Source organism: Bicyclus anynana, chromosome 11, assembly GCF_947172395.1.
Source record: "Bicyclus anynana chromosome 11, ilBicAnyn1.1, whole genome shotgun sequence".
NCBI classification, from domain to species: domain Eukaryota; kingdom Metazoa; phylum Arthropoda; class Insecta; order Lepidoptera; family Nymphalidae; genus Bicyclus; species Bicyclus anynana.
Window position 1 is genome coordinate 2013608 of NC_069093.1, and position 133142 is coordinate 2146749.

The 133142-nt window shown below is 36.2% G+C and overlaps 7 protein-coding genes across 12 annotated transcripts; 2 read left to right on the forward strand and 5 right to left on the reverse strand.

Moving 5' to 3' along the window:
• Nucleotides 1-569: 569 nt before the first annotated feature.
• LOC112053265 (uncharacterized protein DDB_G0288805) lies at nt 570-13917 on the reverse strand. Of its 3 annotated transcripts, none has more exons than XM_052884491.1 (7): nt 13735-13917; nt 12364-12523; nt 12035-12212; nt 11302-11489; nt 9103-9291; nt 7577-7829; nt 570-3689 (listed from the first exon to the last, which is right to left on the reverse strand). In XM_052884491.1, the coding sequence occupies exons 2-7, from the start codon at nt 12511-12513 to the stop codon at nt 2770-2772; spliced, it is 1878 nt and encodes a 625-aa protein (XP_052740451.1). In that variant the 5' UTR covers nt 12514-12523; nt 13735-13917; the 3' UTR covers nt 570-2769. The 3 variants fall into 3 exon arrangements, with proteins under 3 accessions (XP_052740451.1, XP_023948435.2, XP_052740452.1); XM_024092667.2 differs by having other exon boundaries at nt 13303-13917; XM_052884492.1 differs by having other exon boundaries at nt 9238-9291; nt 13303-13916.
• Nucleotides 13918-17020: 3103 nt separating this feature from the next.
• On the reverse strand, nt 17021-24863 carry LOC112056603 (probable enoyl-CoA hydratase, mitochondrial). Its single transcript, XM_052884497.1, has 6 exons — nt 24608-24863; nt 21627-21803; nt 20425-20573; nt 19650-19854; nt 18143-18330; nt 17021-17311 (listed from the first exon to the last, which is right to left on the reverse strand). Exons 1-6 carry the CDS (start codon nt 24711-24713, stop codon nt 17246-17248), a joined length of 891 nt encoding a protein of 296 aa, XP_052740457.1. The 5' UTR covers nt 24714-24863; the 3' UTR covers nt 17021-17245.
• A 1047-nt stretch (nt 24864-25910) lies between these two features.
• LOC112056600 (nucleoside-triphosphatase THEP1) lies at nt 25911-39033 on the forward strand. 4 transcript variants are annotated; one of them, XM_024097048.2, is made up of 5 exons: nt 25911-26097; nt 26185-26441; nt 27685-27882; nt 37582-37736; nt 38829-39014. In XM_024097048.2, the coding sequence occupies exons 1-5, from the start codon at nt 26055-26057 to the stop codon at nt 38992-38994; spliced, it is 819 nt and encodes a 272-aa protein (XP_023952816.1). In that variant the 5' UTR covers nt 25911-26054; the 3' UTR covers nt 38995-39014. The 4 variants fall into 4 exon arrangements, with proteins under 4 accessions (XP_023952816.1, XP_023952819.1, XP_052740459.1 ...); XM_024097051.2 differs by lacking the exons at nt 37582-37736; nt 38829-39014 and adding an exon at nt 28075-28276 and having other exon boundaries at nt 25918-26097; XM_052884499.1 differs by lacking the exons at nt 25911-26097; nt 27685-27882 and adding an exon at nt 36669-36787 and having other exon boundaries at nt 26185-26332; nt 38829-39030.
• LOC112056599 (leucine-rich repeat and death domain-containing protein 1) lies at nt 28269-31209 on the reverse strand. Its single transcript, XM_024097047.2, has 3 exons — nt 29949-31209; nt 29789-29871; nt 28269-29068 (listed from the first exon to the last, which is right to left on the reverse strand). Exons 1-3 carry the CDS (start codon nt 30998-31000, stop codon nt 28776-28778), a joined length of 1428 nt encoding a protein of 475 aa, XP_023952815.2. The 5' UTR covers nt 31001-31209; the 3' UTR covers nt 28269-28775.
• Nucleotides 39034-40375: 1342 nt separating the features above from the next.
• LOC112056598 (uncharacterized) lies at nt 40376-42320 on the forward strand. Its single transcript, XM_024097046.2, has 4 exons — nt 40376-40572; nt 40865-40988; nt 41349-41375; nt 42157-42320. Exons 1-4 carry the CDS (start codon nt 40491-40493, stop codon nt 42269-42271), a joined length of 348 nt encoding a protein of 115 aa, XP_023952814.2. The 5' UTR covers nt 40376-40490; the 3' UTR covers nt 42272-42320.
• Nucleotides 42321-45319: 2999 nt separating this feature from the next.
• On the reverse strand, nt 45320-48957 carry LOC112056602 (uncharacterized). The gene is made up of 3 exons (XM_024097053.2): nt 48950-48957; nt 48038-48276; nt 45320-45585 (listed from the first exon to the last, which is right to left on the reverse strand). Exons 1-3 carry the CDS (start codon nt 48955-48957, stop codon nt 45320-45322), a joined length of 513 nt encoding a protein of 170 aa, XP_023952821.2.
• A 594-nt stretch (nt 48958-49551) lies between these two features.
• On the reverse strand, nt 49552-55390 carry LOC112056597 (uncharacterized). The gene is made up of 3 exons (XM_052884500.1): nt 55299-55390; nt 54294-54530; nt 49552-49780 (listed from the first exon to the last, which is right to left on the reverse strand). Exons 1-3 carry the CDS (start codon nt 55381-55383, stop codon nt 49626-49628), a joined length of 477 nt encoding a protein of 158 aa, XP_052740460.1. The 5' UTR covers nt 55384-55390; the 3' UTR covers nt 49552-49625.
• Nucleotides 55391-133142: the final 77752 nt, after the last annotated feature.

Genomic DNA, 133142 nt, shown 5'->3' on the forward strand with positions numbered 1-133142 from the left:
TTTCTGAGCGCTTGCCCTGTTAGTCTAGTAGATATGACCTCTGCCTGGGCATGCACCTCCAACTTTTCAGTTATGATGTGCATTTAAGAAATTAAATATCAAACGAATTAAGAAATGTCTCAAACAGTGAAAGCAAAAATCATCGTTGAGGAAACCTGCATACCTGAGAATTTTCTTAACACTACGTGTGTGAAGTCTGCCAATTCGTATTAATCTAGCGTGGTGGTCTATTAGCTTGACCTCTCTATTTCTGAGAGGAGACTCGTACTCAACAAAGAGTCTGATTAACTGAAGATACAGCTTACTGCGGAACGCTTTAAGGTGGTATAAGGCATTCTATTCATTCTTCTTTCTTGACTGTATCCTACCATATAACAAATAATGTGGTGAACGGTGATCCATAGGAAAAAAGTTCTATAATATCTTTTCAATGCATATCAAGGAGGAACCAGCTGAGCTAAGTATAATCTTTTTAACAAACTACTTATTAATTATAATTCGAAGGCAGAACTGGTTCATCATTTTGTCAAATGAGTAGATAAATGAGGGATTTAGAATTAAAAAAAATATTACAAAGAAAAGCTTTTTATTACAGAGTAATCATCGCTTTCGTACATCATTTCTTTCGACATTTTTGTGCTAAATAATTGTAAAAAAAACACGCTTAGGACTTAGGTATGTAACTTTAGTATGTACAACAAAAAAAATTAAAAATTAACTCTCCTTATATAATATTTATTTTTTAATTACCATTTTAGGTAGGTATAGTGCCACAAACTTAACTGGCCCGGTAAGGGAGTCGCTGTTGTCGCTCTTTTAGTACTCAGACCAATTACTTTCTATTGTATCGCACTCAAATTCACCAACAAAATTGTCTGTGGTTTTTCGAGGGGGACGTGGTAAACCCAAATATCGAAAATATTTAACACCAATAAATATATCCTGTGTCCTTACACTACACACAACTATACATTTTAAATCGTTATACACACAATGAAACATAGAGTATATAGACGCAGTTTGTATGAAAACGTTTGATCATGATCAAATTATTTTGACAGAACTCCTCTAGCGAGGCAGGTCCTAAGGTAATTGGTCTGAGTTTTAGTATGTTTTGGAAAATGGCGGCCTCCGCGACTTTAGTTTCAGTTTTGGCCTCCGGGTCAGAAAAGTTTTAGCACTTAAAGATAATTCAAACCTAAATTGGCACATCTATCAATTTAGTTTCATTTTGTGGATTCTCATATCATACAGGCCAGCTGAATGCATTCCAATATTGTACTACACGTCAGTAATTCGACAAAACAAACACTTATATAATAATATACTTGTATCTCAAAAACTAATAAGACTGCAAATACAAATTATAGAAAAATACAAAAAAAATGTGATCAAGACAGGAATTAAAAATTATCTGTTATTTTAGTGTTCCATAATAAATCTATTGAGGAACCCAGATTTCGTCATGACCTTCCATAGCGAATATATCTTAATTTTTGACTAATACTCTCATGTAATGTTGTAAAATATTTTTTAGGGTTGAACACCCTAATCCACAGATTCAATTATTTGAATTGGATACATTTTTCAACAATTTAATGAACCTGTTATTTAAATTTTCTATTGAGACATTATAGGTACTTGACCATTGTAACATAATTCACAGAATTAATAATCCCTACTATATACACAAACATTCTTAATGCCCGACTGCTCAGAGATTGCGTTTCTGACAGGATGTGGCTGGACAAATAAATTTAATTACAATTGCCTCGTTTTTTGTTTCATTGCTACAAAGTCAAACAGTTGGCATAACCTTGACACAGCGCAGTTCAACAACCTTGTACGCCAGTTCAGAGTTACAAGTAGCCAAGTGCCTAATTATAACGATTAGTAATATGGTAAATAGAATGAGCACACAAAACTGTAATCTTTAACGTGAAGAACCTAAAACCTAATACTTAAAACATGAAGAACTACAGCTTGGCAAAAAAGTGTAGAAACGGAACTAACTTTTTTTCCCTCTTACAACACTATTCAACTTGTCAGTTGTTAGTGTCTATGCTGTCAGATGTCTCGGGATTATTTACGAAATTAATAGACTGTGGGAAATTATCGGCAGTGAACTAATATTATTGTGGCACAAGATGATTATGACAATCCGTAGTGGCACCCGCCAAGTTATATAACACGCTTATAATAGATGTCTGACAGAATTCGAAGCCAAAACGTTGTTGTCGGTTCTGGACAATGTTTACCAAAGAACGGCTGAGATGACAGGTTTGTATTTATTTTAAAAGAAAAGTACTATAAATGTTGAACTCTGAAGTATTTTACAATATTTACATGGTTTTAAACTTTTTAATAAGTGTTTTCGTGATTATTCTATCGGCTTTGAAAGTTATGTTGTTATGGTTACGTTTATGTTTCTCGTATTTGTGTTGCCATATTCGCTATAGTGGCGCCCCTATTAATTTCTACTCTTTTATGCCAGGCTAAAAGTTAACTGATGAAAACATAATTATCTGCTAGTTTTGCTTAAGCCTTAATTTGGGAGGACTTTCAATTACATCTATATACAATTATACATGATATATACAGATATGACTCCACATCTACAGGAACAAATTCAATATTTTTTATGAAGGAAGTCACAATTTAAGTATATTTTAAAATCAGTGTTATAAGAGCTTAAATTAGTGGTTTAAGAAGAAAATAAACAATTTAAATATATGTTGCCATTGAATTCATAGCACAAGAAAGTAAAGCTTAGAAAAGACTGTCAAGAAGAGATCCTTTGAATTTCTCAAGTGCTCTTTCTTCCATTAACGAAATCTTTAAATCTAAATCTTTGTCACTTTCACCAGACTTGTTTCCACCAACGCTATTTACATTTTCCTTTGTTTTTGTGTCACAATCTGGTTCTATTTTTATTTCAAGTGTCTCTTCCTCATTCATATTTTGGTCATCATTTGACTCTTTTTTTATTTCATCATTCCCATCTTCCTCATCTAGACCTAATGAATCAATCAACTGTTTTTGTAGCATTTTTCTGTTTTGGTCATCACTTATTGATATTTCTTTGTTCATTTCGAATTGCACATCATCTGGAGTGAGACCTAAAGATTCAATCAATTTCTTTTGTAGCATCTTTTTGTTTTGATCATCACTTAATTCCTTTCTTATTTCACCTTTTTCATCACCCAGGCCCAGACTAAACGACTGCGCTTCTTTATTTAGGTCATCATTCAATTCTTTTTTTATTTCAACTTGCATATCTTCTGGACATGATTCAATCGGTTGTTTTTGTAACAAGACTTCATTTTGACCAACACTTATTTTTTTATTAATTTCAACTTTATCTCGATTGAGACCTAATGACTCAAGCAAGTTTTTCTGTAAAATGTTTTTATTTTGTAAATCATTGGGTACATCAACATTACTTCCACTGTTAAAACACAAAGACTCCGTGGAATCTTCCTTTTCCACGTTATCGTCGAAATGTACCGAACTGAATGTATGTTCCTCTAGCATAACATTAGAATTATTGTTTTCCAATAAACTCTCACTCTCAAAACCTAATGATTCAAATAATTGTTTTCTTAAATCTTTGATTTCATTTAAATTGACATTAGATGCGTTGTCGAATTCTAATGGCTCCGTTGACTCTTCCTTTATTTGAGATTTATCTAAAACATTTAAATTATTTTTATAATCATCCAAATCTAAAGATTCGATTAGTTTTTTCTGTAGAAATTCTTTACTGTTTACATTAATTTCATTTGTTTTTTTTTGAGAATTATTGTCTATGTCTAAGGATTCATTAAAATGAATATCACAATGATCAATTGGTTTTTGATCTCGAATAAAGCTTTCGACGTCTAATTCAAGAGAATCGTTACTTGGATTAATACTTTTATCAACTATTGCGGATTTATGATCATCTATATTATCACAATTATATTTTTTAATATCTATTTTACAATCATCACCGCTTTCTCCGTCAGAATCATCATTAATAAAAATTGGAGAATCATAACAAGGACTATTTTTATAGCACAAATATTTCTTATTTAGATTAGTTGTGTGGTGTATCAATTTATTATCATCTTCGTCTTTTATCAAAATTAGATTCTGATGTGTTTTATTAATATTATCATCGAAGTTTTCATTTTTATTGGACATATGAGTAAAAATTTGAGAATCACGAGTACTATTCTTATCCCTAATGTGTTCTTCTATCATACTATTAATTATATTATTGTTAATATTCGGTTTAGTTTCATCGTCATTAATCAAAATGACATTTGCAGAGTCACGAGAAATATTCCAATAGCTTGTATGTTCTTCTTTAATATTATCTGTGTTTTCGTTAATACTAGGTTTATTTTCATCTACGTCATTTATTACAATAATATTTTGATTAGAAATATTATTGATATATGGAGAATTAAGAGGGCTATTCCAATCGCTTATGTGTTCTTTTTTAATTTTATTTATCTTATAGTTAATATTCGGTTTATCTTCATCATCATTTATTACAATTATATTTTGATTGGAACTATTAGAAGGACTAATTAAATCGCTTTCGTGTTCTTTTTGTATATTTATTGTGTTATAGTTCACATTCGATTCATCTTCATCGTCATTTATTAAAATTATATTTTGATTGGAACTATCAGAAGGACTATTCAAATCGCTTTCGTGTTTTTTTATCATATTTATTTTATTATAGTCAATGTACGGTGTATTTTCATCGTCATTTATTAAAATTACATTTTTATCAGCTTCCTTAATTGTATTAGTAACATTTTGAGCATCACGAGGACTATTAGTATCGATTAGTTTTATTTTCGTAATAATTGTCTGATGATTGTCATTCGGTCTACTTTCATCAATACTATCTATTGAAATGATATTTTGATCGGTATTTATACTTTTTTTAGGACTAGTAGTAGTAGTTGGAGAGTGACACTGACGATTTTTATCGCATAGAGAATCTTTTTTTAAATTTATTGTGTGATTGTTAATATTTGGTTTATTTTTGTTAACTTCATTCACTAAAATTACATTTTCATTACTAATTATAATATCATTTTTCAAGACGTTTTGATCGGCTTCTTTTTTGGACTTATTTGAAACATTAAGAGAATCGCGTGGACTATTTATATCTGTTATGTAATTTTTTTTCATATTTATTGAGTGATAGATAGTAGGCTTTTCTTCAACTTTATCTATTAAGATGCAATTTTTATTTGCACTTGTGTTTTTTTTTACGATATTAACATTTGGAAATTTTATTGCTTTTTTAAAACTATTAGAAACATTTAAAGAAACACATAGTTTATTTTTGTCGCTTACGGGATCATCTTCTATATTTATTGTGTGATATTTGATATACGGTTTTCTTTTACCAATGTTTTGTTTTTTTAAAATTTCACATAGCTTATTAATTGCTAAAATGGATGCTATAGGCATTCACGGTGACCTCCTGAGATGGCTCTCGTCGTATCTGCGCGATAGGACCCAAGCGGTAACTGTCAAGGGTTACACTACAACTTTTGTACCAATAACATCCGGCGTTCCTCAGGGCTCACATCTCGGACCTTTGCTCTTCAATATATTTATCAATGATGTGGTAAAATGTATAAAAAATTCTCAATTATTACTCTATGCTGATGACACTAAAATTTTCAAAATAATTAAAACAGAATTAGATTGTTATAGTTTGCAGGAAGATTTAGACCGCATCACTGATTATTGCTTGAGTAACGGTCTACATCTGAATGTTGATAAATGTTGCACTATCTCCTTTACAAGAAAAAGGACAGTGTCAACTCCTAATTATTATTTATGTGGTAAAATTCTCCGCAGAGTTGACGTAGTAAGGGACCTTGGCGTATTGTTGGATAAACAGTTAAATCTTGATTTGCACATTAATAAAATTAAAAATAAAGCCTACAAGATGCTTGGATTTGTCCTTCGTCAAACTACTGATTTCAGAAACCCTAAATCCCTTATTTTACTTTATAACTCTCTGGTGAGATCCCATTTGGAACACGCCTCTACCGCTTGGAACCCACAGTATGCCTGTCACGTCGATATGATTGAGGGCATTCAGCGTAAGTTTGTGAAATGCATCAATAAAAGATTTGGCTCCTCTGTTATTAGTCTAACTTCATTAGAATTAAGACGAGAACATAAGGATCAAATATTTTTATATAAATTAATTAATGGTATGATCGACTGTCCTTACTTATTAAATAAAATTAAATTTAATGTACCTAAACCGTCAATGAGAAAATGTCGGCAGTACAATACATTTCAACTATCACAAGCACATCGCAATTACTGCAAAAACAAGTTCTTGCAGAGATCTTGTGATAAATATAATAAGAAATACCAACATATTGATATATTCTTTTATAAGTACGGAATGTTTGCGTCTGCACTCAGGAAATGTGATTAATTCGTTTCCTGATTGCAGATGTAAGCCTTACGTTAGACAAATGTATACGAGCCAAAATAAAAAATTAAATGTATCTATTATATTATTATTTATGTACTTTGTAATTATTTCTTAATTTATATGTGAAAACTTCGCTGGCTTAATGTCAACAACTATATATGTTTAATTTTAAGTAATATGTAAAGCTGTTTGTTTTCCTTTAATAAATAAAAAAAAAAAAAAAAAAAAAAAAAATGTTACCTATTAGAAGGCCACTTTTATTTGCACTCATATTTCCTTCAAAACTATTAGTAACATTTGGAGAGTCTTGAGGACGACTTTTATTTTTTACAAAGTCTTTTTTGTTGTTTAATATATTATAATTGGTAAGGGGTTCAATTTCATTCACGTTATTTATTAAAATGACATTTGGATCATTAATTTTTTTTATATCCGTTGTGTGATAGTTAATATCCGGTGTCTTTTCTACGTTATTTATTGAAATGGAATTTGGATTGGTTTGTACAGTTTTTTTTGAACTATTAGTAACATTTAAAGAGTCATGAGTAAGATTTATGTTACATGCATAATCATTTTTGTTATTTAGTATGTAATAATTAATAAGAGGTTGAATTTCATTACTGTCATTTATTAAAATGACATTTTGACTACTAGATATTTTATCATTGATTATGACATTTTGATTGGAATTTATATATTTTTTTAAACTATGTGAAACATTTGGAGAGTCACACGGATTATTGTAATCTTTTTTCATATTTATTGTATGATATTCAATATCAGGTTTCTTTTCTTTAACGTTATCAATAAAAATGCTATTTTGATTGGCACTTGGACGATTTCTATCGCATACATAATGTTTTTTGTTATTTATTGTGCAATAATTATTATGGGGTTGGTTTACATTAACGTCATTCATTAAAACGTTATTTTGACCATTAGTTATTTTAGCATTTATTAAAACGTTTTGATTTGAATTTAGAACTTTTTTAAAACCATTTAGAATATTCGAAGAATCACTAGGGTCAGTTTTACCGCACATATAATCTTTACTAAACGTCCGTTCGTTGTTTACTTTTTCCGTATTTATAAACATAGCCGCATCACCTGATACTTTGTTTTCCATCTGATCATTTATTGAAATTGCGTTTTCATTGTTAGATCTTGTCTCGTTGTTAGCCGAAACAACGTTTGGTTTCGTTGTTGTGTTTAATACTGTGTCGTCATCGCTAACTAATCTAGATTTTTTAATTTTGGTTCCTGTGGGATCTTTATTTTTTATATGCCTTTTTCTATCATCTTGCACGCTCGCATCTGCTTTTTCTATAATTTTTTCACTTTCTGCTGCCTTATCGTCGTTCTATAAACAAAAAAAAAACAAAAGAAGTTCAATAAATATTGATACGTTGGGTACTTTAGATTTACTACAGCCTGAATAAGTGTTATGAATTACAACTACAGTTGGATTTCGTACACCATGACATTGCAGAATAATATTACATAGTCCATATTATTTCAGAATATTATCATTATTATTGCATTGGGATGGATTACAATCTTATTTTTGTCAAAGAAAGAAATATATAATTTTTATCCATTAAGGGTTCATTGACATTGCAGTCGACTGCAGTCGTCGGTAGAGTTGCCACTCGTGTAAACGAACTGAAATCGTGTAATGATAGCTGCCGCTCGTGTCAATAAACACTAACTTGAAATTATAATGAAAGCATACATGTATGTAATTACAATGAAAACAGACATAACATAAATGTACGTAAGTAACAGCTACAGATATTACAAATATATTTTGCAAAAATAAAATATTTACTATATATTTTAAACTATTGTTTACCGGTAAGCTGACAGCTTTTTCCATTGTAACAACTGTCAAGTTGTCAATTGATATTATAACGTCAAAATGAAAGCAATCCAAGCAAGTCATAATGCTGGTAGCATTATTGTTGAAATTTTAGGATAGTAGAAATGTAGTTTTCAGTGAATTTAAAGTGAATACATATATTTCAATAATCTTAGCCTAGCCTATACTTCTAGAAGAGAGTAAACTATGGTAATTAGAAGAGAGTAATAGTTTAATTGAGCCTTGGGTTTATGTTTATATAACTATCCATCTTCTGTTTAAAATAAAACATAAAAGTTCCATTAAGTCAACACACAACACTTGTATGTGGCAAAACTTTATGATACATTGTTTCCAAAATAGAGGCTCTAAAATTAGACCTACCTACCAGTGGCGAAGGATGGAATTTTGAAGTTAAGCCGTCTCAAAGAAAAGGAAATTCATACCGATTGATACGGTCTGTTTCTCATACATCCATACATACATATTAATTACAATAATTAATATGTATGTATGGATTTTTAAAAGGTAACCCGGCGCTCTCCGCCGCTGCTACTATTAAAATGTATGGAGTTGTGTTATACATACAAATACATTTAACAAGTGTCTTACAAGTATTTATATTAACAATGTTTTCCCCAATGAAGTGAAATAGCTGTTATGATGAAAATCCTAGAACTGAAATCTTGATCTAAAGTTCAAAAAATATGAGAAGTTAGTGACATACTTAATTATTATTATTTTATTATCGTAATTATTAAGCTACAAAACAAACCTTGGAAGTCTGGAACGGCACTAAGTTAATGTATCGTCTAATTGCAAATTCCTCTAGTAATAAATCTAGTTGTACAGATTTTTTGAATCTTTCTTTAGGGCAGTTTTCTTTTGCAACAAAATCAGGAATATTTACCTTCCGTTTTGGATAGAGCCACGTATGGACGTGGGAAAGCATAGCATAGTCTTTCTGGAAATAAAAAAATTACAGGTTCGTAATAAAAAGTATATAAACGTGGTTATAGTTTGGCAACTTCGATCGTAACACTCCCGGTGTTGCGCGCGGGCCGGGAGGCGTGTAGCGATGAATAAAAAATCCACGACTGATGCACGGCAATTCCCCGCATGCACGATTTCGCACCCGCGCACTCTTTTCCCTGTCGCCCGTATATCATGGGAGTGTTACCAACGAACTTATCGCTACACACCCCCCTGTATTACAATATAATAAATGTATTTTTTTCATAAGCTGACAACATTAATTAAGAATATTTATCATGGCAACATGATTGTAACTCACACCCTGACAGATTGTCAGTGATCTTCGCGTAGTAGCATTCGTATAAGGCGTTTTTAAAGCAATTGAAGATCTATGATTTAATGTTTCTTTTTAACTTGTGTCATTGTCTCATTTGACAATATTATCAATATTATCAACTTTGACATTTGACAATATTACATGACATTGACAGCTTACGCCGGATATGAAATCAATTGTAGGTGTTTTTATTGGCTGTTTTGAACACTTTTACTGTATTGTCTATGTTTAATTTGTAGACAAGGGAGCGAAACAAAAAAAATATTTATATAATTAATGCGGGTTCCAAAAATTCTGAAAAATATATTCTTAACAGCAATTTGTCTCTTCTATCCGTTAAAAATACTATGGACCTGCTTATAAATTATATATAATTATAATAAATTATAAAGGCCCATTTTGGGACCTGTCCTTTGTTAGCACACTAACATATTTGATTACCTTCGATCAAGTTCGTGAGTAGTGTAGGTTACGCGGTGTTGCCAATACTTAAAGTCAAAGTTCACTCATTTCAATAAGCTATCCAAGCCCTTGCAAAATGTCAGGTGTATATAATAATATTATACGATAATGGTGATGATAATGGGTCGAAAATTAAAAATTAAAGTTACGAGGGTTCCAAATACGCCTTAGTCCGAGAAGAGCCCATAACAAACTCAGCCATAGTTTATTTTTTGTTTATCACTATTTTACAAATTTATCTAGAACTAAGTACACAATTGTATAGTGCAATTCAATGCTAAGCATTTTTATCATCTAAATAATCCATAACACTATAATAAGGTTTTCCTATAAGCTACCGTTTAATAGGCTAGTTGACACATTTTTTTAAATATCATTATCGTTCTTGTAGATTGAAAATAAATTATCATATTTTTTTGAACCGTGATTACATGAAAGTTTTAATTTTTAAATATTTATTTTATAATACGAGCCAAAATGCTGTCAGCCATGATGGTCTATAACTATATTTCAACTGTTTCATGACGTCACATTAATTAATCCCTTACTAAACGGAGCATTCAACAAAAATATTATTTAAGTAGTGATTAGTTATGACGTTTAGTACATTATTGTACGATTATTATTAATTCCAGTCAGTAAAATGACAAGTGCACTTGCGACATCACAAAATGGACGACAGCCTTTTTGAACTTTGGAAAATTTGATGAAATACATGATTCTTAAACTCAGTTTTATAAGAAATCCTTAACTTTTATTATTTGATATGGATATATTTCGGACCCTTATTACATATATTATATATATTCATCAACCCATATTCGGCTCACTGCTGAGCTCGAGTTTCCTCTCAGAATGAGAGGGGTTAGGCCAATAGTCCACCACGCTGGTCCAATGCGGATTGGCAGACTTCACACACGCAGAGAATGAATATAATTCTCTGGTATGCAGGTTTCCTCACGATGTTTTCCTTCACCGATTGAGACACGTGATATTAAATTTCTTAAAATGCACACAACAGAAAAGTTGGAGGTGCATGCCCTGAACCAGATTCGAACCCACACCCTCCGGAATCGGAGGCAGAGGTCATATCCACTGGGCTATCACTGCTCTTATTACATGTACTACACGAAATTAATATTTTTTATATTAAATTTGATGTAATAGGATAGTTGACTACTACCCTATTACACAAATTACCTTTAAATCAGTCGAACATATGAATATCTTGAAATCAGCTGTGACTGGAAACTTGAACATTTGGGTGTTGTGTTTTATAATAACAACACTCCAGTGTCGCTGCGTGTAACTGGGCGGGATCTCTTTTGATTTTAGGAACACTTTCTTCATTTTAGTGTATGGGTTGTAGAAATCTATGGCAATTTCATCTAGAAACAAAAAAAAATAATCATCAAACAGGGCATCATAGAACAGTTATTTTTAAATACTGGACTTGGACAGATGTATTCTTAAAACAGACAGTCAGTATTTCACTGTTTGAGACACGTGATATTTAATTTCTTTAAATGCACACAACTGAAAAGTTGGAGGTGCATACTCGGGACCGGATTCGAAATAGGAGGCAGAGGTCATATCGACGACTCAAGTCAGTCAGTAATTTTCTTAATTTAACTGCCTCATTGGTCCTATGGTTAGCTGGTTCAGCTACGGACAAAGGTCTAGGGTTTGAATCCTGGATCAGGCCAACAAAAAATATATAGGTTAATGGGATTTTTCTTACAAGAAAATCTTAATAGCAGCCTGGAGTTAAAGTGTCGGTTTGCCGTCCCATCAGATTTTGAGAGTGAGGGGAAGAGAGAGTGCACCTGTTCTTGCACACACACTTATGTACTATAATATCTCCTGTGTACATGGTACATCTCACCATGAGATTAGCCATGACATAAAAGGATTGTCATAATAGAAGGATTACCATCAATATATGAAGAGCATTTATTTAGAATCTCTTTCCAATACTTCATTTCCGAGATATCCTTACAAAGGATTAAGACCGGATCCTTCAGTTTATTGGACACTGCATTCAAGAAGATAGCAACTGTGTGCGCCTTGCCACATGACTGGGGAAAGTTAACCACTGCTCCCGGGGATTTCTGAAAAATTATACTTAAACTTAGTAAATTATTCATATTCACGAGGGCTGAGATATGGAGGTAAACATAACCAACTTAGGACTGAGAATTAGCAGATATTCAAGAAGGGTTTTTAATTTTTTTTTGCAGATCTCACTAAATTTAAAATTACCTTGTCAAATTGTTCGAATAGGAACCTAAGCGCCTCAACTTGATGCTGTTCCAGTAGGTAGTTATTCACTGACACACCTTTATCGTTTAGGTACAGTTTTTCATTATCGTTGCTATGAACGAGATTTCCGCTGTTATACAATATATTCATTTTTGTTTTACTGAAACAAATCATTAATTTGGTTAAAAAAAGGTTATACTTAACATATCTATACAGTGGTGTGCACTTTATGGTACACAAATACACTGCCCACTCTGAGGATTTATGAAGAACTTGTGTTGGAGATGAAATTTGTCAATTGATGCAATGTTTATGGCAAGCTACTGTCTATAGTGGTTTTGATAAATATATACTCAGAGGCAAAGTGGGCGGATATTTGTGGCTCTGAGTACCTATATTATCTGTATTCAATGCAAAACAGATTTACCACACAACACTTGCCATAAATGAAAATTATCCAGAGTAAATCCAAAACATAAATGACTAATGCTAAAAGATGATCATGCAGAGGCTACAGGCAATTTTTACACAAAATTGCATTCATAATACATTAATTGAACCGGGCTTTAATCTTAATCTTTAAAATGGCTGGACTGATTTTAATGGATCTTTTCCTGGAAGATAGAGGAGGATATTGAACATCTAGACATTTTATACTGAAAAAATCTATGGTGTGTTCAGTTTATTAGTGAGAATTTTAAAAGTACGAAGTGGCAAGCTTCTGTTAGTATATAAAAATAAAACATTAAATACTCACATTTAATTGAAAGGGAAATAGATTGATAAATACAGGTATTGCCCAAATTAAATTTTGGAAGCAAATATACATTTCATTAATCTAAAACTAATATCTCGTGCATGCAAAATGTTAGTTATCCAAGAGGCAGTTTTTAACCAGAAATACGGCAAAGTAGAAATCTGAACATGTACATTACTTACTTAAATTTCAATTTATGAAGTCAACTGATTCAATCTATTCAATATAGACAGAGTCATAAGCAAAACATACAGCATCTCCAGATAAAAGAGAGCCACAAATACCGATACACTAGTTTTGTGCACTTCTATATCTTCAAACTCCTGCATAATATGCCTGTTTTTATACAAAGCATCGAAGAACATTGTCATATCAAGTTTTCAAAATGAGTTCCAATTCCCCGATTGTTTCTCGCACTTCACTTCATTACATTTTGACTTATGTAGTAACTTAAGTTTAACTATTAAAAAATTAAAACTACTAAATGTGTTGAACCCTCAAACCAATAGGTTGAACCCAAATGTTGGGGTAAATACGTGGTGTTTAGTTAATTTTATTTTGGGCACAACAATATTTAGCGTACAGATATTGATAGTAAAATTGTTATACTTTACGTGTTATTTTATTTATTTTATCGGAAGAAGTTCTTCTCAATCTTATTTATTATTTATTAGTATTCCACTCGAAATAAAAATATTTACATGCACTTATTTATTATTATTACTTCACATATATTTGACACTGAACTCATGAAAATAGAAACAGAATTTCAGAAACACAGACACACAAGCACAACATTAATAAACAACTTCTTATTACAACAGCAATTTTTTGACTTACAGGCCATCTAGACCTTGGATCTAAAACATTTCGACAGAATTGACAAAAATGTCTCAACAGATGGCAGCAAATACCAGTGCCAATTTTAGTGTGCTCAATAACAATAAGTCACAACCATTTATTTCGTAATAATTTCCATGGATGATTCTTGCACATTAGAATTATTATCTACGATACCTATCTGCGAATATTATTTATTATTATTAAAATTATTAAAACATAACCCTTCTTTTGCAGTTGGGTTAAAGATAACCTAAAACCTTACCTTTTAGACATTATACTTGTATAATTCACACGTTCTCTAAATTCTTTTTTTACGAATATGCTTTCGGTATCGCTATCACTATCATCATCACAATCTATTATTAGTTGAAATAGTTCCATATCGCTATCGTCACTGCTATAACAATCCATTTTAATTTTGTAATAATAAATCAATGTTAATTTGTTACGAGTAGATACTAATTTTCAAAACACGAAATAGTAGATAGGACCTATCGATCAATTTTGACGGATAAACGAATGGCGTTAGGTACTATCGGTAGCTTCGTCTATCAGACAGTAACTCGGAACTCATAATATATAAAAAAATTCAACCGACTTCCAACTCAAAAAATAACTTTAACTAAAAAGCAAAAAATAACATCCTAACTATGTGCTACCTTCTGATCAGTTTGAAGGCGGTGCCAAGCCAGTGATGTTTTAATTAAACACGGTTAAACTACAAAATTTATGTGTTTCTTTCAGAAACAGTTTTAATTAAAACACGACACTGGCTTGGCACCGCCTTCAAACTGATCAGAAGGTAGCACATAGTTAGGATGTTATTTTTTGCTTTTTAGTTAAAGTTATTTTTTGAGTTGGAAGTCGGTTGAATTTTTTTATTAAAATTTTTATTTTTTTATTTTTAGTGTTAGCATACCTACTGCGTGTGTACAGTCACAACCTATCTAAGTCGAAAGTTCTTATCAATACAAAATTATCAAGTCCAAACACAAGGTAGCTACTGTGAGCCGTCGAGGAGTTCTCTTCACTGTTCCTCGTCTTCACCATCAGACCCTTAATACAGTCACAATCCATCTAGGTGGAAAGTTCTCATCAATACAAATTTATCAAGTCCAAACACAAGGTAGCTACTGTGAACCGTCGAGGAGTTCTCTTCACTGTCCCTCGTCTTCATCACCAGACCCTTAATACAGTCACAACCCATATAGGTGGAAAGTACTCATCAATACAAATTAATCAAGCCCAAACAAAAGGTGACTGCTGTAAATCCTTGACGAGTTCCATCGTCTGTGTTTCGGCTCCATCATCAGACCTACTCCAAACCTTCATAAAATTGTAGTGGTTTAAAATACCTTATGGAAACACTAACAAACGCACTAGCCGTCTCTACAACTTTCGAAAGTTCCCCTCAATTTCTCCAGGATGCCATCATCAGATCCTGACATGAAAAAAATGGGACCACCCTGGAAGTAAACCCTACAAAACAAAAAAATAATTTTCAAAATCGGTCCATAATTGACGGAATTATCGCTGGACATACATAAAAAAAAAAAAAAAAAAAAAAAAAAAACATACATACAGCCGAACGTAGAACCTCCTCCTTTTTGGAAGTCGGTTAAAAAGAGAGTTCGTATCTCTAGTACCCTATCCGTCCTCCTAAGGATAGATAATAAACTTCGATAGGGTGCGCTATCTGTCAGTAGGTTATTGAAAAGCAGATACGAACAGAAAGATAGATTTGCTTAACTTTAGTAAGTGAAATGGCGGATAGACCTATCTATCCGCCATTTCACTAAAAATTATTGAAAAAATGAAAACGGCCGTAAATATTTATTTAGTTTAATAAATAACTTGTTCACCATTTTATTTTTTAAAACTATTCTAATTAGTTTTAGATAATAATTAGGTGGTATTTCTTCCATTTGCGTTTTATCCATTAATTACGGGTTACGGGACACCCTGTAGGTATATTATAATATACTAGTTGACGCCGCTCGGTTTCACCCGCGTAGTTCCCGTTCCCGTAGGAATATGGGAATATTATACACCTATAGCATATTACATACCTATAGCCTTCCCCGATAAATGGGCTATCTAACACTGAAAGAATTTTTCAAATCGGACCTGTAGTTCCTGAGATTAGCGCGTTCGATCAATCAAACAAACAAACTCTTCAGCTTTATAATATTAGTATATAGAAGTATAGATACCTACAGGGTGTCCCACTCAGTGGTAAACAACTTAAAATACTTAACTCAACAGCTATGGCTATAGATTTCTATTATTGGAGTGGTATCGTCTTTCTAATCTGGTGGGTGTACAAATTATTTTCTACTGCCCTGCTGATTCTGTCTTGCTTACTATATGCTGTTTATTGTAAGATCCTGGATTCGAGTTACAAAATATGTAACTTCCTTCTTCTATGAAATTCTTAGTAGCAATTCGGAGTAGGAGAGTTGGCATAGATTATTATATTAATACTGAAAGTTATTATTATATTAATACTGAGAGTTGGTAGTGTTCAAACGACCCGCCCGTGATTCGTAGGGTATGTAGTCATTAACGTCATATAGTAAGTAGGTAGGTACTGAACTGTTAGAGTCAAACATTACCTTAAAACCATAGGAATATATTATAATTGCGGATGCCCGCCTTTAGACCTCCTTAATCCGGCCCTGTCGCAAAATCCGTTCTTAGAGGTCGTCTACAATATATAGATTTCGTGATGCATTCATCACTAAATCTCGAAAACCGCACAAAGAAAAAAAGACAGGGAGGTAGTTTATAGATTGTAGACGACCGCTAAGAACGGATTTTGCGACAGGGCCGGATTAAAGATGTGTAAAGGCATTTATTAAGATACTAATATTGTGAGGTAAACTTTGTGCTGTTGTAGGGGGTAATCTCTGTATCTAATCTAATAGGCTGATTTTGAAAATCTTTTACCACTAGACAGCCACTTAATTTGTGAATGTCACAGGCTATATTCTATCCCCGTATTCTCACGGGCACAGGAAGTACGCGTTGGCTAGTTTATTATAATAAAACAAAACGTTTAACAAAATATTGTATATTTAAGACAGTACAATATAAAAATGTAAGTTTCATAACAAGTACCAAAAAAAAAAAAAGATTTACAATAAAAAAAAATATTGCATTTTCCCTTAAACATCTACAACATCATTTCATATTTTATAAAACTATCTTCATTGTAAATTTATATTTAGTTGTGTGTATTAGAAATTTACGGCATTATTACATTAGAATGTATGGCGAGTTTTAGTTGTTCTTAAAGTTAGGTGCTCTCTTTTCAATAAATGCAGTCATTCCCTCTTTACGATCCTCCTGTAAAACAAATTTTGAAACATTTGAAAATTAAATATTGGATAGAAGCAGGCGTTACTTTGCGGAAGTTCATCGTCAATATATAATGATTTATTTATTTTGCTATTATTATCAGCGAAAAGCAGACAATGTCACCCAGGTCCGACAAAATACTCTCTACCCACGTTTCACCACAAAAACGGAGCATCCTCAGGAGATGTCGACTCTACAACGTGCAATTTGGATGTTGACTAGGTATGAATATATTGATTTTTATGATACACTAGCAGATGCCCGCGACTTCGTCCGCGTGAAAATCGATGTACAATTTCAATCCCTTCGCCCCTTCCATTTATACTTTCGCATGTTTATTGCCAGGCCAGTGTAACACTGAGCGCGCGGCCAGAGACCGCGCGTTTTATTTGCTTGGCTAAAGTGCCCAGCCGAAGCCACGGTCAGAGGCCCTATCACAAACCCCGGCTGAAGGCTGGCGTACAATTGAGTGCGCTGCCGGAGGCCGCGCTTTTAATGTGCTTGAATCGAGTGCCCTGCCGAAGCCACGGCCTTATCACAAACCCCCCGCCGAAGGCCAGCGTAAAATTGAGTGCGCGGCCAGAGGCTGCGCGTTTTGTGTGTTTGGATAAAATGCCCAGCCAAAGCCACGGTCGGAGGTCCTATCACAATAAAGGATTCCATCATCAAATTTGTACATGATGATTATGGAACCATATGAAATCAAAACAAAAGAATCTTCCAAATCGGTTCAGGTATCTTTGAGTAACTTTAATATGACGCGAGTAAAGTGTGCGGATAATTGTGCCTCTGAGTATACATAAAAACCAGCATACTCACAGTAGCGAAAGTGCCGTAGAACAAAGACTTTTCAAACTGCAGACCAGACTTGAGGGTAGTCTCGTACGCCTGGTTGACGGACTGCTTGGCCAGCTTCACGATCAGCGGCGAATGCGTGCCGATCCTCTCAGCCAGCTTGATGGTCTCTTCTAGAAGCTTCTCTACGGGGAACACGCGGCTGACTAGACCTATTTTAATTTGATAACACAGAATATACTAAGCAATAGGGTAGTTGACTCATATAAAATTTAATACAATATTAATATTATATATATATTTATTTATATATTATTATTTTAATATTAATTAATAAAAATTAAGGATTTCTTAAAAAACTTTATTAAATTTTTCAACTGTCAAAAACGCTGTCGTCCATTTTGTGTGACGTCACATTTGAAATATAGACCATCAAGACCGACAGGCGTTTTAGATTGTATTGTCAAAAAATATATATTTCATGTAATCGTGTCTCAGACAAATATGATAATTTTTAACATAAAAAAATATGAACTAACATTCAATAATACCCTCTTATTTATACCATCACAGTTGCTACAACTTCGTACAAATACCTTTTTTTTATAATAACATAAATAATTAATATGAATACCACCCGTACTCGAGGAACTCGTAACAATAAGGTATACAATTTAACTGCACCATCAATGAAAAAGAAAAGCAAAGTAGCAGCGCCCACTAAGATAGACACCCTCCTCTTAGGACTATGTGTTACAAGTTCCTCAATTACAGGTGGTATTAACATTCATTGTTTATGTTATTGTAGAGGAAAGGTATCATCAGTGTTGGTATAAATAAGAGAGTATATGACTTGAGCTCAGTTGTTTGTGAGGCAGCGTACACACCGTTACGATGCCAGTCGCAGTAGTGATTTTGTGCAATAACGTTTTGTGTTGTAATTATTGATAGTGTTTTGTATTGTAATTATAGCTTATCATAAATTGTTCAGTGAGGGCATGGAGAGCATGTCGGGCAGTGAAAGTGAGTGTTTATGCATTCTAAAGGGATCACTTAAACCTACTCCCATGGTCCAAGTCCTGCGACCTGCTCGAGGTGTTTCCTCTGCCACAAAAGAATGAATGAATGAAATTTATGTATTAGTGTGTAGTTATTTGTATGTGTGTATAATGTACATTATTATTACGTACACACCACCTACAGTTGTCCTAATAAGTTTCTAAGCCTAAGGTTGCCTGGAAGAGATCGCTACTAAGCGATAAGGCCGTCTTTTTTATTCTACTTTTTCTTATGTTTCTGTTTTGCTTGTTTTCTTTTATTTTTTGTGGTGTACAAATAAAGAGTATTAAATAAATAAAAATAAAAAAAATTAGCGTTGACGAAGTACTCGTAGTTGGTAAGCAAGATGTCCGTCGCCGTGCTTTTGCCCACGTAGCGCTGTAGGTGTTTATGTTGCTTGCTGGCCGAACTTGGCCTTCTCGCCCGAACCTAGACGTTGTGTCTCCCAACTGTAAGATTTCTGTGTACATACCCATCCTCTCAGCTTCATTGGCGTCCACGAAGTTGCCGGTGAGCACAATTTCCATGGCCTTGCTCTTGCCCACATAACGCGGCAGGCGCTGGGTGCCGCCCGCGCCGGGGATGGTGCCGATATTGATCTCCGGCTGGCCGAACTTGGCCTTCTCGCCCGCGTAGATGATGTCGCACATCATGGCTAGCTCGCAGCCGCCGCCCAACTGTGAGTGGAGGCAAATTGTAACCTTATACAAATTATCAATAGAAATAGACTTGTGACCACAGAACGTAGGGTGAAGGAATTCCTTGACAATCGATTAACACTCCCCTTCTCCGCTCGTATTGTCCTGCCTAGCCTTTATGTTACACACACAGATTCATCAATAATATACAGATGGAGCGTACGGAACATGACGGTGTCGTAGCTACTCTAAATACAAAATTCTCGAGTCAGTACAACACGAACAGTCGCATCAGTAATTTCAAATATTATTTAAGTAAAATGGTGTCATATGTTTTTAAATGTTTTAAAAAGTGTTCTCAAAAACTAACGAAGTAAAATGCGAGTATTTTTTTATTGATTATTATATTAATTTACGTAATTGTTGTTAATGTTAAAGAAATACAAATTATGAAAAACAGTTTGAATACGCGGATGTCAAGAAGATGCGTGACTTTTTTTTAATTTTTATTGGTTTCACCGGCTCCAGTACGCAGTTTGTAAAGACTCACTCTGGTTACTCTGTGGTTACACATTAGGTAACTTAAATTCAACAAACAAAATCACTAACAGCAAAACCATTGACTGCTGCAATGACAGGTTTCCCACAGTTTGAGACAGATTCCCAGTCTTTCAGGAAGCCCTGCCTGTTGTTGGAGCTGTAGCTGTTGTCTTGCATTTCCTTGATGTCGGCGCCGGCAGCAAAGGCCTTCTCACTACCTGGAATTTGGAATACCTGAATTAAGAGCCTGCTCCCAGAGTTCTGAGTTAATCTAGAACACCCGTGAGAGCCCAGTCGATATGATCTCTGCCTCCAATTCCAGAGTTTGTATGTTCAAATCAAGTCTGGGGCATGCACCTACAACTTTTCAGTTGTGTGCATTTTAAGAAATTAAATATCACATGTCTCAACAGTGAAGGAAAGGTTTCCTTCACTGTTGAGTAGAGAATTAAGATAATTCTCAGATATGCACCTACTTGTGTGAAATATGCCAATACCCATTGGGGCAGCGTGGTGGACTATTTGGCCTAGCCCCTCGCATTCTGAGAGGAGATTCACACTCAGCAGTGAGTATATGGGTATCAACCCATAGGATAGGGCAATAATCTAGAGCTGTGATAATCTAGTCTGTAGGTTTAAATCTAGTCCAGGGCAACAACCTTCAACTTTGCAGTCTCTCTCTCTCTTGTTCCATTGCAACAAAAAAAGAAAGATATTTTCTGTTGCTTTGTTGTTGCAGGTGGTTTTCTTCTTCCTAGTTTTAGCTTTAATTGTCTTTTTTGTTCTACAATCTAACTCTTGATTGTAGAACAACTCTTTAATGTGTTTAAATGATTGTCTGTGGCTTTGTTTGAAGCATTTTTCAAAGCTTTAATTGCTTAATGAAAAAATCTAGTTTGACATGCAAGTTTGTCAAACATGCTTGCAAACCCATACCTTTGACGGCCACCGTGGCGCAGTGGTATGCGCGGTGGATTTATTGACGGAGGTCCTGGGTTCGATCCCCGGCTAGGCCGATTGAGGTTTTCCTAATTGGTCTAGGTCTAGCTGGTGGGAGGCTTCGGCCGTGGCAAGTTACCACCCTACCGACAAAGACGTACCGCCAAGCGATTTAGCGTTCCGGTACGATGTCGTGTAGAAACCGAAAGGAGTGTGGATTTTCATCCTCCTCCTAACAAGTAAGCCCGCTTCCATCTTAGATTACATCATCACTTACCAGGTTCTGAGATGGTAGTCAAGGGCTAACTTGTAAATAATAATAAAAAAAAAACCTGTGATAATAATGGCAGCAATCTTCTCGTCAGCATCAAAGTCATCCACAGCTTGTCCCAGTTCCTTGAACAGAGCATTGCACAGTGCATTCAAAGCCTTGGGCCGGTTCAGCTGGATGAGGCCTACATTCTTCTTGCTGCCCACTACATCTATTTTGATGTTTTCATACTGTGGAGCTGATAAGGAAAAACATTACTTAATAAAATACCATCTAGGATGTACAATTATTGTCATTGTTATTGTATATAACATTGTATAATAATACATGTTGTAGAATTAATATAAAAGCATGAGTGTAAAATTGCTGTATAAATTTGGAATTGGAATTCCTAACCAAAGAGCAGATATTTGAGATCAAAGTGGCCAGTACGACAAAACACCAATTGAAGATAAAATAATCTTAGATCCTTCTTTTTTTTGCACAATCGAGTAATTGTGCGCTGCTGAAATAAAAATGTATATCAGTTACACATGAGGTCTTATATAAGAAGGGGGTTTGAGGCTTAGCAGATCTAATACAGGTTTGCAGGCTAGTAGTGATAATGTGACATTCCCTATCAGATGATTATTCTTGGGTTCTCCAGGGCACTATGCAATACAACCACTTTCATCTAAATACATTATAGCCAAAGTTCACTCATCACAAAATCTCAAAAAACAGCTTGATGTAGAAAGATAAAATTTGGCAGGGAGGTAGTTTATAGTTAGTAAGCATTCGCTAAAAACGGATTATGTGATAGGGCCGGATTAAGGAGGTCTAAGGCCGGACGAAGTCGCGGGTGTTCGCTAGTACTCGCGTTCGTATAATATCGATGTTTGTTACTCTTTCATGCTGAAATGACTATATATAATGACTAAACCTATTTGGGTGACATTTGAAATAGCAATAGACTGTACCATTATCATTCTTACTATAACATAAACCTATTATTTGATAAGTACTGTTAAAAGAACTATAATATTAAAATACAGACCACAGAACATTAATTACTGGACTCAATTTAATACAAATATATAAGATAAGATAACAAAATACTCAAACTAGTAGGTATTATATAATTGTAAGAGATAAAACTAAACGACATACAAATAAGTATATGTCAGCATAATATGATAAGATAAAAGATTAAATTAAGATGTTTTGTACAAGTCAAGGCAATATTGACTCGACAACAAGAACTTATTTGTTCATTTGATGAAACAACTAGTGACCCACCCCACTCTTTGTTGCAAGGGGAAATCACGGGGCACAGGGAGCATTGTTTTGTGTGCATGTGCACACATTGCTACTTGTTGTGTAGTAATAGAACTCACATTCTTGCAGTTTTCATTGCACACTTGCACTGTGTCAGTTGTTTTTTTTAACACTGTAACAGTTGTTTCGGGGGAAAGTGGTTCTGCTCAATAATATTAATATATATCAATATATCAATAAATTATTAAAATCCAATTTCTTTTTACATTATCATAAAAATATCATCCCTTTATTCCTTGTCTAAGCTGGTGGACGCCAAGTGGTCCAGCGGGTGGACGCAAATTGGATTTAATGGATGCAAACTGGGTAAATGGCCCATTTCTGATGTTTGTCTTTTTAAACAAAAAACTACAAGATGTTTCAAAGAAAACTAAACGTCACCTTAAAATAGACTATTATAATGAATAAATTAAATAAACTTTTCATTAAAATTAGGGCTAGGACAATTTTATTTTCTCCTTCAAACTTGCCAACTGCACTAAGTGGACGTGAAAAGGCAAAATGACCCTATTTCATTTTTTTTTGCTTTTAATTAGGGTACATTAGATTTATAATTAAGTCGTAAAGTATAAGTATTTTGTTTTGTAACATGATGAAGACAAAAGTGGTTTTGCAAGCAATGTTTGCTTTAATACGATTTTGTATACACTAAGCATGTTAGTTAATAAGTTGATTTTTTTGTATGCATAAAACTATTTAAAAGTCGCAGACTTAATAAATAAAAGTAAGAGATTGCAAAAAAGAGTGGGACGTGTCATCATGGATAAAACTATCTATACATACTTATATTATAATTAGTCTACAGGACATCTTTATTGTACACGCCAACCAGCTAAATGCTGCCAACCGGGACAAAATGTATGGTCTGGCACCTGTTGTCCCTCTTTACTATGGACATTTGGGTAGGGCTTCATAAAGGGATTAAATATCGACGGAAAGTTATAATTTTATCAGTTTACATAAACTAATATTCTAAATTTTTTACTTAGGTTGGGCTTAGACATAATTTAGCTATTCTTTTAGGTATGAGTAACATTTGTGAGTAACACCAGCCAAACGCTGCCAACTGGGACAAAATGTCCTCCTCTCAGTCATGAGTAGTGATGGAATAAGCTGAATGGGGAGATGAAAGGGGGGACCCTGTTGGCCCCTCTCGGCCGGGTTGTGGGCCTCCACGACTTACATGTTGTGTTGTTTAGAATATCTTAATACAGCCATTCAGACTTCTTATGTGGTAGATACTGAAAGATAGGCCAGGTGAGGAATTGTTTAAATACATATAATTTTTAGTAATTTAATACCTAAGAGGCCCCATGACCCACAGACTATGACATCCACTAAGTCATGAGACATCTCATAGCAATTGTTACATAGTCAAAGATTATCTTTTATTACCTTGTTTTATAGATTTATATCTCTCTCATCACCCTAAGCCCACCAAACCGCATTAAAGCGGTAATGTGGGTCTCAGCTCCATATTTTCTGTCTTTTATGGAGGAAGGATATGGCTACGTATTATCCCTACTTTAAGAAAGAGGGCTGTGTATATTCCTATGTATTACGAGAGCTCGTAAAGTTCTGGTAATTATGTAAAGAAATGCTCGGCGAGCCATTAAACCAAGATTATATCATGCTTAAAGACCATGATGAATAATTTATTTTCTATACATTCCAACCTTTCCGTCCTACTAGGTTATAAATAGCTATCTAAAACTTAGTACTTACCGGTGCTGTAAAACTTTATGAAACCGGTATTCGCGGATGCAATTCGTCCTGTATTTAGAACTCCCTTTCCTAATACTAAGCGAGTTATAGATGCTACTGATGCCATTTTTATAACCGCTGAACACGTTATGGAAGGGCTAAAAGTATATTGAGATAAATGATTTAAAAATTAAACAAATTGATAAGCGAACAGTACGTAAAAAAATAAATTAAAAAAGTGAACTTTGAATCCACTCCGATAACTTTAGAAGAACTGTGTCACACAGTGTTGCCAGTTGGATGTTATGAGAAGTTACCCGAAATATTAAAAAAAGTAACCTTTTTGTGTAAAAAGTAACCTTTTGACTACTACTACTCTTGCTTTTTGCGTTCTACAGCATGGCTAAACCACCATTTCAGCCTCTGGGGGCTAAAGTAATTTTGTTTTTTTTTTTTAATATCTGTCTGTTACGAATACTAGCCAAGTACTAAATTACTACAAACCGAAGGAGATTTTACTCGTAAATAGAATCATCTTAAGTAAGGCCCTGATTGTTTGCCTTTTACTTATGGGATAAGAAAAATACAATTAAAGAGCTAGGATTTAAAAAACAATAGATGTTAATTTCTTAAATTCATACTTGATTTTTTTAAGAAATTCAATGACTGCAACTTGCTTATTTCGCAACGTCAATTGTAACGTCTTCATTTATAGTGAGATTGACGCAGAAACATCGATGAGTTCTTGAGCATTTGTCCGCATTTCTTGATTTAACGACCGTTTTGTTTTAGATATACGAAATTGTATGTTAATTCTAAAAATTCCGAAATATCACGTAAAAGTAACCTTTTTATTAATGTAACCTAAAAGTTACCAATGCAGTCAAAAAATCACCTAAAAGGTTACAAAAGTAACCTTCTGGCAACACTGGTGTCACAGATCACTGAACTGTGTTGCCAGTTCCAGTTACCATGCCACCGAAGAATATATCTCCATGATCTCCACTTAGACCATTAAAAAGAATGGACTTGTTTCGCACCCAAATTCACCAACAAAAAGTCTGTCGTTTTTTGAGGGGGACGCTTAGACCCCTCCTGAGTAAATGTTCCTTGCTTAGACCATTCTCTATCTACGTGTAAATATTAACATAATTTAGTATTTATTCTTTGGCCTGGTCTTTTGACTTTTGCATAGTGTTAGTAATCTGTGATTCATTCATGTTGTGTGAAGATGAGATTGTCTTTGTTTGTCAATATGTTCCTTGGTCTTGACCATAGAGTAGAACGTCTTGGTCTTGTATTAGTCTGTGGTCTTGTCTTTTCTTTTGTTTTTATTGGTTTCAAGTTGTTTACTGTGAAGGTGAAGTGTGAAATTATTTTGAAAAATAAAATGAAAATCATTGGTTTTATAATGTTGTTCCTTTTTTGATGATATAGGCACTTTGAGTTCGACAAACAGCAATAAAAAATGACGAATAAGCTTAATTATTTCATACTTACCGGCGATCCAGGTTAGGTTTAATAAAAGTTAAAATCATAACTTTTTTTTATTAATTATTATCCTACTATCTAATCTCAGAAAATTAAACATTTTACAGGTGTAGGTAAAACTACAATGATTAAAAAGTTATGTTCAATATTAAACGCGAAAGGAATTAAAACAATTGGATTTTTCACGGAAGAAGTTAGACGCGATCGAACAAGGGAAGGATTTGATGTGGTGTCTATGAATGGAGAGCGTGGCAGGTTAGCTAGAGAACAGAGCTCGCTTTCCACTCCTGCACGTTATACTGTTGGAAAATACGGTGTCTTAGTACAAGAATTTGAGAATGTTGCACTACGTTCTATGAAAATGGTATATTTTACTTACAATATTTTCTAACATGAGCCGCGATAGTCCAGTTGATAAGCCTTTGATTCGGAGAACGTAGGTTCGAAACTGAGTTGAGGCACACACCTCCAACTATTCAGTTAAGTCCATTTTAAGAAATTAAATAATACATGTCTCAAATGGTGAAGGAAAAACATAGTGAGCAAACCTGTATACCTGAAAATTTTCTTAATTCTCTGTGTGTGTGAACTCTGCCAATCTGCATTGTGCCAGCGTGGTAGACTAATGGCCTAACTCAATCTGAGAGGATACTTGTGCTCAACAGTGAGCCGAAAATGGGTTGTTGATGATGTTGATTCTCTAATATCAATATTTTTAAAATTGGAGTATCAGTAATTTTTGGTTTTATCAATAATAGGTTTTATTAAGCGACTTATATGTATTGTCAGCCTATTTTTATGGCCCATTACGGGAGGCCTCCTTTATAGACTATAGCAGTGATTTGCAATGTTTTTTTTTAAATATGACCAGTATTCCCCATTCCCCTCCAATTAGTTGGGAAAGACTGTTAGGAGTGGGTACGACAAGACGGGGATCGAACCACCACCCCCCGGTGATGAGTCTGACAGCTCTTACCGTTGAGCTATTGAGGCTATGATAATCTGTGTGTTAATACCTTACCCCAAGGGAATGGAAGCCTTCCCTATAATTTTGATGTTTCCCTTGCTAACTCTGTATATTCTTCTTTTTATCCAAAACAGACTTTTTGCAGTTTAATAAATATCTACCTAAAGGTAATGAGTAAAGGTTTCAAAATAAAAAAAATATTATGCTATCATTTTGAATTCTGTCTGACAAGGGGGTCACCAGAAATTTTCAACTTTTAATGGGAAATCAAAAAGATTAAAAAACTGGGCTAGAGGATATGGAGCTCTGATAAACCTTATTTATTCAATGAGAGCTTAGGGTGAAAATGTTAAATTCTTTAACAACCATTAATGTTAATGATAATTATGGAGACAGATGCCTTAATTTGCTTTCCGAGGCACAGGTGTGTAAACCCACTAACTTAAGAAAGCCTACTACTACTATACCACCTATACTAACCATTGATGAGCACCTCAATTATTATACTTTAAATTTTATTTTAAAATTCATTACAAAGTGAAAAACAATTCTTTTCATTCATTTATTTATTTACACTTCTTTTTTTTAACTTTAACATTGTCTATAATTATAAATTTAACATGATTATTAAATTTTTTAGCCTGAAGAAAATGTGCCATGTATTTTAGTAATAGATGAAATAGGAAAAATGGAGTTTTTCAGTACAACATTCAAGTCTACAATAAAGGAGATGTTTAGTACTGATTCAAAAAACATTGTATTAGCAACAATACCCATCAGAAAAGGTGATCCAATTATTGAGTCTATTAGGAACAATATTAAGAGCAAAGTATACATTGTAAGTAGAATGACAAGGTTTTTTTAATCATATTTTAAAATTGCTTAATCAATTAATTGCAAAGTCTTTAACATAGTCTAGCAAATATTGGCCCTCAAAATCAAAGGAGAGGTCATAAGCACTGGGCTATCAAGGTTTTCACCACACATTATCACAGTTGGAAGCCTTTTTGAATCAAATTTATTGTTTCAGGTGACAAGTGCAAATAGAAATTTCATTTATAAAGAAATAGAAAAAGATATATATGTGGCGATGGACAAATTGTGAACAGATTACATTTGTTAAGTAATTTGTGTGTGAGTGATCTGTGTTCACAGCAGAAGGCCCTGAAAGTTCACAATCTATTCCCAAAGTTAGGGATGCATCAGGAAATAAATAAAACATGATTTGTTAATTTGTACTTTATTTTTTCAAGTAAAGTAAAGATCTGTAAAGAGTTTTATAAAATAAACCACATCAAAAACAACTGGCATAATAGCATGCAAATAAAATTTTATTTTGTAAATTACCAAACACACATCAAGTTAATTTGTTATTTTATTGCTTGAAATTTATTTATTTTTAAAATCTAGTAACTACTAAAAAAATATAACCAAAACTGTTGTATAATTTTTTAAAATTTAGAACACCTAATTACAAATGTCAAATGGTTACAATACAACCACTTTTAATGTATTGCAATGTTATATAAAGACTGAACTGATTCTAAAATGATTGTATTTATTCAGAAACTATCCCTCATCCTTGTGAAACTGGCATGCAAATAAAATGACTACCTACTGTTTGAACTATCAATAATAAGTCTTTAATCAGTCATCTAAACAAATTAATAATAAACTTATACAAATAGCTGAGAGGTTTTTCAGAAGTGGGATTTTGTAATAAAATCTGCCTTAACTGTTATCATCAGAAAAATCATCAAATTGTCCATCTGACTCATGGCATGCTTTTGTATGGTACATTTCTTTACATCTAAATTGATCAGCCATAGGTAAGGTTTGGGCATTTATGGGCCATAAGATCTCTTCTTCAATTTTTCTCCTAATATAGCCTGTCCATGATGGAGATAACATGAATTCAGGCGTATATGTGGACCAGTAATGATGAGGCACAAACGTGTTAATAGGTTGAGGAACCCAGTAGTCATCAGAGTCCCACTCTTCTGAGGAACTACATCTGTATATATCTGAAATTTTATGAAAAGAATAAGATTTTTTTATGTATATTATATGAATATTCAGAATTTATATATTTGAGTGTGATAGCCCAGTGGATATGACCTCTGCATTTGATTCTGAGGGTGTAGGTTCAAACATTCTGAGAGGAGACTCAAGCTCAGCAACTTTCTTAATTCTCTAGGTGTGTGAAGTATGTCAATATGCATTGGGCCAGAGTGGTGGACTGTTAGCCTAACCTTTCTCATTCTGAGAGGAGACTCGTGCTCACCATTGAGCCGACCATAGGTTGTCAATGATGATAACAATATTCATCTGTTATCACGGTACCCATAATACAAGCTACACTTTGGGGCTAGATAGTGTTTTATGTATTGTCCTAATATACTTATATACTATCCCTAGTCACACAAAAGATGGAACAATAACCTGCCTCAAGGATGGCTCAGAAGAGCTAGAGACAGAACACAAAAGTGCTCAGTTGTTACAAATAAGGTAATTTATTCAGTGAATAACAACTACCTACTTTTAATGGTTTTTAGATTATTATATTTTATACACTAGAAATTGAATTTTTCACAAATGGCATATGTTGCCTGATAACCTTCTCTTATGTAAAGGAAAGTAATATTAAGTTTTTTTCAGCAATTCCAGAGTTATCAATTTGTCATTAGACTGGACAAACAGACCAACAAAACTTATCTATATGTTTTGATATATCCACTACATACCATGTTTATTACGTTTTGAATTTTGTGAAATATCATCATCAGTTTTACTTTCACTACAATCAGTAACAGAAGATTCTTCTTTTCTGCAATAGAAACAAAATATTTATTTTTCTATAAAAAAAAATACTATTATTCTAAAGCTGCTAAATTGTTTACTTACCTCCCATCAAGTCTATAATCACTTATTGCTCTGATTCTTTTCCTTTGTGCAAAATATTCTTCATTGTTTGGTTCATCTAAACAGTTTTGAGCCAAATCAACCTCTAATAAATTATCTAATCCATCTGGCACTTCATATAAAAAATTATCATATGCATCTATCTTCTTGATGTTAGGTAACTGACATATATTAGTCGGAAGTGCAAACAACTCATTATAATCAACAGAGAGACTGGTTAACTTGCGAAGCTCACAAAAGTTTGCAGGCAGACTGTATAAACAATTGTATGATAAAATACATATCTCCAAGTTTTCCAAAAGGCAAAACTGTTCGGGCAAACATTGTAACTTGTTCTGTGCAAGATTAATTTCTCTCAGTTTTCTATAAATCTCTATACTAGTGTTAACATTTAAAATATTAGTGTTACATAAGTTTAAATACTCTACATCACAGCATTTATTAATTCCATTGCAAGGCACCTCTTCTAAATCATTCATGCAAGAACTAAAATTATTTGTGCCTAATATGCACGACTTAGTATTTGGAAAAGTGCTAAGTAATTCCATGTGGTCCCCTAATTTACAGTTGTATAATATTATATTGGTGATTAGGACCTTGTGGTCAAGTAGCTCTTTATAATAGTCTAAATTTTGTAAAGCTTTAGTTATATTTAAATTGCAACTTAAATTTATTTCCTCTAAAGTTGTAGGCGCTTCTGACCATACCCAGTGTGGAGGTCCATTCAAATCGTTATTAGCCATATTGAGAGATTGGATTGTATGGCAAAATTTGGGGGTTACATCAAAATATTTGATGCAATTGTGTGAGAGGTCCAAAACTTTCAAGTTTTCTAGATTTAACACTGAAATTGGCACTTCACTTAGTTTGTTGTTTGAAAGGTTAAGTTCGGTTAGATTTATGGGTAGTTTCACATTTTCATCAATAGTTTCAAATCCCCTGTTACTCAAATCGAGTATTTTTAGGTGTTCCAGTAACAAACTTGCAGAAGATAACCCATTCTTTTCAATAGTCTTCTCTTCAACTTCTTCCATTCTTTTTTAATGGAACAAGAGCAACAAATAAATACATGTATATCCTCCACAAACTTAAGAAAAATAAATTTCTAATAAAATATTCAGCGAATATAACATAAAATTACTGTGAAAACGAGAAAACGAAGACAAAACATTTAAAAAATAAACGGGTACAGGGTAGACAGTAGCTCCACAAAGGCACAAACACAAACGCAAAGTCGCAAACGGCTTTAGGTAAAAAAAAAAAAAAACACGCACAATTCACAAATTATTGACATTGACGTAAGAGAATGACATTGACACTTGACAGTTTCGAATCCCAAAGTCTGTCATTCTCAATGAACAATTATTAGTACTCTTTGTTCATTGGTCATTTGTCATTCTCAATAGGCCATAGACTTACTTCACAGACTATATCTATGCAGTTACCTGGTGAAATTTTTAAAATTTAATATTTAACTAGCCGACGCCTTGCGGAATCATCCGCGTAGTTCCCGTTCCAGCGAGAATACGGGGAAGAAATTATAGCACAAATTAGCTGCTTCTATCTATGTCTTGACTGAATGCTAGGCGTTTACTTGGAGAAATCCTCATGGATACTTTCTCGCTACGGGGAGACAAAATAGTTATGTCGGTCTTTCAAGACCAAGGTTTTTGGCTGGTTGGAAACTTCGGCCGTGACTTGTTACCACGCTACCGGCAAAGACGTACCGCCAAGCGATTTCGGTGCGATTTCGGTGCGATGTGTAAAACCGAAAGGGGTGTGGATTTTCATCCTCCTCCGAACAAGTTAGCCCGCTTCCATCTTAGATTGCATCATCATTCATCACTTAGGTACCATCAGGGAGATTGTAGTCAAGGGTTAACTTGTGCTTGTGAAGAAAAATATAAAAAAAGCCCCTACAATGAACGAAATCAACCCAGCCAGCGGCTACCGTTCCTATAGTGTTGTTGAAACTTCGGTTTCGGTAATACTAAAAGCGTCAACAACTCGAGGATTTATCTCCGGTTTTTCAGTAGGATTTATCTTCAGATTCATATCCACACCCGATCCGGTAATTTATCCTGGCTAGATACTAGTTAACATAGGTAACTACACATAGGTAGGAACCTGCTTTTATATTTCTAAATAGGTATCTAGCAGTGGCGAAGAGTCTATACGAACTGAATCCCGCCGTTTAAGAAAAACAATCCATACATATTTATTATTGCAATGAATATCCTATCCATACTATATACAGTAGGAGTATTCTGCAACTTTTAAGTTAGAAACCAAAAAATTGGTATGCAGACTATTTGTGACTAAAAAAAACCGTGTATCAGTTTTTTTTGAAAATTCACCCCTAATCCCTTAAAGAGGGGATGAAATATATGGAACTTTTGTCAGTAAGGTTGGAAGCTAAAAATCGGTACACAGACATTGACACAGACTCTTTTTTACCCCGAATTTTGCGCGGGCGAAGCCGCGGGCAATAGCTAGTCATATACCTATATGAAAAAACTAATCACGCGGAATGAATTTCCTTTTCTTTGGGTTACCTTCGACAATATTCCAATCTTCGCCACTGGTACCTACCTACCTGGTACCTAGTCCAAAAAGCTGTTTACAAAACTTTTTGAATAGCAAACGTAGGTGACGTATCAAATGTTTTATAAACTTCGTGACTAAAACTCTCAAATGATTTCTTTCTGTTGGTCGAAAATCACGTTAAAGTAATTTGGAATTGTAAAATGATTTTTAAAAAATATATTAGACAAATTTTTATTTTTACAGTTTTATCCGAGAGTATAATATGTGGCAAAACATCGGACGAATATAACAAACCAGATATCGCTAGAGTAGGGAAAACGAAACGAGAGAAAATGCGTATGTATAATTTAATACCTAGAGTTTGGCTAATGAAAGTGACTGAAATCGTCCGCCAAAGTAAACAAAATATGAGTAAATTCTGAAAATTATTGTGCAAATATTGGAATAACTGAGTTTAATACTTATTTATAGGTAGTAATCTATTCAGAAACAAAAAATAATTTAAACAAATTATGAAAACGTATATTTTTCTTTGTTTAAAGAGTAGTTTCAATCTCTACTTTCATTAGCCAGACTATAGTAGATAGTAACTGTACCTACATACTTACCTTCTTGGTTCTTTAAATTCAAAAGCTGTGGGCAAAAACTTTTAAGTGAAGAAACTAAAATTTCTTAAAGGTATTTAACGAATCATGCGATAACCACGGATTTTCCTTAATAAAAAGTACCTGTATTATGCGGTAATCCAGGATATAACCTATCTCCATTTCAAATTTCAGCCAAATCGGTACAGTTGCCGCGTATTCATTCAACATATTCACAAAACTATTGCCTATCATCATCATCATCATCATATCAGCCGATGGACGTCCACTGCAGGACATAGGCCTTTTGTAGGGACTTCCAAACATCACGATACTGAGCCGCCTGCATCCAGCGAATCCCTGCGACTCGCTTGATGTCGTCAGTCCACCTGGTGGGGGGTCGGCCAACACTGCGCTTACTAGTGCGGGGTCGCCATTCCAGCACTTTGGGACCCCAACGTCCATCGGCTCTTCGAACTATGTGCCCCGCCCATTGCCACTTCAGCTTCGCAACTCGTTGAGCTATGTCGGTGACTTTGGTTCTTCTGCGGATCTCTTCATTTCTGATTCGATCACGCAGAGATACTCCTAACATAGCTCGTTCCATCGCCCGCTGTGTGACTCTGAGCCTTCTTATGAGGCCCATAGTTAGCGACCAAGTCTCGGAACCATAGGTCATCACTGGCAACACGCACTGTTCGAAGACTTTCGTCTTCAGGCACTGAGGAATTTCGGACGAAAAGATGTCGCGAAGCTTCCCGAATGCAGCCGATCCGAGTTGGATTCGACGGTTCACCTCTTTCTCGAAATTGGACCTACCTAACTGGATCATATGTCCTAGGTATACGTATTCGTCTACAATTTCGAGTGCAGCGTTCTCAACTATAACTGGGTGGAGCGATACATGAGCATTACACATTACTTTCGTTTTAGCCATGTTCATTTTTAGGCCCACCTGTTGAGAAACTCTGCTGAGGTCATTGAGCATGGTACTAAGGTCATCCAGAGTCTCTGCCATGATGACTACATCGTCCGCGAACCGCAGTTGAGTGATGTACTCGCCATTGATGTTGATGCCAAGTCCGCCCCAGTCCAGAAGCTTAAAGACGTCTTCCAATGCGGCGGTAAATAGCTTCGGAGAGATCACATCTCCCTGACGCACTCCTCGCTGCAACTGGATTGGCCTCGTAGTCTGATCCTGAATACGGACTGACATAGTGGCGTTTTCGTACAAACACTTCAACGCTTGGATATACCTGTAATCAATTCGGCATCTCTGCAATGACCTTAGCACAGCCCAGGTTTCCACCGAATCGAAGGCTTTCTCATAATCCACAAATGCTAAGCAAAGTGGCAGGTTATACTCGTGAGTCTTCTGTATAACCTGCCGCAGCGTATGGATGTGGTCTATGGTACTAAAGCCTTTTCGGAAACCGGCTTGTTCGGGAGGCTGGAAGTCGTCAAACCTATTAGCGAGACGATTCGTAATGACTCTCGAGAACAATTTGTAAACATGGCTCAGCAGCGAGATGGGTCTGTAATTCTTCAGCAAGGTGTTGTCACCTTTTTTGAAGAAAAGAACCACCACGCTCCTATGCCACGCCTCAGGCGTTGTGCCCTCGTGAATGACGGAATTGAACAATCGCTGAAGGACTTTAAGTATCGGTTTTCCACCCGGTTTCAGGAGTTCTGCTGTGATTCCGTCCTCACCTGGCGCCTTATTGTTCTTCAGGTGTTTGAGAGCCACACTAATCTCGTATAGGCTGACGTCCGGGATATCTTCGGTATAGTGTCGGGTCAACTTGGCTCTGGGGTCTTTAGCCAAATTGGCAACAGGCTGCTGAGTAGTCGTGTATAGCTGTCCATAGAACTTCTCGACCTCACTTAATAACTCGGGCTTGGAAGAAATCAGATTACCGTGTTCGGTCTTCAAACGCGTCAGCTGCCTCTGTCCAATAGACAGATCTCTGGCGAAAACTTTCGAGCCTCGATTGCTTTCAATCGCATTTTTAATACGCTCGGTATTGAAGTTTCGCAAGTCGCTGGTTTGCGACTTAGAGATCTGTCTACTGATTTGTCGGTATTTTGACGCATCTGCTGAAGACTGTAATCTCATTTCTTGCCTCTCTTCCATGAGTTTAAGTGTTTGGTCCGAGAACTTTTTGGTTCTTTTCGTACGCTGGGTCTTATAGAACTTAGACCCAACGGAATGGACAGTTTCCACGAACCTGTTGTTCAGATCGTCCACAGTTTCGCAATTTGCTAGGCAATCAAAGCGGTTCTGCAATTCTAGTTGAAAGGACTCGGGGTTTTGAATATGGGCACGAGTAGGTCGGAGCGGATACGGGGTGTAAGGGGGAGACTAGTACCAGTCAGTCTCCCCAACTGCCAACCTCACCTGCTCGTGGTGCACCCTGCAGATGGACCGACGAGGCTCTGGCGACCGACAAATGGCGGTATATCCATTCACAATGGCTAGATTTTTCAAATGGCACAGGCCGGTGTCGGGCAGCAGCGACACCGGTGCGAGAAATCTGGTCCTGCGCTGACTAACCCGCATGCCCAGCGTGGTCAGTATCGGGCAAACCTTTGTAGATGGACCAACAAACTGAAACACAGCCCCTAGTCCCCGGCAGCCCCGCTATTCCTGGCTCTGGCAGCGGTTACGGTAACGGCGGGGCAAGGGGTGTTAAGAATCTCCGGAAGAGATTCCGCTGCCAACCCCGACGACTAGACCTGGCAACATACAACGCACGCACTTTGAGGTCCGACGAAAAGGTCATCGAGCTGGAAGAAGTTATGAGCAAGTTGCACTGGGATGTCATAGGATTGTCTGAAGTCCGAAGAGAGGGGGAGGGCTCGATAATCCTTGAATCCGGCAACATGCTCTACTACCGGGAGGGCGACCATCAGTCCCAGGGTGGTGTCGGATTTATCGTTCACAAGTCCCTCGTGAACAATGTTGTAAAAGTCGAGAGTATGTCGAGCAGGGTAGCGTTCCTGGTCCTCCGAATTACCAAACGGTATTCGTTGAAGGTTATACAGGTTTACGCACCGACCTCGACACATCCCGACGAGGAGGTTGAGGTATTGTATGAGGATATTTCTAAAGCCATACATGCCTCAAACTCTTATTACAATGTTGTGATGGGGGATTTTAACGCAAAGTTGGGCGAACGTAGCGGTTCAGAGTTGAAAGTGGGACGATTTGGATATGGGCAACGGAACGACAGGGGCCAAATGTTGGCTGACTTCATGGAGAAGGAGGGCCTCTTTATGATGAACTCCTTCTTTAAGAAGCCACCACACAGGAAATGGACCTGGATGAGCCCCGATGGTTCCACGAAAAATGAGATTGACTTCATCTTGTCTACCAGACGGCAAATATTCAACGATGTTTCTGTGATCCATAGGGTGAAAACCGGTAGCGATCACCGAATGGTTAGAGGCACGTTGAATATCAACGTTCAGCTGGAACGGTATCGACTGGTGAAGTCTACGCTCCGACCTACTACGCTCCGACCTATTGCCTATAGACTTAATAAAATATGTGTGATTTTTTTTTCATTAGGACAAAAGACAGCCGTAGGCACTTTTGCGAATGTCATATCGCAAATTCAAAATCTACCCAACATGAACCTCGGGAGGAAGTTCAGGACGCCCTGCAAGACCGGGAACAAATGCGGCAAGGTAAACTTAAAATTGGGCCTTTATGAAAGACTATATCATATATTATATATCAATACTAGCAAACGTCCCGCGGTTCCACCAGCGTAGTTCTCATTCCCATGAGAATACGGTGATAAATTATTATATCATATGCTACTCGTTGATAATATAGATTGTAGGTGTAAGGATTAATAAATCTGTCCAATAGTTTCGGAGCCTATTCGTAACAAATAAACAAAAAGAAAATGTTTATAATATTCATCATCATCATCATATCAACCCACATTCGGTTCGCTGCTGAGCTTGAGTCTCCTCTCTGAATGAGAGGGGTTAGACTTGATTCGAACCTCTCACTTACCCTCGAAATCGGAGCTATCACGGCTCATAATATTAATTTAGACAAATGTAATGTAAATTACAGTTTCATAACTGAAGTTTTCAGTAAATAATGAAGCAATTATTTTACTTTAAACATCACAGAGCAATCATGACATACTGCGAAAGAGGTAATCATAAATTGTCAGATGATTGTACCTACCCACAGAATGTTATTGTTCCTGTTTTTAGTCATATAGCGATAAGCTTCGATTATCACCTTAAGAAGCTTTCGCTTGGCTCTTCGTCTTCAAGGGTCAATACAGAAGTACTAAGTAGGTCTAAAGGTCTTTTAAACGAGGCGCAGTTATTGTAAGGGGATTACTTACTCTGGGAACCCCGACCGCCGCGTTTTTTTTAATAAATTTTTCTTCATTAGCCTATTTTTAGGGGTATAGCAGTTCCTAGCTTTTAATTATTCTTAAAATGATTCTTTTAAGGTAATAAAAAGACTGATGGTACCTAAATTAGCTCAGCTAGAGAACACAATAATGGGCATAATGAAAGAACTGTCGAAACTACCCCCGGGCTCCCGTCTTCCAGACAAGTACACCAAAACAGAGCCGATCAAACTGTTACTTGACCAGAATTACAAGTAAGTATCATTGGATTATCGATATAAGCTATAACCTGTTAGTCATTTTTTCTTTATTCTAATAAATTTTCAGATAAAATTCGCAGTCCGGAGTTCGAAAGTAGGGCGGCTTTGTCCCGAAATTAAAATAGGCTAATAATGATGACGTTAGTCCATATCATCATCATCATATCAGCCGATGGACGTCCACTACAGGACTTAGTAGGGGCTTCTAAACATCACGTAACTGAGCCGTCTGCATACAGCGAATCCCTGTAACTCGCTGGATGTCGTCCGTCCACCTGGTGGGGGTCGACCAACAGTCTCGTCATCAACCCATATTCGGCTGACTGCTGAGTTCGAGTGTCCTCTCAGAAAGAGAGGGGTAAGGCCAATAGTCCACCACGCTGGCCCAATGCGGATTGGCAGACTTCACACGCAGAGAATTAAGATAATTCTCTGGTATGCAGGTTTCCTCACGATGTTTTCCTTCACTGTTTGAGACACGTGATATTTAATTTCTTAAAATGCACACAACTGAAAAGTTGGAGGTGCATGCCCCGGACTGGACTCGAAGCCACATCCTCCGGAATCGGAGGCAGAGGTCATATACACTGGGCTATCACGGACCAACAGTGCGCTTTTTTTTATTCTTTACAAGTTAGCCTTTGACTACAATCTCACCTGATGGTAAATGATGAAGATGATGTAATCTAAGATGGAAGCGGGCTAACTTGTTAGGAGGAGGATGAAAATCCACACCCCTTACAGTTTCTACACGATATCGTATCGGAACACTAAATCGCTTGGCGGTACGTCTTTGCCGGTAGGGTGTAACTAGCCATGGCCGTAGCTTCCCATCAGCGAGACCTGGACCATTTAAGAAAACCTCAATCGGCTCAATCGAACCCAGGACCTCCATTATTAAATCCACCGCACATACCACTGCGCGACGGAGGCCGTCAAAGAAATAAACACAAAATTATGCAAGTGTGAGATCAGTGGAGTCGCTAATATAAATATCGTTGTGTGCTTAATAATTTAATGTGCAAAATTCAATGTAAAATATTGTAATTAAATTTAAATTGAAATTTCTCTGTTACTCTAATCTAGAGAAGACGTCTGCTTGGATAAGCTAGAGTCCTGCCTCAAAGAAGACAAACGTCGGAAGCGTATTCTCAAAAAGCTGTTCTTCAAGAAGTACAACTCTATGCGGCAAGAGCTCATCGGATATGGCGGGCGGAGGCTTTGGGGAGGGGAGGGGAATCTTTTCTATTAATCTGTAATAAAATAATGTAATCATAATCATAATGTAATAAATAGTAATTAAAACAATTTCTTTTATTTTTATGGTTCAGTACCTCATAAAGAAAAACGGAACCACGACCTGACTCTTTTGTCTGTCTGTCATAAATTTTTTGTCTCAGGAGCTTGAAGAGGTCTGGAATTTAAAACTGAAAATATTATACTTCTACTTTTTGACACTCGCAAACACACAATTACCAAAAGGAAAAAAGGATGATATTAAAAAAAGATAAGGTTGTCTTAAAAATTCTATTTCGACTAGCATACGCTACGCGGTTTCATCCGCGTCGTTCCCGTTCCCGTGGGAATACGGGGGTAAAATATAGTCTATATCATTCGGGGATAGTGTAGCTTTCCAACACTGAAAGAATTTTACAAATAGGTTCAGTAGTTTCAGAGCCTATTGCAATAGAAACAATCAAATCTTTCCTTTTTATTATGTTAAGTACTAGCGACTTCGTCCGCGTGCAGTTTAGTTTTTCACAAATACTTCGGGAACCATGGGATTTTTCCGAAATGAAAAGTAGCCTATGTGTTAATCCAGAGTAAAATCTATTTCCATTCCAAATTTCAGCCAAATCGGTTCAGTAAAGTTCAGCGTTAAAGAGTAACAAATATCCATACAAACTTTCGCGTTTATAATATTAGTAGGTTTAGTAGATACCATTAACTTTCGTGGCTCTGGGTGCTGATCCCTGATCCTGATTTTGATTTCTATGTCGGGTACAGAAGACAACTCAATATAAAACAGAGGTAAATCCGGAGTTGAGAATTGGGGGCGCAAAACGTTGGTCCGATTCAATATAGTTACCAATCGATACTGATTATTATAGAGTCAAACATTATACTAAGTAATAGACTACGAGCCCTTGAACAAAAATTATATGTGAAATGACCCAACGTGAATAACGCATAAAAGGCTGTTACTATATCAGAAAATAACTGAGCACTATGCCGTCATTTCTGAGCGGTACAGGTGAGTTAACAGTGAGTTAGAGAACAAGGTTTAGTGCTAATTTAATTGACAAAACCCTACACTGCGCGTGGCCCGATACGCACTTGGCCGGTTTTTTTCTATCGGCTGACGTGCATGCGACGATTACAAATTTTTATTTGTATACCAAATTACATCAAAATATGTTTAGCCGCTATTGTGCGATTAAGTAACACGTGAGGTATTGCTCACGTGCATACACGTGCTGTGTAAATAAACAATTTGTTTATAGTTACACTAAGCCAAGAGTAAGGTTTACTTAACTTTTACAACAATGGCAGAGTTTAAGTCAACATCTGATGTTTTCTAAACTTCCAGTAAGTTTGTTAAGTTAATTTTCAGTTATACGTGGTTTGCAAATCTAAAATTGCTAACTCTTGAAAAATCAAAGACGTGAAATGCTAAACTAAGAATAAAAAATAAATTTCGATTAGTAAATTCTATTTTGTTAAGGTATAGCTTCAATTCAAAGCAAAATGTGTGAAAAGCAATTGAAACTTCAAATAGTTTTAATAGTTTTATGTGTAGTTTTTAAGGGAATTTATTGTGTGGACGATAGTAAGTACTTTTGTAAAAACGTTAATACCTAATAATAATCTTAGAATGCCATAATACAAGCATAAATAAATATCCAGCTGGGGATCTCAACTTCCGAGTTGAACTTACTAATTTAACTATTATGGTTACGCCATAATTTGAGATCGACTTCAACGACTTCATATCATCTATTATGTGTTTGACACTGTGAAGAATATCAATTTGCGAGTCTCATAAACCTTAATTAATTAATAAATTTCAATGGCGAATGCCTTAATATACTATAACTTATAATTTCTTTAAAATGTTCAAGGTCTTCTATTTACTGTCTCACGAGCCCCGCGCTATTTTGGAATTTTACAAGACCACAGAGGACAACCACTGTCTGTAGAAATTTCGGAAGAATATATGGACCAAGACTACATAGCTACTAACAGGTTATACACTTTTATAACTATATAGGCTATTAGTGGACATCCGCGACTTAATCCGCCCTTAATCCTGCCCTGGCAGAATATGTACTTAGCGTACGTCTACTAACTATAAACTACCTCCCTTCCTGCTTTTATATACGAGTACATAGATGAGATCCGGAGGGTGTGGGTTGGAATGCGGTCCGGGGCATGTACCTTCAACTTTTCAGTTATGAAACACTAGATAAAGTAGTTCGTGAGCACAATAATTAGACACCTAAACTAAAATAAACCTTGTAGAAATCCAGCAAACCGACCGACACTTTCATAGATGCTCCTATCTTTGTTGCCTTTACTAATTAGTAATTATGATTTTTTTTTCAGAAAGAGACATAAAATCAATTGGAACAAGTAAGTAGCTTTTCTTATTATAACAAGTTAGATTTTGACTGCGATTCACTCTGTGTTAAGTGACAATGCAGTCTTCGATGATAAGGGGTAATTTTGAGAAACTAGTAACAAAAAATTTAACTTATGAGTTACGATTTCCTAGATAGTTTCTTAGCGGCATCATACTGGAAAACTACATCTCTTGATAGTATTTTTTTGCCGGTTGGTTGGTAACTAGCCACAGCCAAAGCCTACCCAGTGGCGTAGCGTGTCTTGGAGGGGCCCTGTATCAAAATTAGTTCGGGGGCCCAAATGAAGGGTAAACATTTCTCAGAAAAGAAACAAAAATGCTCGCTTAAAATAAATATGACAGTGACTTAACATATGTTTCCAACTTTTAGGCTCACACTTAACCATATGTGAATTACCTGCATTTTACTAATTTTGAATTCACACGTAAGGGGGCCCCTTACGTAGACCGGGGCCCCGTATCATTGATAAGGCTGATACAGCGGTAGCTATGCCCCTACTACCACCAGAGCAGGCCTGAGTAAATTTAGAAGATATAAATCCAAAATAGCCAATTAAAAATCACGTGTCTCAAACGGTGAAGGAAAAACATCGTAAGTAAAGTTGCATACGTGAGAATTTTCGTAATTCTACGGGTGTGAAGTCTGCCAATCCGCCAGGGCCAGCGTGGTGGACTAAGGCCTAACCCCTCTCATTCTGAGAGGAGACTCGTGCTCAACATTAAGCCGAATATTATGGGTTGATATTGATGACGACTTTATTTATTTTACAGAAATCCACTGGACATGGACGACTTTGATGACGATGAGACGGACGAAATATTTGATGAAAAAGATAAAGACATTAAGCTGCCTAACAAATTCAATTTGCAAACAGGTCCAGTGTAACCAATAAATTTTAATTAAGATAGTTAAAATATTAATTAAGATAGACTGACACTGATTTGTTTTATTTTCCCTAACAAGATTTTCCTTATCAAATCTTATACAGGATGCTGGGAAGTAATTCCCATAACGTCAAGGTGTTGAATCCATTTATAAAAGCCAAACTGCATGACTAATATATTTTTAATTAAAAAATAAAAACTTATTATATTTGCATACAAAGTAATTCAAATAGTTCTCTCTATGTAACACTCGCCTATATCTAACCTTCTCTTCCATACGTCATAATTATAATGATGCGTACATTTTAAAATCTATTTACAAAAGAAATATTGTTTTTATTTACTCCGAAAATATTAATTTTAGAACACATATTCTTTGTATCATCATCATCATCATCATATCAGCCGATGGACGTCCACTGCAAGACATAGGCCTTTTGTAGGGACTTCCAAACATCACGATACTGAGCCGCCTGCATCCAGCGAATCCCTGCGACTCGCTTGATGTCGTCAGTCCACCTGGTGGGGGGTCGGCCAACACTGCGCTTACTAGTGCGGGGTCGCCATTCCAGCACTTTGGGACCCCAACGTCCATCGGCTCTTCGAACTATGTGCCCCGCCCATTGCCACTTCAGCTTCGCAACTCGTTGAGCTATGTCGGTGACTTTGGTTCTTCTGCGGATCTCCTCATTTCTGATTCGATCACGCAGAGATACTCCTAACATAGCTCGTTCCATCGCCCGCTGTGTGACTCTAAGCCTTCTTATGAGGCCCATAGTTAGCGACCAAGTCTCGGAACCATAGGTCATCACTGGCAACACGCACTGTTCGAAGACTTTTGTCTTCAGGCACTGAGGAATTTCGGACGAAAAGATGTCGCGAAGCTTCCCGAATGCAGCCCAGCCGAGTTGGATTCGACGGTTCACCTCTTTCTCGAAATTGGACCTACCTAACTGGATCATATGTCCTAGGTATATGTATTCGTCTACAATTTCGAGTGCAGCGTTCTCAACTATAACTGGGTGGAGCGATACATGAGCATTACACATTATTTTTGTTTTGCCCATTTTCATTTTCAGGCCCACCTGTTGAGAAACGCTGCTGAGGTCATTGAGCATGGTACTAAGGTCATCCAGAGTCTCTGCCATGATGACTACATCATCCGCGAACCGCAGTTGAGTGATGTACTCGCCATTGATGTTGATGCCAAGTCCGCTCCAGTCCAGAAGCTTAAAGACGTCTTCCAGTGCGGCGGTAAATAGCTTCGGAGAGATCACATCTCCCTGACGCACTCCTCGCTGCAACTGGATTGGCCTCGTAGTCTGATCCTGAATACGGACTGACATAGTGGCGTTTTCGTACAAGCACTTCAACGCTTGGATATACCTGTAATCAATTCGGCATCTCTGCAATGACCTTAGCACAGCCCAGGTTTCCACCGAATCGAAGGCTTTCTCATAGTCCACAAACGCTAAGCAAAGTGGCTGGTTATACTCGTGAGTCTTCTGTATAACCTGCCGCAGCGTATGGATGTGGTCTATGGTACTAAAGCCTTTTCGGAAACCGGCTTGTTCGGGAGGCTGGAAGTCGTCAAACCTATTAGCGAGACGATTCGTAATGACTCTCGAGAACAATTTGTAAACATGGCTTAGCAGCGAGATGGGTCTGTAATTCTTCAGCAAGGTGTTGTCACCTTTTTTGAAGAATAGAACCACCACGCTCCTATGCCACGCCTCAGGCGTCGTGCCCTCGTGAATGACGGAATTGAACAATCGCTGAAGGACTTTAAGTATCGGTTTTCCACCCGCTTTCAGGAGTTCTGCTGTGATTCCGTCCTCACCTGGCGCCTTATTGTTCTTCAGGTGTTTGAGAGCCACACTAATCTCGTATAGGCTGACGTCCGGGATATCTTCGGTATAGTGTCGGGTCAACTTGGCTCTGGGGTCTTTAGCCAAATTGGCAACAGGCTGCTGAGTAGTCGTGTATAGCTGTCCATAGAACTTCTCGACCTCACTTAATAACTCGGGCTTGGAAGAAATTAGATTACCGTGTTCGGTCTTCAAACGCGTCAGCTGCCTCTGTCCAATAGACAGATCTCTGGCGAAAACTTTCGAGCCTCGATTATTTTCAATCGCATTTTTAATACGCTCGGTATTGAAATTTCGCAAGTCGCTGGTTTGCGACTTAGAGATCTGTCTACTGATTTGTCGGTATTTTGACGCATCTGCTGAAGACTGTAATCTCATTTCTTGCCTCTCTTCCATGAGTTTAAGTGTTTGGTCCGAGAACTTTTTGGTTCTTTTCGCACGGTGGGTCTTATAGAACTTAGACCCAACGGAATGGACAGTTTCCACGAACCTGTTGTTCAGATCGTCCACAGTTTCGCAATTTGCTAGGCAATCAAAGCGGTTCTGCAGTTCTAGTTGAAAGGACTCGGGGTTTTGAATATGGGCACGAGTAGGTCGGTCGGATAGCACCCTGTATAATGGGAGTCATGGCTATAATGGGCCATGTTTTTTCATTTTATATTCTTTACAAGTTACCTTAAAATTAAGAAATTAAATATCACGTGTCTCAATCGGTGAAGGAACACATCGTGAGGAAACCTGCATACCAGAGAATTATCTTAATTCTCTGCGTGTGTGAAGTCTACCAATCCGCATTGGAACAGCGTGGTGGACTATTGGCCTAACCCCTCTCATTCCGAGAGTTCCGAGAGGAGACTCGAGCTCAGCAGTAAGCCGAATATGGGTTGATGACAACGACTAGTTACCTACAATCTCACCTGGAGGTAAGTGATGATGTAATAAGATGGAAGTGGGCTAACTTGTTAAGAATCGCATGAAAATCCACACCCCTTTCAGTTTCTATACAACATCGTATCGGAACGCTAAATCACTTGGCGGTAAGACTTTGCCGGTAGGGTCCCACCAGCAAAAATAGCAGATAGTATAGGATAACACTAATGAAATCATGTACAAAAATAACTGACTTTATTCATCAAAAATAAATATAAAGTATAAAAGTAACAAAATTACACAAATCATAATCAATTTTCATCGTACAAAAATTCCAAGTGCTCTTCTAGTTCCTTCTTCTGAGGGTCTACAAGACCGATGGGCATTTTGGCCATCTCTAATGACTCCTCAGAATAATCTGTCGTGTCATCAGAGTACATGTCTTGTATGTGGTCCTGGTATATCTTCTCGCATTCGCTGGGGTGTTCGCTTTTTATGGTGCTCGGGTGGTAGCCTATGGCTTGTATGGTGCCCAGGGTGAGGTATGGGACTTGGGTCGTCACTTGGAAATGCTTGTCTGTTGACAAAAACAGGTTATATAATTATTGATTTTAAAATTTTAGGACATACAATAGAAGTAGACATGTGATATTTAATTTCTTAAAATGCACACAACTGAAAAGACGGACGGACCGGATTCGAACCAGTGGCGTAGCGTGCATTGTCAAAAATCAAAATCAAAATTGGTTGGGGGGGTCAACACAAATGAAAGGTAAAGATTAATTAATCAAAATAAATACGTCAATAACTTAACCTAGTTTTGTTCCTCAAGGACCAATTTTTTACATGACACATTGTTCAAAGTTATTACTTACTAGCGGACGCCCGCGACTTCGTCCGCGTAAAAATTGATGTAAACTTCTCTACCTCTACCTTACCCTGCTCGTAAACCTATACCCCTACCCTAACCCTACCCGTACGCTATCCATACCCTATCCTACCCTACCCCTAATTTACCCCTACCCTACCCCTACCTTACTCCTACCCTACCGCTAACCCTAACCCTTCCCTACCCTTACCTTACCCCTACCCTAACCCTACCCTACCCGTACCCTACCCTACCTTACCCTACCCTACCCCTATCCTACTCCTCCCCAACCATATACCTTCCATATCCTTCCCTACCCTACCCTACACTTTCCCTAAATTACCCCTACCCTACCTCTATCCTACCCCTTCCCTACCCCTATCCTATCCCTACCCTCAGCTAAATTGGTCCAGCCTTTTGAGCGTGGTGCAATGACCAAAAGACTATAATTTCCCAAGCGACTTCTATGCTAATACTATAAAGAGGTAAAGTTTGTGTGGTTGTCGGGGGTAATCTCTGGATCTACTGGACCGATTTGGAAAATTCTTTTACCAATAGAAAGCTACATTATTTGCGAGTGTCATAGGCTATGTTTGGTCATCATATTCATACGGGAACGGGAACCACGTAATTGAAACCGCGGGGCGTCATATAGCGGCATTTCTGCGACTTTCAGAAATTTTGTATTATCTCCGAAACTATATAACTAATTAACATACTGTAAAGGGCAAATCTTATCTCTATAATATCCTTGTGATTATTAAATAATTTATTTTGATAAGGATTTAAGTTTAGTTGTGTAAATAATGACGTAAACCTTAGTTTAAAATTTAAATAATTTATTAAAGTACTAAAAGTACTATATCTGCTAAAATATAAAAGATAGATATATGGTGTCGCGGACTTTTTTGTAGAACTTTTAACGGTTCAAAAAGCCTCCATACATTTATTTTAGTTATACGCAATGGTTGAGGCAGCGCATGCGAATAAGTAAGTTTTTCGGTCCGACCTGTAAGAGAAAACCCGCGATAACTCAGTAGTTATATGTGATAGAAATATAAAATATAGCCTATAGCACTCCCCAATAACGTAGCATTCTACTGGTGAAATAATTTTTAAAATTGGACCAGTAGTTCCGAAGATTACCCCATTTCAAATAATTGTTACAAACTTACAAACTTTACCTCTTTATAATATTAGTATAGAAGTATAGATTGAAATGATCCAGAGAGTTGTTTAGCTTTTGACCAATTTTTGACGGCCTCCATGGCGCAGTGGATTTATTTCGGTTCGATCCCCGGCTGTCCCAATTGAGGTATTCTGAATTGGCACAGGTCCGACTGGTGGAAGGCTTCGGCCGTGGCTAGTTACCACCCTACTGGCAAAGACGTACCTCCAAGTTATTTACCCAAAGACGTTCCGCCTTTCGGTAAGATGTGTAGAAACCGAAAAGGAGTGGAAATTCATCCTACTCCTAACAAGTTAGCCCGCTTCCATCTAAGACTACAAGAGTTGTAGCCAAGGGTTAACTTGTAAAAGAATAAAAAAAAAAAATTAAATTTGTTATTGTAGGCAGATGAAACTTCCTTCCCATTTATAGCACCATTTACTTATATGGCTCGGTAACTCTGTCGCTATTGTCGCGGTTTTTAACCGACTTCCAAAAGGAGGAGGTTCTACGTTCGGCTGTATGTTCTTTTTTTTGCAGAATGGCGACCGCCGCGACATTAGTCCAGTTTTGACGACTGGGTCAGAAAAGTTTGTAGCTAAGATCAGGTATAATGACACTTATATGAATTGAATAATGAAATTGAAGAAGTTCATGTTATATAGGCAAAAAGAAGAGTTAGAAGATTATGCAGTGGAGGCATCAATTATTTAGTGTTTTATTATCTGAATTTTTTATTTGAATGTAGGTATTAAAAGTATTTTGATTAGTTGTTTAGTTTGTAATTATAACTGACTGAGACGTCACCCGGGTCTCAGCTGAAAATCAGCGCTGGGCATTGATTTCCTGCGATGAACGGCTAATGCTGAGCTGTAAACCCTTTCTGTTTGGTGTCACAGACAGTCATGTAATATCTAAGATAGGATGTACTGTTTGTGACACTAAAAAGTGAATGAACTTATTTTCTTTCTTTCTTGTTTCTTTCTTACTTACAATCAATATGATCCGGTATAATGACGGTAGCAACAGTCTTAGCGACTCTTTCGTCGTAGTAATCTCCGTGTATATCGACCTTGTGGCCTTCGTATACCTCGCGCGGCGGCGCTCTTTGACTGCACTCGTCCTCAAAATGGCGTCGGCCGGACCGATGTGGTACGCGAGGAGGCGGCACCTCTGTCAGTGGTACGAACCTACTGGACAGGTGAGGACCCACTGGTTTCACTTTTGTTAATCTAGAAAGAATTGCAAATGAAAGTAAAGGAAGTAGACGAAGGGAGTGTGGATTTTCTTTCTCCTAACAAGTTTTCCAGCTTCCATCTTAGATTGCATCATTACTTACCATCAGGTAAGATTGTGTTCAAGGACTAACTTGTAAAGAATAAAAAAAGGAACCTTACAGTTTCGCTGTGTCCGCCTATATGTCTACCTTGTATACTTAATCCACTATATCTTATTTGGCCCAATGTGGATTGGCAGATTTCACACACTCAGAGAACTACATTTACTACTACATTTACAGTTTTCTACTACTAAGAATATCTACAAAATCTATTACTAATATTATAAAAAGGTAATGTTTTCGGAATTGTAGGGGTAATCTCTGGATCTACTGAACTGATTTTAAAAATTCATTATCCAATAGAAAGCCACGTCATTTGTGTCATAGGCTACTTTATCCCTAGATATATTCTCACGGGAACGGGAACTACACGGTTGAAATCGCGGCGCGTCCATTAGTCTTTACTATGTATTATTTATCTAAATGAAATGAACGAATTACAATGACCCCTTTTATTTTCATTTTATTTTATCAAAAATAGTCACTAAAAGGCCTTTCCTATTAGGTATATTATTAAAAAAGAAAATACAATCATAATAGACAATACATTGCCGAAAAGTTCTTACATATTCATCATAACACTTCCTCTTATTTCTGAAGTCACACGCCTACTAAATAAAATCATCGCAACAAAATAAACAAAACACTTCATTTTGACTGCTAATACACAAACATTTTACAAACGAACCCTAATATAAGTGCTCTATGTTCTATGATAACTATGGTCTGACAGATCCTCCTGAAACTGAACGTTTTATATTTTCAGTTGAACGTAATCTTTGCACAGAAGTGCATTGTTTCCGTACAATGCAACAGGTGTGGGTGTTTTTTGTTGTTTTTGGTGTTTTTTATGTGATACCGAGGTTGTTACATAAATTAGTGCTATAAAAGCAGAAATATCTAATAGGTTTATGATTTGTTACATGTTGGGCTTGGTTGTAGCGTTTTTTAATAATTGCTTGGTTGGTTTGTGCAATACATGAGGACTAAGGTTCGAGTCCGGGTTTAGAAATATTGGGTGGTATTTTTTTTTACGTGATACCGAGGTTGTTACATTCATCGCTACACACGAACCATCTGGTGTGTTACGAACGAATTTGCCAAGCTATAGTCTTGAACCAATTTAGATAATATTAAATCGTGAATCCGAGCTGGGTGTCTCATGAAAACCACAGACGAACGGCATCAGAGATGTTGTCCTCATGATGAAAGGGCAGAATTAAAACATCAAGAGTTTATGGTTTAATAGTATTTGTTTTTTCTTTTCTTGAAGAGCACAGGGTCGAGGTGCCAGGTCTGGTTGCCGCCGCAGCTGATGAGGGTGAAGCAGCCTCCGTACACGATGGGCGGGTCAGTGTCGGGCACGCAGATGTTGTCCTGGCAGAAGGTCGCTGTACCTAAACAAAGAATAGGGAATATGCATGTATATTTTGGGTTACGGGCTCATAGCGTACAACTCAGTGGCGGATTTACAAATGTGCCGCCAGTAGATTATTGAATTATTGTTGAAGTTGTTTAATGTCAAAAATTGTTAAAGGAAATACTCCGTATAGACTACAGCACGAAATACATCAAATATAGTTTCAATCAACAGCTTGTTAAAAATAAATTAATATGTTCCAATAAAAGTACTCAAACAGACAATGAATTTAATATAATTAATAACATTCCTATGATAATTAATAGTGTTGCTGAAGAAGTAGATAATCTTGATATTAATAATCTGGACAAATCGGATATTATAACCACTAAAATAGATAGTGAGAATAGAAGTTTTTTTCGTCACTAAATACTTAAATGTTCTTCACCAAAATATAAATGGTCTACTTAGTAAATCTGATCTCATGGTAATACATATGGATGAATTGTGCAACAATTGCGAACCAATCGACGTTTTATGTTTTACAGAACATAATATGACTACAGCTGATGTTAAATTATTGGCTATTCCTAATTTTATCTTAAGCGATTATTACTGTAGGAAAAATAGAAATGGTGGTTCATGCATATTAGTAAGAAATTGTCATAAGTTTAAACCATTGGACACTATAAACTGCAGAAGTATTTCAAATGTTATGGAAATATCTGCAATAGAATTAATTGAACACAACATGATTATAATATGTATCTACAGGGTACCTAATAATAGATTAAATGCTCTTGAAGTTTTCTTTAACACCGTATCTGATATTTTGAAATTTATCTGTATAAAAAATAAAAAAATTGTTATTTGCGGTGACTTCAATATTGACATACTTACACCAAGTAATACAGTTGATAAGTTTAAACAATTAATGACTTCTTATAATCTGAAATTTGCAGTAAACGAGCCAACTAGAGTCAGCAGTGGAACCTGTCTTGACAATTTTTTACATAACGTACTGAGAGCTAGTGCTAAAGTATCTGAACTGGCATTATCTGACCACTCAGCTCAAATTTTTAAATGCCCTATCAAAAAATGTTGCCGAATACAATATTGGTTCATAGAAAAAAGGGACTACTGCAAAGAAAACATTGTGAAATTTAGAAGTTGTCTTGAAAGTATAACTTTTTCTGAGGTAATAAGTGCCAATTCTGCTAATGAGGCATTCAATGAATTTTACGAGACATTTAAATTATTCTATGATCTTTGTTTCCCAGAAGTAAAAGTGAAAATCATTAGCCATAAAAGACCCCGTTGGATATCGAAAGGCATTAGGCAAGGATGTAAGCGTAAAAGACAACTTCTTTGGAATTACAGAACAAATACAAATAATAAAAATAAAAACATCTATAAAAACTATTCCAAACGATTAAAAACAATAATTCGCCTAACCCAAAAGTCTCAGAATACCTACGCGATTTCCAATTCACAAAACAAATCGAAGGCAATGTGGAACATAATACGAAATCAACAAAATAATTATCCTAAAGAAAGTGTAGAGCAAATTAAAGTTGGTGATAACATTTTCAGGAATCCTATTGATATTGCTGAAGCATTTAACGAATTTTATGTTAACCAAAATACAAGGAAACTTAATAATCAAAATTATATCAAACACATAGATGCAAATATGCCACATTCATTATTTATGTTTCCAATAACTACTCAGGATGTAATATTAACAATAAAAAATTTGAAAAATACAAATAGTACTGGTTATGACAACATTTGCACAAAAGTTATAAAATATGTTTGTCTAACAATCTCGCCGGTTTTGTGCTATATAATAAATCTCTGCCTGGAACAAGGTATATTCCCTGATAAACTTAAAATATCTATTATTAAACCATTATTTAAAAAACTAGATAAAGATGATATGTCATGCTATCGACCTGTAGCCTTAATTCCTATATTTTCGAAAATCATTGAAAAAATTGTATATAATAAATTATACTCATTTTTTGAGAAAAACAATATATTCAATGATAATCAAATGGGGTTCCGAAAAACAAAAACGATTAACACGGCGATTTATCAGTTTATTAATAACGTAATGACAAACATAGATAACAAACTAATTGTATCAGCATTGTTTATGGACCTAAGTAAAGCTTTTGATAATGTTGATCACAAGATACTATTGACGAAGTTAAGTAAATATGGAGTTAGAGGCAATGCACTAAATTTATTGAAAACATACCTTATAAATAGGACACAAATAACACTAATAGATAGAATCGACATGAATACGCGAACTGAGACTAAATATTTATCTAAAGAGAAAACTGTTACTCGCGGCGTACCTCAAGGAAGTGTATTAGGTCCACTACTCTTCCTGATATATATAAATGATCTACCGAATTCAACAAATCATCCCATGGTGCTATTTGCGGATGATTGCACTGTGATCTATATAAATAGGAACATTACTGAACACGAGAATTCTATAAATGACAGTCTGTTAGATATAATGAATTGGTTGGACGATAATACGCTTACGTTAAACTTTAATAAAACAAAACTAATGAATTTTCAGAATATAAGGAGCCATATCACATATGATTTAAACATTAAATATTTCGACAAAGTAATTGACGAAACTTATGAAACAAAATTTTTAGGATTAAATATTGACAAACATTTTTCATGGAAAACGCATACTGAATATGTGTGTTCTAGGTTAAATCAGCTTTCTTACATGTTATTTATGCTTTCCAAGAAAGTTGATAATAAAACCTTACTTGTGGCATATCATGCCCAAGTTGCTTCGATTCTGAGGTATGGGATAGTTTTCTGGGGTAACGCTAGCTACATTACAAATGTCTTTGTTGCACAAAAAAGATGCATAAGAGCAATATGTGGATTGCAGAAATGGGAAAGTTGTAGACCCTATTTTAAAAAATTAAAGATATTTACTGTGACATCCCTATATATATTTGAAATCGCATTATTTCTGAGAACGAACGACAGATTATTTCAAAGGCATAATCGTGAGCGTTGCAGAGATAGATTTCGGTTTCCTCCCCACCACACTGCTTTCCTAAATAAGAGCATCTGCATGATGATTATTAGAATATATAATAAATTACCAAAGCGTATAAGACAGGAGAACAATTTAATTAGTTTTAAAAATAATCTGCGTAGGTTTCTCCTGGACAATGCGTTTTATGACATAAATGAATTTTTAACTTTGACATTTTAATATAAATTTATTCTTTTGACAATATGATGTAAATTGATTTTTGATTCATTTATTTTTTATTTGTATTTTCTTTTTTTCAAATTAATTAATATTGTTCTTCTATTCATTATTAAAAGTAATTTCTGGAATGACATAATATTTACTGTAAATGTAACTAATATTTTGCATGCCAATCGGGCGTGATACAGAACAGATTATATTTATTTGTTAAGACCTTGTAAACTGTATCAGCAAATAAAGGATTGTATTTGTATTTGTATTTTGTATTTGAAGCCTCTACTAAAGTCTGGAATTTGATAGATATCGAATCAATACAATTACCTTAAATTGTGTCAGTGAAATTGCAAGTTTTAATATTTTACTAGGACTAGACAGGGATTACAGGACGTACAGGACAAAATATTAAACTGAAGTGTACCATTATTTTAAAAACTTGTACTCTTATCGAGGTTTGCAAATTGGTGTAAAACTTTTGTAATATTTATGGGAGGTGATTTTTTTTTAAGTGTGTTCATTCCCACTTTTTCCTTGAAAATGTTTCACAATACCTGCCTACTTGCTTAAATTTACTATGCACCCATAGATAGCTACATTATCAGAAAGCAACAAAAGCTACATTTTATCTCCGTATCCCCACGGAAATGGGAACTACGCGGGGTAAACCCCGTTATAATAAATTTGTAGAGAGGTCCATTCTGTACATGAAATATATTTCCAAAATAACTATCAGCGGGTGATTAGTGATACTGATGCCAAAAATGCAATCAGTAAAATTTTTGTCTGTCTGTCTGTTCGTTATAAAAACAAAAACTACTCGACGGATTTTAACGAAACTTAGTACAATTATTCTTCGTACGCTTGGACAGGTTATAGTATACTTTTCATCACGCTACGATCAATAGGAGCAGAGTAGTGAATGAAATGTTGGGACAACGGGAGAAGTTTCTTCATTTTTACAGCGATACTACTGTAAGGTAGGGGTGTCCACTTTGGAGTGTTTTGTATAAATCGAGTACTTTTCAAAGATTTTTTATAATCCACTAATTTAAGCATTGTATTATTAAAAAAAAACAGTAAAATCCATACATGAGAAAAATCTTTATTACTTATATATTAAAGTAAGAACAAAAAAAACAGCTGCGATCGATTCGCATTGTAAAAATCGATGTATCGCATTGTAAAAATCGATGTTTTCAATAAATCGATATATATCGAATATCCCTACTGTAAGGGCTGGATTAAAGAGGTCAAAGACCGTCCACTATCGAACATAAAGCGAACTCACCAACGTATCCAGTAGGGCGCGCCTGTCTCCTATTCTTCACATAGTCCACGACCGCTTTAGATAATGCGTAGAAGTGCTTGCTTGCTTTGTACCGCATCTTGGCTAGCGCTGCATCGCAGTCGCTCTTGTCCGCACGGCAGTGGTACGCCAAGTTGCGAGTGTTCGCCTTTATCATTTCTTCTCTTAGTACTTTGTATTTGGTGTCCGTTTGGAGCATTTGAGCAAAACGGACGTTTACTGGAAACATGTTTTATTGTTATGATTGAGTTTGCCTCAAGCTTATTGATACTTATAAACTTAGAGAAAATAGTGATTTCCGCTATCCGTGAACACAACATACATACTCGTTAATAAAACTGAAAATATATACTGGAAATGGAAAGTTTGCATGTGTTTGGAAGAAATGGTCTGCTAAATAGAATAGAATAGAATCTCTTTATTATGTCCACAGACAAGTAATAAAATAAAAAATAAACAAACAGAACATACAATACATACATCTGGTTGTGGACAAAAAAGGTATCTGGTATTTGTTAAATTATATCCAGATGGTGGCGATAGATTGGGTAATAATGTTAGATGATAAATTAAAGCAATGCATGGTGGTGCAATTTTTTCGTTTTACAAAATGTCCCATGGTTTAGTAGTTTATGAATCTGAGTAAGACCAAATATTTTTTTTTTTTACGAAACTAACTTTTTTATATTTATTATTGACGGACTTGAAGCATATATTGCCCGATCTAACCAAGTCGTAATTGTTACATAAGCCTGTAATTACAACCAGCGACCACACCCATGACCACCACCTATGACCAAACCCACGGCCATCAACACGACCACCATTGACCACGACCACGACTAGAACACAGCAATTATGTTTCACGAAAGAAATTACTATGACAGTAGTAAGTAAGTACTTTCCCAGAGGAGCTTTGTCTACAAACGCTCTACTGCTGAAAATCTTTTAAGAAGTATTTACATGTAGAAGGCTTCAATCACTTACAACCAGCGCCAACAAGATATGCTTCGCTATACGAAGCATGGTGGAAAATATTTACAAGAAAATAGCACAAAACCACTTTCCACATGTCTGTATCGCATAGCAAAGACTGCGTCGTCGAAACAATTAAAATACTAACAATGTGATTGTTAAAATTTCAATTTAAGGTGCAATTATTATTAGTTGGTGGTAAAGTTAAACTATACCTCAAGCCAACGCTTCTGGCACACGTAGTGATATTTATTTTAAGGGGAATCGCGAAAATATCTTCAATAACTAGTGTAACCTGAAGTGAACTGAAAGTGTTTCTGAACCAAGTATAAAATCAATAGATTTTCATTCCATTATTATTAGACTAGATAATTATTTTGTAAATATTTTTAGACTTATCGCACATCAACATAATAATAGGACTCCAAAATTTCACTAACCTATCATCCTTCAATATTTTAAAAACTAAAACATCAAGGCTGTTTAATAAGTCGAGTAATGCTACAACTATTTCCATGATGCACAGTTTAATCAATAATAGGCAGATAGAGCGTACGGAACCGGAGCGTCGTAGCCGCTCCAAATACAAAATTCAAAAACGAATACATTCTCGAGTCAGTATAACACGAAGCGCATCGCATCAGTAACTTTCAATATTATTCAAGAAAAATGGCGTTTTATGTTTTTAAATATTTTAACAACTATTTAAAAAAAACTAAAGAAATAAGATGGAGTATTTTTTTATTGGTTATTATATTAATTTACGTAATTGTTATTAGTGTTAAATTTTGAAATACAAATTATCCGGATATGTCAAGGAGACGTTTTATGTTTTTCATCGGCTTTACCACGCTGCTTGTAAAGATTCATTCTGTATGATCTGTATTCTGTGCCGTGATGAATCATTTTCAAGTTGAGCAAAGGCTACGTCACATAGGTAGACTAGACAACATAGACAATTTTGTTTATCTAACCGCATTATGGTCGCATAGACAATTTTGTTAAATAAATATAGAACTATTGATTGTCAACCTTGTCTTGACCACTGCCCTTTCTGAGAAAGTTTTATTTTCTAAAGCTCGAGAGTTAAATTATGTCGTACATGGGTCATTTTAGGGGGTTGTATAACAATGTATATAAGAATCTATATCATAATAATCTGAACTTTTACGAGAATGTAGATACTATCGAAATTTATGTTAATTTAATCACACGTGTTAATTAATTAATGTCCTCTAAAATTTCACACACGTATGGTTTAATTAAATTTAATCATAGGTATATTTAGAGAGTATTTTAAAAAAAAATATTTTATTACATATTTTTAAAATATGTAATAAAATATTTTTAATCTGCACATTATCCACATCGTCTTATGCCGTTTCAAAGTTACATATTTTAGATTTTGAAGTCTCAAACGCCCACAACAGGGAATTACAGTCCACGTTGAGAACCTATGCCCTAAACGGTCTACGGTTAACATAAATGCAAGCTTTTATCATCATGCCGCATGTTAACATTTAGCTGAGACAATGCGGTGAAGGCGATCCCGATACCAATTAACAATAGCGGCCATTTACGTCCTGCTCGCACTTCAGACAATGAAATTCCTTAATTACCTCGCGGCGACGCACGAGACATCACCCACTAATGATAATTATATTTAACGCATTTACTGCAACACCTTTTAGTATTTTACACATTTATTTACTAGCAGTAAGCATATTTTATGTCAGTCATCGACCTACAAGTACTAAGCATGGAAATCTACCGTCAAACAAAATTGCTGTCTTAGTTTACTAAACAGATTAGAGCCAATTTAAGAAAATAAAAAATATAAACTATTCACAAGCTCCCCGCTTATCCCTATACTCAAGTATATGTAACTTGAGTATAGGGATTAATTCAAGTATGTATTGGGTATAGAGCGATGCAATGCACGGTCAAGAGTGAAAATACCCCTTTCCCTTTCCCAACAATGGTGTGACAGAATGAAATCCGTAGTTAGTATTTTTTATATTGAAATATGAGCCGGCCCAGCGGATATGACCTCTGCCTCCGTTTCCGGACGGTGTGGGTTCAAATCCGGTCCGGGGCAGGCATCTCCAACTTTTCAGTTGTGTGCATTTTAAGAAATTAAATACCACGTGTCTCAAATGGTGAAGGAAAAACATCGTGAGGAAACCTGCATACCAGAGAATTTTCTTAATTCTCTGCGTGTGTGAAGTCCGCCAATTCGCATTGGGCCAGCGTGGTGGATTAAAAGCGTGGTGGATGGCCAGCATTGAGCTAAATATGGGTTGATAAATGATAATAATGATATTGTAATAGCGGATAACATGGAATAACCACTCTACTATTTTCCATTACACTAAACCCAGGATTTCTCTGTTGAGAACCAGCCCTACCAATATGGTCGTCAAAGACGGCCTCCGTGGCGCAGTGGTATGCGCGGTGGATTTACAAAACGGAGATACTGGGTTCGATCCCCGGCTGGTTCGATTGAGATTTTCTTAATTGGTCCAGGTCTGGAAGGTGGGAGGCTTTGACAGCGGTTAGTTACCACCCTACCGACAAAGACGTGCGCCAAGCGATTTAGCGTTCCGTTACGATGTCGTGTAGAAAACAAATTAGCCCGCTTCCATCTTAGACTGCATCATCACTTACCATCAGGTGAGATTGTAGTCAAGGGCTAATTTGTAAATAATAAAAAAAAAGATTGTATTGGTTCATGGTGAATCGATCCTTCTAAACAAGATTTTATGCAATTGGGATTAAAATTGACATGTGGTAGACAGGAAAATCGGTGCGTTTAAAGGTGCTGATAGACTTGATCATTCACTTGTAATCCGAGTCTCATAGGAGACGCCCTTAGGGAACCGTTCCGTCCTCTATCTGTATTTCAGCCTTCGGGTCTCATCAGGCGATGCTTCTGCACTCGCCCAAATCCCCCGGTGACGCCGTAGTGGTCCCACATGGAGCCATCGGCACTTACTCAACACGAAAAAAAAATTGTAATGAGCATTCGTGCGAACGTTACACCACAGAAAAATACGTTCGTCAAAATTCTCAAAATGTTCGTAGCAATATTTGGCTCTATGCATGGCTCGGCTAGTTGTTCAGTTCGTCAAATATAAAAACGGCGAATGCTCGATGTTCTGTTACAAGTGACTACTCAAGTCTATCAGCATCTAAAGCGATTTATCTCAACGTGCATCGGTGCTTTGATCTAAGTCTAAGCGCATTAACTGTGCGTGATTGAAAATGCTACATTGAATGAAAAGTGTAACGACTTAATATTAAATAGCAGTTTAATATAAACTCAAGGACTCTCAACTCACTCAACTGACTTTAAAATGTTTTACATTAATTATCAGCCAAACTTAGTTTTCCATAAGAATGTGATTAGTTTATGGGCAAGTATGAGAATGGTTCATTTAATCTGCCGTAGGTACTCGCTAGAGTCAAAGGTTGTCCAATTTCACCGACAACTCTTACTTTCAGACAGGCTAAGTTATAGAATTATTTTTTTCTGTTAAAAATAGTGAAAGTGGTTTGAGATGAGCTATAATAATTTCTGGAGTAAGGACACAGAATAGAGAATGATACAGAATTTATAAGCCGTGCAGTGAAGCCGGTGAAACTCATAAAAAAAAACAAACGTCACGCATGCGTCTCCTTGACATCCGCGTAATGTTGCTATGTACAAACTTTTTTCATAATTTGTATTTAGTCCAATTATTTGGTAGTTTTGCTTGAAAATTTTTCCGGGAGTTTTGAAAATTAGTAATCTTGATGACGTGACCTGACTATAGCAAATGTCATTCCCATGCATTTTTCTAGTTTCCGAAGCGTTAGCGATCGTAGAAAGAGAATCGACGTACCACTTGGCTACAGTAGCAGGTGGCAAAGTTGAAATTCTTAAAGAATTATCCATTATCAATTTTCCGGAAAACTTTCCAGGTAACCTCATTTTTAGCACGAAATGACTGTATTAATTTAACTAACAACAATTACGTAAATTAATATATAGACTAATAATTAATAACTACTAACTATAAAAATTACATCTTATTTTTTTAGTTTTTGTGAACATTAGGTACCTACATATACATTAAAATATTTAAAAACACAAGACACCATTTTCCTTAAATAATATTGAAAATTACGGATGCGACACTTTGAGTCGTTTTGACTCGATAATGTATTAATAATAATAATAATAATAATAAAAACCTTTATTCAGCTAAAAAATACAAATTAAAAAAGAAGAAGAAATTACAAACTAATACTAACAGAGCTTACAAACTACTTAAATATACCTACTTAAATTACAAAGTTCCAAGTATTAGTTTTTGAACTTGTATTTGGTATGGCTGCCGTGTTCCATGCGCTCTATCTGCTTATTCTTTAATCTGTGAGTGAGATATACATTATTAGCAGTTCGTAATGGTACTGACTGGAAGCTATAGCATGACGTGTATGAGTTACGGATTATAGATAAAGACCAAAATTGGTACCGACGTTCCATAAAAGCGAGTTCAGAAATCCATACAGCCGTATATCCTCAGCCGTATCGTGCGCACTAATTGTGCTACAAAATAATACATCAACGGCTTATCGCGGCATTGTCGGCCGATACAGTGGCGCCAATTACAAATAGTGGCCATTCCCAGCTTTATTGTGCTTCGTTGCCATAATGACAACCGTTTTATGGCGTGACACTGCGGTTATCACTTTATGGTTGTATTTATATCTATTGTTTATGGTACTGTGTTTATATTAATTGTGATGCTGAGGTGAATCATAATTGAGTTTGAAAAACAATTAAATTGTTTCATTAAATGAATTTCTTTAACTTTATTACATTAAAGATTAATTAGCTATCAGATATACAAAGAGGCAAATTTTGTGGTGTTGTGGTGGTTAATCTCTGGATCTACAGAACCGATTTTGAAAATTCTTTTACCATTAGAAAGTCACGTTATTTGTGAATGTAGAAAGTCAGGTTGTTTATGAGTGTAGAAAGTTACGTTATTTGTGAGTGTAGAAAGTCACGTTATTTGTGAGTGTAGAAAGTCACTCTATTTTTACTTTGGCTTTATTTTATCCCTGTATTATCAGAGCCCTCTAAAAAGGCTCAGAGTCGCACAGCGGGCAATTCAACGAGCTATGCTAGGAGTATCTCTGCGTGATCGAATCAGAAATGAGGAGATCCGCAGAAAAACCAAAGTCATCGACATAGCTCAACGTGTCGCAAAGCTGAAGTAGCAATGGGCGGGTCGCATAGTTCGTAGAGCCGATGGACGTTGGGGTCCCAAGGTGCTGGAATGGCGACCCCGCACTAGTAAGCGCAGTGTTGGTCGACCCCCCACCAAGTGGACTGACGACATCAAGCGAGTCGCAGGTATTTGCTGGATGCAGGCGGCTCAGTATCGTGATGTTTGGAAGTCCCTACAAAAGGCCAATCTCCTGCAGTGGACGTCCATCAGCTGACATGATGATGATGATTCTCAGGGGACCGGGAACTACGCGGGTGAAACCGCGGGGCATCTGCTAGTAGCTAGCTAAAATAAACCTCTCTCGGTCACCCCGATATTGTTTACTAACTGACGCCGCGCGGTTTCACCCGCGTGGTTCCCGTTTCCGTAAGAATACGGGGATAATATGTAGCCTATAGCCTTCCTCGATAAATGGGCTATCTAACACTGAAAGAATTTTTCAAATCAGAGCAGTAGTTCCTGAGATTAGCGCGTTCAATCAAACAAACAAACTCTTCAGTTTTATAATATTAGTATAGATTTAATTCATTCGTTAGTCGCTTTATTTTTATCGCAACGATCAATTACACGAAACGGTGCACCGCGCAATATTTGCATCACAAACAATAGAGCCAGATGCATAAATAGCAATTTATCAAACATGTAATTCCAAGTATAAGTTACGACTAATTTATTATTTATATAACAAAATCGGTTTGGTAATAAATCGCAGCGCCTCGTGCCTCTCTAATGGGGTGAGACGGTTATCGACGCCATTGTTGCAGCTATTGGCCGATGCAGGATTAGGGGCATCTTATAACAGCATTGTTTTGGTCGGCCACGCTCGAGATTAGGCGAGATGCATGGAATAAGCTCGGGAGATCTGACCAAATAAAAGTGTTTTTGCATTTGTGCATTTTACTAATTTAACGAGATGTTGCGATACTTAGATATGCCACAATTTTGCTGCTGCCTTCAAAAAAATAAAAAGCCTTTTATTTCCAGTTTAAATTTACAATTTGCGAGGATCATCATCATCATTATCAACCCATATTCGGCTATACAAAATAGTATAATTGTATTATACTATTTTGGGTATTTAATTTTAAAAAAATATCTATATTTTTGCTGGAACCCCCCTCAGGTAAAGGCCTCCTCCATTGTGGGCCTGCAACTTTTTTAATATCATCGTCCCATCTAGAGTATGGTCTACTTCTGTAACGTTTGCCCGCTGGACCTTTCAAAGTCATTAAGGTCCATTTTCTTTGAATCAGAATGGAGAAAATTAAAGACTTTGTTTCTAAATAATCTCCCGCAAAATAAGAGAAAAATTTTTACATCACTTCCGACGTTTGTTTCCTGTCACCTAAAACTCACCTTCACCTTCAAAGCAAGTGTGAATAGGCATATTCTTGGCAAGCACACCCTTACTTAGACTTCACCATTGCTTTTCATCAGGCATTATTGTAGTCAAGCGTAAGCCTATAACCATAATAAAATCTTCTTAACAAAAAAAATTAACCGACTTCAAAGATGCATTATTCTAATAAGCGAAAAATAACATCGTACCTTTCGATTGATTGATTTGAAGAATAGGTTCCAAAAGATGATTTTGTTTTTTTGTTGGCATCGCCTTCAAACCGGTCAATAAAAGGAATGCTCTTTCAAACAAAAAATAATTTTCAAAATTGGTTAATAAATGACGAAGGTAATAAACATAAAAAAAACATGCGTGTTGAATTGAGAACGTCCTCCTTTTTTGAAGTCGGTTAAAAATTATCCCTAAATATGATTTTCTCAGCACAATCGCCCAATGGAATAAAATCATTAAGTATGCACGGATTTATCTAAATATGATTTAATGAATATCTTATGCATTCTGTTGACATTTTGAGCTGCAATCCACGCAGCTCTGGGATACATATCGCGGCTATAATATCCACGTACCAATTTGAATGGCTTACATCGATAGCAATCAGCACTTAAACGTTTATATTTGATTTATGGAGATTTATGTTCAGGAACCTCGCCCTGTGACTCCAATCGATACAGTTTGGCTAAGATAACGTTCTCTGCGTTACTTTGCAATCTCTTACACATAATAAATAGTAATAATGCAGTTAAATATTTCGTAGGTCTACAGGTTAGCTAATGCGTCTGCGGATGGAATGTTCCTTGGTTTATTTTATCCAAAATTTTCTCATAATTTTTTTGATTTTGAAATAAACGTTATCAATACATATAAATACAATTAAAGTGTCTGTTTGTGATTTCAAGATAACTGTGTTATAAGATAAAGATAAATATACTTTATTTGCACACCACAAAGACAAAAACAAGTGAAATAAAAAACAAATTAAGAAGAGATCAGCATACAAAAGGCGGCCTTATCGCTAAGTAGCGATTTCTTCCAGGCAACCTTCGGTTTAGGAAAACTTAAGGACATCAGCAGGTGGCGTAAAACAAAAATAACCATAGTATTAGTAATACACATACATACAAATAATTTACATCCTAATACATAAACAATATTACACAAATACCTACAATAATGAATAAAATACATATCAAAATATACTAATAAATACCTTATATTGAAAAGAAATAATATATACAGATCGTCTTTACTGCACCAGATAATGAGTCTTTACGGCATTTTTAAAAATGACCAGTGTCTTTGATTGCCGTATGTTTAAAGGGAGAGCATTCCATAACTTAACGGCTTGCACAACGAAAGAATGTTTATAAAATTTCGTCTTATGCACGGGTAAACATAGAGTTAGTAATCGACACTGTCTCAGTTCAGACTGCACTCCCTGAAACGTAAATTTCTCCTTCAGATACACAGGAGATTTTGGATTAAACAACACACAGTACAAAAGTGAAAGTACATGCAGATCCCGGCGACGACGAATAGGGAGCCACTTGAGCTTCTGACGGAATTCAGAAATATGGTCATATTTGCGTAGGCTAAATATGAACCGAATAGCAAGATTTTGAAGTCGCTCAAGTTTATTGAGTTGGTCCTCAGTTATATTTAGATAGCTCGCGTCCGCATAATCTAAAACCGAAAGAAGAAGAGAATGTGCTAACATAACTTTAGTAGGAATTGGTAAAAATGATCTTAAACGTCTCAGTGAGCCAAAAGTAGCAAACATCTTTTTACTCAACTCTTTGACATGCACGCACCACGACAACTGGTTATCAAGATGAACCCCAAGATCTTTAACTGTGTCACAAAAAGGAATAGTGTTATCTTAAGTGATTATAGATATTTACACGATACACGAAGCTCTGGAACGGCTGAATCGATTAAAACTGGACTTTCACTGGTTTCATAAGTTGTGGCTTATAGCCAGTCAAAATTCATGGTTTCCAAGGGATTTATGGAAAAACTGATTTTCACGCTTAAAAACAATGATAATATAATTAGATGCCGCGTTGGACGGGGTTAAGCTGTAAAGTTTTTGTTTTTCTTTAAAAAAAGAAAAATCAATAGTTGTCGGAAGTAGTGGAGATGATGGTGGGTGCAGAGATCATATTAAGTTGCTGCGACTATCATTGACATCGCAGGCTTAATCAATATCTTTGACGTATGCTAGTTGACATATACGAAATATTTTCTTATTTCGTCCTTTTTAGACCACGTTTTTACGTAGTCGGGTTATGGTTCTTAAACTTTATTTTTTTGTTTAAATATCAACACTTATATACAATATCTATGATCCAATGTATGTCGGTTAAGCCCTTTGCGTCTCACCAGATCATACATCTAGATAGCGCCTGCCATACTCGATATGATATAATCCAATATCGGTGCTAAATGCTACTTACTAGTTACTATATTAAACTGCCTCGTCACTCAATTATATCTATGACACGCTATAAAGATCGTTTAGACAGCTAATAATAGTCATGTAATTTATTACAAAGTAACAGAAGAAAATGTACCTCCTACTTACTAATACTTATCCACAGATTTATAAACTTATCATAATTATAAGTATTCCTTGTGTTGCAATTTATTTGTTTTAATTTACAATATACACTTTCTAAGTCAAATACCCCATACATCTTTTTCTGTTAGGGCCATCTCATATTTCTCATATCTGTTGGCTTTTTGCTGTTAGGTTTTTGCTATTGGAAGCCGATCTTGAAATAGATTCGCGTAGAAAATTCGCTTTGAGTTCGTGCACATTACGCGTTACACCCGTTTGGATTCGGCTTTATATGTATTGCTCGTTGTACGTAAAATTCGCATTACATTACACGGTGGATTACATTTCGCGTTACACACGTCTGGATCCGGCATTAAGTGCTTTTTATTCTGAGGGTCAAATATTAGACGATAGATAAAAAATTTTAATAAAAAAAAATACAACCGACTTCAAAACCTAAAAACGTACCCACTAAATTAAAAAGCGAAAAATAACATCATAATATGTTCAACCTGCTGATCAGTATGAAGGCGGTGCTAAGCCGGTGATGTATTCATTCAAGCCCATATAATTTTCGAAATTTCCTCTCAATTTTTCCAGGATTCCATCATCAGATCTTGACATGATGGCAATGGGACCAAATGGGGATACCGTTTCAAACAAAAAAAGAATTTTTGAAATCGGTCCAGGCGTCTTTGAGTAATCGGTGTACATACATAAAAAAATACCGACCGAATTGAGAACCTCCTCGTTTTTAAAGTCGGTTAAAAAATGACAATTCACTTTCATACGTAAATGCTACACTAGCACTACAAGCAATGTGTTAAGATGCCAAGTAAAAATATAATTTAGATATACGTTTTATTTATTTATTTATTTATTTATTTTTATTGAGAAAGAATACAATAAGGAACTTAAGCTAACTTATCCTAATAACTATACAAATCATGCCCACGAGGAATGGTTAAATATTAATATTATATTTGGTACGTTTTATTAAAAATATTCCCTTTGAATCAATGGCGGTTGATGGTGGTAAAACAATAAACGAACAAATAAAAAGAACAACAAAACTACCCGACAATGGGCAATTTATACAAATACATACAAATGAGTGCGAATGTATTAATTAATGAATATTGATGTAAAGTAATAACCATTTATAATGTATACTCATTAAACATAGCTAATTAGTAATAATTATAAACAAGACAAAAAGAACCGCACATTCGATCGTTATAACTAGTACCTGCCTATATATAAAGTAACAAAGAGAAACGATTTCTTCTTCATTTCTCATAAATAACGCTATAGGTACTTATAGCGTTATTTATGCGTTATGTTATAAACAATAGCATAAAATTACTCCCGGAATTTCCCATTCGGCGTTAATTTTTTGATGCTTTTTGTGTGTCATGCATGCGGCATGTAAACCCGCCTTTTACATCAAAAGGCGGGTTTACATGCCGGAGGCAAATCGGGAGTTGCAGTAGGGTAATATTTCAATCTTGTCTTTTATTGGGATACTGCATCTCTAGCTCCCAGGTCGATAGAGATTTTAGGGCATTTGTGTATTGTGTGTTGTGTATATATATTATATCTATATGTATGGGGCTGGCCCCATGATGGGGTTTAAGTGAACCTATACCAAACAAGATGAACTAATCAATTTAGTGATATTTTTTTAAATAATTATAGTTGACAAGTATACGAGTATTAAAAATATAAATAAGTAAATAAGTTTATAGTAATAAGGGGTTCTATAATATAACAAACAGTATCCTCTCTATAAGTAAATGATTTTAGTGTGCCAACGATATTTTATACTAGAGATATGGGACTAGCGCGTCAAAACTGAGGCAAACAGAGGTGGCTAATTGTCTTAATTATATTTAGTCGCATAGTAAATAACGAAAGTTATTTAAACAACTAACTATTGTCTACAATGTCGAGTTGTGTGTTCAGGAAGTCTAAAAACTATATATACCTACATAAATATATAATGATATTAAACAAAAATTTAATAAATATAAATTCAGATTTTTTAGGTGATTTTGTAAAATAACCATAAAATCGTTGGAGTCGACTGTAAGTGTTAGATATACATTTTTCAATATCGTTATTACGACAAATTCAGACGTATAGTTTATTGGTTGAACATCAAAAGGTGGGTTTACATAACGGAGGCAGCTCGTGATCGGCAGAAGGGTAATATCTCAATCTCGTCTCATATCGGAATGTGTCGTACCGCATCGCTTAACCCGCGGGTTGAGACGACAACATCGCTACATTTAAATTCCCCGGCGGCTGAATGTAAACAGCTGATATCTGATTAAGGATCGAGGTCGATATTGGTGTTGTGGCGCTACCAATGTTTCTCGATAATAGTACTCTTTTATTTTTCATCAACTTGGCATCAAAGTCGAGTCAAAATTCATTTATTTCAATTAGTTTTAGTTCACAAGCAGTTAGATAAGGGCTCCGACATAAGGGCTTGCCTCGCTAGATGTTACCCCTCTGTCAAAGTGTAAGATCGACGATCTAACGCGTTTATAAAAACTGTCTCTGTCTCTATAGAGATGTTTCATAATTGTAATCTTTTTTGTCGTGTAAAGCTCGGCGGAAGTGAAAAGGAGGAGTGGTAATTGATTGTCAAGGAATTCCTACATCCTACACCCGTTCGTCCCAAGGCTCTGCTCGGAGTTTATGGAGTCATATGATGGACCCAGCACCCGCACGGTGAATCCATATAACTCCTTTGGTCACGCCATCACGCGTGAACGGCTGGCCGATTTTACTATTTTTTATTTTGATATATTTGTTATTGTCAGGAGAAGGTTCCTATGATAGAAAAAATCAAAAAAATTGAAGGGGTAGGGGTAGGGTAGGTTAGGGTAGGGGTAGGGTAGGGGTAGTTGGAAGTTTACATCGAGTTTCACGTGGACGAAGTCGCGGGTGTCAACTAGTATTATGATAAAAGACATTCACATATTTTGGTTGCTTCGGACAGATAGACAAATACAGCAGAAGGACTTTGTGTAACAATATTAAAAAGAAAATGCGACCATAGACACGTAGTAGTGTCCGCCGTAGCAACCTGCACTATCTCATCTGCCCGCGGCCGCATTTGTTTATTCAACCGCATTATTTTGCAAATATACTATTTATAGACGATTGTCTATGCATCGCAGCTACTAAGGGACTGAGCACACAAAATATTATTACCAAAGACCAATTCAGAAAGTAAAAAGAACAACAGCCAATCAATAGTCAATTTCTTTTCAGGATATAGATTATAAGTAGTTCGTTCGTAGTTCTCGTTAACGTGCGAATACGGGGATAAAATATACCTACGATACTCATAAATAACGTGGCTCTCTATTGGTAAGAGAATTTTCAAAATCGGTTGCGTACATCCAAAGATTACGCCTTCAACCTCCCAAATACACAAACTTCACCTCTTATAGTAAAGATTTAATACCAGCATATTTGTTCTCACAAGCATGGTTTGGATCTGGGAGGTTAATTTTTCCTGTCTATTATAAACTATGCTGACAGTCCCATTGGTACAGTAGGTACCAGTGGCGAAGGATGGAATTTTGTCGAAGGCAAGCCGTTCCAAAGAAAAGGAAAATCATACAGCTTGATGCAATCTCCGGATTTTCATACGTCCTTACATATCATTTATTTATTTATTATCCTTACATGTCATTTATTTATGACAATAATTAATATGTATGTATGGATTTTTAAAAGGTAACCCGGGGGGATTCGGCCTGTACCTTGTACCTACTTGTACAAGGTACAGGTTAACCAATGTGGAATGTTTGAGCCAATGGGATTTGTGGGTTGAGTACGAGTATATTAGTCCTGTAACTGTACCATGGTTGTAACCCACGACCCTATGTTAAGAAAACGTGGATCTTCAATTATATGATATAGTGTGGTCAAGGCCTACCAACCAGCCGGTCGGTTGAGCTCGGATACAAATCTAATAGGAATTGTGCTATCGCGCTACCAATAGAATTGTATTTCCGCAATTAGGGGCGAAACACATTGGCACTTCACTGATTGATACTACTGGTACTGGTGCCTGGATATTGAGGTACAGACAGACTGGAATTGTGCACAATTTTTCGTAATAATAATTGATAGATCGATGGTTTTATTAATCTACTAGCCGCCGCAGGGTTTCATCCGCGTGGTTCCCGTTCCCGTAGAAATACGGGGATAATATATCACGCGGGTGAAACCACGTGGCGTCAGTTAATTTAGTTATAAGTCAGCTTAACGTAACGTAAACCAAATATCATCACCTATATTAACGACTCACTGCTGCGTCAGGCCTCCCTCCTTACAGGATATGGAGCATTTGGCACTTATTTGTATTTCTTTTTAAATTTTGATTTAATATTTTGTAAATTGTAATTAGATAACAATTTTTACAAACATTAATATTAACATTGTTAAAAATGGTAAAGTAAGGACAAACAAAATCACGACACTTATGCTGTTGTGAATAAACAATATAAAGTAGCTACTTCTTTTACTTTAAAATAAATAAAATATGCAAAATACCAGAAAAAAAATAACGCGGATGTAGCCATATCTGCTGTGATTGGCATATTCGTTGATGACACTTCCATGATATGCGGGAGACGGGGGGAAAAAAAACTGCGCGGGTGTGAAATCGTGCGTGCGGGGAAGTGAGGTTCATCTATCATGGGAAAATGCTGTATTCATCGCTACACGCCCCCCGGCCCGCGCGGACCATTGGGAGTGTTACGAATGAAGTTGCCAAGCTATAATGTATAATAAAATCAATAAAAAGTTTTACTACCGAACAAGTCTTACGCAGTGCGCTATATTAAAACACGCAGTCTAAAAGCAAATGACAATAAAGAAACACCATAAATGTTAAAGTACGGCCCTACAGCCATAATAATAATGTAGAACAATATCTATCTGATAGAGATATCTGGATATTCGCGCAATCTATGCTGCGTGTGTACCAGATTGTATCCAGATACTCTAGGAGCCCTCGTTCACTTTTTTATCATATAGGTATATTATATGATCTAACACATCGTTTCCCAACCTGTGGTCCGCGGAACCCTGGGGGTCCGCGAGTATGTGTATGGGGGTCCGCGGTGTCATCTTTGGACCATACATAAATGCTAATATCTCGTAATCGCTAAGTTTACTTAAAGCGAATAGATTTTATTACATTTAGATGGTATTTATGTATGCATATTTTGCATATTTTCGTTACGAACACAGCAACAGCATAAGTGAGGATTTTTTATTTTGTATACCTCTGCCTTTGAAGTATTGAACAACTTTATTTTACTCATGAAATTACTTGTGACAAGTTTGTGGCAGTTAGAACCGACAGTGTTATGACCGAGACTCAAATAGGCGCGTGAAGAAGATGAATCCAGCTATTATCTGGCATCATTGCCACATTCATAGGGATTTTTTAACTGTTTATTTTATTAAGGGGGTCCGTGAAAACTATGCTTGATTTCCTAGGGGTCCGTTGGCAGAAAACGGTTGGGAAACGCTGATCTAACATATAAAATTCACGTGTCGCGGTGTTTGTGACCAAATTTTAATGACATTTTCTGTGCATATCGGGTAGGTTAGAGAATCGGTCAACATCTATTTTTTTATACTCCTTAGTCACTCATATTATAAAAGCAAAAGTTTGTGTGTGTGTATTTGTGTAAGTATGTTTGTTCCTCTTTCAAGTTGCGGCTACTGAAGCGATTTTTCTGAAATTTGGCATGGAAATAGATTTTACTCTGGATTACTTTTCATCCCGGAAAAATTCATAGTTCTCGCGGGATTTGTCAAAAACTAAATTTCACGCGGACGAAGTCACGCGCGTTCACTAGTAATTTATAAGGCAAAACAATATTTTCTGGGACAGCTAGAAATAAAATTAAAATTCATTATTTGGATCTGTTTCAAATAACTGTGTTTTCTCAAGTGGATACAGTTTTTTACTTTTTACACCATAGATACTAAATCAGAAATAAACTTTATACTTTTTGTATGTTGTATGTCTTTATTGTATTGTTGTATGTCTGTTTGTGTAAGCTAATCTCTGAAACGGCTAAACCACTTTAATGGGAGATAGAAACCGTTATTTACCAATATAATATTATATAGGCTACTTACTACTACTATATTGTCTTGCTATATGAATTCTTTTTCTTACATGCTAATACTTCGAAAAAAAAATGATAAGCATAGTGCTGATACGTTCCCTGATGAGTCCTAATGTGTCCTGTTGGGCAAATATTTCGATATTAATTAACAACCACCCACTTAGTTCTATGTGCGGGCTCTTAGCCTACAAAGGTCTCGCGGATCAAGATTCCGGAGTCCCACACTAACAAGATTTGAAATGTTCACTTATTTGCATAAACATTGCAGTACAGTTTTTTTTCTGCACGTACGTACCTCTGGCGAATATTGAATAATACGATTTACCTACTCTCATATTATTATCACATCGTAAAATTTAAATTAAGAGAAAAAAAACATACCATAAATTATTTTACATGTCCCCGTATAAGTAATGAATATAAAAAGTTGAATCTTAAAATAGAATATTAATCTGAAATAATAGTAGGTACAGTTCGCATATCCAGAACTGTTTTTTACCCGACTGCGTAAGAAGGAAGGTTATGTTTTTCGAACGTATGTATGTGTCCATTTCTTTGGCACGCTCTACAACCCAAACAGCTAGACATATTTGTCATAATATGAGGTGTCATTGAGAACTAGCGACCCGCCCTGGCTCCGCACGGGTGCAATGCTGATACTAAATACACTACAGATAAAATGTGAACTTTGTTTATAAAGACATAGCGACCCGTTTTGTTTGTCACCGCATGTGGCACCATAAAGTATATAGTTACAATTTCATATAGATATTGTGAATATTGTTTTTCTCTTTTCAGTTCATAACATTTAAGCCACAGTAGATATAATAAGCTTAAGCAGTCGGGTTTTTTGTGTTTGTAATATTTTTTTTATAAATTATTTTGTTTATTAGTAACTAGCGGCCCGGTCAAGCCTCGCTTTGACTTATGTGCACTTCTTCCTTATCCGTACCCTACACTACCCTACTCCTACCCCTAATTTCTATCTATTTGACAGGAAGGACAACAAATGTTTGACAGGTACTAAAAAACAAAGTAACATTTTATGGAAAATTTATTTTTGGTGGTTGTTAAAAAAAGTGGACTGTGGTTAGTATATACTAGCACAAGTCTTTATTAATCCTCTTGGCAGAGCTCTGGGGTCCTTGGCATAAAGTTGGTGTTGTGCTCTTTTGAAAGATGACTGAATACGGGTTAAGTAGTAATTTGCCAAACCAATGACCTTCTTTTGTGGCCAAGATGTTCATTCTATGATACTTTTGTGATGCTTGTTAAAAAAAGTGAACTGTGGTATAACCCAGCACAAGTCTTTATAAATCTCGGCAGAAGTAGCTCTGGGGTCCTTAGCATAAAGTTGGTGTTGTTCTCCTTTGACAGATGACTGGATACGGGCTAAGTTGCAATTTGTATGCGGCACATAATGAACGCGCGGACGAAACTGCAGCGCATCGCGACCGATTTTTAGAACAGGGAAAACATGAGAGCTGCAATATAAGTCAATATTTTTTTTTAATTATTTTGGTTTTCCTTAATTTTTTCAACAAGTAAAAAGTTATAATTTGTTCAATCATACTTTTTTATAGTAAGGAATATTATGAGAGTTTGTTTTACATGCTTTCATATTTAAGATTTAAAAATTCCATCACCAATTTTATTAGTAATACGAAAAATTCCACCCGTTTTTCCACGAAAACTGGAACTAAGCGGCCAAAATGTAAATGTGAATGCAAAATGATTGTTTGTCTGTTATGTTTTCACGTAAAAAATACCATACCTTTCAGGTTTTCACCCATAGAAACTACTGTTACTGTACTGTTCCTAAGTAAGACAACAAATTAAAAATTTCGTAAATTCCATCATGGAAACGCTGATATCGTCGGATTGGTTTTGGATCCTCATCCTCATCATTTTGCTCGCTTAGAAGCCACGGCGCTATACACGAATACAAACACACAGACTGACATGCCAAACTTAAAATACTACTGTTTTTTACGTTAGGGATTATAAATAAATGAATGAAAAATTTTGTATGTGAATTAGAATACTAGTAAAACTAGTAGAATAAGTTAGTTATATTAGCTTATTGTCTCCAGAAAGTACAAAAATCTTTCCTAGGGTTCATTATTCTATAACAAGATCACCATCAAAATCATCATTATCAGCCGATGGACGTCCACTGCTGGACATAGGCCTCTTGCATGGACTTCCAAACACCGCGGTCTCGAGCCGCAACTATCCAGCGGCTCCCTGCTAGTTTATGTTACTACCTGATAATGTAGCTTTCTATTAGTAAAAAAAAATTTTGAAATCAGTAAAGATTTTGAGGCCATTCGTTACGTTTACCAAATTTCAAATCTTTGCACTTTAGAATATAAAATGTAGATAAATTCTTAAAATATTAATTCCTTATCACAAACTTGTTTTATTATTTAATTCTAGTGGGGGGTCAACCAACACTGCGCTTTCCGGTGCGGGGTCAACATTCCAGCACCCTGGGACCCCAACGTCTATCGGCATAAAAGTGATGAATTCATAAAAAACACTCTTTCTAATTTATAACAATTTTCAAGAGTGGTTACAATGACTACTCCACAGCTCTGTGCGCGATGACATCGGCGGCGTGAAGTGGCCCGGCCGAACTATCGGCACTTCGTTAGCCCGACACGTTGTATCTCCCTCGTTACACTAAAGGCCACTATCCCTTAAACCGAAAACTCATTTCCTTTACCCTTTATCACGCAAACTTGACCTTTGCTGGGTGGTTTGATTTATCGAACTGTTGCCCGGTTAATTGTGTAAAGAACTAAATGTAAATAGCTGTACTAGTAAATAGTTATAGTAAAACTTTGTTCAACTGTTTGTCACTCAACAATTGAACAAAGTTTTTTGACGGCCTCCGTGGCGCAGTGGTATGCGCAGTGGATTTACATGACGGAGGTCCTGGGTTCGCTCCCCGGCTGGGCAGATTGAGATTTTTTTAATTGGTCCAGGTCTGGCTGGTGGGAGGCTACGGCCGTGGCTAGTTACCACCCTACCGACAAAGATGTACCGCCAAGCGATTTAGCGTTCCGGTGCGGTAGAAACTGCAAGGGGTGTGGATTTTCATCCTCCTCCTAACAAGTTAGTCCGCTTCCATCTTAGATAGCATCATCACTTATCATCAGGTGAGATTGTTGTCAAGGGCTAACTTGTAAAGAATAAAAAAAAAACAAAATTTGAAACGTAATTAACTCATCACGGTTCAAAGTTACTATTTGATTTGATGACCTATTTCATAAGTGGTAATAGTCCTGGGTTCAGTTGCCAGCTAGGTTAAAATTAGGATTATATATTTTCTAAATGGTACCTACCTATTTACAATTTAGTATCTAACAATCCTACCAGCAAAGACGTATCGCCTGGCAATTTAGCGGTCGATGATGCCATAGTCTACTTGTCGGAAAATTTGAATATTTTTCGGATTGGTAAATAAACTTTCTTCTTCTTCTTCTTCTTAAACTTTAACCAATACCTATAATACTACAACATAATTATATAACTTTTTTCTCTTATTTATTTTTGTCATTATATTCATAAAAGTATGTACCTAGTTATTAATACGAAAAATAACTTTACAAAAGTTGCACTCTTTTACATCCACGAGTACAATAGTCTTGAAATACTAAATAATATTGTAGAGATCTGTCAGTGAGTCTGTAATAGATCGGCTGTTTTAATTATAAAACCAAAAAGACTAGTAATAAGGAAGTAAATGAGAGAACTGCTTCGGTCCCTGTGATTTCTCGATAGAAATCAACGATCTGGAAGTTGGAACCATTAAACAGTCACGACTGGGCCGTAACAAATGTGGTGGGTTTATAAGGTAAATATGTACACGATAAAGTAGTCATTACCGATTAGTTTCGTTCGCCGGAATGGGTGATACAGTCGCTAAACCACTCCTCTTATTTGTATCATAATATCGCCAAAAGCTTACCTTCCACTTTTTTTATTCTTTACAAGTTAGCCTTTGACTACAATCTCACCTGATGGTAAGTGATGATGCAGTCTAAGATGGAAGCGGGCTAACTTGTTAGGAGGAGGATGAAAATCCACACTAATTTCGGTTTCTACACGGCATTATACTTTTCTACCGGTGAAGACCTACAGCTTGGCGGCACGTCTTTGCCGGTAGGGTGGTAGCTAGCCATGGCCAAAGCCTCCCACCAGCCAGATCTGGACCAATTAAGAAAACCTCAATCGGCCCAGCCGGGGATCAAATCCAGGACCTCCGTCTTGTAAATTCACCGCACATACCACTGCGCCATGGAGGCCATTTATTCGGCACGTCTAATATAGAAAAAAAAAACCTACTCTATCTGGTGGAAACAGTTAGCCTATAAACAGAGCAGAATAAAGCGCGTACTTCCTGGTTTTGAGAGGGAATATGAGGATAAAATATAGCCTTAAGTTAGTTAAATTATTTTCAAAATCGGTTCAGTAAATCCAGAGATTACCCCCCTACCCCTACGACCACACAAACTTTATAACTTTACTATAGATTAGCATTATTACTTTGGACTGAGATTTAAGATTTTGATTATGGTAGGTAGTTTGATTATGTCCATAAGTATATGCTTAAATCTTTAAAACTGCGCAACGGATTTTGATGTGGTTTTTTGAGTAGATTGAGTGATTGAAGAGGAAGATTTATGTGTATAATAACATCCATGATTCCCGCGGGATTTGTGAAAAGCTGAAATCTGCGCTGACAAAGTCGCGGGCGTCCGCAAGTTAATTAATAATTTTCGTTCGTTAAAAATAAATATTCAAGATGCAAGAAGAGGTCAATAAAGTGAACTACTTTTACTAAGAATGCTAGTTAGAAATATACAAGTAATCCCATGGAATAAAATCGAGAACATTACTAGCTTTCTGTGCGGTGTTATTCGTAAAAGTTTATTTCTACGTTTACGTAAGGAATTTAAGAAGCGATCATAAAGAACATCTGTTCTGTTCTAAATAGCTAATGAAATTTTCATGTTAAAAGTTCGTAATGTTAACAGAGTGGTGTAATTATAATAAGGTTTAATTGCTCGCTTCAGGGCGACAAAGAGCGTTTTGTAATTAGCGGAATAGATATGTGTTTTAACTTGTTGTTTGTATCAATAAACATTTTCAAGATTCTATTTTCAATTTAACCAGAAAATACCTGTGACTTACAATTGAACTTTCGTAACATAATCATTTATTTTTACTAAATATTTGATCAGTTTTAGTTAATTATATTTATAAGCCGAGTCAGCGGGAATAAAAACACAACTGCCTTTTTCACCAGAATTATCGCATATAATATAATCTATTGTATTTATAAAACATAAGAATAATCAATGATAATACAAGGGTGTTTATGCACTTTTACATATAATTATTGACTTTTTCCTCACACCGATCTCTCTTTTGTCCTCTCTCTACCATATATCCTTTCCCTCCAACTCGTCGACCGACTACTTCACTCTCTCTGCTCTGATTGGTCAATGTTTCTCTGCGTCGACGCTATTGGCTGATTACAGTAAACTTACGTCTAAAAATCTAACAAATAATTAATCACATTTAAATAGTTGAAAGAGAATAGCTTAATTAATTTATCTACTTCCAAATTTACGGAGTATCGACTGTGGGATTTGTGGCCTTCTTTAACAAAACCTAACATAATATAGTCTATCATAATTAATAAGAAAGTATAGATTTTCCATTAATTTAAATCGTCATCGTAGAAGTACAAAACAGATCCGTTGAACACGTATCTGTTTTGTTTCATGTTGTCATTAAAAATATAAACTTAACTGAACTAATAAGACTGTAGTTCTGCCAACGATTTATTTATCTTAGTATTGATAAGTAAACTTTATAGTAGCCTTGATTCGTGTGATTGATTTAAGTTGCATTAAAAATGGTTACAAAAAAAAACAAAAGTCCTCCGTTGACATCCGCTTATACAAACTTTTTTCATAATTTGTATTTAAAAATTTAACACTAGTAACAATTACGTAAATTCATATAATAATCAATAATCTATACTTATAATAAATCTGTAGAGAGGTCAATTCTGTACATGAAATATATTTCCAAATTAACTATCAGGGGTGATTAGTGATCGATACTGATGCCAAAAATGCAATCAGTAAAATTTTTGTCTGTCTGTCTGTCTGTCTGTCTGTCTGTCTGTATGTTCTTTATAGAAACAAAAACTACTGGACGGATTTTAACGAAACTTGGTACAATTATTCTACATACTCCTGGGCAGGTTATAGTATACTTTTCATTACGCTACGATCAATAGAAGCAGAGCAGTGAAGAGAAATGTTGAGAAAACGGGAGAAGTTACTCAATTTTTTAAGCTTCCGTCGCGTGTACAGCCTTAATGGTTAAAGCTACATGGAAATCATGTATTACGGAAATGTTCTCCTTAAAATTATCTATAAAAACACAACAGCATATATATGTCTATCTTTTATGGTTGACTCACAATAACACGTGTAACTCCCGATAGCTTAGCAGTTCCGAGCTTTCTAATTACATTTGTCTACTCTTATGTTTATAGCACTCATCACTCATCCCTAACTAAAAAAGTTAACATTATTACCTATTCAATAAAAAAAGAATTATAAAAATCGGTAAAGAAACACCAAAGTTATACAAGAAATACGCTAAGCCATCGCGCGTGAATACTAATTCATGCTTTAAGGATTATTTTTGTGTAACGGTTGCCGCGTTCGATGCGACTCGCGGGGGGGGGGGGGGGGGGAATAAATAAAGAAGTGCAGCCTTAATGAGTAGGGTAGGGTAGGCGTAGGGTAGGGTAGGGTAGTGATAGGGTAGGGTTGGGTTGGGATAGGGTAGGGTAGAGGTAGGGTAGGGTAGGATAGGGGTAGTTGATAGTTTACAACGACTTTCACGCGGACGAAGTCGCGGGCGTCCGCTAGTAACCAATAAAAAAATACTTTATCTTATTTCTTTAGTGAACAGTTTTTAAAATATTTAAAAGAATATGACAAAAATTACTTATTGTGACGGTTCGTAATTCGTATCGTACTGACAAGAGAACATATTCGTTTTCGAATTTCGTATCCGTGACGGGTACGACACCCTTTTGTTCTGTACGCTACATCTGTATATTATTGATTAATCTGTGACTTTGATTTAAAACATAAACTACGACAATCAACCAGCTCCAGAACTATGAGAGATCGGGACATAATTTTGCGAGACATTTAAAACATTTCTCTCGGGTAACGATTTTATATGAGCGCTTGCGTTAGGTATATTGTCTGTGGCACCGCCCGCGGCCACCGCAGAGATACCGCATAATGAGTTATACTGCACACCGCAGCATCACTTGATTCTAATTCATAGCCAGTTTGATTAACCGACGGCTCATAAATAGCTGAGTAGCTCGTAAATTGCTGGTATAGTGGTAAACTGTGCGTGGATAAGACAGTATTAGAGCGCGTCCGTAGATCTTTATGAATGGTTTGCTTGGATTCGTTTGTAGAAAGTCGTAATGTAATTGAGCATGTTGATATTGCACCGGTCTTTGCTGGCTGCATCTGCGTGTTTATGTTCTGTGCACTGTGATTTGCGTATCACAGGTTTCAGTGTTTTTACAGTATATTATAGTAACGGGAATTGTTGCTGTCATTATATTATACTATTCTTCCCAACCGTTAGTGCAGTCACAACTGATGACTTGTCTTGACAAACAAAACGTTCTTGTAAACTGAAGCGAGGTACTTGATATAGACAAATTGAAGTTATAATGTTAATAAATGTGTAATGTACATAAAACATTACTATGTTAATGAAGAAACAAATTCATAATGGGGGGAGGGGGATGCCAGCGTTATAATTTTTCATGAGTGGCAACACTAAGAAAAACTTGGGTCAAGATGGCGGCTGAAAAAGTTATTCTCCGAGCGTTTTCTTGGAGGTCAAAAGCGAGCTACAGTGCTATTAAATAATAATTCAGTGTACTTTGAATATAGCAATAAGGTTGAACGACAGACATTTAAAGTTATTGTACCGTTTTACGAAGAAGGACTGTTAAAGATACGTTACTAAACTCTCAGCGTTTTTGTATTAGCTAACCCTACTTTACCAATTATCGCAAGGTCATAATATAAATTTTTGTTCAATACATTTACGGTTTTCATTTAATTTCATTATAGTACCTTACTTTAGTTAGTTTTGTAAACCGTAATTACTTTATACTACTAATATTATGAACGCGAAAGTTTGTATGGATGTATGTTTGGATGTTTGTTACTCTTTAACGCCGCTATTACTGAAGCGATTTTGAATGGAAATAGATTTTACTCTGGAATAACACATAGGCTACAAACTTTTTATCCCTAAAACATCCATGGATTCCCGAGATTTGCGAAATCCTGATGATTTTGATAGTATGAATGTTTGTTACTCTTTCACGCCTCGGCTACTGAACCGAATCACCTGAAATTTGAAGTAGAGATAGATATAGTCTGGATTAACACATAGGCTACTTTTTATCCCGGAAAATCCACGGTTCCCGAGGGATTTGCGTCCGCTAGTAGTTTATAGTTTTGTTGACTAAAACTAATCCAAATACTTCCTTCTTTGCAATAGACAACATGATGGTACTGAGCAGCTGCCGAATAGGTCTTGTCGTGCTTCTGATAATAGTAATATTGGCTTTTCTCCACGTTTATTGAAATCCGAACGATAGGCATTTCTCAAACTGTTAAGGCGCACCATATTAGGTGCTTATGGGGCGGCTGCTTTGAGCACGGTATTGTCTAATTGTATTCCTTGTGCTGTAAACAAACTTATCTAGCATCTTTAAATCACTACTAATATCAATAGATTGTGAGGCGTGTTTGTACATTTGTTGTCGGGGAATTTATTTTACTATGCTGTTGATATGATACCCTCTTTAAGGTCTTCTTAAGTAGGTAGTACAGATAACCGGAATTTACCTTGATAACCATTACATATACCGATCTTTACAGTAGTGTTTTGTAGTAGGTAGTTCGTTTTAATAGTACTTTTTGGAACGATGTTCCATCGTATGTTATTCGTTCTGAGCAGATGGGAGAATAATCTTTTTAACATAAAAATAGAACCGATTTCAAAAACGTATATCAGTTATTTTGATTTTAATACAAAATTAGTTAACCGGTTATTGTGAAAATTAAACGGAACCAATATGGAAGAATACACGTTCAAATAAAAAAAGAATTTTCAAAATTGGTTACCTAATGACAAAGTTATGAGGTAACAAATATAAAAAAACATACGCGTCGAATTGAGACCCTCCTCTCTTTTTTGAAGTCGGTTAAAACCAGGCAGAATTGAAATTAGTGTATTATGACTTTTTTTCTGACACTCGCCGCATACAACTTCCCTGCGCGCCAAAATACTCGACGGCTCCGAGGGCGGCCGAAATTTGAACTGAAATCGTTTATTGACAGACTTAAAAAAAAGGAGAAGTTACCGCCTTCAAAGTGATCACATGGTTAGCACATACGATGTTAATTTTCGCTTTTTAGTTTATTTTTGTAATTTTGAAGTCGGTTGAATTTTTTATACCGACCGAATTGAGAACCTCCTGCTTTTTGAAGTCGGTTAAACAGGTTTTATTTTGTATGTTGAGTACTATTTTTTGATTTAGGGATTGGTTTGTAAAATATTATAAGGTTCAAAATGCTAATTGTTATACCAAGTAAAGGTGTCCCACCGTCTGACACCTAAATTGTTGCCTAAGGATACATTATACACAGAAGAATTTATGGTAAAAACTATAAAAAGGTAACTAGAGATTGCTATTGAAAGAGTCGACCAACCTAAAAACGCCAGTTGAAGCTCGAAATTTTCATACAAGTTCCGTGGTTATTTAAACAGATAAAGTTGTCAGTAACATAAGTTAAAGTTTCTTTTACGTTTTCTCACTATGTCCATATTGTCAACGGGCTAATTGCTTCGACGTCGATATGACGATGTCTGTGTTCATGAGCTCTGGCGTATTTTTTATCGACTTCTAAAAAGGAGGAGGTATTATATTCAGTTGCATGTCTCTTGTTTTTTTTGAATTATGTTAACAGAGTTTAGATTCATTGTGCTCACCACACTAGGTAACAAAAATTTTGTGATTATTTTAAGGGGAATTGCATACGTTTTTATAATATACAGCCAGATGAAACCACGGGTATGTCTCTCAATAGAGCTGACAAGCTTATAGAACAGCCATATTACGAGTATAATGTTCATTACTAGATAAACGACAAAATACCTTGGAAAGAAATGTATTACATGACTGGCTACTTATAAATCTAATGTTAAATGATGATAAATTAAAAAAGAATAAACCTGGCTGTGTTTGCTGAGGGCTTCTTTGCGCCAAAAGCAAAGCGCATTTGGGACCCTCGTAAATTTAATTTTAAGTTTTCGACTAATTGCTATCACCATTATCTTATAATATTATTACCTGATGTTTTGAAAGTGCTTGTAAACTAAGCCTAATTGAAATAAATGTATATTGACTATTGTGCAACAATTCTAAACACTGCAATAACATATACTCGTAATATTTCAGTGAGAACAGCTTCTCAGCGCGGCGTGTAATAGTCCAGACTATTCTATGAAGGCGTCAGGTGGAGTAACGAGTAACGGGAGCAGTTGCTAAGTAGCGAATAATTTGCGTGGACACTTTAAGCCCGCGTGTGCTTTCGATCAATCATGGCTGAGTGTGGGCATTCGCTTAACGAGACTAGGTCGCAAGATACGAGCGGAAGCGGATTATTATTTCAAACTCTAATATGTTTATACATAAACACACAACTAAAATTGAGATGTCGGTAACGGGTGACATGATTTTGCTTTGATTTGAAATAAATTTGTCTTTGAGATAAATTATAATCTGAAATCACATAAATACTACATTTTATTTCCACATATAGGAATATGATTATTCTGATTTTGAGTTGGAAATTTAAATTGATTTAAGAATAGTCCGGACTATTCTATGAAGGCGTTAGGAAGAGTAACAGGAGCAGTTGCTAAGTACGATCAGAAGCGGAATTTATTATAATTTTTTATCACTACCTACCTACCTTAACGAGGCTAAAAAAACAGGGAATAAGGATTTTTTATGTTTGTCTGTTACACTTGAGATCTTACTAAATTAAAATAAGGCCCCAAATGTGTGAAGAATAAGACTAATTCAATGAAAAATTAAACTCTTCGCAAAAAGTCGTCTAAAACGTACGGCGATAGGTATTGTATTTATTTATATGTGCATAGAAACGTTAGCGTCTTCGACTGCATCATCACTCAACAAACAATCAAAAATAATTTCTATTGAATTAAAATGGCACAGTAAATAATAATAATAATAAAAATTAAAACGTTTTTAGAATGCGTTTCTTAAAAAAATGCATATAAACAAGTGACCTCACCTCTTATGACTTGCAATGGATCAAGAAATCCTCGCAGCACGCTAGTGTTGTTTCTCTTATCGAATATCGATAATATATTAATTCGATTTCGCAATTGCGATTGGGATCGTGATGAATTACTCAATGAATTAAATTGATAGCGATAAATGGTGGTCATTATATATATTTAGTTTAGCACTTTATCTTCTAAATGTAGGCCCGGATTTAATATCTAGGTTTTAAAATCTGGTGCAACATGTTTCGATATTGATATACACTTTATTAATATTATAAACGAGGAGAACATTAATTTCAATGCTTATTATTTTGGTTTGTATAGTTACAATTTTGTAGACTAAGTGTAGATTAGTGATAGAGTTAGATGCGACTGAGTAGATTTTTTTTCTTTCAGGCAATGTTGCGATACGTTTAAATATTTAATTAAAACTATTTTAACATTTCCCGAAGTAATGTTCACATCGGTATCGGGAAGGACGGTCGGTGAATGAAGGAGGGTTTTAGTCCGTAAGGCGCCATTTATCTGTGAAGTCAGACATCGTCATCCAGGCTACCTGGATTTCATCCATGAGGAAATCCTACAGTAAAAAATTGTGTTTGTTGTGGTTTGTTTGTATATTGTGGTTTGGGTGTATTCTCGAATGAACATTTCAATGTAATTTTATAATTTTAACGTTTTCAATATTTGGTTTTTGTTTATTTGCTTGAAAATGTTTTTATATATATCGACTGTACTCTGCAGAGGTAAATCACTAGCAATCAGTGCGTTAGTTGCAGTTTACTACATATATGTATTAAGCCGTTTTGTTTTGGATTATTTTCCTAGATTAGTTTAGTTTCTAAGTGTTGTCGCAAATTAACACTACAGGATTAATTTGTTTATATAGTAGATTCATTAAAGTATTGATGGAAATATGACGATAATTTTTTTTCGACAGCGTTTTTGATGTTTAAAAATTAAAAAAAATACATGATATTATATTAATTTTTTTATGAAATCCTTAACTTTTATTTCATTTTTCAAATAATTCACCCGATTAGGATATAAGCGAAATAGAAACATAACGTTCCGGGCGTAAATATATACGAGTAATACATATGCGCCGTTCGTCATATAATGATATATTTATATTAGTGTAACTACCGTATATCAGTCAAGCTCTTTGCACCTACTTTGTCATCATTAAACGCTAAAAATATTTTATCTTTGCCACTGCATACTACGCTGAATAGCGGCGACAGATATTTATTTCTTCAGTTAAGCTATAAATAAGAATAGGATTTATAGGCAGTGAATGATTGTTATACTAATTGTATATAATAGTACTAAGTAAATGTAAATGATAAGGTGTCTTCCTTGTCTGAAAATGTAGTCAAAATAAAACTTTACAATTGAACATTGAAGAGTAAAATAGGTTTTTAGCTTTAATTATATATACGTATATATAATCAAAGGTTTTTAGCTATGTTTTACTAGGGGTTTGAAAGAAACTTAAAAGTTCTAGACTCTGAGGTACCTAAATAAGGCAGGAGAAATAAAATCAGTCCAATAATTCGCAATTGTATAAATTTACCTAATTAATTTTTACATTATGTTAGATAGAACTATCGATAATAAGTATCAAGAATTATGGATCTAAATACATCGACAACTGGCATCAAATTAAGGAGAAGTTATTAGTTTATTTTTGCGCTTAATTTTTTTCAGGTAAACTCAGATTATTTTTAAAGAGTATCACGAATTTTAGTATCATATGTTGGCATATGATATATTATGTTCCTGGACATCTTAGAAAGCTGATTTTTGTCGGGTCACAGTGACGTTGCCGCTTGGATTCGTCAGTTTCTTTGCGGGGATAAACAAGGTACATACGTAAATCAACTCTGGGAGGGACATCAACTCCGCTATATATTATCCCGCATATTCATTGTATAAATCTTCTTCGTTGTCAACCCATATTCGGCCCACTGCTGAGCTCGAATCTCCTCTCAGAATGAGAAGGGTTAGGCCAATAGTCCACCACGCTGGCCCAATGCGAATTGGCAGACTTCTCACACGCACAGTATGAAGAAAATTCTCTGGTGTGCAGGTTTCCTCACGATGTTTCCCTTCACCGTCTGAGACACGTGATATTTAATTTCTTAAAATGCACATAACTTAAAAGTTGGAAGTGCATGCCCTGGACCGGATTCAAACCCACACCCTCCGAAAGCAGAGACAGAGGTCATATCCACTGGGCTATCACGGCTCTCTAAATTAAATTTCTCTAAAGTAAATTCAAAGTAAATTCTCTAAAGTAAATATTCTTACTGCATAAATAATCATAGCTTATAGCGATTTTTTGCAGACGAAGTCAGGGGATTGCCAGTAAAATAAAATCAATACATGCACAACAGGTCTGACTTGTCGAACTTCGAGTATTTCCATCTAATTTTATGTCCATCTATAATAATTTGAGCTTATTTTTACGATGCAATGAAACGTCTCAAATGACCCCGAACGGAGTATAACCAGTCGGACAAACACCGACATAATTACGTGAGCTTATCCGCGGATTTATTTCATTATACCAGAAGTGCTTACAGAAGCCCGTATATTATGGACTAGAAGTCTGTAGTGGTTAGACCTAATTCATATTTTTATAATCGCTGAATGTAAATAAATAAAAAGAAATAAATAAAATTCAAACCCAAGTTTTTGAGTTTTAACAAGATGGCGTCCTGAAAGCAACTATGTCCTGACATTTGACAGCAAACGTCAAACCGACTTTTGCGTTGAAAACGTAATCAATCCGCCATTGTTACCCACAATAGTGTTACATTTCTTGGGAGAGAATGAATATCATTTCGAAAGAATTAAAGTAAATTCGTAGATTCGTATATTCGAAAATAGTTGAAAATTTTATTTTCTTTTATTTCTGCTAGGGTACATTGACTGATCCTGGGCTCCATACAATTTTGGACCAACTCCTTTTTCAGCATTGTTATAATAATACTTTGTACCTATAATGCTTATCCTAGTTAAAAACCTTGAGGACGTCACTAAACTAAGGATCGAGCCATAAAAACCTGCTACCTAAAACCACCACGATCCAAGATCCATAGTTACCAATCGTTCTTACCTATCATGGCAGTTACCTAGCAAACTTTCAGCTTTCACAGTGAGAAAGGTCTGGTCACCGCAGGCCATCAATGTATTAGATACCGATACTGGCCCATTGTAGTGAGCGTGCTAACATAAATATGACAATATGGTCAGTCGTGATCCGGGCGCCGGTCGCTCGCGGACCACCGGGGTGGCGGTGATATACGCCGGTCTGAATACTGCGACTGCCTATGACGATTTCATATAGACTGACTGGGCTTGACTGTGATCCAGTTTATTTAGCCAAACAATTTTCAAAATGGTTTCAGTACAACCCACAATTTCAATTCAATTTTAACAACGTTTACACACTATTAAAAATTTATAAAAAAATAAACCCTCCCGGGTTTATTTTTTTGTACGGGACAGTTTTTTTGCAGTGCGGGACATTTGAGTGCCCAAGCAACCGGTGGTCAGGGCTCCAGAGTGAGGGACCTCCTCACAATACGCGCCGTCTCAAGAATCACTGCCTTCTGTATCCGACTCTTGATCTTAAGATGTTGGTCAAAGCTTTTCGCTATAAGACCATTGACTGAAACAACTATCGGAACAATAACAGTTGATTCAACATTTCACATGGCGGTAATCTTTATCATATTAGTATAGATGAATTCAACGCGGAAGAAGTTACAGAATTCCTCTAATATCTAGATACAACTAACTTGAATACGAGCAGGTACGATTATAAAGCCCAGGGCAAAAGATATTCAGATACGGATAAGGAAATGAGCATTTTCCGTTCACTGCTCACAGTTAGTGCGAATATCCCTCTGAGTTGCGGGTGATGGAATGTATCAATATTCTTTGATAACTGTATCGAGCGCAATAATCATCATCATCATCATCATCATCATCATCAACCGATATTCGGCTTACTGTTGAGTACGAGTCTCTTCTCAGAATGAGAGGGGTTAGGCCAGTAGTACACTACTACTGGCTGTAGCTGGCACTAGTAGCTGGCCCAATGCGGGTTGGCAGACTTCACACACGTAGAGAATAACTTGATCACGTGACATGTCGATAACAAATTTCATTCCCATATTTTTTTTTAATTTTTGAAGCGTTAGCGTTTGCACATCGCTACAGGCCCTGAAAATTTTGGAGGTGCATGACCCGGACTGGATTCGCCTATCCGAATCGTACCATTCGTATCCATTGAGCTATAAGGGCTCACGAAATGCTAATATACTACACTTCCGCAAAATCCGAAATCCGCAATTACCAATAAAACTGAATACCGGTAGAAAACGGCTGGAACGTCCAAAATGTCTTCGACGGCGGGATTTCTTGGAATGGCAACAAGATCGCCCAGGGATTTACAAAGTTCATGTATACAGTTAACAAACACAGAGGTGATTGAGTTATTTGAGATTTTCACCACGCTGAAACGGTTACGAACCGGCACGAAATTTGCGATGATACATTGGATCGACGGTAGCCAATAGCAACCCGTCGATACGGCGGTATGTTCAATATTACCAATTGCAGAAATCAAATCAAATACAGATTAAATATCGAACATCTACTATAGAGTTATTTAAACAAGCAATTACTCGAATACCATATGACGTCCAGTATCCATTCCCACGTACCATTCTGCTGTGCCATATCAATCATAACTGTGCCTACTCTAGCCTCGCCCGAGATCCTAGGGCGAGATAAAAATACTTTCACTGCGAACAGGATGCTAACATAGTATGTGATTGATTATAGTGGTATTTTGTTGTGAATTGCCTTCTATTTTATTTGTTTTCGGATCCTGGGTCTAAATCCTGGTCTAGCCTATCCTCATACATAGGATAGGCTACGTATCCTCTATGTATATGTACAGAAGATATACAGAGGATAGAACTTAACTTAGTTGCTAAGTTAGTACTAACTTAACTTTAACTTACTTGGTAAGTAACTAAGTAAGTACCTACGGTATACTTACTTCTCTATAACTACGTAAATATAGTTATAGTTATGTACCCAGCCAAGTAAGTAAGTGGTAGCCATGTGGAAATGACCTCTGCCTTCGATTCCGGAGGGTGTGGGTTCGGATCCGGTCCGGAGCATGCATCTCCAAATTTTCAGTTATGTCGTATGAGCATTTTAATAAATTAAATACCACGCGTCTCAAACGGTGAATGAAAAACATCAAATGAACAGATTGGAATGGAAATAAATTTCGCTTTGGATTAACACATAGGCTTTTCATTCCGGAAAAATCCATAGTTACAGTGGGATTTGTGAAAAACTGAATTCCACATGGACGAAATCGCGATCAGCTAGTTTTAAAATATTTTCCTCGCATAATATAAGAAATTATCTCCCCGGTTGCCAATTCGTGCACGTTTTATTCGTTAGTCACTTATCTTTGCGTCGTCCCTCCGAATAGCACCGTTAAAGATTTTTTACAGAGAACTTAAAAGGTCTAGCGAAGGGTTGTTAAGAAGCTAACGGTCTGTGGAATGTAGTCCGGATTCCTTATAAAACTCTGTATCATGTATATGTTTTACTCTACAATGTATAATGACAATAGGGTAGTTGACTCATACCAAATTTAATGTAAACAATATTAATTTCGAATAGTACACGGAATAAGAATCCGAAAATATATCGATACCAATTAATAAAATTAGAATTTCAATGAAAACATAATTTAAAAATCAGGTATTTATAAAAAAAATTCCAAACATCAAAAACGCTGTCGTCCATTTTGTGACGTCACGATGTAACTTAATGTCACTGAAGGAATAAACGTTAAACTAACAATTTTGTTAAAATCGCTGTTTGGTTAAGATTTTGTGTTAACATGGCGTCTTGAAACAGTTAAAACATAGACCATCATGACGTAATATTTAATTTTCTTAAATACACATAACTGAAAAGTTGGAGGTGCATGCCCTGACTGGGCTATCCCGGTACTACTAAAACATCGTAACTTACCAACTTGCTATTTAAATTGGAAAATGAAACATACCTAGGTATGAATCAAACGTTTTGCTGAGCTTGCTCTTATACTATATTGTAAAAGTAATTGTAACAAGTCTTTAATTATTATATCTCCGACATCTCCGATCGCATTGTGCTGATTGACATCGTAATCAATTAATGGCGATCCTAAATCAATCATTGTCAACCAGCTATCAACAGCCCACTATTGCGTGGACATGGACAGGTTATCGTGGCAGAGTTATTATATGATGGCTTCTACAAGCTCTTGTAATGTCGTGAATTTCATTATTTTTTTCGAGACAAAATCATCCGCTTTTGTGTCAAGGACTAAGAGGCTGTGACAACTAGACAAACCTTATTTCACGAAAGCTGAAAGTTTTTCTATCATAGGGTAAGTTTTTTTTGTATCAATATGGCTTTGCACATTTAGCCAGTTATTTAAAATTTAAGTTTGTTTTTTAAGGGTTTCACCGGCTTTACCGCGCGGCTTGTAAAGACTTATTCTATCACTAGCGGACGCCCGCGACTTCGTCCGCGTGAAACCCTAAGCCCCTACCCCTACCCTACCCTACCCCTATCCTACCCCTAACCTACCCCTACCCTATCCTTACACTACCACTACCCTAACCCTATCCTACCCCTACCCTACCACGCGACGGCGAGCGCGAGCTTAAAAAATGGAGTATCTTCTCCCGTTTTCTCAACATTTCCCTTCACTGCTCTGCTCCTATTAATTGCAGCGAGATGAAAAGTATACTATAACCTGCCCAGGAGTATGAAGAATAATTGTACCAAGTTTCGTTAAAATCCGTCGAGTAGTTTTTGTTTCTATAAAGAACAGACAGACAGACAGACAAAAACTTTTCTGATGCATTTTTGGCATCAGTATCGACCACTAATGACCCCCTGATAGTTATTTTGGAAATATATTTCATGTACAGAATTGACCTCTCTACAGATTTTTTATAAGTATAGATTAGCGGACGCCCGCGACTTCGTCCGCCTTTAGACCTCTTTAACCCAGCCCTTACAGTATCGCTATAAAAATGGAGTAACTCCTCCCGTTTTCCCAACATTTTCCTTTACTGCTCTGCTCCTATATAGGCAACCTTACTACAACTTCATAGTTCACCGAGAAAATCGAATTAATTACTTAAAACACTTATTGAATCTCCACTTGTGCACTTTTACCACACTACGAGTATACTGAATTAAACATAAAATTAAAAACTTTGAAAAACCCTCGAATGTCATGATAATTATTATTAATTACACTCTTGATCAAGTCATCAATATTATTTGAGACGCCACTCGAGTATATTTGCAGACATTCGGCTTTTCTTTCACTCCCAGAATTTTTAAACGACTCAACCGATTCGTCAAAAATGTCTAGAAACACTCGCCCTTGATTGAAATAGTTTCATCCGTTCGGGACCTATGGTACCTCAGACAGACTGACAGGGTTAAAAACGAGTGACCTCATTTACAAGTGTTACTACAAAACGAGTATATATAGTAAGTACGGTAGCGAACTTTGGAGTCTGGACGTGCTGCCCGCACTGAATTTCTGATTTAATTCTTTTACACGATTTGAGTCAACTTTGGTTATTCAATTGCTATTAAATATCACTAAAAATATTTTATTTCTTCATCATTATCAACCCATATTCGGCTCACTGCTGAGATCGAGTCTCCTCTCAGAATGAGAGGGGTTAGATTGGCAGACTTCACATACGCAGAGAACTAAGAAAATTCTCTGGTGTGCAGGTTTCCTCACGATGTTTTCATTCACCTTTTGAGACACGTGATTTTTAATTTCTTAAAATGCACATAACTGAAGAGTTGGAGGTGCATGCCCCGGACCGGATTCGAACCTACGCCCACCAGAATCACCAGGCGCCCACCAGAATCTTAGGCAGAGGTCATATCCACTGGGCTATCACGGCTCTTTCTCTCTATTTTATTTCTTCATTCAACACGATTTCTGTCAAACTGTTTATCGATATTGGTCGATTAAACCGCTATGTCACATTATAATAAAAAAAAAAAAAACATCTATTGACCTAATAAAACATATGGTGCCATCAAGAGACTTTGTTGCGTTTACACCTGCAAACAATTTCTAAAAACCAGACTTGCTAAAAGCCTCACATAAGAAAAAATATGTTTTTGCTGAGGCTTCAAGAATTCAGTTTAAATTTTTAATTACAGCAATTTTAAAAGGGGCATGTTCTTACGTGATTAAAGAATAACAAACTTCGTGTTCGCGCTAAATGGGTATGTTCGTCTAGCTACAGTTATATTATAAACAGAAAAGATTTGTTTGTTTGTTTGTAGGACATAGGCTTTGAAACTACATGACCGATTTTAAAAATAATTTCACCAATGGAAAGCTATAATTATCAGCGAGCAACATAGGTTATATATTATACTCGTATTCCCACAGGAATGAGAACTAGCATAGACTAATAATCTATAGACCCGCAACATCTAACAATTTTTCACTCCACACCTAAGCCACTTCTGTGACTGTGAGCATGGCCAGTTCGGTGATGATGGGAGTATCATAAAGATGATATGCGGGCGACGGGGGGGAAAGGACTGCGTGCGTGGGCGTGAAGTCGTACACGCGGAGCAGAGTGAAGGACTGGGAGGGTATTAAGTCGCGGATCATTGGGAGTGCTGGGAACGAATTTGCCAAGCTATAATTTCACTCGCCGACATGCACACAAGCTTACTTAACGTAGCTTAGCGATGCGTCAAGGGTACCATTTCGGGGCACATAAATCGGCTAACGAATCCTGCGACTACATATTATCTATATTTTATAAGTCTTTGTTATTAGGTTTATTTTTCCATCTGATTATCATCTTTTCAGTTCAGTATATGTCATACAAACATGACTACAAACCAACTTGCAGTAAACACATCATTTCATTTGATTTTTCATTTTTTTTTTATCTAAAGATAGTAGATTGTAGATGTCGATACTTAATATTTAATAATTTTATTTTGTCAAACAATACACAGACAAACCAGTGAAGCATGCTTAGTTGTTGACAACCAAGGCTTAACTGTAGTAAGCGCATTTAATTGATGTAACTCATCATAATTGGCACAGACCAGTCGCCGAAGAATGTTCACTGTTTTAAAAAAGTAACAAAACAAATTAAAACTTCTTGCAATAATTCGGCAGGGAACAATGTTAATACCTGACAGTGTGGATGACATAGTAATTAGGTACTAAATGTTTTGTTATTTGTCACAGATTAAAGAATAATAGGCAGACAGGGCGCCGTGATGCAGCCATTCCAAATACAAATTAAAAAACGAATACCTTCTCGAATCAGTAATTTTTAATAATATTCAAGAAAATGGCATCTTATTTTTTCAAATATTTAAGAAACTGCTCAGAAAAACTAAAGAAACAAGATGGAGTATATTTTAGAGGTTTCCATTATTAGTCAAATATGATATTAATTTATTATTATGTACCTATTATTTTATCACAGTCTTGGGGATCTTGTTATAGAAGAGTACACCCAAACCTTCAAAAGATTTTTTTACTCTTTGGAGATGATATGCAGAAATTGATTGATTGATTGATTCATGTTACTATAGCGTTAGTATACGCATTGTAGAGAATGTTCTCTGCTATTCCTTATAGCTTTACCTTTTCAGCTAGCCTCTTGAAGCCCTTTGTGTATATTCATAAACAGCCAAATTTTTTTTTGATCAATGCAAAGTTAACCCTTGACTGCAATCTCATCTGATTCTAAGGGACTAAGAAGAAAGAAATCAGATTTTGTAGCTTTGAAAACCAACACTTTTAAACTCCATTATACCGCAACTGTACTTACAGGTATTTATGTGAGAGCTCAAATAATTTATTGTTTTCCTATGAAGAAATACACAAACTTAAGAAACCACAAGTCAATTAATTTAATTAACACAATTGTTTGCGTCGAAAACATCAGCTGTCTTGTGAACTATTAAACATCACCTTTTTGCTCTACATTCTGAGTTAAGTGGTCTTAATAAACAAAATGTTATGTAAAAAGGTGATTTTGTTCTTAATTTATAATTGCTGTATAGTCAAAAGTTTGGTGCGGACGTCGGTAGCTTTTTAAAAATGTACACCATGTTATTCCTGCCATGTTATTTATGTTTTTTTTAAATACTCAAATGAAGTAGGTATAGAATTTTATTTATTAGTAATAGGGATGATGACTGTTTTTTAAATTGTATATAAACTAGAAGTATGCTAATAGTAAAGCAATTTTGTAAAAGTAAGAGGGTATCTGCGATCATTATTTTAGAAGCTACAGGGATTTAAAGGGTCAGATTTGCGGCGCTGCCGCGGATCCCTGAAAAACGCTCCATACAAAATGTCATAATGATCGTTAGATTTGCATGGGCGTTCAAACAAAACTACTAATATCTTTGTTATTTGTGTGTTTATGTTTATAGTTCACATATTGAAAAATGTTACATTTAATGTACGGAAGCTACTGTATGAATTCTCATCTAATTACGATAATCTTATTTATTTTGCAAATTTCCTGACAATCTTTGCTATTAGTTATAAATTAGTTAAATCATGATAATAGATCGCTCCAACAAACTCTCTAACACTAACTGCAATATTCCGGGAATCGAGACTGTGGTGAATTATATATACCTGGGTTCTTTGATCTGTAATGATGGCACTTGTGTGTTCGAAATTAAGCGAAGAATAGCAATAGCTAGGGATGCGATGACGAAATTAACAAACATCTGGAAGAACCGAAGCATTACAAACAGAACCAAAACACGCCTGATTCAGGCACTTATTTTTCCGATTTTCCTGTATGGTGTAGAGACGTGGACTATTCACGCCAGAGAAAGACAAAGAATTGATGCGTTCGAGATGTGGTGTTGGAGGCGAATGTTACGTGTACCGTGGACTACCAAACGCACAAATGTATCAATTCTTTCACAGCTTCAAATTAAAACACGTCTCTCGTCTACAGCGCATCCTCAGTTATTTTGGACATATCACACGCCGTGAGAACGAAAACTTGGAAAAAATTATTGTGGTGGGAAATGTGGAAGGCAAACGGCCACGAGATAGATCTCCAACCCGATGGTCCGATCTTCTAAAGGAAGCAGGAGCCCGAACCTTTTACAGTGCCGTCTAAATGGCCAGCGACCGTACTCGATGGAGGAGCATTGTAAACCAAACGATGACTCGCCAAGGTGGTCACGATCCTCAGTCATGAGGGACCGACTAGAGAGAGAGAATTCGGGTAAATAAATATGATACATACGGAAAAATCAGTATTTTCAAACCTAGTCATCATCCCCATTGTCTACTGTTCAGTGTTCACTTTAGATACGGTGATGTTTGAATTAGATGAACGTATTTGTCTTTGATCTATGCGCGTTACACGCATTTTTTTGTTTATAGTTTTTCAGGAGAGAAAATCCTTATGGACACCCTAAAGGGTAGTGCCGGACTCCTATCGGCTAAAACCCCTCCAGCCGCCCTGTTAGTCGTGTACCCCCAGCCTATAACACAGTAACATTTTTGGTCTATATCTCAAGTTCTCGTTGTTTTTCTCCTTTTTACCTCTCTTTCCTTCATAATATCATCAAGGAAGTTACTAATCGTTTTCCACGTTTTTCAGATTTCAGCATTTTATATACTATATTTTCACTTTGCAGAAACTTCTCGTCTTTCATTTTCCCACTTTACGCAGTGGAAGATGGTGTGCGTCGCATCATATTCTTACAGTACATGCATGTGGCATCTGGTCTTTAACCGATGCCTGCAAGATAGCGCATAAAACGTTACACGCATCTGCGTTTACGGATATTTATGAGTTGACGCAAGCAATGTGCTAAAAAATTTATTAAGTCTTACTTCATTATTATCAACCCATATTCGGCTCACTGTTAAGCTCGAGTCTCCTCTCAGAATGGGAGGGGTTAGGCCAATAGTCCACCACGCTGGCCTAATGCGGATTGGCAGATTTCAAACACGCAGAGAATTAAGAAAATTCTCTGTATGCAGGTTTCCTCACGATTGGTATGGACAGGATAGGATTTGGAGTGACGTGACAGCCCACCTCTGCATTCAATTCGGAGGCCGTAGGTTCGCTTCCGGTCCGGGGCATGCACCTTCAACTTTTCAAATATGTGCATTTTAAGAAATTCAATATCATGTGTCTCAAACGGTGAAAGAAAAGTATCGTGAGGATACCGGAGAATTATCCTAATTCTTTACGTGTGTATAATTCTGAGAGGAAACTCGAGCTCAACAGTGAGCCAAATATCTCATAAATCATGCTAAAAATAAATGATTAAAGTTATTTTAATGTATGAGGCTCTATTTTCGACTGTATGTATACTGTATATTTTACTATTACATTTCACCCACGTCTTCGTCATCGCATACCATCGGTAAAAAGGTTAGATGTTTAAGAACATAATTATGTGGTCTATGCCCTTGTAGTGCTCTACATATCTATGCCACATATCTTCGCGAACGAGTAAACAGTTTAGTTTTTAATTGTCAAACTAGCAGGGTTGGTGGTGGAAAAACACTTCTCTTTATGGTGTAACTTTTTCTCCCGGTTGTGACACATGTTTCACAGTTCTCATAAACATCATAAACACGACGCCTAAGAATGATCGGCGCGTGGAGGAAGTATGACAACTATTTGTTTATTACTATAAGTACAAATTTGAGTGAGAAGTTTTGGTTACTAATTATCTCCCGCGGTTTTACCTTTCTAAAAATCGTTACTCAAGGAAAGAGGTATAAAATGCAATGATTATTTTGTACTACAGATATGTTACGTGCCAACAAAATATTCGAAAAAGTGATCTGATTTTCGCTACTCCACTGAGCGCATACATGCACAATTTTGTATTCACTTACTTTCTATATTTATGTATATAGTTGTTACACTTCCTAAACACACCCTTTTCTTTCCTTTCCTAAATATGACTATTTAGGTATTATGTGTTTAAATAACTAGTAGTAGACGCCGCGCGGTTTCACTCGCGTGGTTCCCGATCCTGTAAGAATACAGGGATAAAATATAGCCTTTATCGATAAATGGGCTATGTAAAACTGAAAGAATTTTTGAAATCGAACCAGTAGTTCCTGAGATTTGAACAAATAAAGAAACTCTTCAGCTTGTTAACAACAATAAATTATGCACATTTTTAATGCGCTAGTGCCCTATCTCTAGCATAAAATATCGTTAGATAAAATGCCTATGTGAGGCCATTTGAATGACAGGGTCACAAAATACATATGTACTAGTAGGGTAAACCTCCCTACGTAGTGCAAAGGGGTTATGGAGCGGGTAGCGACTGGGCGGGGTCTACGGTTACTCTTTAATGATAACTATCAGACTGATATGATAAAGACTGGTGGGAATAACATTAACGGTTTAACGGTTCTCTGAAACACGGGGTGTTTCAATTACCGTCAACCCCCTAAGTCTAAAGGTGATGTCCCACTCCCCATACATCATTTGCCCCAGGAAAAAAAGTTTATGCGTCACGATGAAACTTTTACCGTTTTGGAGAGGAATGGTATTTTTCAATTTACAATCATGAAACGACTCTGGGGAAATTTTGAAACATCTCCTTTTTTACTGATTTTTCGGAAGAAAGGAATGCTCATAAGAGCCTCGAACCCCATACCTACTGGTTGGAATTGGCAAACGCAGTTAGCTGGACAGTCGAACGACATTTTTTCTATGCAAAGATACATTTTTTTTTGTAAGAGGATTATAGTACATTACCGCAGGCTGGCAAGAGCATTGGTGGACGATCGTGTGAATGGGCCGAGGCAAAGCTGAGGCAAAGCCGAGGCACACATACGTCCATCAATACCTAGTTGCGGCTAAGGCTTGTATAGTACTTTTCTCAAATAACTTTTATTTGAAAATACAATTATTGCATGTACAATTATTAAAATTTAATATGGATTTTCCGGGAATTATGTTGGTTTAAGATAATTCTAACGAGGTTGAAGTTTGTTGTATACTAATGACTTCGGCGTGATTCTGAATTTCAAAGTTTTGATGGGAAGTCGATAGTGATGGATGCCTTCGTTAATTTTACGTGTAATACTATTTTTAAATTAATGACGAATATTGGATAGAAGCAGGCGTTACTTTGCGGAAGTTCATCATGAATACTTAAACTCAATTGCATGTTGTAGAGTCAACATCTCCGGTTTCGGGGTGAAATGTACGTAGAGAGTATTTTGTCGGACCTGGGTGACTTTGTCGCATAGGTTCGTCGGCTTTTCGCGGATGATAGCAAAATAAATAAATTATTATACCAATGACGAAGTTGACGAACAACTAATAACATTCGTTTTTTACGCGCTAAAGTATTTATTTTCATTTGTAACAGCTTTCTATGTGCAAGCCAATTCGAAATTTAAATGAAACCTTTGATAAGTTACCTCTTTGGTCGCCATGTTGCGAAGTAGAAGATCGTTCCATTTTTAAATTACAAGACAGATATGATTTTACATAGTAATGTATTTGGCCGCTAAACACGACAGATATGGATTTTTTCATACAACTATTGCCAGCCGCTGCTCGACCAGTACAGCAAGTTCGATTTATCCCGAAGAAGGCTGTCAAAATAATGCTCAAATTTCCAACCATGTTTGAGAAAAATAATTTATGTGCGTTGTAGCATGGTGCGGGTGACAGTTGCCATAAGAAGTTACTATTACCTTATGAAGTTCATAATACGCACTATTATCGTGAATAGAGGCAAACTTTTGAGAGTGAAATGGACTCTCATCCGCACCATGCTATAGCGCACGAACTGTAGTTATTCATCAACTTAAACTGCTTTTTGCAAATCATTTTGAAATTTGCATTTTAAAATATTTCACGCCTCTATAGGTATCTCTTGGGAGTTTTTTGCGGTTTGTTACCGAACGTTTTAGCCATAGAGATAATAACAACAAGGCAATAGAACTGGCGTGTACTTATGATTAATCACCGCACATGACGAGATACACTTACCATCAGGTGATATTATAGTTAGAGGCTAACTCAATACCCGTCACTCACAAATTCCCCGTCTATTGAATTTTTGAGGCGTATGTCTCCTTCAAAGTGATCAAAAGATAGCACATACGATGTTATTATTTTTCGCTTTTTAGTTTTGTGATTTTAAAGTCGGTTTAATTTTTTTGTTAAAAAGGTTTTATTAGGTAAAAAAATAAATGTATGTCTCAGACTGAGTATTTTCTCGCACTCCACGCTATAAATGTTAGAGATCTTAGAGACTTGTAGGCGACATCGGTCTCAATAGTTTGGAGTGAACATGCCATTTCTATAGTCTTACTACGATTTCTATGGTTTAAACGATAATTTTGAACATCGACAAAAAGTTGCATTACAAATGTCATGCAAATGAAGCTCTTATGCATGGTCTAATTTTAGATGGATTTATATTTTACATGTATATATATATATTCTGTTTGAAAGTATATATATAATATAATCGTATAGTATTTTAAATAACTTCAATTTGTAATTAGTAACAATAAAGCTATTTCTACACCGCTTTGGTCCAAATCCGAGAATTCCCCAAGTAACCAGAGTTGTCAATCAATCAATCAATCAATCAATTTATTTATTTGCAGATACATGCATTATATATATACAGGTGGTCGGTAGATGTAGATGGTAAATGTATGTTGCCAATTTGGCATGCAAATTATTTATTAAGTATGTGTTATTAAATTAATACAAATGACAATTTTACTATTTAAAATTTACATCTTTATAATAATTTTATAAATAAACATTTTATAATTATATTACAATAAAAAAGGAGAGAAGAGTTGCTCAGTATATTCGAATTTCGATTTCTAAATCCGAAAATGTCCTCAATTCAGAGCATATTATGTTCTGAGCTTAATGTCTATCAGCATATGCGGAGCATTCTACGGCGAGCAATTGGCGAGCCTTGAACTGGCTCTGATTTTTCTCAAGCTAGGTGTAACATAAAACTGCTTCACCCAGAATGAATATAGAATTTCCAATCGTACGTACTACGTACTACGTACGTCACGTTCCTGACACGAAACGGTGTAGTATAAATCAACCTTTACTATTTTTTGCGCGGTTTGCTGCTGAAATTGTTTTTTGAGAGGCACTCACTTTGTGTGCAACCGACTTTACATTCTTGAGAAGCGCGTGCGGTTCGGTTAATGACACCATCAGAATGTTTAGCAAAAAGTTCCCAATGTGTCTCCTAGATAGAGACGTACCGATATCGATCTTTCATACAATAATAATCGATTAATTGCACCATCGCAATTTGTACGCTCGACAATAGTCTCTTTAATCGAAGTTAAGATGTACCATTCAATTTATTGATTAAAATCGATTTTTTATATTAACTACAGATATTGTATTTTCAGAAAATGGTTTGGTTTGGGATGTAGTATCTAGTGCCTAAGACAAGCATTTCTGTTGTAGATTGAAGGAAATTACCACAGATTAAGAATAATAGGCAGATGGAGAGCACGGAACACGACGGTGTCGTAGCCGCTCCAAGTACAAAATTAAAAATCTAATTCATCCTCGAGTCAGTACGACACGAAGCGTCGCATCAGTAATTTTCAATATTATTCAAGAAAAATGCCGTCTTATGTTTTTTTACATTTTAAAAACTGTTTACAAAATTAATTTATGGGTGTCTCCGCCTTCACCACGCTGCTTGTTATTATTATATTTAATTTAATATTTTTTAGAATTTTGGAATATATAAGTTATTGAAACTAAGGTCAATTAAGGTAGGTATGCAGCATGTCAAACGCAATTGTTGATAAGTGGGTAATAGAAATCAAATACTATAACTCATGCAAACAAATCACATAGCAAAAACAATATGGCGGTCAAATACTATCGTGTAGGATATTAATGAAATCGCAAAACGATAGCAGTAAAAACAAGAAAAGATATGCAATCAGAGTATGCGTCTCAGAAGCTAACAATGCAGAACAATTTATTTTAATAGGCTTTTATTAAGTTCCTTCTATATTATCTATGGCCGCAGCGGGTGGCATAGATTATCTGTGTCATGCGCGGGCGATAGGATCGGGATTATTCGGGTTTATTCGGATCCTATCGACCAATGAACCGCACGCTCCCACGAGTTCTTATTATTTCAGTTTTAAGGTCTATATTTTAATAATCCGTTTTAAATATCCCCATTGTCGATTGTACGTTGAATGGTATCACGTTCGGTCGTATACTGCAGTTATCGTCTTCATAGCTTTTGCGAGAACAGAAAATGTATTCAATAGATGATTTTTATCGTTCCATGAAAGTATGATTTGCTGTGTCGTTACAAGGCTGCAACAATACTTTGCACATATTTTATAAGACATCGTTAGCTTAATGAAACGAATGTTATTTTGATATTTCTTTTTTGATAATAATTGGGTGATAAATATTTCATTGAAAAGCACTGGTTAAGAATAATGATATTTATTATTTATGGCAATACTGGTAATTTTTAAATTAGAAACGGTTTTTTGACTGTATGAGTCTTTTTTCCTGGGTCTGTAGCCATGTGGCACATCGATTCTATTTCTACAAACCCTACCGCTTCGAATACTAAAAAATGTTTGGGAATGACAGATCCGATCAATAACTTGATCACGTGACCTGTAGATGGCAAATGTCATTCCCATATTTTTTTTTAATTTTCGAAGTGTTTGTAGAAAGAGAAGCGATGTGCCGCACTTGGCCACTAAGGTTGGCTCTTGTACGTAAGACTGTAGTCTGTATGAGTGTTTGTAGGTACAATTATTATGCATAGCAAATACATAGATGGCCGAGATTATTTAAAAAAAAAACATGCCTACGACTTGTTGTGTTAATGTCAAATTTCACATAAATGCGAGTAAAACCGCGGCACAGCTATTTACAATATTTGTTAGATCAAAAACCCAAGTACCCATAACTTCATAAGCGAAAGGTTTATGTTTTACCCCACGAGCTATTGGCATACTTTTCCCATCAAGAGCTTGTCAAATATACCGAGGTACGAATACATTACTGCTTCAAATAAGTCAATAACAGCAGGCGGCTGGTACTGCTGAAGGCATAGAGATCTTGTCTTGTAGGCTTTACTGTTGAAGCCAAGGATTGTTAGTGTTACAACACACGCAACTTGGTATCTACACTTGTGCACTTCCACCTAAATCATAAGAACTGAACTGTGACAATATTTGGCATATTGACACAGGTTTGATTAGGTGACTAGAGTGTCATGTCAAGTAACCTAGTACAATAAAGGTCGTAGCATATTAGAACCACCCGGGACCCGACCGCCTCGTCGCTAGGCGTCCACTTGTACTCGACTGGGACTACGAGTGAACGCCGCGTTGTCACCAGTGATACTCGCGTAGTCAACGAATTTCCAAGGAGTCAACAGCGAGCTATCATCGAGTGGTCCACTCACAGTCCGCACGTTGACACCTCGCGAGCGAGGCGATCCGATGATGGTACGGAGTTGATGTAGTGAGCGCATACCCATACAAATTCATACGAAGAATACTAACCACTCGAGGCGAGGCGGTGCGGGTTGGGCTCTAATAAACTACGACCTTTAAACGAAGGGCAAGCAAAATTTGGCACCTCAGTAACTTCTGCGTATAATTAGTTTATGGGATATTGCTAGCTTGGCGAACGTTCGCTGGTGAATTGTTGTTGGTTGGAAGGTCGCCAACGGGAGAATGTTTCACAAAAAAAGGTTTAGACTTGTGTAATGAACGAAAAAAAAGCACAATAATCTCATTTTCATTTTAGTGATTGTCTACCGACATTCCAATTCCAGGCGTTTACTGATTTCTCAACAAGTTAATGAATACTTCGTTAAGTTTTTGGGAATATCTGTCGGGTCTTTGTCGCTAAATATGGACCTCTCCGAATCAGTGGGCGATCGAGCGAGCTATGCTCGGAGTATCTTCTGATAGAATCAGAAACGAGGAGGTCAGCTGAAGAACTAAAGTACCGACGTAGAAAACCAGTTGCGAAGCAGAATTGGCATGGGGCATATAGTTCGAAGAGTCGATGACGCTGGAAGCCTAAGGCGCTGGAATGGCAACCTAGCACTGGAAAGCGCAGCGTTGATCGACTCCCCACTAGGAAGACCGATGAGCGGGTAACAGGGTGCCACTGAAAGCATGCGGCTCGTGACCAAGATAAGCAGCGGACATCTATTGATGATGATAAAAAAAAATAAAAATAGTTTATTTCGTTGACATCAATCAGTAACAAATAATTAAAGTCTAAAGTCTTCTTTTAAGAGTTGTACACTCCTGTGACAGAAGGCTCTGAAGGACAGGATGATAATGATTAGCCAGGTTAAGCTTTTTTTCTTTTTTATAAGTAAGCGCTTAGCTGCAATCACGCCTGATGGTAAGCGATGATGCAGCCTATGGTGGAACGCGCTTGCCTACAAGATGCCTATTCACTGTTGACTAGAAGATACCCATATTGTAGGTGGTAGGAAAACGGAAGCTGGAAGAGCATTCCACATCTTTGCAGTGCGTGCAAGAAAAGAGGAACTAAACCGCTTTGGCTGAGCGCACAAAAATATGTAGTAAGAAAATTAGTTTTTACTGCACATAATGTACATGCACACGATTTCCATAATATATTACGATCTGTTAAACTGAATCAGTAGGTGCCAACGAAACCGCAACAGTTATAGCTCCCAGCGTTCAGCCGATACAATAAAACATGCACTTAATTATTATGCAGCGATAGATCGCCTTTATACCCACTTACTCAATTCGTATCGTGTTTTCAGAATGGCATTTTATAATGCCAGCAACTCGCCCGAAGCATCAATCTGATTACAGCGGGGAATGTTTAGCGGTGCAATGCTTAATTCGGTTTAATAACCTGCTTAGTGCTCCTTAACTCTTCAACGTTAACTAAAATTAAATTAAATTAAATTATTTAAAAATACCCCTTAAAACCTTTTTGTCGGGTTTATACCGTATTACATCGGTAGAGATTTCTATTTTAAAGAACCGATGCTGGGTTGTACCTGTAGTAAGACATTTCAAAATCGATAAAGACATATTGAAGAGCAAGTTGTTGTTGGATTATCCTGGCTACTTGATTATGTTTGTGCAATATGCCTGAGGATCCCTACCGGACGATGACACACTCGACATTATTGTATTTAGAGTTTCATATAACTTCGTCTGTGATTCCACAAAAAACCCTCGATTTCCCGAAAGAGGTCACCGAATTGTCATTAACACCTGATATTGATAGTAACAGATTTAAATATCATCAGCCCACGAGTTAAAACGTGGGGGGTGGTTCTAATCCGCATATTATCCCCTATAAGTCAGGAAGCCTAGCACTGTCAGCTGTCAACAAATAAACAGCGGTTACGGCAGAATCACCGGTTCTAGTGATGAAACTTTGTAAGTAACCGTTTCACCTAACTGATGTGCAAAAAAAGTACGTATACTTATAATGATAATGATAATAAAATACTTAATCATATCCACATACCATCGCTTCTTTTAAAGTTGCTTTTAATCAAAAATGAATGCATGAAACGTGAAATAATTATGTATGTTTACCGACCCCACTTGTTTACTTCCTCCGACTGAAGCACACCGCAGGTGTTTTTCCTCTCGCATTCCGATCTAAGGAACTAAATAATACAACTGTTACTGTACTTAAGTAGGTACGACTGTCCTCCGGTTTTTTGTGTACTTCTAATGTACAAACAAGTACCTATTATAAATAGTTAAGGCTGATACCACAGCTGATAGTAATGCCGATGATCTTGAATAATTTGCCTCTAAAGGAATAGTAATCGTTGATAGCCAGTTACATTCCAGTCTACATTTTTGCGTTTTTTTTTAATATTTATCTCATAGGAATGAAATTAGTGAGATTCATCAAAACTATGATGTGATGACCTATGGTTCCGAGACTTGGTCGCTAACAATGGGCCTCATAAGAAGGCTCAGAGTCACACAGCGGATGGAACGAGCTATTTTAGGAATATCTCTGCGTGATCGAATCAGAAATGAGGAGATCCGCAGAAGAACCAAAGTCACAGACAGCTCAACGAGTTGCGTAGCTGAACCGGCAATGGGCGGGGCACATAGTTCGTAGAGCATAGTTTGAATGCATCTAGTCATTGTGATAATTGTGTAGTGTATAACTGTAAACAATAGTTGAAATGAAATGAAATGAAATTTATTGTTAAAATAAGTCCTTTTACAATGGTGCTGAGGACCCTGATTTAAGTTTGATAAACCTGTATCTCGGGATCCTCGCTCTTCCTACTTATAATAAAAATAATTTTAACAATCATGAAGGATATGGATTAATAGAAATTAAAACTAACATGCAAAATAATTGTGTGTGTGAGTATGGGTGCGTGTGTCTGTGTTTTGAGTGTGTATCTGTGTTTGTGTGTGTGTGTGTGTGTGTGTGTGTGTGTGTGTGTGTTTTATTGTGATTCTAATTAGCTTTGTACCAGATTATCTCTAATAACTCAACATACGTAAATGTGTTTGTTAAAGGTTTTGTTTATTTTTCATTTTTTTTTTTTTTTTTAGATGATTAAATTTCTATATATGTAATTTTAATAATTCTTCGGTATCATCATACGTTAAGTTATTAAGCCAGCTTGATAATTTGAGTTTTAACTCTGATAATTGTAAGTCATAGATATTGATAATTTTGTTTATCTATATCTATACTAATCTATACTAATATTATAAAGAGGTAAAGTTTGTAAGTTTGTAAGTTTGTCACATTTTTTAAATGGGGTAATCTTCGGAACTACTGGTCCGATTTCAAAAATTCTTTCACCAGTAGAATGCTACATTATCGGGGAGTGCTATAGGCTATATTTTATATTAGTATGATATATATTCGCCGAGTTAACACCGTTTTTGTCATACAGGTCGGACCGAAAATCCTCTTAAGCAGACTTATTCGCATGCGCTGCCTTAACCATTGTGTAAAATTGAAATTGATGTATGGAGGCTTTATGTATCTTTAAAAGTTCTGCAAAAAAGTCCGCGACACCATATATCTATCTTCTATATATTAGCAGATATAGTACCTTATGTGTTTTAAAAATTATAAATTTTATATTCTTAGGTTTGCGTCATTATTTATGCTACTTAACTTAAATCCTTATCAAAATAAATTATTTGATAATCACAAGGATATTATGGAGATAAGATTTGCCCTTTATAGTATGTTAATTAGTTAAATAGTTTCGGAGATAATACAAAATTTCTAAAAGACGCAAAAATTCCGCTACATGACGCCCCGCGCTTTGAATTACGTAGTTCCCGTTCGTGTGTGAATATGGGAATCAAACATAGCCTATGACACTCGCAAATAACGTAGCTTTCTATTGGAAAAACAATCTTTCAAATCGGTCCAGTAGATCCAAAACTTATAATTTTAGCATATAAGTCTCTATTTTCCTTTGTCATCGCACCACGCTCATAGGGCTGGACCGATTTTGCTAAGGGTAGGGGTAAGGTAGGGAAGGTATAGGGTAGGGTAGGGGTTGTGTAAGGGTGGGGTAGGGCAGGGTAGGGGAGTGTATGCCTAGGTTAGGGGTAGCGTAGGGGGGCCTACCCCTATCCTAGGGGTAGGGAAAGGGAAGATTACAGGTAGGGTAGGGTACGGGTAGGGTAGGGGTAGGATACAGTTAGGGTACGGGTAGGGTAGGAGTAGGCTAGAGGTAGGAGACCGATATTGAAGCCTATTTTCTATTTTTTGTCTGTCTGTCTGCCTTTTTTTTGACCGGGCATCACGCTGAAACTACAGAATGAATTCAAATGATACTTAAGACGATTTGAGACCATAATACGTAGAAGGATAATAGGAAACTTTTAGTCGCGAAAACAAAATCTGTACAACAACAAAGTAAAATGATAAGTGGACTATTTATTAGGTATAAGTTATAAAACTTGCAAAATAGAATGTGAAATAGGAGTTGAAAGTTGACATCGATTTTTACGCGGACGAAGTCGCGGGCGTCCGCTAGTTTTATTATAAAGATAGATTGAATGGCTTTTATATTGTCTGCTAGCGAAAGTAGTATTACATGAAATGGAGTTTATCACAGCATGGTTACGTCTCCTATTTTTATGCGTGTTGTCGTATTTATTTGTGCGATGAACTCTTGCAATTGATAGTAAAATATATAGTTGTCTTATTGTAAGGATTTTTGTAGATTTGTGTAAATTATGTGTTGAATATCTGTATGGTTTAAAATACATTACTTTCAGGAGTGATCTTTGTGCACGTTCTAAGTCAATGAGTTTAGTCTTGCTGGCAGCGCCCCATGCGGGTATACAGTATGTTAAGATTGACTGTCCTAGGGCAATGTATATATTTCTTAATTGATCAGGTGGTACAACGTGACGTAGCTTTTTAAAAATCCATATAAGGTTTCTAGTTTTATGAGTTAAACTATCGATTTGTTTGTGCCAATTTAAATGCTGGTCAATTATTACTCCCAAATATTTATACTCACATACCTTATTAATTTTAGGGCAGTTACAATTAACTTCTTTGTGAGAAGGACATGAATGGCATTTAATGTCAAGTTCATATGTAGGCTGTGTACGTTTATTAATCGAGAATGTGATAAATTTAGTTTTAGAAATGTTTAAAGTGAGAACGTTACTATTAAGCCATTGAACAATGTTTCGTAGCCCTTTCTCCGTGTTATGTTTCGCTTCTTCCCAAGTATCACTATGAAATATTAAAGCTGTGTCATCTGCATAGGAGTAAACGTTACATTTATAATTGCAATTTTTAGTAATGTCATTGATATATATTAAGAACAGGGTAGGTCCAAGGACACTACCCTGCGGTACACCGTAAGTTACAGATTCATCATGGCTTACTGCATTAGCAATTTTTACACGTTGCCTCCGATTTTTCAAATAGCTTTCAAAAAGCTTAAATGGGGTGCCTCTTATCCCAATATTACTGATTTTATTCAAGAGTATGGGGACAGAAACGGTATCGAAAGCCTTGGCTAGGTCCAAAAATACACCGATGCATTTTTGGCCCCGATCGAGCCTCATTATGATTTCATTTGTGAGGTCAATAACAGCATCTTCAGTAGACAGACCATTTCTGAACCCATACTGACATTCTGAGAGAATTTGGCATTGTTGTAAATAGTGTTTTAATCTTGAGTTTATTATTTTCTCGAAAATTTTGGAAAAAACCGGCAAAAGTGATATGGGTCTATAATTATCCACTAAATTTTTGCTTCCGCTCTTATGTATGGGGTGAATTATTGATAGCTTAAACGCGTCTGGAAAAATACCTTGATCAAAACAGGTATTATAAAGCGATGTTAAAATAGGTACAAGAATCTCCTTGGCTGATTTAACAAATTTAGTGGATATATTGTCCCATCCAGATGCAGAACTGTTTTTAAGGTTCATTATAATGGCGGTAACTTCATTTTCATCAGTATTTATTAGACCGAAGGACTTAAGTGGAGCGTTGCGAACTAAGTTAGGCTGTGAGTTATGAAATACTGGCTGGTTATTTAGTATGTTATCTGCCAAACGTCTTCCCACGTTTGAAAAATAGTTATTTACAAAATTTAAAGAGTCATCTTCTGATGACTTAATACTTAGTAGCTCAGAACTTTGCTTTTTATTTTTAGACATATTTGTAATAGCTTTAATATTTTTCCAAAGTTCAGAAGGGTTTTTAAGGGATTTGTTAATCTCAGTGCGTTCGTAGTTTCTTTTAACTTTCTTTAATAAGTTATTACAATAGTTTCTATACCGAATATAAGTGGTTTCTAATATAGTGTTATCAGGATCCTTTTTAAGCTTATACTGCATGTTATTTCGATTCCGAATACATTTTATAAGACCAGGGGTAATCCACGGTTTAATATTTCTTTTACATTTAGGTATTCTAGTCATAGTTGTATTTGCTTGAATAATTTGATTTAGTTTTTTTATTAAAATATTTGTAACGTCGTCAGGATTATCATTCACAAAAAGTTCGCTAAAATTTAAATTTTGAAGCTGTATTAGGGCCGAGTCTAGGTTTAATTTAGCTATTAATTTGTCTTTACTTTTGGTTAGAGGTGTAGATTGCAATGAGAGAAGTACAGCTTGGTGATCTGTGACGGATGAGTGGAGGACAATAATCTTTTGTTTACTTTGACTCCTTATCATGGCATGATCGAGACAGCTGGTATCCCTGGTAGGATAAGTATGTCCGGGAAAGATTCCTTGTTCAGCAAGAGCATTTAAATACACATGCCTATTTCTATCAGTGCTGTCCTTTGCAATATTTATATTAATGTCACCTGTTATAATTAGATTGTTAAAATTTTTATAGGAGTTTATTAAATTATAAAGGGAATCGACAAATCCGTCAACAGTTTTAAAAGATGGTGAGCGATAAATGGCAAATACAACCGTATCTTTATCAATATTAATTGACATACATGTTGCATCTACTAATGTTATTTCATTGACTATAATTTTATTTATTGTGTTTTTTATGTATATCACTACTCCCCCATTTTGGTTAAAGTTATTTTTGCTACTAAAAATATCGTAATTATCTATTGACGGTAATTGTTTATCGTTATGAATTCGGCACTCAGTTAATATTAAAATTTCACAATCAAATTTTAGTTCTGATAACAATAATAAAAAATCATCGATATTTTTGTATATACTACGGATGTTTTGTGTAATGATGTTTATACTGTTTTTCGGAATTGTACTGTTGTTGAGAATATATTGCTGACAATTTTGCGGGTTACTTAATAAACACTGAGAAAATTTTAATGATTCTATTTCTTCCATAGACAGTAAGTTAGAAACTTTTATATATGTTATATGATATGTCGTAAAGGTTATAGTTTAAATAATGGGTTCTGAGCTTTATTATTATGATAAATAAGATAATGGTAATGTGAAAAGTGATTAATTGGAAAATATTTTTTGAGAAAAACATGTAATTTGTTGAGAGTGTTTGAGTATTAGATGAGGTGACAATATGAGTAAAGTTAATAATATGATTTGTACATAAGAATACAAGGAACATTGAAATTTAAGAAAAACAAAAAGGAAAAAATTATAAAATCTTAAAATTAGTCATGCATTGTTTCCCAGTTTATGTATCTGTGTTTCATTAGTTATACGGATAATCGCTGAGTTATCATTCTGTCTAATAAAAACTTTTCCATTTGCTGTCCAGCAGTATTTAAATGAGTTCGTTTTAATTAGTCCTCTTGCTAGGAAGTAAAGTCTATTTGCTTTGGAAGTTAGCTGTTCCACAAGATATATAGGAGCCGTATTATTGTTATGGCCTAGATGTGAGGCATTCAGTTTACTGGTTTTATTCTTTTTGTTGTACAGTTTGGCAGCTTTAAGCATATCCGTCTTAATCGACACAGACGATAATTCTATTATAATCGGACCATCCTTAGTTTGATTGCTTTTGATCCGGTAAATGTCGCGAATATCATATTTGTTAATCATGACGTTAGTTCTATTTGCTAGGTTTAGAAATATTTTTGTAAGGTCATCCTTAGTTTCAGTGCTTGAACTAGGGGCATTCCTTAGCTCCAGAGACGTCTTACGAGCATTTCTTTGGAGTTCTTCAATTTTATCTTCGAGAATTTGAAGGCATTCTTGTTCTTTTTTCTTTTCCTTTTCAAGATTTTCGACCTTACACTTGATTTCTTCATACTGTGAATTCAAAAACGTAATTGAGGTCTCTATGTCAGAATTTGTTTTTTGAATGTTAGTGAGGGTAGTTGAAATTTGATCAAGCTGGACATCATGTTGTTTCATCCATGAACCGATTATCTCCTTAATTTCTTCTTTGAACGTCTCAAAATCAGGTGTGCAAGAATCGCGTCTCTTTCGTTTGTTTCGTAGAAGGTTTATTGTCGAGTCATCATTGGGGTCTTTATTTAAATTCGAGTCAGACTTGCTTATTTCAGGTGATCCGACTCGTAACATTTTTATGTGTAGCCGGCCTTATGCCAAAAGGTAGGAGTCCAAGGCCGAAATTGTCTTTGGATATGTCAGAATTTTAATTGAATGTTGGCAATATTATTTGCCTGACATTGACATTGACACAGCCAATCAGCTGATTTGTTTTGATACTCTCGGTCACTTAATTGGTCACTAATTAAGATTTTTTGGAATTTATACACTTTTATCTGATTAACGGATGGCGTTGAAGATACCAAAGAAGTCTCTGTTCACAAAATTATCCAGAAAATGTATTCCTATACGCAGTAAAAACACTGTAAATCACTAGCACTGTCAGCCAACAACTGTAAGTCACTGATTTTATGATTTTAGGTTAATTAAGTGGTTATAACTCGTATTTTTAGATTTATTAATCAGGAGCACTGAAATACTGGTGTTTATACGTTGAGACCGGAAGCGGAAGAGAGAGAATAGTTAAGTAAGCGACCTAGTGAACACGCCGCTTATCAAATTCAATATTATTCTAAATGCGAAAGTAAGTCTGTCTGTTACTTTTTCACGGCTAAAAAAACTGGTAGAAGAAATTTAGTATAACTAAAGATAAATTGGACCTTGGACCTGATAAATTCAGCTATTAGTAATGTAAAAACAAAAGAATTTCACGAGACCGGAATCGCGGACATCCACTAAATATATAATTGAAAACATTTCAAAGTATGGAAACTTGAAAGTAACAAATGTGCTCCATTTGTATAGGTCGCCTGCTCGATTTACTAAGGTATCCAGTATAAATTCCCTTAAAGATCTAATGAGGGTGAAATGTACGACAATAATACCAAAAGTGGAAACATAAACAATCCAAATAACATAACATGCAGCAATTTGCAATCGTTTGCCTCTCGCTACCCGCAGCGGAGCGGAGCGGCCGCAGCGGAGCAGCGCCGGCGGCGGCGGCGGAGTGAGACAGTGATTACATACAGACGGGCAGCGGTCTTCCTTCTCGCGCACGCCTTTCTAAGGATCTCCTGTTGTGACCGTTTAATAGATTTTTAGCAACTATAAGACTATATCACACTAATATTATATGAGCCTCAATAGCTCAACGGTAAGAGCGGTCAGACTCATCACCGAGGGGTGGTGGTTCGATCCCAGCCCCGTTGGTCTATTGTCGTACCCACTCCTAGCACAGTCTTTGTCGCCTAGTTGGAGGGAATAGGAATATTGGTCATATTTAAAATATATGCCAAATATTCTTTTTCCAATATATATAAAAAAACATTATAGAGGCGAAAGTTTGTGTGTTCTTTCTTTACGCTGCGGCTACCGAAGCGATTTAGTTGAAAATATATTTTTAAAGTATACACAAATAAACTTTTCGTTGGTGGTGGGTTGAGGGTGACCCAAAAAACTTCTACTGCTATACTTTCCAAGCCACCAAAGTCCTCCCTAATTAACTTACGATAGGAGATTTTTAGAAGTTAATTTAGTTGGTAGATCTAAAAATCGATAAAGATACATCAATCGTCTCTTGGTACGAATTACAAAGGGGTTCCCTCTATGAGTTTCCAAGGTTGATCCTAGAAGGAAAGATACCAGGAAAACGTGCTCCAGGAAGACAGCGAAAAAATGGATAGATGATGTCAAAGAGTGGACCAAGTTAACATACACACAGCTTAAAAATATTGCAAAAAGCCGGAAAAATTTTCTACACATGACCGCTAAACTTCAGTTGGAAGAAGGCTCCTGATGAAGATGAATCGTCTCTTCGTAAAAAAAAAGTGTGTGTCAGCTCCGACGCACGAATGGAGTTTACTCCTTCAGATTGACTATCTATATAGGTGTATGTTGCCCCGCAGCATACATATAATTGAAAGGTGCGCAGAATAGGTTGCGCACAAAAACGTAACGCTCTCATTCATCGAATTTTAGTGTCTTATTTTTTCATACCGAGGGCAATATATTAAAAATCGATTCCTAAGGAGTAAACTCCAATAAACTCTAAAAAAAAACGTCTGTAAAGTCGGTTTACTGACGATAGTTGAACGTAACAACGTCATAAGAAAATACTGATGGAATAGTTGCATTTTTCAAAAGAAAATGTTCGGTTTTAGGGTTCCGAATGTACGTAGTACAAAAACGGAACCCTTATTCTAAAATACTGTTTAATAATCTTCATAAACTAGAATATACTTTATTTCTTGTAAAAAAAATTGGCAACCCTAGAGCGAGAGAACGACGCATGACGTCATATTTTTTCGAGTATGCAGCCGGGTTCATCGAATTATAAGACGTTGTCACGTCAAAAAATCTATTTCCGACATTTTAAAACCCGCTAAGTTTGATCAATGTCGACAGCATGCAATGATTGCTAGGCTCACCACCTTATTACGCCCGGATTGTCGATCAACACTTGACGATTTGCCGCCGTTCGTATCTGTGAATTGTGGTTACACTAGTGTGGTTATAGTGGTTTTGAATTGCACTCGTTCTGTAATAATTATAGCGTCTACATTTCTATGGTGTTCTGCAAAAATGCTTTCGAGAATACCTCGGATCGATGCATCTTGATACCAATGATAGACTCTGACGTATACAAAACATATATCGGCGATGTTTCTAACCGTCTGCATCAGGAGGGTAATGTTTTTCGAGCGTATGCGTAGGGCCGGAGTGATGCGATCTGATGATGGAGCCAAAACACAGACGAGAAAACCCTTTAACGGTTCAATATTTCCAACATAACATTTCCGCTCACATTGGCAACGGGAGAACCAATTTCAGTGAAACACCTCTAAGAACCATCCCTGGAGAACCAGCTCAGGTGCGATGTTGTGTAGAAACCGAAAGGGGTGTGGATTTTCATCCTCCTCCTAACAAGTTAGTCCACTTCCATCTTAGTATGCATCATCAGTTACCATCAAGTGAGATTGTAGTCAAGGACTAACATGTAAAGAATAATAAAAAAACCTAACAAAATCGGGAACAGGAATATTGTTTCACAGGTATACCAAATTATGACTTATATGATAATAGGTAAAATTTTTAAAAAGTTGAAGTTGAATTCGGTAAAATTTTCAACAGTTGCTCCAGGTGAAAGGTGAACATGTAGTTGACAAACATGGGAGCTTAAAAAACAATGCGCATGTTCTATGCGAGAGAATAGGAGAATAGGGAGATATAGCTTCTAAAGTTCGGATGCTCAGAGATTGCATTTTTGACAGGTCGTGATCGAATGGGCGATGTAGACATAGACGTTAAACATCACAATGGAAAACGAGACAACAGACATATTCCATTACAATGTAATATGTTTGTCTTATTCGCACGACCTGTGAGAAACGCAATTTCTGAGCGGCTGGACTTTAAAGGGCAAAATGACGTGCTATCGTGCCAGCAAACCATCACAGTTGGTTAACAATATCTGGTACATTGCTCATGATGTAGGACCATTACTGTACAAAATTATATCTATCGTTATAAAGTCTAGCATCAGAAGTTCGCAGATGCCCCGCGGCCGAGAGAGATTTACGGCACGACGCGTTGCTCTTTATATTTTACTCATTGTTTTGAAATACATGTTTTCTTGCAACAATTGCTATTTTTACAAGTCTATGAACTTGCAATCTAGATGAAAAATAGCCTCAAGTGCCGTATTGGCCTAGTGTTTAGTAAATTGGGCTTCATAACTTTAACTTTAATTTTTAATTTTACTTAGCAGTTATCACCATAACAACTTAACTTGAGAGATATGAATAGGTCGCTGCATCGCAAGTTTTGTGACTCTGACTTTTCATATAACGCTTATAGTTAGCGACGAAGTCTCGGATCCGTAGGTCATCACTGGCAACACCTTGTACATATGTTTTCTGTGGCAACAAGCAATTTCGTCTTTTTCAAGGAATTTTATTCAGTGCCTGAAGACGAAATTACGTGTTCTCAAATAAAACTGGATGGAGGAGTACGCAAGCTTACTGGGTGAAGCTTACTTAAAATAAATGAATTTTGTGTTTTAATTTATCATGATGTCCTAGATTAGAGTCCTGGGTCAGTTAAGAAAATGAGTTTTTTTCTTCTAGGGACATTGTAACAAGCAGTCCGAATGACTTGGACCTGTGTCAGAGAGCACGTTAAGCCGTCGGATTCACTGCCATAAAGCGTTCAATTATAGTATAAATAATCGTTACACGAGTTGAATAAATTCTTATGAAAATCGGTTTGTTAGAGGTGTCGCTGTACCTACATGGCTCGGAGAGACCGTCAGTTCTGGGCATTACCATTTAATGTTGGAATGTTGGCCCATCGCGAAAGTCCTCTATGATAGGTCAACATAGAGTCTAGTGCTAAGGTCGAATTAGTAGGGGTAGGCGAGCGCTTGGCTGCAATCATGCTTGACAGTAAATGGTGTGCAGCCTATGGTGTAACGCGCTTGCCTAGAAGATGCCTATTCACTCTTGACTTAAATATGTTGTAAATGGTAGGGTTAACGTAAGCTGGACAGTCAAAGTTACTACACCATTGATGAGATCCTCAATGACAAAGATGCTTGGAGGCCATTGGATTAGCTTCCACCTTCACACAGGAAGTAAAACTATAAGAATTTGTAAGGTTGTCATCAGTCGTAAATTATAATATTGTATGATTTATTTAAAAGAGCAACTGTTGAGTTTCTTGCCAGTTTCTTCTCAGCAGAACCAGCCCTCCGAACCGGTGGTAGAATCTTTACAAATAGTCAACTGACGTATCAAAAGTACTTGCAAACTGAGCCTACTTGAAATAAATGAATTTTGAATTATTGAATTTCTTGAATTTTGACCTCTGCGATGCCTGGCAGTTCTATGGTAAACAGGTGAAGATGGAACTAAATCGAAAAGTTCCTGTGCGCACACAGGCATCTGTCCTAACTACGCACTTTGTCAACCACACTCCAACGCGCTCTGTGTCTATTCAAACACTTGTCTTTACATGTTACTACATCCAAAGCCAATCACTTCCAAAATGAGACAAACTCGACTAGTGTTTGTATCGATTCTAACAGTACTTTAATCATAAATCCCCGGTGGTCCTGTATCGGGTATCGGCGCGTGTTAATGAAGTCCGCTCGTCTAATGGGCTATCCGTGTCCCGATACCGGCCGGCAGATGGCCGCAATCGGAGCCTCATGTTGAGCCTTTCCAGTGCGCTTTTACCAATATTTTCGCTAAAACTGATTAACGTTTAGATAACGCGTGAGTTAGCTATGCAGTCTAGCGAGGCGAGCCTAGCGAGGCGAAGCCATGCGCTTCATAGATGCAATGCAATGCAGAAATGCACTGCCTCCCCTTATTATTAGAGAGGAATAATAATGCATACCCTAGAATCCTTGTGAAGGCCACTGCTAGATGTTTAACTTCGTTGGGTGTTCGTGCACAGCACACTCACTTACGACAATACTTCTATTTGTTTTAGGAAACTCACGTGTTTTAAGAAACTCATATGTTTTAGGAAACTCATGTGTTTTAGGAAACCTTCGGGGGTTTGTGTTGTATTATGGTTAGGCTTAATTCCAATATGTATTTTGTAGAATAATAAATAAATAGAAGTATAACTGCCTTATTGGTCCAACACGATTTGCTAATTTGGCTTAGGATCATGGTTTCGTGTGGTGTGTCCCTGGTCGAGCTATTAAATATTGAAATTTTCCTTTTCCTACAAACTCTTAGAAGCAGATTATAAAAGCCTAGAACCCGTCGTAGAAGCTAAGAAGTTTGTCTTGGAGCAAAACCATTTAAAATGTGTCAAAACAAAAGATTGACATATTTTTCCGACACCACGGAAGTGGGATGGGATGTATAAAGTTCTAAATAAATTTTTTGTGGTGCTGCGGGCGGGGACAAATACTTTCTTACGTTCAAAGTATGAAATACCAAAGTTTGTCACCGCATGTGGCAACATAAAGAATTTTGTCAGAACTTTATACTGATATTGTGATACTTACTTGTTTTTCTCTTTTCAGTTCATTAAGCAGTCGGGTTTTTTGTTTTTCACACACACACACACACACACACACACACACACACATACACGCATATACACGCACACACTTGTACGCATTTAAACAATTTTATTCTTATCTCACTTATTTTGCATGTTAGAATTGTAAGAAATTATGTATTATTTGATTTATGTTAAAATTATTGTTTTTGTTTTATAATTATAATAATATTATAGTTAAGGAAGAGAGGGGCTTTCAGATACAGGTCTAGTACTTAATATAAGGTCCCAGCCCAATCAGCTATGTAAACTTGATAAAACAATAAATTTTCATTTCATTTCAAAGAATAAAAAAAAAAGAAGATAATAATATTTTTTAAATCAATAGGTTGCCGGACATACCCGGCATATGACCATAGAGGTAGAACTTCTATAAATAAACTATTAGTCCTGATATGGTAGTCGATCAGGCAAATTGACGCATACATTAACCCATTTTAGCAATAATATTACATTATTATAACTAATGATCAATAGAATATTAAATTATGAACTTTAGAATTATTATATTCCATAAGTGCATATTTATCGTAATTTTATATTGGTTGCTAATTACGAGTATATTTAAAATTATATTTATAAGTGCACGCACAACAATTAAATTACCATAGAGATGGTACTGCACGCGACGGTATTGAGGCGACGACGCCATTACCAAAAGTGACATAAGAGTAAAACTTGTGAAAACTTAAAAAATGAAAGAAAAAAGAAAAATACTACCAACTTAACTTTTTTGCCACGTAACGTAAGACAACCTTGTGATTGGACAATCCAAAAATTACAATTTTTTTTACAACTTAATTTTTTTTACGAATTCTTGCTCAAAAGGTTTTTAACAAATCCGCACTCCCTTCGGTTTCTACACGATTTGGTACCGGAACGCTAAATCGCTTGGCCGTACATCTTTGTCGATAGGGTGGTAACTAACCACGGCCAAAGCCTCCCACCATCCAGACCGGAACCAATTAAGAATCAGCCCAGCTGGGGATCGAACCCAGGACCTCCGTCTTGTAAATCCACTGCATTACGGAGGCCGTCAAAATAGGTACTAGCTTAGTTATAAATTAATACATTTTTATTTAATAAGAAATGCTTAAGCATGTTAAGTGGATCCAGTATATGATGATAGCTAGTTAAAAACAGTTTATTCAACGAATTCATCTCTTGATTATTATCGTACGAAAGCGCTAAATCACATAAACAATCCACGATGTCAATTATCCATGTCCGAAGCCAGGCAAGATCTGAATAAATTTTGAAAACACCAATGTACATTGTGGCAAAAATTTACAAATTGAGTGGGTTGGGTTTAATACTTTGTTGGATTCAATAGTTCCATACAATCAAACTGCGTTCAACTTAGGGTAAAACCTAGAACCTTCAGTTATAAAGCAATGCAAACCGAACTGAGAGATTTGTTCTATACTATAATGGATGCCGAAGTCAATAAAATGAGTTATACCACTTTAGTTACAGCACCTCGCACTGGGTGGCTTACGTCAATTATAAGAGTTATTGCAGGGACAGATCGTGCTGTACACATGGCAACGCAGCATGTGCCTTTAACTCTTATTATAATAGCATTAAATACCAAAATGCTGTAAAACAATATCACGTTGACGACTGTACACTGAGCATGTAAGGCGCGCCGCATCGATTCAAATGTATGGAATATTGGTCCTGAAGTTCCGAGTCAAAAATAAATTGGCATTTATTGTCTATGTATCAAATATGCGGTTGGCGGGATGATAAATCGTATCGGATGATGGAAACAGGAGTCGTTAAATTAAATGGATATTTTATTTTAATATTTGTTAGGGATCCCTTGAGAAATAAAATAAAGAAAAACTTAAATACAAAAATAATACTTAGCTTAGATTGCTGTGGGTTCTTCTAATCAATTCGACTTCATTCCCTAAAAACTTTAGTTACATTTTATTAATTTTATTGACTAGCGGACGCCTGCGACTTCGTTCGCGTGAGATTTAGTTTTTCACAAATCCCTCGGAACCGAACCATGGATTTTTCTGGGATGAAAAGTAGCCTATATGTTAATCCAGAGTAAAATCTATTTACATTATAAATTTTAGCCAAATCGGGTCAGTAACAAACATCCGTTTATAAAAAATAAAAATAGTTGTAATATAGCCTAGAATGACTAATATAAAAATTGGATAATAATTGAAAAATAAGGTGTTCCTACTAAATACACAAAATTAATTTGGCGTTGATTTTATAACAACGCAATGAAACTACGGGTAAGTATTTCAAAAGGTTAGTTAAAAAAAGTTAAAATGTTAATAGGTCACGAAAATCAGATATTTTGCAAATATTTAGCGAGGGTAATAGAATAGAATAAATAAAATAGAAAGAGAAGCTCGGAGGTTAATATAGGTCGCGAAATATTTGCAAAAAACTGATTTTTGTGACCTTTTGACGTTTGTAACTTTTTTAGCCGGCACGATATCGATGTCGATTATGCACATCTTCATAATAACACCATAATAAAGGTGTATACAAAAATTCAGCTCAGTAGCAATTTTTCCCCAGATAAAACCTAATATTACTGGACTATTGGTACATGTCTCTATATATGTATGTTGTGAGATAAAAAAAATTGACGAATCAAACTGAAGGTAAGTCCTACTAAGTAATCTAAAGGAGATCATTCACGCTCCATACATTTTTGGGCTCTTTTTGAAAGTGCCGGCCAACAAAAAAAAATGGCACGACTCGTTAGAATTAGCTATTTGGAGTAATAGTTAATATGGCATAAAAGTTGTCAGGTGGCTCTGAACCAAGTTATACAGGTTCGACGATTCGTTATTTCCATACATTTTGTCAATTTTCAAAAGTGCCCGCTAAGAAAAAAAACTGATACGTATCGTTAGAACTGCCCATTCGAAACAATAGTTAGTATGGCACAAATGTTGTAAGATTGCTCTGAATCAAATTATACAGGTTCAATAACTCGTCACTTCTATACATATTTTTTGAGTTTTGTAAGTGTCCACCTACAATATAAATAATTCGTATCGTTGTAACTAGCCATTTGCAACAATAGTTACTATGGCATAAACATTTTAGTATAGCTCTGTGTCCAGTTATGCAGTTTCGATGATTCGTCAAATACATATGTTTTATTGATTTTCAAAGTGCCGTTTTACAAAAATATGCACTTATCACTGCACTTATCGTCAGAACTGCCCATTTGGAGTAATATTTAGTATGTCACGAATGCTGTAGGTTTGGTCTGAACCATGTTATAAAGGTTCGATGTCTCGTCACTTATATGCATTTTATTGAGTTTTGTAAGTGCTCACCGACAATATTAATGATACGTATCGTTTTAACTGGTCATTTGTGGCAATAGTTAGTATTACAAGAATGTTGTAGGATTGCTCTAAACAAAGTTATACAAGTTAAATGGCATTTCATCTCCATACATTTTATTGATTTTAAAAGGTGCCTGCCAATAAAATTCTTACAGGTATTTTAACTGATCATTTAGACATACTTTGTCAGTTAGTATTGGACTATACACGTTGTATAAATAGTCTGTTCTAAGTTATACAGGTGTGACTATTTGTAATATCCATACATTTTCTTGATTTTTAAGTGCCAACCATTAAAATGGTACGTATCATTAGAACTGGCTGTAATAGGAACGGTGAGTAATAGTTAGTATAGTACAACAAACGTTGTAGGCCTGTCCTGAGCCATGTTATACAAGTTCAATGATTCTTAATTTCTATGCATTTTATCGATTTAAGCAATACAGTTAGTTGGTAGGTATGACAGAAACATTGTATGATTGCTCCAAGTTATTTGCGTTCGATGATTTATCACTTATGTTTTTGTTGATATCTGAATGTAATGGGGAACAATAAGTAGGTAATAATGATGAATACTTAACTAATAATATGAAATAAATGTCATCATGGTGTAAGAGCTGTGTCATCATTATTTGTTATGTTCTTCCTTCTGGACCGTTTCTGCACTTGGCCATGTGATTCGCCGTTATGCGTGTATTTGTTATGTTATTCAAGCTTGTAAACCGAAATTAACATTACTTGTAGAACTTAATAAAACGTTTTTATTTCTCTCAATGCACAATAACACAATTTTTAGTTACATTTGCACCATAATGTTGAATTTGTGCAAATGTTTAGAATCATTATTTCTATATTTTATTATTGCTTTTTATGTTTTCCAACTTTTTCGGAAATCAATGAATGAAAGTTATATAACTTGTTTCAGTACTAGAATTTTGCTGAAGCGTATGCAACGTGTTACTAACTATTGCTCCTAATGACTAGTTTTAACGTTAGGTACCATATTTTAGGTGAACGGTACTTTACAAAATCCGTAAAATATATGGATTTGATGAATCAAAACAGTATAACTTGATTCGGATCTATACTACAACGTTTATGCCATAGTATATATTACTGAAAATGGCTAGTTATAACGATAAATAGCATTACTTTGTAACTTACAAAACTCCATCAAATACATTGAAGTGACGAGACATCGAACCTGTATAACTTGGTTCAGAACAATCTTGCAACATTTGTGCCATACTAAATATTACTCCAAATGGGCAGTTTTAACCATAAGTACCATATTTTTATTAAACGGTATTTTAAAAAATCAATAAAATAAATGGATTGGACGAATCATCGAAACTGTATAACTCGACCCAAAGCTATACTACAATGTTTATGCTATAGTAACTATTGCTGCAAATGGCTAGTTATAACGATATGTATGATTTATTTTGTTTGCGGGCACTTACAAAACTCAGTAAAATGTATAGAAGTGACGAGTCATCGAACCTGTATAACTTGGTTCAGTGCAGTCCTACAACATTTGAGCCTTAGTAACTATTGCTCCAAATAGACAGTTCTAACGATAAATACCAGTTTTTTTTCTTGGCGGGCACTTTTGAAAATTGACAAAATGTATGGAAATAACGAATACTCGAACCTGTATAACTTGGTTCAGAGCCCTCCTACAGCTTTCATGCCATATTAACTATTACTCCAAATGACTAGTTCTAACTATTCGTGCTATTTTTTTTCGTTGGCCGGCACTTTCAAAAAGGGCCCAAAATGAATGATCTCCTTTGTCTTTGTCTATGACTTTGACACGCACGTACGAACGTTGGTTTTTCCGGTATTCTGTAAAGAATGCGCGGCGGTGGAAATAGCTCGGCACTCTTTGACGGACGCGTCAAAAAACACCGGACACTTAATTTGCTGATCGTTTCCTAGCATGATTACCGTGACATGTGACATGTGACGGGAATTCGACGGCGTATTTATTATAGACTACAAGCCCTTGAACAAAAATTACCTGTGAAATGACCCAACGTGAATAACGCTTAGAAGGCTGTTACTATATCAGAAAATAACTCTGAACGCTATGCCGTTATTTCTGAGCGGTACTGTGAGTACGCGAGTGAATGGAATTTCTCAGGTACAAATTATGAAATACGACTAATTATAATTGTACAGCTTTGTTATAGTGTTAAAGATGATTAAAAATAAATGTCGAAAATCCTAGTGCCGTACTAAAATGTTGGTGCCGGAAGTCAGAACAAACTTTTAATTGTCGACAATTGCAGAAGTAAAATAGGTCATTTATTACTGTACGCCATTTGTGCAATTCGTTTTGTACACATATACAGATACTTTACCCGAAAACGCCGTACATTTTTCCAGTGCAGGAGTCGAAATATAAGGGTCACAAGCCTTACTCTTCACTCGCGTACTCACCTGTACCGCTCAGAAATGACAGCATAGTGCTCAGAGTTATTTTCTGATGTAGTAACAGCCTTCTAAGCATTATTCACGTTGGGTCATTTCACATGTAACTTTTGTTCAAGGGCTTGTAGTCTATTAGTTCGCAACAGACCGCGTTTTTTTTCAAAGTCTCCTTCGCGACATTGGGACGTTTATGCACATGTGACCTTAGATTAAAGCGCTTAGGAGACATAAAATTTGCAACAAAACTGTTTTTAATTGCAAAAAGTGATAAATTAAAAGGAAAATTGTTAGGTCATGTTGATAATGTACTAGGACCGGCCAAGTGCACTCGTGGGTTCCGTTTACACTTAATGAACACAGAATTAAGAATGATCCAGAATGAGTCTTCACAAACAGCGTGGTGAAGCCGGTGAAACCTATAAGAAACGTTACGCATCTCCTTGACATCCGCTTATACAAACTTTTATCTTAATTTGTATTTCAAAATGTAGTACTAACAGCGATTATGTAAATTAATATAATAATCAATAATTACCAATAAAAAACATACTCCATCTTTAGTTTTTGTGAACAGTTTTTAAAATATTCAATTAAAAACACAAGACGCCATTTTTTTTAATAATATTGAAAATTACTGATGCGATGCTTCGTGTCGTACTGATTCGAGAATGGTATTCGTTTTTGAATTTTGTATTTGGAACGGTTTCGATACCGTCGTGGTCCGTGCGCTCTATCTGCCTTTTATTCTTTAATTTGTGTTAATAAAATAGTTTATCTTTTTTTTTTTAGTAGTTATCCGACTCAGTTGCTACATTACGAGTATATGCAATGTCAAACACGGAATAAGAGGAAGTTATTGTTATATTTAGGCGAACAATCAAAATCAAACCTAATTAAATAATAAAACTTACTAACTTTAACCTGCGTTAAATGTTTGTTATAGCATTCTACGCAAGATGTAATGTTATTTTTTTAAATTCAAGTGAGTTTTTGGTGTTCACCTTTAGTGCGCAACTTTCTAATTTAGCTGTGAGTGTATTGAGACGTACATAAGGTATGCTGTATAGGCGACTATACCTATATACTATATGTTATTGGGCTTGTTTGTTTAATGATTATATCATTGTAAGAGTAAAATATATAATGTGAAGTATATTATAAAGTCTATTAGTTATTTTACAATTCTATACATTTAGTCTTCTTTAACATAAGTATTACTAAAGCCCTACTCGATGTGCACTGTTTACCAACAAAAAAAAGTGTGTATGTTAAAAAAACAGAAAGTTAGCTCGAAGCACGTCTCAATACTCGCGCCTTATAAGTGAAAGGTGCGCAACCGAGGTGCAGCAGGCCGCGGCGTGCGCACCCGCCTACAGCGTGCACATGGGTGCGATGTGCAAGTTGTTGGTGGCACAGCGCACGGTGAAAGGTGCGCAGAATAGGTTGCGCACAAAAAACGTAACGCATGTCATTTCATAACTTATTGGAGTTTACTCCTTAACAATCGATTTTTCATGCCTAGCGCGTCCGCACGCACGTGCACGCTGTTGGCGGGCGCGCACGCAGCGCTGCACCTCGGTTGCGCACCTTTCACTTTTCAGGCGTTGCTATTGAAAAGAGTAAACTCCATTCGTGCGACGGAGCTGACACACTTTTTTTAATTTAACTTTTACGTTTTTTTAATAACAATACAATTAACATTAGGTACATATAAATAATTTTTTTTAAAAAAAACCTGATGTTTTAGTTTTACGGAACCCTAAAAATGGCAAAGTTCAGAGTGATCTAAATACAAATTAACAATTGCGACAAGTACAAGTTCTACCGGCGCTTAGCGGTGTGGGAAAAGCAAAAAGGAATCCAATTTGCGGTTGACAAACGTAACGCATAGCAATTCACTAGAGCGGTGTAAAGCTTTTGAGCTGGTAATAAAAATGAATAAAAAGGGTAAACCGATATCAATTATGGGACTAAGTTTCTATAGGTTTTTATTAATCTATTATGCGCATGTTTAGTCTTTGCGCTGCCTGTTTTGAGCGCTTTTATGTCTTGTTCTCGGAAAACTATTCGTAACCGATTTTTGTAGCTCCTTAACGATCTGTTTTTAACGAAATGGAAAACATAACCGTCTAACTGATAAATGTCGCTACATTCTATGATATTACCCATAGCAATGATTATAGAATAACTACTAAGCTGAGTTGGTTGTGGGCTGCTTCTATGTGTATTTGGTAGCCAATATTAGCGTTTGGAAAACTTAAAGTCATAGTGGAACTACATTTGACGGCCACCGTGGCGCAGTGGTATGCGCGGTGGATTTACAAGGCGGAGGTCCTGGGTTCGATCCCCGGCTGGTCCGATTGAGATTTTTTTAATTGGTCCAGGTCTGGCTGGTGAGAGGCTTCAGCCGTGGCTAGTTACCACCCTACCGGCAAAGACGTACCGCAAAGCGATTTCGCGTTCCGGTACAAAATGCTGTGTAAAAACCGAAAGGGGTGTGGATTTTCATCCTCCTCCGAACAAGTTAGCCCGCTTCCATCTTAGATTGCATCATCACCATTTACCATCTGGTGAGATTTACCATCAGGTGAGATTGTAGTCAAGGGCTAACTAGTAAAGAATAAAAAAAAATAGAAATATAGTTGTTTCTTGTTCTGGGCTTTAAGTACTTCTGTTTACAGGATTTTGTCAGATATTTTTTATTCCATTTTATTTTTGGGCTTTACTCTCTAGTCACACAATGAATCCATCGTTTGCGTCCGATTTATTTTTCCTGCCTGAAAATTAGTTGAATAGACAGACAGACAGACAAAAAGTACGTGTGGCACTCAGGGACTGCTGCGATAAAGCTATTGCATTGCATTTTTTATCAACTTATGTAATTATAATTATTTATTTATTTTATTTATGTATTAGAAACGAATAATACACTATAATAATAATACGCACTGCGAACGTCCAGTTATTGTTATTTCTGAAATTATTTTTCCTACCACCTTGTACTTGTGCTATATTCGAATAATATACCTACTTATATCAGCGTATCCGTGACAGCCCAGTGGATATGACCTCTGCCTCCGATTCCGGAGGATATAGGTTCGAATCCGGTCCGGGGTATGCACTAACAACTTTTCAGTTGTGTGCGTTTTAAGAAATAAATATCACGTGTCTCTAACGGTGAAGGAAAAACATCGTGAGGAAATCTGCATACCAGAGAATTTTCTTAATTCTCTGCGTGTGTGTAGTCTGCCAGCGCATCCGCCGTCCGCATTGGGCCAGCGTGGTGGACTATTGGCCTAACTCCTGAAAGGAGACTCGAGTTCAGCAGTGAGTCGAATATGGGTTGATAACGACGACTATTAGAATGAACTGGCAGACACAGTCACGTAACGCAAAAGCGTTTAACTAAGTACGTGGGCAGTTCAAATATCATTATCATTAACCTATATTCAGCTCACTTGTTGAGCACGAGTCTCCTCTCAGAATGAGAGAGATTAGGCTAATAGTCCACCACGCTGAACAAATGCGGATTGGCAGAGTTTTCCTTTCACCGTTTGAACCACGTGATATTTAATTTCTTAATCGATTCGGATTCGAACCTACGCCCTCCGAATTAAAGGCAGAGCCCTCCGAATTAAGGGTAGGGATAGAGTAGGGGTAGATTAGGGTTAGGATAGGGGTACGATAGGGGTAGGGTTGAGTTCCTACTCATCCCCTGTATGTGAGGTAGTGAGTGGTAGCTGTAGAGTGGAACTAAAGTAGGGTAGTAGTAGGGTTTCACGCGGCCGAAGACGCGGGCGTCCGCTAGTTTTAAATAAGTTGTTTCTAGTTAGTTTCGAGGTACCCCGACCGCACGTTATATTTTTGTTTCATGTTAATTTGATACACGAATCTGGCAACACTACCAAAGGACTAACAGTAGCCAGTGAATACAGCGTGATTGGCGCGCGTGGAACTATGCGCACTGACGTGAAACCGTCACGAATCAAGAGCTCCGGCCCCGCCTCTTGTGTGAGTATACCCCAGTTTTCAAAGATGGCAGCCATTGCCCATTTAGCCATCTCGTAATGAAACATCTAATTAGTCACCCGACCGTTTTATTACTTGTCTAATTAACAACACAAAAAACACATGACTTATGTACGTAACATGAATATTTAGTTTAGATAAGAAAAACCTTGTTTGATTTTCTTTTAAATATATTCATGGTGAATGGATTAAGAAAGAAAATGGAAGTCATGTTCTTATGATATAAATTATAATATTTAGTCGTACATCTAACAGCGTGTATGTAAGCGTACAGGTAGCTCAAAGCTCTATAAGATGGCGTTACAATAAATAGGAAGCTCTTTTAAAGACTTCCAAGCACCCAATGATAATTTTAGACTATAGATCGGTTACGTTCCAACAAAATCATCGCAAAATGTGATCCGAAATTGGCTACAGCACTGAGCCCACACATGGATAATTTTGTCTTTAATTCCATTATATAGGGCACTAGGAAAGTTTTGACATTAGGTAAATCTACCTAAAGCATAAGTGTCTAACTGTTAAGGAACGCTAGGACAAATTATTATTAGTAAGTAGCAAGTATAACAATAATTCTACCTAGCTGCAATAGTTTTTAGTGAATATTTAATTAATTTCAAATTTTAAATATGTATATAAAAAATTTAAATATCCCATTCCCCTCCAAGTAGTCGAGAATTACTGTATTATGAGTGGGTACAATAGACCAACGGGGCGGGGATCGAACCACCATCCCTCGATGATGAGTCCGACCGCTTTCACCGTTGAGGTTAAGAGCGCGCAGCGTGTCGGTACGATATGGATAAAATTTGAAGCGCAAGCGAGACGCCGAATTATGACTTTCACGTGAGTGAAAAGCACGGAGCGATTGACGCGCGACGCAAATTTTATGACGTGAGCGCCACAACCATTTTTACCTAATTGCAAGTAAATTAAACAACATAACGAAAAACAAAATGGCTATGTTCAAGATATACACCAAATTTTCTATACAAAACAAAAAATTAAGAAAATAAGTTTGCTTTTCCTGAGATTGAAAGCAAAATGTGAGCAAAACATGTATTTTTCAAAAAAATAAACTATCGAGAAAAGTTTTACAAATTGTGTATTTTGTATAGTCATAACGAAGCTAACACTTTGAAATATCATTTACCCAAATATCAGGCTCCTAACTTTTCCAGAATCTGAGATCCAGAACCATTTGTAACTACCAAATTACATATTGCACACTCTTAAAATTAATGAAACACCATTGATCCAAGTGTTATTTACCGGTCCGTTGGCCTCACAAAGCATCGCTGATCATGCTATCAGAGCAAAGAAGGCAGGCCACTGTTCTGCTAACGGCAAACGCGACAAAAACCAACACTATGGTTTTTTTTTTTTCAATTCTTTCACCATATAAATAAACTTAGGTGTATTTCTCTAAATAAATAATAGTTAAACAATTAAAATCAACATTTGTAATTGGAAATTGTTTTTTTTTTTTTAATTATTTATAAGCTTTGTAATTACTCCCTCGAACATCAGTTTTTGCTGTCCGTGCTGCCTTTTAGGTCTATATTTGTTAAGTATACGCATTTTTTACGATGACTTAGTAATAATTAATTAAAACCTTTTTATATACTTAAGCATTTTTAGAGTTCCTTAGACTAAAAGGATCCCTTAGAGTTTCGCAATGTATATTCTTATCCTATCCGTCATATGATCACTCTGATGTTATGTAACGGAGACCTGGGCAATGTGAATATGTAGGTAGGTGCATGTAACCTACCTGTTAAAAATGTATGAAAATCTAGCTCTAAAATGCGTATAGAAAACGAAAGTGGATTTTCATCCTTTTCCTAATGAGTTGGCCTGTTTTCATTTTAGATAGCATCATCAGGTGAGATTGTAGTCAAGGGTTAACTTGTAAATAATTATAAGAAATCGTATTCGTTCGTGTTTTAATATCGTGTTAATACATAATATGATAATATAAATAAAAGTTAGTGTGCTGTATGTTCTTACAATCTGTTTACAATTATAATTGCAACGCCAAGATCACCGCAGGACGCAGGTGTTGGAAGTGCCTTTTGTTACTGTCGCTGTTGCTAGAGCAATGAAATAAAATGTAACGAGTAAAATAAATACAACATAAAACATTTATAATTATTATTTTGCGAATCACTTCTACTGATAACGTAAAAAGAGTATTATTATAATTGATATAAACAAACTAGAGGGGGAGGATGTGTCACAAACATTTATCCTTCTAAACAAATTCTTTCGTATCTTCAATTCTCTGAACTATATTAAGTTCGTGTTCTTTTTGTGAAGTTCTTTAGACATATTATAAATAGGTAAAGGTAGTTAGTATAATAAACGTATTTAAAATGTTGTCAAAACAATTGACTCATATACAAAGTTTCTTCTAACAAATTCTTGTGTGTCACCGGTATAACATTCCAAGAATTTTAAATACGTGCTATGTTTCTGGAATTGTTTACATTCACCATGTTTAAATGCCTACCACGACGACTTTTTATGGTGTTTGTAGGCTCCTTAAGGAGATCGCAACGGAGTCGCCGGGTGGTTTAGGCGAGCCCCTCCTCTGCCAGAGAGGAACTCTGGGCGGCGCAGAGCGACTCTCTCAGATATTGGGGGATGATGCAGTGATGGTATTTTTGGGCTGATGACGTGTGAGTCTCTTTCTCGTGATCCACTAAGAATCGGGTGGGGCTTACCCCCTTTCACGGGTACTACTTGCTTGTTTGCTAACTATGAGCCTCGTAAGAACGCACAAAGCCACTTAGCGAAGTTGAAGTGCCAATGGGCACGCCACATAGTTCGAAGACCCGATGGATGTTGGGGTCTCAAGTTGCTGGAATGGCGCCGGAAGTGTTGGTTGACCCTCTACTGGGGTAGACTGAGGACTTCAAGCGGATTGCAGGGAGTCGTTGGATGCGGGCTGCTCGAGACCAAGGGGTTTGAAAGTCCATATCTTGCATTTCCAAGCTGTGGATGTCCATCGGCTATTAATGGTGATATAGGGATCAACTTAATTTCTTCTTGTCAAAAATCAGTAGGTAAAAAGGATAAACCTGGCTGAGTTTGTTGTGGGCTCTTCTCGGACTAAGGCGCGTTTGGAACCCTCGTAACTTTAATTTTAAGTTTTCAAATATTTATTATCACCATTATCTTTATTAAGTTTAATATTATTACCTGACGTTTCGAAAGAGTTTGTAAACTAAGCCTATATGAAATAAATGAATTTTGAGTTTGAGTTTTGAGTTTGTGCTCGCATTGATCGATCATATTGCTGGCCCTATACAAAACAAGGAAAAATAGTATTAAAACCGCATTCCACGCGGAAGAAATACCTACTTGTTTTTACAATGGTATCCTGGCCCTTAAACTAGGTAAACAGGGACAAGTTAGACAGAGGTAAGGGACAGTTTCTTCCCTCACATAGTATTTCGAAACGGTAACACGAAAGTAATAAAATATAATGCACTTACTCGTATTTGCACCTGACATGCCTCTTTTGTCACGTGGACCATGGAATCGTTAGACCATATAGGGTTTGTAGTCATGTGGTACATTGATTCTCTTTCTACAATCGCAAACGTTTCGAAAACTAAAAAAATGTATAATGACAGATCTAATCGATAACTTTATCACGTAACTTTAATTTACCTGAGGGCCTAGTGGCAGTTTGATACTGTTACCGTCACGTAACGTAAACGCGAATTTCTAAGGAATTGAAACAGCGCTATCTAGTGGCACTACTGCACAACTGTTTCAATTCCATATAAAATTTGCGAAAACGTCAACGTGATAGTAACAGTATAAAAGTATTGAAAACTCCCACTAGGCACACTGAGCTTGCAAGCGAACCCCTCTATTGAGAACTACAGCACTTCAACTGTTCCAAAGTTTTTTATTGATAATAATGATAATTCATTAATTTGCTGAATTGTGGGTTACAATAGTTGAATATTTATTCTTTACAAGTTAGTCATTTATAATGGGTCTTTTTAGCCCCTTGTATAAAAATCTACTATAGGTCTCGGGCTCCGTGAGGTTTGTAGCAAAGAAAATTCAGGAACAGGTACGGGTATGGTAGGGGTAGAGTTGGGTAGGGGTAGTTGAAAGTTTACATCGAGTTTCACGCGGACGAAGTCGCGGGCGTCCGCTAGTTTGATATAAAAACTATTCATCCAGTAAATGTCGTTGATGCTCGTCTTGTATTGGGATCCTCTAGGTATTACATAGCAAGGTAGTTATCATCTCATTTAGTATCTGTAGAACTCAGTCGGTACTAATGGTAAGTAGAGCGAGCATTTCCCCGTTCAAACGACGGTACGGTACGGTATCGGGGATCTCGCCGCCGGCTTCAGCCCTAAAATTTTATTGTTATAACCATTTAAGCGCATCGTGGCTACGTTTACATCTTTATTGCGTTTTATGCGCGGTTATCGTGGCTTAATATAGTTTCAACACAAAACTATTCTCAACTTTAAATTAAGAAAAATGTTCGCGCATTGCTAAGCCGGGTATTGAAGTGGGATGCAACGTAGGTATAAAAAATTTAAAAAAATGTGCGCGCATTGCTAAGCGGGGCATTGGATTGGGATCCGGGTTTTATTTGTTTTTCTCCTCGCTTGCTGAATTACACAGAACTTTTAGCAGATACATTCAAGTAATGCAGGAGTTATAGAGAGAACACGAAAATTATAAAAACGTATTAGGTTTAATAAATGTAATAAAAAAATAAAATGCCTCTTGCACTGCATTTTACCCTTAGTTCTAAGATTTTGTATGTTTTTTTATATTTGTTGCAATAAAGGTATTTAAATAAATAAAAAACAAGCTGACAGCGGTTTCACCCACGTGCTCGTAATTCCCGTTCCTGTGGGAATATGGTGATAATAACTTATGGCACTCACAGTAAATATCACTTTCTATTGGTAAAAGAATTTTAAACATCGGATCAGTAGATCCAGAAATTACCCCATACAACCTCACTTTACCTATTTATAATAGGGGTTAAAGTATGAAATTGCCGATTTGTACTGAAAATCTAAATTGTTTATTTTTTAATTTTTAACAAATTTATTTAATCAAAATAGTTGCAATTATTATTTATACATTGCTGCCATCTAATGGGAAGGTCATTAATGCCTTTGCGATAGAACTCCGACGATCTAGACTGCACAAACTGTGTGAAAGCATTTTGTACTGCCTCTTGGGAAGAAAACTTCTTGTCACGTAGATAATTGTCCAAATCACGAAAAAAATGGTAGTACGTTGGAGCAAGGTCTGGTGAATACGGAGGATGACGAATAGTTTCTAACTGCAGTTCCTGAAGGGTTAAAATGGTTTCTCGTGCTGTGTGAGGTCTCGCGTTGTCGTGGAGCAATAATGGTGAAGATCGATTCATGAGTCGGGGCTGTTTAACTGCTAGTTTTGTCAACATGGTTCGGAGTTCGGCACAATAGACATCTGCTGTTATTGTTTGAACAGATCGGAGAAAACTATAGTGAATAACATCATGCTGAGACCACCAAACAGTTACCATTACCTTATTATTGGTAAGTTTTGCTTTAGGACACTGTTGTGGCATTTGACCTGGGGTCAGCCATTGCATTTTTCTTTTCCGGTTATCATAAAGAATCCACTTTTTATCACATGTTACAATTCGATCCAATATTCCTTCATTTCTGTACCGGTTCAACAAGGCAACACAAGTTTCAACACGCGTTTCTTTCTGCAGATCAGTCAAATCTTGAGGCACCCATTTTTCGTACTTTTTTATTTTATTGATTTGACGCAAGTGAGTCAATATTGTGGGTAACGTAACGTTAAACCATGCCGCTAATTCCTGGGTGGTTTGACTAGGATCGGCTTCCACTATCTCTCTTAATTCATCGTTATTCACCTGTGTGGGCGGTCTTCCTCGTGGCTCATTCTTTAAGTCGAAATTTCCATCACGAAAGCGTTTAAACCAAAATCGCACGGTGCGTTCATTAGTAGACCCCTCTCCAAACGCAGCATTGATATTGCGGGCTGTTTTCGCAATATCCATCTTTCTTGTTTAAATTGAATAACAAAAACAATTGAAAGCCTATATTCAAATGTTTCACATTTAAAAAAAAAAGAACATCATAGAAACCATTTGAAAAAAGTTTCATTCGAAAACCTCAAACCATGAAGATTCTATGTCAATTCAAAAAACCTATTGCAATAAAACGGCAATTTTATACTTTAACCCCTATTATTAGTATCATCATCATCAATAAGAACCTATATTTGGCTCGCCACGAGTTTTCTCTCAGAATGAGAGGGATTAGGCTAATAGTCCACCACACTGGCCCAATGCGGATTGGCAGACTTTACACATGTAGAGAATTAAGAAAACTACCAGGTATGCAGGTTTACTTACGATGTTTTCCTTCACCGTCTGAGACACGTCATATTTAATTTCTTAAAATGCACATAACTGAAAAGTTTTAGGTGCATGCCCTGGAACGGATTCGAATCGCCATTCATTCAGCAATTTCAAACAAGTTTGTTAACAAGCACCGGGACACTATAAAAAACAGATGACTTTCGTACAAACCTGATAATTCCTTTCCTATTTTTTTTTTGCAACAAAATATACTTAATGTATATTTCAAGGTCTTATTTATCACCAAGTAGGTACTTGGTGATCATCATCAAAATTTATATAATGAAATTTATTTTCGATTTATATTTTGACGACCTCTCGGGCGCAATTGGTAATGCTATCGATCTGGGTTCGATTTCCAGCTGGTGTAAGTTTAGGATTTTATATTTTTTAGATTAGCTCAGGTCTGGTCTGCTGATAGAATCCACCTCACCACCTTACCGGCAAAGACGTACCGCCAAACGATTTAGCGTTCCGGTACGATGTAGTGTAGAAACCGAATGAGGTGTGAATTTTCAACCTCCTCCAAACAAGTTAGCCTGCTTCCATCTTAGATTGCATCATCACTTAGTTTGGTAAGTTAATTAAGTTGGTGAGATTGTAGTGTAGTAGTAGAAAATTGTGTGTTAAAAATAGTAGACATTTCATGATACATGAACGAATTTCAAAACATGATAAAACGTAATAAAGAACTTTACTGTTTGTATTTTCAAATACCTTGGTCACGCCCTCACAATTATTGTAGTCCATAATTTAACATCGTAAAGCAGAAGGTCGGAGACAAAAGAATCCTCCGATCAAATTGATAACGATGTAGTTAAGTAGATACTCGATGAGTGGTAGTTTGGTTTTGCAACGCGTTCGAACAACGTGAGATGTCTTGAAAAACCATATCAGAAAGCTATTCATTCTCACAGGTAATTAATGTTCATAACCACACGGGTAAACCGTGCTGCAACTATTCTTTTTTTAATTTTTAAACAGTTCTATGTCATTGGCTAGAAAAATTCAGGCTTCCTAATAAGATACAAATCTAAGAGGCCACCCGAGACCAAATCTAGGAGGCCATGCCAATACAAAAATCGAGGAGACCATGCTGATACAAAAATATAACAAGCCATGCCGATACAAAAATCGAATGCCATGAAACCCAAATGCCAAATAAATATTATTTACCAAGTATTATTAATTCTTTTATTTATTTTATAATGGTTTGTGCTCTGAGGCACGGGGTAACGGGGTAACATCACCAGCATATTAACTCCGGGTTATTGTACATTTCTTGAAAGAAAGAAATATTCAGTATTTCATATTCTGGCCCAGAAAATTGAGTATTATGTGCCAGAACTCGAACCTCTCTTGTTCCAGAGCCACAGGTAATCATTGGACCTTCATTGGTCCAATGAAGAATCCTCCAATCAAATTGATAACGATGTAGTTAAGTAGATACTCGATGAGTGGTAGTTTGGTTTTGCAACGCGTTCGAACAACGTGAGATGTCTTGAAAAACCATATCAGAAAGCTATTCATTCTCACAGGTAATTAATGTTCATAACCACACGGGTAAACCGTGCTGCAACATTCTTTTTTTAATTTTTAAACAGTTCTAT

What these genes read in the sequence shown, in the direction of transcription:
- LOC112056600 (XM_024097048.2), top strand. Translation starts at nt 26,055, where the DNA reads ATGACGAATAAGCTTAATTATTTCATACTTACCGGCGATCCAG. An exon ending in CACTACGTTCTATGAAAATG is followed by an intron (nt 26,442 to 27,684) that starts GTATATTTTACT and finishes TAAATTTTTTAG; the next exon opens with CCTGAAGAAAATGTGCCATG. An exon ending in TTACTTGACCAGAATTACAA is followed by an intron (nt 37,737 to 38,828) that starts GTAAGTATCATT and finishes ACTCTAATCTAG; the next exon opens with AGAAGACGTCTGCTTGGATA.
- LOC112056597 (XM_052884500.1), bottom strand. Translation starts at nt 55,383, where the DNA reads ATGTGGAAAGTGGTTTTGTGCTATTTTCTTGTAAATATTTTCCACCAT. An exon ending in ATATCTTGTTGGCGCTGGTT is followed by an intron (nt 54,531 to 55,298) that starts GTAAGTGATTGA and finishes ACATGTTTCCAG; the next exon opens with TAAACGTCCGTTTTGCTCAA. An exon ending in GCGCCCTACTGGATACGTTG is followed by an intron (nt 49,781 to 54,293) that starts GTGAGTTCGCTT and finishes TTCTTTGTTTAG; the next exon opens with GTACAGCGACCTTCTGCCAG.
- LOC112053265 (XM_052884491.1), bottom strand. Translation starts at nt 12,513, where the DNA reads ATGAATATATTGTATAACAGCGGAAATCTCGTTCATAGCAACGATAAT. An exon ending in TATTCGAACAATTTGACAAG is followed by an intron (nt 12,213 to 12,363) that starts GTAATTTTAAAT and finishes ATAATTTTTCAG; the next exon opens with AAATCCCCGGGAGCAGTGGT. An exon ending in GATGGAAAACAAAGTATCAG is followed by an intron (nt 3,690 to 7,576) that starts GTGATGCGGCTA and finishes TAAATGTTTTAG; the next exon opens with ATAAATCTCAAATAAAGGAA.
- LOC112056599 (XM_024097047.2), bottom strand. Translation starts at nt 31,000, where the DNA reads ATGGAAGAAGTTGAAGAGAAGACTATTGAAAAGAATGGGTTATCTTCT. An exon ending in GATTATAGACTTGATGGGAG is followed by an intron (nt 29,872 to 29,948) that starts GTAAGTAAACAA and finishes TTTCTATTGCAG; the next exon opens with AAAAGAAGAATCTTCTGTTA. An exon ending in TTCAAAACGTAATAAACATG is followed by an intron (nt 29,069 to 29,788) that starts GTATGTAGTGGA and finishes ATAAAATTTCAG; the next exon opens with ATATATACAGATGTAGTTCC.
- LOC112056602 (XM_024097053.2), bottom strand. An exon ending in TATACCGGATCATATTGATT is followed by an intron (nt 45,586 to 48,037) that starts GTAAGTAAGAAA and finishes TTTTGTCAACAG; the next exon opens with ACAAGCATTTCCAAGTGACG.
- LOC112056603 (XM_052884497.1), bottom strand. Translation starts at nt 24,713, where the DNA reads ATGGCATCAGTAGCATCTATAACTCGCTTAGTATTAGGAAAGGGAGTT. An exon ending in TGCTGCCATTATTATCACAG is followed by an intron (nt 20,574 to 21,626) that starts GTTTTTTTTTTA and finishes TCCAAATTCCAG; the next exon opens with GTAGTGAGAAGGCCTTTGCT. An exon ending in CAATGAAGCTGAGAGGATGG is followed by an intron (nt 18,331 to 19,649) that starts GTATGTACACAG and finishes AAATTAAAATAG; the next exon opens with GTCTAGTCAGCCGCGTGTTC.
- LOC112056598 (XM_024097046.2), top strand. Translation starts at nt 40,491, where the DNA reads ATGTGTGAAAAGCAATTGAAACTTCAAATAGTTTTAATAGTTTTATGT. An exon ending in GACTACATAGCTACTAACAG is followed by an intron (nt 40,989 to 41,348) that starts GTTATACACTTT and finishes TTTTTTTTTCAG; the next exon opens with AAAGAGACATAAAATCAATT. An exon ending in CATAAAATCAATTGGAACAA is followed by an intron (nt 41,376 to 42,156) that starts GTAAGTAGCTTT and finishes TTTATTTTACAG; the next exon opens with AAATCCACTGGACATGGACG.